Genomic DNA, 131,978 nt, shown 5'->3' on the forward strand with positions numbered 1-131,978 from the left:
ACACCGCATCCACATCTGATCCAATGACACCCATGGCGGAGAAGATGGATGGGGGTATCGTTGGCATCTATCAGACACCAAAAGAGAACTGTGAGGAGGAAACAACCAACACTCCAATGCCAGACACCACAGCCAGGACAATGGAGAGTTTGGAAACTAACCATTGTTCCATTGATGGTAAACAACTTTCAGTGAAGTATTCATAATCCTTGACTTATTCCACATTTTACAGCCTGAATTCAAAATGAATTAAACAGATTTTTTTTCTCACCCATCTACACACAACAACCCATAATGACAAAGTGAAAAATATTTGTTGAAATCTTTGCAAATTTGTTGAAAATGAAATACAGAAATAATTAATTTACATAAGTATTCAAACCCTTTTGCTATGACACTCCAAATTGAGCTCGGGTGCATCCAATAGCCTGATCATCCTCTAGATGTCACTTCAACTTGATTAGAGTCCACCTGTAGCCAATTCAATTATTTGGACATGATTTATAAAGAAACACACCTGTCTATATAAGGTCCCACAGTTGACAGTGCCTGTCAGAGCAGAAACTATACCATGAAGTCCAAGGAACTGTCCAAAGAGCACCAAGATAGACTTGCGGTCATATATCTGGAGAAGGGTATAAAACAATTTCTAGAGTGTTGAAAGTTTCCAAGAACACAGTGATCTGCATCATTAGGAAATTGAAAAAATATGGAACTACCCAGACTCTCCATAGTGCTGGCCTTCCGACCAAACTGAGCAAATGGGCAAGAAGGACCTTGGTAAGGGAGGTGACCAAGAACCCAATGACCATTCTGACAGAACTACAGAGTTCCTTGGCCGAGATAGGAGAACCTGCCAGAAGGAAATGTCTCTACAGCACTTCACCAATCTGGGCTTTATGGGAGAGTGGCTAGATGGAAGCCACTCCTGAGAAAAAGGCACATGACTGCACGCCTGGAATTTGCTAAAAGGCATGTGAAAGACTCTCAGATCTTAAGGCAAACGATTCTGTGGTCTGATGAGACAAAAATGTAACCTTTTGGCCTGAATGCAAAGCGCTATGTCTGGAGAAAACCAGGCACAGCTCATCACCCGACGAACACCATCCCTACAGTGAAGCATGGTGGTGGCAGTATCATGCTATGGGGATGCTTTTCAGCGGCAGGGACTGGTAAGGATAGAAGAAACAACGAATGGAGCCAAATACAGGCAAAGTCTTGATGAGAACCTGCTTCATAGTGCAAACAAATTTAGACTGGGGCAAAGATTTATGTTCCAACAGGACAATGAGCCCAAGCATACAGCCAAAGCAATGCTGTAATTGCTACAGAATAAGAATGTGAAAGTCCTTGAGTGGCCCAGCCAAAACCCAGACGTGAATCCCATTGTAAATCTGTGAAATGACTTGACGATTGTTGCGCCCTATCTAACGTCACAGAGCTTGAAAAAAATCTCAAAATCCAGATGTGCAAAGCTGATACATACCCAAGATTACTCAAAACTGTAATTGCCGCCAAAGGTGCTTCTACAAAGTATTGACTCAGGGGTATGTATATATGAGATATTTCTGTATTTCATTTTCAATAAATATGCAACAAATTCTAAACATGTTTTCACTGTGTCATTATGGGGTATTGAGTGTGTGTATATGGGTGAAAGAAAAATAAAATGGATTAAATATATGTTCAGACTGTAACACAACAAAATGTGTCAAAGTACTTTAACCACCACACAGAAGGCTTCCTGAGCAGAAGGCTTCCTATATTGCAGGTTCTCTTCAATAAATTAAGGTAGTGTGATCATGATTACTTTTGCCAAGTATCAGAGAACACTATGCAGAGTTGTTAAGGACGAAGGAACATTAATTAAAGGGATATTGTCCAGAAATGTTAACTGAATCTTGTTTTCTTACCTTCAGAGGAGTTGTATTTCCTACAATTTTAATACAAGCTTTACAGAAAGCCCTGTGATGTGAAGATAGACTTCCAGTCATTGTGATAATGCTAGTTAGCATGGCTTGCTCAACTACCTTTAAACTGCACGCACAGACACAAAACTACTATCCATGAGTTCATCTGACTCTGGGTAAGTAGAAAATTATTACCAAAATCTCACACTATCCCTAGATTCATATTTGAGGGACGCAGGGCTGTGCATAGGATGCCTTTTCATTTGATTCCACAAGGTGATTCTTGAAACCTCCATCGCCTGACCTGAGCTTTTACTGATCTCATCCTCTGTCATCTATAAAATCACTCTCTGTCTTTAGTTAGTAACAACTATTTATCTCTCTCTCTCTCTCACTGCCCCCATTTTGCAGTGATAATGAACAGCACACATACGCTGGCATGGGCAGAGTCCATGGACTATGACCACACAAGTGTGCATAGTGTTGGTGACCTGGGGTCCTTCAAGTCCTTTGTCCTTCGTGGGCTCTGGTTGACTGTGGAGGAGGAGAAGGTACAGATCAAAATAGACACTCCGCCCCATGCAAACAAAGACAGTTCACATACTCCCACACCCACATACTGAGTCCTCTAGATGCATAGATTTATGTTCAGGTTGATGCATGGATGTCTTGTGAGGATTGAGTAATTGTTATCTGACTATTATTTGGCTTTTTTTAGGTCCTCTCGTGGCCTGCTCCTTCAGGAGAACAGCCAATAACCAAATCTACAACAGAAAAGAAAGGGGGGAAAGAGGTGATGTTACACAATTTGTATTCTCTCATGGAAGTCACAACCTTTCGCCAGAATTTTACTTCTGGGTAAACGAGATTACACAATTTAACAGTCCTTATAGTCTGGTGATGGAACAGTTCTCAACCATGTCATTTTTTCAGAGAGGTTTATAATATCACTTAACAGCTGATAAACGTTTCCTTGTTAGTGACACCGTATCACATGCCATAACCTGTTTTTCAGCATAGTCATGTAGAAGGTCATTGCTTCCTCATATACTTTATGTGGCCGTTGCGCGTTTGTGGTTAACACAATGGGAGAGGGAAATTCAATTCCATGACACTCAAACTGGTCGAGTTACAGTACATCACATTTTTGAAATGGTTACAATCACTTACAAGCCATGGTAGTGTGAAAAAATCTTTCAGATGCACTATTTAAAAAGCATAACCATTAATCTGACGAGATCACGTCCAGTAAGTCCATTTTTTAAAATTGTTTTTATTTATATTTATTTCACCTTTATTTAACCAGGTAGGCTAGTTAAGAATAAGTTCTCATTTACAACTGCGACCTGGCCAAGATAAAGCAAAGCAGTGAAACACAAACAACAACACAGAGTTACACATGGAATAAACAAACATACAGAATAACACAATAGAGGAAAAAATGTCTATAAACAGTGTGTGCAAATGAGGTAAGATAAGGGAGGTAAAGGCAATAAATAGGCCATAGTGGTGAAATAATTACAATTTAGCAATTAAACACTGGAGTGATAGATGTGCAGAAGATGAATGTGCAAGTAGAGATACTGGGGTGCAAAGGAGCAAAAAAATAAATAACAGTATGGGGATGAGGTAGTTGGATGGGCTATTTACAGATGGGATATGTACAGGTGCAGTGATCTGTGAGATGCTCTGACAGTTGGTGCTTAAAGTTAGTGAGGGAGATATGGGTCTCCAGCTTCAGGGATTTTTGCAATTTGTTTCAGTCATTGGCAGCAGAGAACTGGAAGGAAAGGCTTTGGGGGTGACCAGTGAAATATACCTGCTGGAGCGCGTGCTACGGGTGGGTGTTGCTATGGTGACCAGTGAGCTGAGATAAGGAAGGGCTTTACCTAGCAAAGTCTTATAGATGACCTGGAGCCAGTGGGTTTGGCGACGAATATGTAGCGAGGTCCAGCCAACGAGAGCGTACAGGTCGCAGTGGTTGGTAGTATATGGGGCTTTGGTGACAAAACGGATGGCACTGTGATAGACTACATCCAGTTTGCTGACTAGAGTGTTGGAGGCTATTTTGTAAATTACATCGCCAAAGTCAAGGATCAGTAGAATAGTCAGTTTTACCAGGGTATGTTTGGCAGCATGAGTGAAGGATGCTTTGTTGTGAAATAGGAAGACAATTCTAGATTTAGTTTTGGATTGGAGATGCTTAATGTGAGTCTGGAAGGAGAGTTTACAGTCTAACCAGACACCTAGGTATTTGTAGTTGTCCACATATTCTAAGTCAGAACCGTCCAGAGTAGTGATGCTGGACGGGCGTGCAGGTGCGGGCAGCAATCGTTTGAAGAGCATGCATTTAGTTTTACTTGCATTTAAGAGTTGTATGGCATTGAAGCTCGTCTGGATGTTAGTTAACACAGTATCCAAAGAAGGGCCAGAAGTACAGTCGTATGAAAAAGTTTGGGCACCCCTGACAATTTCCATGATTTCCCTTTATAAATAATTGGGTGTTTGGATCAGCAATTTCATTTTGATCTATCGAATAACTGATGGACACAGTAATATCTCAGTAGGGAAATGAGGTTCATTGGATTAATAGAAAATGTGCAATATGCATCAAAACAAAATTAGACAGGTGGATACATTTGGGCACCCCAATAGAAAAATCACATCAATATTTAGTAGAGCCTCCTTTTGCTAAAATAACAGCCTCTAGACTCAGTACTCAGCTTTTATTAGAAAATGAATGGCATGCCACTGTGATCATTTTCTGTGACGACAGAGTAAATTATTATGCAGCCTCAGAGGGGTGCCCAAACCTTTTCATACGACTGTATACAGAATGGTGTTGTCTACATAGAGGTGGATCAGAGAATCACCAGCAGCAAGAGCAACATCATTGATGTATACAGAAAAAATAGTCGGCCCGAGAATTGAACCCTGTGGCACCCCCATAGAGACTGCCAGTGGTCTGGACAACAGGCCCTCCGATTTGACACACTGAACTCTGTCTGAGAAGTAGTTGGTGAACCAGGCGAGGCAGTCATTTGAGAAACCAAGGCTTTTGAGTCTGCCGATAAGAATGTGGTGATTGACAGAGTCTATGGCGGTTATGATATCGTTTAGGACCTTGAGGGTGGGTGAGGTGCACCCATGACCAGCTCGGAAACCAGATTGCATAGCGGAGAAGGTACGGTGGGATTCGAAATGGTCGGTGATCTGTTTGTTAACTGGCTTTCAAAGACCTTAGAAAGGCAGGGTAGGATAGATATAGGTCTGTAGCAGTTTGGGTCTAGAGTGTCTCCCCCTTTGAAGAGGGGGATGACTGCGGCAGCTTTACAATCTTTGGGGATCTCAGACGGTACGAAAGAGAGGTTGAACAGCCTAGTAATAAGGGTTGCAACAATTTCGGCTGATAATTTTAGGAAGAGAGGGTCCAGATTGTCTAGCCCAGCTGATTTGTAGGGTCCAGATTTTGCAGCTCTTTCAGAACATCAGCTATCTGGATTTGGGTTAAGAAGAAATGGGGAGGCTTGGGCAAGTTGCTGTGGGGGTGCAGGGCTTTTGACCAGGGTAGGTGTAGCCAGGTGGAAAACATGGCCAGCCATAGAAAAATGCTTATTGAAATTCTCAATTATTGTGGATTTATCGGTGGTGACAGTGTTTCCTAGCCTCAATGCAGTGGGCAGCTGGGAGGAGGTGATCTTATTCTACATGGACTTTACAGTGTCCCAGAACTTTTTGGAGTTTGTGCTGCAGGTTGCAAATTTCTGTTTGCAAAAGCTAGCCTTTGCTTTCCTAACTGCCTGTATATAATGGTTCCTAACTTCCCTGAAAAGTTTAATATCGCGGGGGCTATTTGATGCTAATGCCGTATACCACAGGATGTTTTTGTGCTGGTCAAGGGCAGTCAGGTCTAGAGTGAACCACGGGCTATATCTGTAATGGGCTATATCCGTAATGGGCTATATCCGTTGTTACAAATATCTATATTTGTGACAACGTAATCTACCATTTCAGTAATCAGACGATTTTTCTCTGCCTTTTTACAGTATGTAGTAATCCAACACATGATATGTCTAATGGAAACCTTTTATGAACGCATTTATGGTAACAGATACGACTAGCACAAAATAAGTATTATTTTGTCTGTTGGACAGTGTGCGCGACCACCAAGCAACACTTGTTCCAACCAAAAATCAAAAGACAAGAAGAAGAAGAAAGACTCAATAATGGACCTGGTCCAGGACACTCCCATCAGAAGAACCCTGGGCTCGATCCATGTGCCACTACAGGACCTGGTGTCTGGTGATCAGAGAGTTGATGCCCTGTGCAACCTTGGGGTACTGCTCACAGAGCAAAGCACCAGGGCCATGCCACCCCGAGACAAGGTACTCTGTAGCTTGTGACTCTCCTCTTTCTCTGCAAGCAAAGTACAACTATCAAAGTGAAAATATGTGCCAAAGTTGACACCTTTGCTCTACATTATCTATATTAAGGTATTGGGGAAATTCCACAGTACTGGAATTATGCTGAGACTTATTTTTCACTTTAAACAAAAAAAAACATAGAACAAAGACTACTTTGAACAATTTTCACAGTAAATAAATGAAACATGTAGGTCTACTGGAAAAACTGTGCAGATGCAACGTATGGTAACAGAATTACGGTAAAATCTCCTTCAGTTTTATTCTGTTACCAAACATTGTATCTGCAGAGTTCTTCCTGTAAATGTATTTTTGTTACATTTTCTGTGGAAATTATTAAAAGTAAACCTTGTACACAGAATTCTATGGTTTGTTAAACTTTGAAATCAATGGTTTTGATTTAGTATACATTTTAAAGAGAAAAATCTGAGTCTGTGTTAAAAAGAAACATAACAATGGAATGAACCATGAAATTGCCCATTGTCATTTGTAAATTATCTATAACAGATCTTGACAGAAATAAACAATTGTGGTCAAGGCAAATAAAGAGTCATGAATCTCTTCTAGTCAATAGAGATAGGCCTATTCAGTGCATTCGGAAAGTATTCAGACCCCTTCACCGTTTCCACATTTTGTTACGTTACAGCCATATTCTAAAATGGATTAAATGGGTTTTTCCCCTACACTCAATACCCCAGAAAGACAAAGCAAAAACAGTTTTTTAGAAAGTTGTGCAAATGTATAAAGAACAGAAATACCTTATTTACATAAGTATTCAGACCCTTTGCTATGAGACACGAACTTGAGCTCAGGTGCATCCTGTTTCCATTGATCATCCTTGAGATGTTTCTACAACTTGGAGTCCACCTGTGGTAAATTAAATTGATTGGACATGATTTGGAAAGGCACACACCTGTCTATATAAGGTCCCACAGTTGACAGTGCATGTTAGAGCAAAAACCAAGCCATGAGGTCAAAGGAACTGTCCAAAGAGCGCCGAGACAGGATTGTGGTCTTATATCTGGAGAAGGGTATAAAACAATTTCTAGAGTGTTGAAAGTTTCCAAGAACACAGTGGTCTCTATCATTAGGAAATTGAAAAAATATGGAACTACGCTCACTCTGCCTAGAGCTGGCCTTCCGACCAAACTGTGGCAACTGTGGGTTGACATGCACAGTCAACCCACAGTTGACAGTGCATGTCAGAGCCTGGCTAAAACCATCCCTACGGTGAAGCGTGGTGGTAGCATCATGCTGTGTGGATGTTTTTCAGCGGCAGGGACCGGGAGACTTGTCAGGATTGAGGGAAAGATGAATGGAGCAATGTACAGAGAGATCCTTGATGAAAACCTGCTCCAGAGCGCAGGTTCACCTTCCAACAGGGTTGTACCCTAAGCACACAGTCAAGACAACGCAGGAGTGGCTTTGGGACAAATCTCAATGTCCTTGAGTGGCCCAGCCAGAGCCCGGTCTTGAACCCAATTGAACATCTCTGGGGAAACCTGAAAATAGCTGTGCAGCAATGCTCCCCATCCAACCTGACAGAACTTGAGAGGATCTGCAAAGAAGAATGGGAAAAACTCCCCAAATATAGGTGCCAAGCTTGTAGCATCATACCCAAGAAGACTCAAAGTTGTAATCGCTGCCAAAGGTGCTTCAACAAAGTACTGAGTAAAGGTTCTGAATACTTATGTAAATGTCATATTTCAGTAAAAATGTTATACATTTGCAAACATTTCTAAACACCTGTTTTTACTTTGTCATTACGGGGTATTTTGTGTAGATTGATGAAGGAAAAAAAACTCTTAAATCCATTTTAGAATAAGGATGTAGCGTAACAAAATGTGGAAAAGTCAAGAAGGTCTGAATACTTTCCGAATGCACTGTACATGTCTGACATGCTTTGTAATTTTCTGCAGGACCCAAGTAAGAAAGCCAAACATGACAAGAAGAAGGAGGACAAGAAAACTAAGTCAAGTGCTGACAGTGCAGGGGAGCAGAAGAATGTTGCACCACCCTCTAAAAGTGAGCAAAAATACATAGCAACTGTGTAGGCGTTGATCTGTTCTTAGGCCAGTTTTACCTGGATGAAAAATAGAATCCCTTAGCCTTGCTAGTTTCTAGAGAATAATATATTTGTGCAAGGGACACAGTGTACGGGAAAAAATGTACAATTCCATGTAAAATGGTAGCAAATAAGTTGTTCATAAGATTAAATATTTCCCTTCATACATATAGGTAAGGGAAAAGGATGGAAGGAAAGCCAGGCAGATTTCCACATGGACGACAACTCTGCTCCCAGTCCAAACCAGTTCGAGTCAATGACTGTGGAGTTCACTGTGCATCTGGATAAATGGCATTCAGCCTCAGAAGCTCATCACCTGGCTCACCCATGATGAGCCATCAGCCTAGCTATTTGTATGAAGAAAAACAAAAAGTTGTCATGACAAATTTGGGGATTAAAACCAATTACGAACTCAAATTGGTCAAGTTTATGATAATACAATGCACCCTTTTTGTCCCTCATGTTCCTAATAGCTATATCAAAATATTGGGAAATTAAATTTTCAAAAGTTCATGGATGTAATAGCAGGAACTGGACATAGTCTACAAAAGTCACAAGGAATGAAGAATATCCAAATGACAAAACGCAAGGCACGCCCTTCAAGGTTATAGGATCAATCGGTGACAATACATGTAATGCAACTTCTCTTCAGGACAGCGAGGTAAACTTGAATTTAGTAACCATAGTCGAGTCAATTCGCAACGATTCTCTAGACGAATAGCATAACTTCTTAAAAACGCGGATATGGTAGTATTTGTAAAGAATTATAACTGGATCAAGCAAATTATAAACGGAGTATTTCAGCAACAGGTGCTCAAACATTGATTGTGCATCCTTCCCGCTAAGGATTGTATGGTGGTAAATGTCGAACAGCACTTCAGTTCTCCCCGAAACTCACTTCCTAAGTAGGCTACAACTATTTTGATGGTCTCTTCGTCTTTGTTTTTAATATCAAGTAAGTTAATTAGTGTTGTATTGAAACTCTTTTTTTAATGGCTAAGAATAAAAATGTTTGAATAAGCGCATAAAAAATGAAAACAAACCAAATATCTTGGGCTTGATAGGATAAATGATCAATTAATTAGTTAATCAATCACGCATTATATTGTATTTCCTTGTTTTATAATAAGTAAATACAGTCTAGTATAAAATAACTAGTGTAACTAGTATATAATTGACAAATAGTTTTGTGGTGTAGCCTAAACTATTATCAACTATTATCATAAGGTTCTTTAGGCTACACCTGAGTGCTGGAACATTATTGAGGTGTTTCAGTTTCTGTTTATTAAACACACAAACCATCTTGCTCTTAAAGAAAATCAGAATTAAACTAAACTTAAATTGTAACTAAATCAAGTGAGTTTTGGACCCTGTTTCTTTTTTATAGAACTATGGGAATCACAGGAGGTTGGTGGCACCTTAATTGGGAGGACGGGCTTGTGCTAATGGCTGGAATAGAATAGCTGGAATGGTTTCAAATACCATTCCATTTACTCCATTCCAGCTATTATTATGAGCAGTCCTCCCCTCTGCAGCCTCCACTGGTGGGAATTGCATTCAAGCACCCTGTTATTGCCTTACGAAATAAGCAACACAATCTCACATTCAATTCGTGCAAATATGTACAAAAAGTAATTCAGCAGATTTCGTGCATTTTTGTGTGAAAATACACACATTTTTGTGCGACTTAATTCGTAGGAAAATACACACTTTTGTGTGACTTCATTTATAGTTTGCCCCCCCCCCAAAAATACCTTTTTGGGGGCAAACTTCCAAGCAATCTTTTTAAAGTTATTAGAGCAATGCATTTTGGTAAATGTTCTTTTACGCAGCCTTTGTATGTGTCCCACATAAAACAAACGTGTTAACAACCCAATATTGTTCATCAACCAGGTTTTATTCATGCCAATGCTGTTTTCTATGCTTGTTTTTGCTTAATACTTGTATAATGGTGCTAAGCCGCACAAAATCTGCTGAAATACTTTTTGTAGATATTTGCATGAATTGAGTGTGAGATTGTGTTGCAACAGGATAGAATAGGGCCGACATATGCAGCTCTTAACAAATGCAGTCTCACATCACCCATTAAGGAAATTACCTTGATAACAGCATTTTTGGCAGTTAAATTAAAAAACAAAACATTATTTATAAAAAAATATTTAAGAATATGGCTTTTGAACACTATGATTTGTTTACAAGCATAATAGCTGTAATTGTAGTTTATGGTTGACACAGCTTGTGGACAATTAGCATCCAACTGGTATTTCCAACATCACAACTGGTAATTACCACCTTTCCACTTGATTATGGATGCAGCATTACATATTCCACAAACATGGTTTATTATTCTGTGGTTGAGAAAGCCCCATAAGTAGACTGGGCACCAGTCTGTTTGTGTCATCATGCCACTCCTTGTCATGGCAAACAGCTGACATGATAGCACAAACATACTGTATCTGGGACCAGGCTACCGCAGAGACACAATTATGTGTGACCTGCATACTTTTGGTATGAGACAATATAAGTTTGCCGCTTGTAGTCTATTGTAGGCCTACTACATATACCAGTAGATACAGTACATACTGAATGACCGCAGTAATTCCGGAGTAATACCAAACTTTGCATCTGCACTGTTCTTCAAGAAAAGGTGTTTTTGTAAAGTTCTCAGTGGAAATTGTTATAAGTAGTCCTTGTGCATAGAGTTGTATGGTTTGCTTAACTTTGCAATCATTTGTTTGACTTACATTTTAAAGTTACATTTTTTTGTCTTAGTGTCACTCTGTTACATTCTGTCTGCTTGTTGCTAAAACGTATTGTGCTTGCAATTCTTTTCAGAACCATGAGGATCCTCTTCAGAAACCTACGCCTCAGTAGATGGTCCATTGTCATTGGGACTGCGTTGGTGTCATTGATTGGTGTCATCTTTATGACGATGGACGTCAATGTCTCACTAACATATAGGGGAGAGCTCAGAGTGTGGCGTAAGAACCACACAGGTTGGCATTGGAACACCTCTGCCTCCACCACACCACTGCTGTCACAGCCTACTGTGGATGTTTTCAAGTGCTCCCTCAATGACAGCATGCAGAATATTCCGTCCTCTGTCCCACCTCCCCACCGTAACTTCCTCATGTATAAACACTGCAGGACATTCCCCCGCCTGCTGTCTCCAACACCCTGTGAGAATGACCTTTTTCTCCTGCTGGCCATTAAGTCCACAGCCATCCAGGTGGATCGCAGGATTGCGCTCCGGAGCACTTGGGGGAAGAGGGGATATGTTCAGGGTAAAAGGGTGAAACTGTTGTTCTTAGTAGGCAAGTCGTTAGACAGAATACAGGGATTCCTGCTGCAGCAGCTACTGGAGTGGGAGAGCAGGCAGTTTGGGGACATCCTGCAATGGGATTTTGAGGACAGTTTTTTCAACCTGACCCTGAAGGAGGTCCACTTCCTGAACTGGTTCACCTTGGAGTGCCAGTGGGCCCACTTTGTGTTCAAAGGGGACGATGACGTTTTTGTTCACACAAGCAATCTGGTTGAATATGTTAAAGGCCACAAGCCCTCTGAGCAACTCTTCGCTGGTGACATAATTTCAAGAGCCTATCCAATCCGGCACAACCAATGGAAGTACTTCATACCAGAGGAGATGTACCCCAACAAGCCATATCCTCCATACGCTGGCGGTGGGGGCTACCTGATGTCACGTCAGACTGTGCTGAGCCTGGGAGTGGCAGTGTCCAGCACTGACCTCTTCCCCATTGATGATGTCTTTGTGGGCATGTGCCTGCAGAAGATTAATGTGACGCTGACACACCACTCTGGCTTCAGAACCTTTGGGTTCCATCAGGTGGTGTCACATTTCAACCCCTGCATTTACAGGGAGATCATGCTGGTGCACAAACTGAATCCCACCGAGATGTGGACCATGTGGTCTCTACTGCAGGACACAAAGCTGAAGTGCTTTAGATTAAGGATATGAGGCATCGGGTGTTGTGTGTATCTTGCTGTACTTGTCTGTCTCACTACTGTAAAAGAAGCATTCCTTTCATAGAGAAATTATTCTTATAAATGGTCAAAAATAGCTTCCTTTCCTTCATCGATATTTATATTTGAAGTATTCTGACATATTGGCTTTACTGTGTGTTCAGTTCAGCAAAGATGGTGTACGAGCCCTACGGAGATTTGATACTTTTGACAAGGAAGTTTGTAGAATGTGTCTTGGGTTCTAGGAAGGTCGAACAGAAACTTTAAAAACAGGTCTAGTGGGTTACAGAGGTACTGATGGGTAACAAACTTCAGAGGTACTGATGGGTAACAAACAGGTCTAGTGTGCTGTGGGGGGAGGGGAGCTGTGGTGTACAATTATTATAAACAATCAATTGTTTGAGGGAGCAGTGATGAACTTGTCTACTATAGCTGAAATCTGTGGATTGTAAATGTAGATTTAAATGTGATGTCATAATGCTTTCTGAAACATGTGGTCCAGGGTTTTGTCAGTTTCTATTCAGGTGAACTCTATTGCATAGCGGGGCCAGTACTTACTTATGAGGAAGTAGATTGTGTAAAGAAAATATAAGAGAACACAATTAAAAGAAATACTGAAAATATGAAATGTGTTTGAAGGGTAATTTCATGTGAGCTCCTGCAAATGTTTTGAGACACAATCCTTTAAAAATGTATCCATAAATTTCATTCATTTTTTGTACAGATATTCAACATTTAAAAAGTTAGGTACAAAAATGCATGAGCATTATACCATCTCTTTAAAATACTGTATCCTCTTAAATTATAATTGAATTACGCAATGTTCTTGGAAAGGCCATTTTAAAAAAGAACCAAGGATTTTAAGATAGGAGATAAATAAAGTGTGTGCAGTTCTTTAGGTTTGTTTAGCAGTTTCAACCTTGACCAAGATCCCACTGTCCTATGAGCCCGAGGTCAGGTGTTTTTTTACTGAAAGTCAACCAGTGTTGGGTTTCACTGTTCCAACACTTCCAGTCAGCAGGAGCCAGCTATATCCCTCTGCATACCTTTCCACCACACAACTATCACACCGACAGATTGACAAGGCAACATTTTTTTAAAATTGTGTCCAATCGTAAGAAAGAACTATAGCCTCTCAACTTTGCACTCTGAAGAGGCATGTAAATTTGTGCACCTCACCACTTCCTTGTGGGTGGCACCTGTTTTTCAGCAGTCATGCAAAATGTGATAGAATGTACGGTACGTGGTTGAAAAGGTGACTGTTGTCTGTTTGTATACTGAACAAAAATCTAAACGCAACATGTAACAATTTAATTGATTTTACTGAGTTACAGCTCATATAAGGAAATAAGTCAATTTAAATAAATTCACTAGGCCCTAATCTATGGATTTCACATGACTGGGAATACAGATATGAATCTGTTGGTCACATATACCTTTAAAAAAAAGGTAGGGGTGTGGATCAGAAAACCAGTCAGTATCTGGTGTGACCATTTGCCTCATGCAGCGTGTCATATCTCCTTTGCATAGACTTTATCAGGCTTTAGATTGTGGCCTGTGGAATATTGTTCCACTCCTCTTCAATGGCTGTGTGAAGTTGGTGGATATTAGCGGGAACTGGAACACTCTGTTGTACACATCGAGCCAGAGCATCCCAAACATGCTCAATGGATGACATGTCTGGTGAGTATGCAGGCCATGGAAGAACTGGGACATTTTTCAGCTACCAGGAATTGTGTACAGATCCTTGCGACATGGGGCCGTGCATTATCGTGCTCGCCCACACAACGCCATACATGTGGTCTGCGGTTGTGAGGCCGGTTGGACATACTGCCAAATTCTCTAAAACAATGTTGGAGGTGGAATTTTTATTCTTGAACTTATTTAGGCTTGCCATAAGAAAAGGTTTGAATCCTTATTGACTAAAGACATTTCAGATTTTCATTTTTTATTCATTTGTAAACATTTCTGAAAACATAATTCCACTTTGACATTACGAGGTATTGAGTGTAGATCAGTGACACAAAATCGAAATGTTATCAATTTTAAATTCAGGCTTGTTACACAAGTGGAAAACAAGTATTTCCAATGTCACAACTGGTAATTACCACCATTCCACTTGGTTATGAATGGAGAATTACATTCTCCACAAACATGGTGTATTATTCTGTGGTGGAGAAAGCCCCAGAGGTAGACTGGGCACCAGTCTGTTTGTGCCATCATGCCACCCCTTGTCATGCCAAACAGCTGACATGATAGCACAAACATATCTGGCACTAGGCTACCCCAGCGGCACAATTATGTGTGACCTGCTTACTTTTGGTATGAGACAAAATAAGTTTGCCGCTTGAAGCCTATTGTAGGCCTATTTCATATACGAGCAATTTCACAGTAAAAGAGTGACATTGACTCAAGTCAAATGTTATTTACCACATGCTATAATCTGATGATGTGTGTAGTTTTAGTCAGAATTAGAACAAGGACATTTTGTTCCTTTTTAGTATGTAAGCAGGGTGCAAGTGCGAAACAAATGATAAGAGGAGCTATCAACAGACAAGCTGGAATGCTGTGTTCCTTACAGGACATTCTGTCTCCATCCGTGGAGGGGAGAAACCGTTGGGCTCACAGAAAATTATGAAATGAGTTGCAGATTAAAGAAACTATGTATCTGTATAGTGGAAAAACACAGACTGCCTGAGCAAGGCGTAGTTTAAGATTTTAACTTGTATGCATGTGCGAAGGATACCTACTGTTTGTGTGTATGTATGTGCGTAGGATATCTACTGTTTGTGTGGAAGTATGTGCGCAGCTATAACATGGATGTCTTTGTATAATGGACTTCAGAACATTCTCGTGAATAAACTGTACTATCTTTTTGCATAAGCTGAGTCTTTGACTAATTATTATTAAACCCATGGTCTTACAGATCTCGGGGATTGGTCAGAGCTATTGATTGTCAGTTATTATCATTGGGATTGAAAATTCTCATGACAGCGTCCTTCCTATATCAGTTGCTCGAGAGGAAGTAAACCGCTCAGGGATTTCACCATGCGGTCATTGGTGACTTTAAAACAGTTACAGAGTGATAGGAGAAAACTGAGGATGGATCAACAACATTGTAGTTACTCCACAATACTAACATAAATGAAAGAGTGAAAAGAAGGAAGCCTGTACTGCAACAATGCACAAGGAAGTAACACTGCAAATAATGTGGCAAAGGAATTAACTTTCTGTCCTGAATACAAAGTGTTGTGTTTGGGGCTAATCCAATCCAACACATTACTGAGTACCACTCTCCATATTTTCATGCATAGTGGTACAGTAGCTGCATCATGTTAAGAGTATGCTTGTAATTGTTTAGGACTGGAGAGTTTTTCAGGATAATAAAGAAATGGAATGGAGCTAAGCACAGGCAAAATCCTAGAGAAAAACCTGGTTCAGTCTGCTTTCCACCAAACACTGGGAGATGAATTCACCTTTAACCTAAAACACAAGACCAAATCTACACTGGAGTTGCTTACCAAAAAACAGTGAATGTTCCTAAGTAGACAGTTTTGAAGTTATTCCTTAAATCTACTTAAAAATCTATGGTAAGACCTGAAAATGATTTTCTAGAAATGATCAACAACCAATTTGACAGTGCTTGAAGAATTTTGAAAAGAATAACAGGCAAATGTTGAACAACCCAGGTGTGGAAACCTCTTAGAGACTGACAGCTGTAATCAATGCTTCTAAAAAGTATTGACTCAGGGATGTGAATACTTACAGTACCAGTCAAAGGTTTGGACACACCTACTCATTCAAGGGGTTTTCTTTATTTTTTATGAGCAATGTACATTAGACTGGTGGAAATCTGTCCTTTGGTCTGATGATTCGAAATTTGAGATTTTTGGTTCCAACCACTGTGTCTTTGTGGGATGCAGTGTAGGTGAACGGATGATCTCCGCATGTGTGGATCCCACGGCATGGAGGAGGTGGTGTGGGGGTGCTTTGCTGGTGACAATGTCTGTGATTTATTTAGAATTCAAGGCACAGTTAACCAGCATGGCTACCACAGCATTCTGCAGTGATACTTGGGCTTATTGGGACTATCGTTTGTTTTTCAACAGGACAATGACCCAACATACCTCCAGGCTGTGTAAGGGGTATTTGACCAAGGAGAGTGATGGAGTGCTGCATCAGATGACCTAGCCTCCACAATTACCCGACCTCAACCCAATTGAGATGGTTTGGGATGAGTTGGACCTCAGAGTGAAGGAAAAGCAGCCAACAAGTGCCCAGCATATGTGGGAACTCCTTCAAGACTGTTGGAAATGCATTCCAGGTGAAGGCGGTTGAGGGAATGCCAAGTGTGTGCAAAGCTGTCATCAAGGCAAAGGTGGTTACTTTGAAGAATCTCAAATATAACATATATTTTGATTTAACACTTTTTTGGTTACTACAAGATTCCATGTGTTATTTCATAGTTTTGATGCCTTCATTATTATTCTACAATGTAGAAAATTGTGAAAATAAAGAAAAACCTTTGACTGGTACTGTATATAGTGTGTATATATAGTATTGTGAGTGTGCAGTCAGTGCAAGATAGGGTCAATGCGGATAGTCACGGTAAAATTGTATTAACTAATTAGAAGACTCCGAATTTTTGGTTTAAGATACATAAATTAACAAATATCAATGATTGCAAAGTTAAACAAACCATACAATTTCAACAAACTTCACAAAAACACATCTACTTGAAGAATGACAGCACATTCTGTTACCAAATGTTTTTGTAAAATTCTCAGTGGAAATTGTTAAAAGTACAGTAGTCCTTGTGCATAGAGTTGTATGGTTTGTGCTGAGCCTGGTAGTGGCAGTGTCCAGCACTGACCTCTTCCCCATTGATGATGTCTTTGTGGGCATGTGCCTGCAGAAGATTAATGTCACGCTGACACACCACTCTGGCTTCAGGACCTTTGGGTTCCGTCAGGTGGTCACACTTCAACCCCTGCATTTACAGGGAGATCATGTTTATGTGCTGCTGTGCGTTTTGTTGCTAACTTTACTTTGCTACCTGACAACTTTACAGTTTTTACTTTTTAATAACCGTTTATATATATATTTTTTCCCTCACGCAATTACATATTTTTTCAATCAACTTTTTCGCTCCGGACGCTTTATCTGGACTTGGTTCGTCAGGACCTCCCCCAGCCGAAGCTAAGTAGTAACATTAACATGATGCCGTCTTTTTTCAGTCGCTGTACCCATAATATACAGGAGAACGATCGCCCTACGGCGAGGATAGCTGTGCTGCAAGCCCAGCTTCAGACGCAATCGTTAGGCATAGGTAATTTCAAAGGAAAGGATGAAACAGCGTCTGTGCCACCAGTAAGTACACATAGTAGTATAAATCCCTAGCACGGTCCCCGCAGCCGGACAACTTTCTCATGGCTTCTGGGGGGAAATGCTGTAGGAATGTTCAACCGGTGTCGCTCATTCAGCCGACAGAAACTTTCAACCAGTTCTCCCCATTAAGCAGCGAGTCGGAGTCTGAGGCCCAGCCTTCTCTAGTCTCCACTCCTCCCGTTACGGGGTCTGAGACGCCAAAGCCTCCCACCATTAGCTCTGACAAATTGAAAACCCTAGTCATTGGCGACTCCATTACCCGCAGTATTAGACTTCAAATTAATCATCCAGCGATCATACACTGTTTACCAGGGGGCAGGGCTACCGACGTTAAGGCTAATCTGAAGACGGTGCTGGCTAAAGCTAAAACTGCCGAGTGTAGAGAGTTATCAACGTCGGCACCAACGATGTTAGGATGAAACAGTCAGAGGTCACCAAGCGCAACATAGCTTCAGCGTGTAAATCAGCTAGAAAGATGTGTCGGCATTGAGTAATTGTCTCTGGCCCCCTCCCAGTTAGGGGGAGTGATGAGCTCTACAGCAGAGTCTCACAACTCAATCACTGGTTGAAAACTGTTTTCTGCCCCTCCCAAAAGATAGAATTTGTAGATAATTGGCCCTCTTTCTGGGACTCACTCACAAACAGGACCGAGCCTGGCCCGTTGAGGAGTGACGGACTCCATTCTAGCTGGAGGGGTGCTCTCATCTTATCTAAGAACATAGATAGGGCTCTAACTCCCCTAGCTCCACAATGAAATAGGGTGCAGGCCAGCCAGCCTGCCAGCTTAGTGAAGTCTTCCACTAGCACAGTCAGTGTAGTCAGCTCAGCTATCCCCATTGAGACTGTGTCTGTGCCTCGACCTAGGTTGGGCAAAATTAAACATGGCGGTGTTCGCTTTAGCAATTTCACTGGAATAAAGACCTCCTCCATTCCTTCCATTATTGAAAGAGATCATGATACCTCACATCTTAAAATAGGGCTACTTAATGTTAGATCCCTTACTTCAAAGGCAATTATAGTCAATTAACTAATCACTGATCATAATCTTGATGTGATTGGCCTGACTGAAACATGGCTTAAGCCTGATTAATTTACTGTGTTAAATGAGGCCTCACCTCCTGGTTACACTAGTGACCATATCCCCCGCGCATCCCGCAAAGGCGGAGGTGTTGCTAACATTTACGATAGCAACTTTCAATTTACAAAAAAAAACAAGTTTTCGTCTTTTGAGCTTCTAGTCATGAAATCTATGCAGCCTACTCACTTTTTATAGCTACTGTTTACAGGCCTCCTGGGCCATATACAGTGTTCCTCACTGAGTTCACTGAATTCCTATCTGACCTTGTAGTCATAGCAGATAATATTCACATTTTTGGTGACTTTAATATTCACATGGAAAAGTCCACAGACCCACTCCAAAAGGCTTTCATCGATAGTGGGTTTTGTCCAACATGTCTCCGGACCTACTCACTGCCACAGTCATACTCTGGACCTAGTTTGGTCTCATGGAATAAATGTTATGGATCTTAATGTTTTTCCTCATAATCCTGGACTATCGGACCACTATTTTATTATGTTTGCAATCGTAACAAATAATCTGCTCAGACCCCAACGAAGGATCATCAAAAGTCGTGCTATAAATTCTCAGACAGCCCAAAGATTCCTTGATGCCCTTCCAGACTCCCTCTGCCTACCCAAAGACGTCAGTTAACCACCTAACTGAGGAACTCAATTTAACCTTGCGCAATACCCTAGATGCAGGCGCACCACTAAAAACATTTGTCACAAGAAACTAGCTCCCTGGTATACAGAAAATACCCGAGCTCTGAAGCAAGCTTCCAGAAAATTGGAACGGGAATGGCGCCATACCAAACTGGAAGTCTTCCGACTAGCTTGGAAAGACAGTACCGTGCAGTATCGAAGAGCCCTCCCTCACTGCCGCTCGATCATCCAATTTTTCCAACTTAATTGAGGAAAATAAGAACAATCCAAAATGTATTTTGGATACTGTTGCAAAGCTAACTAAAAAGCAGCATTCCCCAAGAGAGGATGGCTTTCACTTCAGCAGCAATAAATTCCTGAACTTCTTTGAGGAAAAGATCATGATCATTAGAAAGCAAATTACGGACTCCTGTTTAAATCTGAGTATTCCTCCAAAGCTCAGTTGTCCTGAGTCTGCACAACTCTGCCAGGACCTAGGATCAAGGGAGACACTCAAGTGTTTTAGTACTATATCTCTTGACACAATGATGAAAATAATCATGGCCTCTAAACCTTCAAGCTGCATAAGGGACCCTATTCCAACTAAACTATTGAAAGAGCTGCTTCCTGTGCTTGGCCCTCCTATGTTGAACATAATAAATGGCTCTCAATCCACCAGATGTGTACCAAACTCACTAAAAGTGGCAGTTTTCACCTTTAATTAACTAGGCAAGTCAGTTAAGAACAAATTCTTATTTTCAATGACGGCCTAGGAACAGTGGGTTAACTGCCTTGTTCAGGGGCAGAACGAAAGATTTGTACCTTGTCAGCTCTGGGATTTGATCTTGCAACCTTTTGGTTACTAGTCCAACGCTCTAAACACTAGGCTACGCTGCCACCCCACTAAATAATAAATAATAATAAAATAAATAGTAATAAAGCCTCTCTTGAAAAAGCCAAATCTTGACCCAGAAAATATTTATAAAACTATCGGCCTATATCGAATCTCGCATTCCTCTCAAATATATAAAAAAAGCTAATCTCACTGCCTTCCTGAAGACAAACAACGTATACGAAATGCTTCAGTCTGGTTTTAGACCCCATCATAGCACTGAGACTGCACTTGTGAAGGTGGTAAATTACCTTTTAATGGCATCGGACCGAGGCTCTGCATCTGTCTTCGTACTCCTAGACCTTAGTGCTGCTTTTGATACCATCGATCACCACATTCTTTTGGAGAGATTGGAAACCCAAATTGGTCTACACGGACAAGTTCTGGCCTAGTTTAGATCTTATCTGTCGGAAAGATATGTTTGTCTCTGTGGATGGTTTGTCCTCTGACAAATCAACTGTACATTTCGGTGTTCCTCAAGGTTCTGTTTTAGGACCACTATTGTTTTCACTATATATTTTACCTCTTGGGGATGTCATTCGGAAACATAATGTTAACTTTCACTGCTATGTGGATGACACACAGTTGTTCATTTCAATGATACATGGTGCAGCCCCAAATTTGCCATCACCTGATGAAGAAAGCTTGGCTGTCAAAACGTTGGTATAAATTTTTTGCATCTGAGCTCCTAGAGTGTGCGGCTCTCTTTTATTTTCAAGTTTCTATTCCGCTAGCCAGCACCTCGTCTTAATAGGTGTGCGTTTCTTTTTCTTCTAGAAGCCTGTGTTTCAGACATAAGGAAGTGGATGGCTGCAAACTTTCTACTTTTAAACTCGGACAAAACAGAGATGCTTGTTCTAGAAACAAAGAGATCTTCTGTTGAATCTGACAATTAATCTCGATGGTTGTAGTCGTCTCAAATAAAACTGTGAAGGACCTCGGCGTTACTCTGGACCCTGATCTCTCTTTTGACGAACATATCAAGACTGTTTCAAGGACAGCTTTTTTCCATTTACGTAACATTGCAAAAATCTGAAACTTTCTGTCCAAAAATGATGCAGAAAAATGAATCCATGCTTTTGTCACTTCTAGGTTAGACTACTGCAATGCTCTACTTTCCGGCTACTGGATAAAGCACTAAATAAACTTCAGTTAGTGCTAAATACGGCTGCTCGAATCCTGACTAGAACCAAACAATTTGATCATATTACTCCAGTGCTAGCCTCCCTATACTGGCTTCCTGTTAAGGCAAGGGCTGATGTCAAGGTTTTACTGCTAACCTACAAAGCATTACATGGGCTTGCTCGTACCTATCTTTCCGATTTGGTCCTGCTGTACATACCTACACGTACGCTACGGTCACAAGACGCAGGCCTCCTAATTGTCCCTAGAATTTCTAAGCAAACAGCTGGAGGCAGGGCTTTCTCCTATAGAGCTCCATTTCAATGGAATGGTCTGCTTACCCATGTGAGCGATGCAGACTCGGTCTCAACCTTTAAGTTTTTATTGAAGACTCATCTCTTCAGTAGGTCCTATGATTGAGTGTAGTCTGGCCCAGGAGTGTGAAGGTGAACGGAAAGGCACTGGAGCAACGAACCACCCTTGCTGTCTCTGCCTGGCCGGTTCCCCTCTCTCCACTGGGATTCTCTGCCTCTAACCCTATTTCAGGGGCTGGCCTACTGGTGCTCTTCCATGCCGTCCCTAGGAGGGGTGCGTCACTTGAGTGGGATGAGTCACTGACGTGGTCTTCCAGTCTGGGTTATATCTAGAGTATTTCTCCTGTCTTATCTGGTGTCCTGTGCAAATTTAAGTAAGCTCTCTCTAATTCTCTTTCTCTCTCTCGGAGGACCTGAGCCCTAGGACCATGCTTCAGGACTACCTGGCTTGCTGTCCCCAGTCCACCTGGCCAACTACTATTATTTGACCATGTTGGTAATTTATGAACATTTGTACATCTTGGCCATGTTCTGTTATAATCTCCACCCGGTACAGCCAGAAGAGGACTGGCCACACCTCATAGCCTGGTTCCTCTCTAGGTTTCAGCCTTTCTACCCACCGTGCTTCTACACCTGCATTGCTTGCTGTTTGGGGTTTAGGCTGGGTTTCTGTACAGCACTTTGAGATATCAGCTGATGTAAGAAGAGCTATATAAATCAATTTGATTTTGATTTGATCATGCTGGTGCACAAACTGAATCCCACCGAGATGTGGATTATGTGGTCTCTACTGCAGGACACAAAGCTGAAGTGCTTTAGATTAAGGATATGAGGCATCCGGTGGTCTGTCTCACTACGGTAAAATAAGCATTCTTTTCATAGAGAAATTACCCTTATAGTCAAAAGTAAGGTCCTTTCACACGAGCTCCTGCAAAAAACTTTAATTCATCCATAAATTTCATTGGATTTTTGTACAGATATTCAACATTCAAAAAGTTAGGTACAGAAATTCATAAGCATTATACCATCTGTTTACAATATTTTATTCTCTTAAATGATAAATTAAGAAATGTTCTAGTAAAGGCCACTTAAAAAAGAACCAAGGATTTTAAACAGAGGAGAAATAGAGTGTGTGCAGTCCTTTAGGTTTGTTTAGCAGTTTCAACCTTGACCACGATCCCACTGTACCATTCGTCCGAGGTCAGGTCTTTTTTACTGAAAGTCAACCAGTGTTGGGTTTCACTGTTCCAACACGTCCAGGCAGCAGGAGCCAGCCATGCTCCTCTGCATACCTTTCACCACACAATTATCACACAGACAAGGCAACATTTTTCAAAGTATAAAGTATGCTCAAGCTTAAAAAAATAAACTATAGCCTCTCATCTTATGCACACTGAAGAGGATAGCAACAAACAAACCGTGGATTTTATTTCAAGACAAGTCCTTTACAATTACCAATTAAAACCTTTTATCACAATACATATGCATTCCTGCCCCTCTTCCCAGTCAATGATGTGAACATAGTGTGGGTGGGGATAATTACATTTGTTGTTTTGAGAAAACCTTCTCCCATAAGAGCGCTTAGGGGCTTGAGCAAGACACTTTATCCACAGACAAACATGTGGACAAACCCATACAGTAGAGAACTCCATGTGAATTTGATTTATGTGCAAAATTTGAGATTGTGCCAAAGATGGCTCTCGAAGGCTTTAGATTAGAAGGTCTGGTCATCGTTACAGGAGTCAGTCCAGTGGCCAAAGGCCTCACAGATGTCACAATAAGCCCTCTCCTCATCCTTACTGCCGTGGTAGGTGGTGTGGGGTGGGGAGTCCGGCATCTGCATCTGAGTGGGACAGTCTTCTGTATCATGGAGGTCGAAGCAGTCACAAATGTCACAGAAGAGCCTTGGTGGGACCTTCTTTTTGGAAGGGTCTTTGTTAAAACTGCTGAGAAGATGGTGGGAGACATACAGGGTCAGGGTGTGAGCATGTACAGTAAACTAGACAAATGGAAAAGTACTTAACGGGGGAGGGGACAAACTAAGACTGATGAAATGTTAAGATAGAAATAATGCTTCATGCTCTGAACTAGCTTCATGAAATTAACAAAACAAAAAAAGCATGAGGTTAGTGTGGGCTTCAACTTGTCTGACTCAGGGTTACAGTTTAAGAGCATTGGAGAAGGCTGACCCGTCATAGTTGTCAAGCTCGCTTGCATTATTCCCATTGAGGGCAGCCTCTGCCATCTTCTCCAGCTTGCCCTTAAGTTCCTCATTCTTCTTCTGCAGGTCCACGATAACCGAGTTCAGGAACTCAATCTGTCCCAGACAAGACGGGATATCACGGACATTGCCACAGTTCAGTAAAAAATAAATGTGAAATGTAACTTGGACACATGAACAACAGGTCATCCAACTGTATACACATCTCATTGAGTGCCAATATCACACAAGTAGTTAGTAAATTCACCCCTTTCCCCAACCCACCATGCTACAAGAACAGTGAACCACAACCTTCAATGTGCTTGGCCAGTTCCTATGTTGTGAAAACAAACCCAGATCCTGGCTTGAGCATGGGAAAGGGTAATGAGGGCGACACTGAACAGTACAACTCTGGATCATCCATCATGAGAAATTGTGGCATCAAGGCATGTCAATTTGCTGGAAAGCATACTCTGATAAATGTCCTGTATGAATAGGATATGAGGTCCTTTTTTTGAATCCCTGAAAGCTATTGTAAATAAATCCTTTGAAGTTTTTGCAGAGGTTTTAATCCCGCAATTTTACATACAACTAAGATGTTCGGTGCAGTATTTCTCAAGTGAAAACATTTGCATAGAAACAAGTAGTCTCTCATTGAATGACAACAAACAATTGAAGAATGCCTAATGTTGACCAATCACCAACAAAGGGGCATATACTTCGGCTTCAGAACTTCGGCTTGCCTCAAGAAAATAACAAACGGCAAAAAAAAAAACTCCTTGCCGAAGACCAAAACACCACAAAATGTTGTCATAATATACACGGGAGTGTACAAAACACCTGCTCTTTCCATGACACACAATGAACAGGTGAATCCACGTGAATGCTATAATCCCTTATTGATGTCATCTGTTAAATCCACTTCAAAACGGTGTAGATGAACGATAGGAGACGGGTTAAAGAAGGATTTTTAAGCTTTGAGACAATTAAAACATGGATTGCGCATGTGTCATTCAAAGAGTGAATGGGAAAGAAAATATTTAAGTGCCTTTGAACAGGGTATGGTAGTAGGTGCCAGGTGCACCGGTTTGAGTGTGTCAAGAACTGCACAGCTGCTGAGTTTCTCACGCTCAACAGTTTCCTTTGTGTATCAAGAATGGTCCACTACCCAAAGGACATCCGGCCAACTTGACAACTGTGGGAAGCATTCGAGTCAACATGGGCCAGCATCACTGTGGAACACTTGACACCTCGTGTCCATGCCCCGACGAATTGAGGCTTGAAACGGTTTAGAATGGGAAATATGAGGACGCCTTTAGGAGACGACCAGAAATGTAAATCAACAGGAACATTCAGGAATTATTTTTCAGAACATAGAACAGCACAGACAGAACAGGAACCGAGTGGAAATCTACAGACAAATAGACATGCATGAGTGGAGCTGATGAAAAACAGTAACAAACCGCTGCCTGATTTCCGGGTAGCATGGCCAACATCAGTGACAGAGGAGGAAGGAGGTAAATGAGGAAGTGGAGATGGAGGAGACAAAACAGATCAAAATTAGGACCCACCTAATAGAAGACAATATATTCAAGTCATCACTGACATATGGAAAAATACTAAAATAACCTAAGAGAAAATAGTGGGTAGGCAACATTACAGCTTCATCACTGTTCAACCTCTGACAAACCTATTCAAAGCCTGTGACAGTAAGTTAAGGGGTAAGTTAAGGGATAAAGGCAGATCTACATGGTAAGCAACTTCAGTGCTCATTATTGTTTTTGGTTAAAGCTGTTTGAGGCATCTCAGCACACCTGTGATAAAACAGCTTCCTAAATCAATTGTCAGAGGTTCTCCAGTGAGTTGAAATAAATTCTGTACACTGCCAGTCATGGACTTTGCAGACATTGACATGAGCAAAATTGCATTCATTTAGAGGGAATTTCCATACCACTGATCGTATGAAAGTTGCCATTGTCATAGTACGCTAAGCAACCACAGCATGTCATATGGCAATAGAATGGAACCGTAACTTAAATTAATGCACAAGTACGACTTAGGTTAGGTACTTCTTACACACAATCTTGCCAAACACACAATGCAACACTGTACATATCAATAAATAACCCACTGAATGACATACCCAAGCGGTCTCTTATTCACCAATTTTTGCTAAATTGGTCCATTATAAATGTATACCTGGCTTTCTGCAGTCTCCTTGTTCTCCCTTAGTTGAGCCAGAGCTGCGTCACCTGAAGGGAAAACATGCATATAAAGCATTCAGTGACAGTGAAGTTCAATCTGTAGACATGAGTTAAGCTTCAACTACCCAGTCATACCTGAGGAGCTGGTAACAGTATCCTGTCCTCCTGAAAGGCTCTTCTCCAGGCTCTGAACATGCTCCTGCAGCCGTGCCTTGTCCTTCTCCAGTAACTGTATAGTAAACTTCAGTGTCTTCGCTATGGCGCTCTCCCCACGCAGCACTGATAACTGCTCAGAGGTAAAAAAAATACAAATATGTCATATACAATAGACAATGGCTATACAGTTGAAGTTGGAAAATTACATACACTTAGCTTGGAGTCATTAAAACTCGTTTTTCAACCACTCCACAAATGTCTTGTTAACAAACTATAGTTTTGGCAAGTCAGTTAGGACATCTACTTTGTGCATGACACAAGTAATTTTTCCAACAATTGTTTACAAACATATTATTTCACTTAATTCACTGTATGACAATTCCAGTGGGCCAGAAGTTTACATACACTAAGTTAAACAGCTTGGAAAATTGCAGATAATGATGTTATGGCTTTAGAAGCTTCTGATAGGCTAATTGACATGAGTCAATTGGAGGTGTACCTGTAGATGTATTTCAAGGCCTACCCTCAAACTCTGTGCCTCTTTGCTTGACATCATGGGAAAATCTAAAGAAATCAGCCAAGCTATAAGAAAAAAAATTATAGACCTCCACAAGTCTAACTGTTTGGCCATAATGACCATCCTTATGTTTGGAGGGAAAAAGGGGAGGCTTGCAAGTCGAAGAACACCATCTCAACCGTGAAGCACGGGGGTGGCATCATCATGTTGTGGGGGTGCTATGCTGCAGGAGGGTCTGGTGCACTTCACAAAATAGATGGGATCGTGAGGTAGGAAAATTATGTGGATATATTGAAGCAACATCTCCAGACATCAGTCAGGAAGTTAAAGCTTGGTCGCAAATGGGTTTTCCAAATAGAAAATGACCCCAAGCATACTTCCAAAGTTGTGGCAAAATGGCTTAAGGACAACCAAGTCAAGATATTGGAGTGGCCATCACTAAGCACTGACCTTAATCCTTTAGAACATTTTTGGGCAGAACTGAAAAAGTGTGTGTGAGCAAGGAGACCTACAAACCTGACTCAGTTACACCAGCTCTGTCAGTAGGAATGGGCCAAAATTCACTCAACTTATTGTGGAAGGCTAACTGAAACGTTTGACCTAAGTTAAACAATTTAAAGGCAATGCTACCAAATACTAATTGAGTGTATGTAAACTTCTGACTCACTGGGAATGTGATGAAATAAAAGCTGAAATAAATCATTCTCTCTACTATTATTCTGACATTTCACATTCTTAAAATAAAGTGGTGATCCTAACTGACCTAAAGACAGGGAATTTTTACTAGGATTAAATGTCAGGAATTGGGAAAAACTGAGTTTAAATGTATTTGGCTAAGGTGTATGTAAACTTCTGACTTCAACTGTATATACACTGAAGAAAAATATAAAACGCAAAATGTAACAACTTAAAAAAAATACTGTTTTGGCCCTAATCTATTCTCTAAAATGATATTGGAGGCAGATTATGGTAGAGAAATTAACATTCAATTATCTGGCTCCGCTGGACATTCCTGTAGTCAGCATGCCAATTGAACGCTCCCTCAACACTTGAGACATCTGTGGCATTGTGTGACCAAACTGCACATTTTAGAGTGCCTTTTCTTGGCCCCAGCACAAGGTGCACCTGTGTAATGAACATGCTGTTTTAATCAGCTTCTTGATATGCCACACCTATCAGGTGGATGGATTATCTTGGCAAAAGAGAAATGCTCACTAACAGGGACGTAATCAAATTAGTGCACAGAATTTGAGAGAAATAAGCTTTGTGTGTGTATGGAACATTTTGGGGATCTTTAATTTCAAACATGGGACCAACACAATATTTTTGTGTTTACATTTTTGTTCAGTGTATTATACAAATGCTGAAAAACAACGTACTGAAGTCTTAATGAACTCAAGTTCTAATAAGACTAGTCCAAAGCTTTTTGGCTTAGAATTAGTGCCAGGGAGCCTGCCATGAGGCTAGGGAATTAAAATGTCTAGAAATAGGGAAGAGCACCAATTCTTACCTCACTCATCAGGGTCTCCAGCTCCTGATCCTTCTCAGAGATCAAGGCGCTGCTTTTATGGATGGATTTCTGGAGGAATGCTTTCTCCTCATCTAACTTTTTCTTCATTGTGGTCTCTCTGTCAAAGGCAAAACAGAATTATGATATAGTCATAAGAGTTTAACCACTCCAAAAGGGAATAGTGAAGCATTGACCATGCATAATCTGAGTGAACTCTAATGTCTACTGGAGTACCACCAGCAGCCGACTGGTTTCTTAAGTTCGGTTAAAAAGGTGCACTATGAAGAAATCCATCCGCCATTTCCTGGTTGTAAAAATTCTAATAGTTTGCCTAATTTCAGTTTGTGACAAAACAATCTAGTGTAGAGAATCATTGAACCATCTAAACAGCTGTGAAATATATTTTCCATAACAAAAAATATTGTATTTTCAGCTGTTTGAAGCTTATGTACAAAACAAAATAAAAGACGAAAAAACTAAACTTAATGGGAAGCATCTTAATAGTGCACATAGAACAGTTTTACCGCTTCTTAGACTTGCTTTCAAAGAGAATAATAGATCTATAACTCACATTTCTATGTGAATTTGGTCAGGTCGCCCAAAACGTTGCTGCTTGAAACTCCATCTTTATATACAGTGCCTTGCGAAAGTATTCGGCCCCCTTGAACTTTGCGACCTTTTGCCACATTTCAGGCTTCAAACATAAATATAGAAAACTGTATTTTTTTGTGAAGAATCAACAACAAGTGGGACACAATCATGAAGTGGAACGACATTTATTGGATATTTCAAACTTTTTTAACAAATCAAAAACTGAAAAATTGGGCGTGCAAAATTATTCAGCCCCTTTACTTTCAGTGCAGCAAACTCTCTCCAGAAGTTCAGTGAGGATCTCTGAATGATCCAATGTTGACCTAAATGACTAATGATGATAAATACAATCCACCTGTGTGTAATCAAGTCTCCGTATAAATGCACCTGCACTGTGATAGTCTCAGAGGTCCGTTAAAAGCGCAGAGAGCATCATGAAGAACAAGGAACACACCAGGCAGGTCCGAGATACTGTTGTGAAGAAGTTTAAAGCCGGATTTGGATACAAAAAGATTTCCCAAGCTTTAAACATCCCAAGGAGCACTGTGCAAGCGATAATATTGAAATGGAAGGAGTATCAGACCACTGCAAATCTACCAAGACCTGGCCGTCCCTCTAAACTTTCAGCTCATACAAGAAGAAGACTGATCAGAGATGCAGCCAAGAGGCCCATGATCACTCTGGATGAACTGCAGAGATCTACAGCTGTGGGAGACTCTGTCCATAGGACAACAATCAGTCGTATATTGCACAAATCTGGCCTTTATGGAAGAGTGGCAAGAAGAAAGCCATTTCTTAAAGATATCCATAAAAAGTGTCGTTTAAAGTTTGCCACAAGCCACCTGGGAGACACACCAAACATGTGGAAGAAGGTGCTCTGGTCAGATGAAACCAAAATTGAACTTTTTGGCAACAATGCAAAACGTTATGTTTGGCGTAAAAGCAACACAGCTCATCACCCTGAACACACCATCCCCACTGTCAAACATGGTGGTGGCAGCATCATGGTTTGGGCCTGCTTTTCTTCAGCAGGGACAGGGAAGATGGTTAAAATTGATGGAAAGATGGATGGAGCCAAATACAGGACCATTCTGGAAGAAAACCTGATGGAGTCTGCAAAAGACCTGAGACTGGGACGGAGATTTGTCTTCCAACAAGACAATGATCCAAAACATAAAGCAACATCTACAATGGAATGGTTCAAAAATAAACATATCCAGGTGTTAGAATGGCCAAGTCAAAGTCCAGACCTGAATCCAATCGAGAATCTGTGGAAAGAACTGAAAACTGCTGTTCACAAATGCTCTCCATCCAACCTCACTGAGCTCGAGCTGTTTTGCAAGGGGGAATGGGAAAAAATGTCAGTCTCTCGATGTGCAAAACTGCAAGCGACTTACAGCTGTAATCGCAGCAAAAGGTGGCGCTACAAAGTATTAACTTAAGGGGGCTGAATAATTTTGCACGCCCAATTTTTCAGTTTTTGATTTGTTAAAAAAGTTCGAAATATCCAATAAATGTCGTTCCACTTCATGATTGTGTCCCACTTGTTGTTGATTCTTCAAAAAAAAATACAGTTTTATATCTTTATGTTTGAAGCCTGAAATGTGGCAAAAGGTCGCAAAGTTCAAGGGGGCCGAATACTTTCGCAAGGCACTGTATACACATAGAATGGTGCTTGTGAAACTTTAAATTCAGAAGCATGGAATAAAAAAGGTTTAAAGTCCCCCCCACATTGACCGTACGTACATCCCAACCAGAAGCCATGGATTACTGGCAACATCTGCACCGAGCTAAAGGCTAGAGCTGCCGCTTTCAAGGAGCAGGACACTAATACGGACGCTTATAAGAAATCCCGCCATGCCCTCAGAATAAGCATCAAACAGGCAAAGCATTAATACAATCCCACTACACCGGCTCTAACGCTTGTCGGATGTGGCAGGGCTTGCAAACTGTTACGGACTACAAAGCGAAACCCAGCAGCGAGCTGCCCAGTGACGCGAGCCTATCAGACAGGATAAATGCCTTTTATGCTTGCTTCGAGGCAAACAACACTGAAGCATGCATGAGAGCGTCAGCTGTTCCGGACAACTGTGTGAACACGCTCTCCATAGCCGATGTGAGCAAGACCTTTAAACAGGTCAACATTCAACAGACCTATTACCAGAACGTGTACTCCGAGCATGCGCGGACCAACTGGCAAGTGTCTTCACTGACAATTTCAACATCTCCCAGACCGAGACTGTAATACCTACAAGCAGACCACCATAGTCCCCGTCGGTAGCTGTTACGGATACAAGTATCCTGTGTGTATCCTGTGTGTGTGTGTGTTTCTCTCCTTCTCCCCTCACAGGTGAAAATCATCACTCCCCAATCAATCATCAATCAGAAGACACACCTCCTCCTGTTTCCTACCCAATCACCGTTCCTTTCCCTTTGTTTAAAAACCCTGTCAGTTGTTTGCTGTGGAGCTCAATCTCTCTATTTCACTCTTTATGTATTAAGCTATCTTTTGTTTGAGCACCTCCATAGCACTTTGTCATCACCTGTGAGTATTGTTTTTGGTTATGGTGTTTGTTTGTTTGCTGGTGGGAAAAGGGGGAACCAAGACAAGTCGCCCATGGGCATACACTACCCGTAGGTAAACTTTTAAATACACTAGTTAGAACTGGGTGGACCACCCACTGTATTTTTGGTTAGTTAGTTAGCTGTTGTTAAAGTAGGCTAGTCTAGCTTAGGGGTGTTTTTCAATACTTATTGTTTCATTCCTTGGGTCCAGCTCAGCCCCTTTTCCTGCTCCCCCCCATTACCGTGTGTGTTCCAATAAACCCTGAGTTTGACGGTAGATATCAGTAGTCGTGGTTATTTCGTTCTCACTTTTACTTTTTCACTATTATAATTTGCATGAGTTGTGTTACGGGTCTCGTTACTATCTCCCCTAGACTGTCGGGCCAAAAGGGATTTGTAACAGTAGCCATGAAGTGCTTTGAAAGGCTTGTCATGGCTCACATCAAAACACCATGATCCCGGAAACCCTAGACCCACTCCAATTCGCATACCACCTGAACAGATCCACAGATTAAGCAATCACACTCCACACTGCCCTTTCCCACCTGGACAAAGGGAGCACCTATGTGAAAATGCTGTTCATTGACTACAGTTCAGCGTTCAATACCATAGTGCCCTCAAAGCTCATCACGAAGCTAAGGACTAAACACCTCCCTCTGCAACTGGATCCTGGACTTCCTGAAGGAAGTGCTAATCCTCAACACTGGGGCCCCTCAGGGGTACATGCCTAGTCCCCTCCTGTACTCCCTGTTCACCCAACGACTGCGTTTCCAAGCACGACTCCAATACCCTCATTAAGTTTACTGACATCGACAACGATGAGATGGTCAATAGGAGGTCAGAGACCTGGAAGTGTGGTGCCAGGACAACAACAACCTCTCCCTCAACGTGATCAAGACAAAGAAGATGATCGTGGATTACAGGAAAAGGAAGGCCGAACACACCTCCATTAACATCAACAGGGTTGTAGTGGAGCGGGTCGAGAGCTTCAAGTTCCTTAGTTTGTTGATGTGGATACCATCATGGTCCAAACACTCCAAGGAAGTTGTGAAGAGGGCACGACAATGCATTTTCCCCCTCAGGAGACTGGAAAGATTTGTCATGGGTCCCCAGATCTTCAAAAGATTCTACAGCTGCACCATCGAGAGCATGCTGACCGGTTGCATCCACGCCTGGAATGGCAACTGCTCGGCAAACTGACTAAGGCGCTGCAGCCAGTACATCACTGAGGCCAAGCCTCCTGCCATGCAGGACCTATATACTAGGGGTGTCACAGGAAGGCCCATAACATTGTCTAAGACTCAAGTCATAGAGTGTTCCCTCTGCTAACGCACAACAAGTGGTATCGGAGTGCTTGCCGTGCGGGAAGTGCGGTCAAAAAGGCTCCTTAACTTCTCTAGGGTATGTGGGACGCTAGCGTCCCATCTGGCCAACATCCAGTGAGATTGCAGAGCGCCAAATTCAAATACAGAAATACTCATATATATATATATTCAGAAAACAAAACATTTTACATAGGTTTAAAGATTAACTTCTTGTGAATCCAACCACCTTATGATTATTTGAGAACATAGCCCAGTTGACAAATTATTACCAACAGTAACCAGCCAAGCAGAAGCGTTACAAAAAACTCAGAAAGAGATCAAATTAATCCCTTACCTTTGATGATCTTCATAATGGTTGCACTCAAAAGACATTAATTTACTCAATAAATGTTCCTTTTGTTTGATAAACTCTTTATATCCAAAAACCTCAGTTTTGTTTGCGCGTTTTCTTCAGTAATCCGCAGACCAAACAGGCAGACAAAAAAATCTAAATTCCGTAAAGTTCATAGAAACATGTCAAACAATGTTTATATTCAATCCTCAGGTTGTTTTTAGCCTAAATGATCTATAATATTTCAACATCGTCAATATAAAAGGTAAACAAGAAATGCACTCGGGATTGTGCATGAAAAAGCTCTGTGACACGTCGGGGTCCACTCATTGACTGCGCTTACTCCCTCATTTATAAGAATACAAGCCTGAAACAATTTCTAAAGACTGTTGACATCTAGTGGAAGGCATAGGAACTGCATATTGAGTCCTAAGTCAATGGATACTGTAATGGCATTGAATAGAAAACTACAAAACCAAAATAAAAAATAATTCCTCAATGGATTTCTCAGGTTTTCGCCTGCCAAATCAGTTATGTTATACTCACAGATATTATTTTAACAGTTTTAGAAATTTGAGTGTTTTCTATCAAATACTACCATGCATATGCATATCCTAGCGTCTGGGCCTGAGTAACAGGCAGTTTACTTTGGGCACGCTTTTCATCCGAACGTGAAAATACTGCCCCTTAGCTCATAGAGGTTTTAAGGGCTTGTAAGAAACATTTCACTGTAAGGTTGTATTGTTGCTGTTGTATTCGGCGCATATGACAAATCAAATTTGAAGTGGAGTCTACTGTTTAGCTTGAAATTTTTTTTTAATACAGTGCCCTCAGAAAGTCTTCATACCCCTTGACTTACTCCACATTTTGTTGTTACAGCCTGAACTCAAAATTGATTATTTTCTCACCCATCTACTCACAATTTCTCATAATGACAGTGATTCTTTAAAGAAATATTATCAAATGTATTGAAAAAGAAATAGAAAATCTCATTGACATAAGTATTCACACCCATTGCCCAGGATACTAAAAAATTAGCTCAGGTGCATATCATTTCCTTTGATCATCATCGAGATGTCACTACAACTTGATTAGTCTACTTGCGGCCAATTCAATTGTTTCGACATGATTTAGAAAGAAACACACCTGTCTATATAAGTTGACAGTGCATGTCAGAGCAGAAACTATACCCTGAAGTCCAAGGAACTGTCAGTAGATCTGAGAGATTTGTGATGAGGCATACAGTGCATTCGGGAATGCATTCAGACCCCTCCACTTTTCCCACATCGATATGTTAATCTTATTCAAAATGGATTAAAATTGTAAAAAGCTACGCCACCCCCTTGAATTCTGCCAAAAGGCACCTAAACGACTCTCAGACCATGAGAAACAAGATTTTCTGGTCTGATGAAACCAAGATCGAACTCTTTGGCCTGAAAGCCAAGCTTCACGTCTGGAGGAAACCTGGTACCATCCCTACGGTGAAGCACGGTGGTGGCAGCCACATGCTTTGGGGATGTTTTTCAGCGGCAGGGACTGAGATACTAGTCAGGATCGAGGGGAAAATGAACGCTCCCCATCAAACCTGACAGAGCTTGAGAGTATCTGCAGAGAAGAAATGGGAGAAACTCCCCAAATACAGGTGTGCCAAGCTTGTAGCGTCCTACCCAAGAAGACTGACTAAGCTGTAATCGCTGACAAAGATGCTTGAACAAAGTACTGAGTAAAATGTCTGAATACTTATGTGAATGTGACATTTATTTGAATAAATCAGCTAACATTTCTAAAATCCTGTTTTTGTTGTATGTAGATTGATGAGGGGAAAAACGAATTCATCCATTTTAGAATAAGGCTTTAACGTACGAAAATGTGGTAAAAGTCAAGGGGTCTAAATACTTTCCGAATGCACTGTATATCTGGGAAAGGGTATAAAACAACTGAGTGTTGAATGTTTCCAAGAGAACAGTCGTTTCCATCATTGGGAAATTGGAACAATATGGAACTACCCAGACTCTGCCTAGAGCTGGTTGTCTGACCAAACTGAACAAATGGGCAAGAATGACCTTGGTCAGGGAGGTGACCAAGAACCCAATGACCACCAGAACTACAGAGATCCTTGGCTGAGATGGGAGGACCTGCCAGAAGGACAACAGACTGCAGCACTTCACCAATCTGGGCATTATGGGAGAGTGGCCAGACAGAAGACACTCCTGAGAGAAAGGCACACGACAGAGCGCCTGGAGTTTGCAAAAAGGCACGTGAAAGATTCAGAGCATAAGGCACAAGATTCTGTGGTCTGATGAGACAAAACTAACTCTTTGGCCTGAATGGAAATCGGTATGTCTGGAGAAAACCAGGCACAGTTCATCACCCGTAGCAGTATCATGCTATATGGATACTTTTCAGTGGCATGAACTGGGAGACCAGTAAGGATAGAGGGAACAATGAATGGAGACAAATACAGGAAAATCGTTGATGAGAACCTGCTTCAGAGTGAAAACAAAGATTTACATTTAAATTCCTTTCTTTTCAGGACAATGACCCCACGCATACAGCCAAAGCAATGCTGGAATGGCTTCAGAACAAGAATGTGAAAGTCGTTGAGTGGCCCAGCCAAAGCCCAGACATGAATCCCATTGAAAATATGTGGGGGTGTGAATACTTGTCAATTAATATTCTTCATTTTCAATACACTTGTGAAAAAACAAACATTTAATCCATTCTGAATTCAGTCTCAATCAACAAAATGTGGAATAAGTCAAGGGGTATAAATAATTTGAAGGCACTGTAAACATACTGTGATGACAAAAAGCAAGTGAATTAGAGGGATTACTCATTGAACAGCAACCTCTCTATGGTAACAGAGTCAAAACATGTTAGAATCACCTTTGGGAGAGATTACAGCTGTGAGTCTTTCTGGGAAAGTCTCTAATAGTTTTCCACACCTGGATTGTGCAACATTTGCCCATTCTTCTTCTCATAATTCTTCAAGATTTGTCAAATTGGTTGTTGATCATTGCTAGACAACCATTTTCAGATCTTGCCATAGTTAACTTAAATCTGCTTGAAAATCTAACTTGGCCACGCAGGAACATTCACTGTCTTCTTGGTAAGCAACTCCAGTCTATATTTGGTCTTGTGTTTTAAGTTATTGTTCTGCTGAAAGGTGAATTAATCTCCCAGTGGTGGAAAGCAGACAACCAGGTTTTCCTCTAAGATCTCTGTGCTTCGCTCCATTCCGTTTATTTTTTATCCTGAACATTTAGTCCTTAGCAATTACATGCAGCCATCACTATGATTGAACATATGGAGAGTGGTACTAAGTAATGTGTTGTATTAGATTTGCCTCGAACATAAAACGTATTCAGCACAAGTTAATGGCTTTGACACATTTTTTGTAGTATTACTTCAGCGCCTTTTTATTGTGTACAGGCTTCCTTTTTACTCTGTCATTTATGTTCACAATGTTGTTGAGCCATCCTCAGTTACCTCCCATCACAGCCATTAGAAACGAATGGTTTTAAAGTCCGATGACATGGTGAAATCCCTGAGCGGTTTCCTTCCACTCCGGCAACGGAGTTAGGAAGGACGCCTGTATCTTTGTAGTGATTGGATGGTGATTCAATACACCCAAAGTGTAATTAGTAACTTCAGCATGCTCAAAGTGATATTCAATATATGCTTTAAATGTGTTTTACCCATATGTACCCTTCTTTGCGAGGCATTCGAATACCTCCCTGGTCTATGTGGTTGAATCTTTTGTTTGAAATTCACTGCTCGACCTTACAGATAAACTATATGTGTGGGGTACAGCGACAAAGTAGACGTTCCAAAATCATGTAAACACTATTATTGCACACAAGAGTGAGTCCATGCAACGTAAGCATTTTTTTCATCCTTAATATATTTAGGCACACCATAACAAAGGGGTTGAATACTTATCGACCCAAGACATTTCAGCTTTTCATTTTTAATTAATGTGTTAAAAAAAGGCAAAAGAGGATGTTAGCAGACAGTGTAGACAGAGCACAAACATGACATGCCACGTTGATGAACGGAAAAGTGATACAAACATCCATGATGAACCTCTCTGGGATATGTGGGACGGTAGCGCCCCACCTTGCCAACAGCCATTGAAAGTGCAGGGCACCAAATTCAAAACAACAAAAAGCTCAATCAAAATTCCTCAAACATACAAGTATTTTACACCATTTTAAAAGATAAAATTCTCGTTAACCGAGCCAGTGTCTGATTTCAAAAACGCTTTACAGCGAAAGCAAACGATTATGTTAGGTCACCACCAAGTCACAGCCATTTTTCCAGCCAAAGAGCACAAATAGAGATAAAATGAATCACTAACCTTTGATGATCTTCATCAGATGACACTCATAGGACTTCATGTTACACAATACATGCATGTTTTGTTCGCTAAAGTTCATATTGATATAAAAACATCTCAGTATACATTGGGCACGTTACATCCAGTAGTTCAAAAAACATGCAGTGATTTTGCAGAGAGCAACATCAATTTACAGAAATAATCATCATAAATGTTGATGAAAATACAAGTGTTATACATGGAATTAGAGAAACTTCTCTTTAACGCAACCGCTGTGTCAGATTTCAAAAGAACTTTACAGAAAAAGCAAATCATGCAATAATCTGAGTACAGCGTTCAGACAACAAAGCAGCCAAAAAGATATCCACCATATTGTGTAGTCAACATTAGTCAGAAATAGCATTATAAATATTCACTTACCTTTGATGATCTTCATCAGAATGCACTCCCAGGAATCCCAGTTCCACAATAAATGTTTGATTTGTTCGATAAAGTTCATAATTTATGTCCAAATAGCTTCTTTTGTTAGGGCGTTTGGTGAACAAATCCAAACGCGCGTTCAATGAACAAATCCAAACGCGCGTTCAGGTCCAGCCGAACGTCGGACAAAAAGTTCAGAATGTTCCGTTGTAGCCCGTAGAAACTTGTCAAACTAAGTATAGAATCAATCTTTACGATGTTTTTAATCATAAATCTTCAATAATGTTCCAACCGGAGAATTCCTGTCTGTAGAAAAGCAATGGAACGAGAGCTAACTCTCGTGACTGCAAGTCACGAGCCTGTGGCACTCTGCCAGACACCTGGCTCAATCCCCTCATTCTCTCCCCTTAATAGCAGAAGCCTCAAACAAAGTTCTAAAGACTGTTGACATCTAGTGGAAGCCTTGGGAAGTGCAATATGACCCCATTTACACTGTATATTGGAATGGCAAAGAGTTGAAAAACTACAATCCTCAGATTTCCCACTTCCTGGTTGGATTTTGTTTTCTATCCAATACTACTAATAATATGCATATATTAGCATCTGGGACAGATTAGCAGGCAGTTTACTCTGGGCACCTTATTCATCCAAGCTACTCAATACTGCCCCCGTCACCAAGAAGTTAATTGCAGAACTGTTGGGAGTGTCTATTTTCGACTAGAAACGGCAAACAATTTTCGGACACTTGATTTGGATGGAAATTAAAACAGCATTATAGACAAGGCTAGCTACATACACCATGTTTCTACACAGTTTCTCACCTCTGCTTCATTTCTTGCAACTGTTTATTGAGCTTGGACTGCTGAGCTTCCAGCTAAGAAAAAAGAACATACATTATAGGATGAATTGCTTGGTTGGAAAGTTGTAGTAATTCAATGTAAATGTTACATTCTTAAAATCTAGAGGCAGTTTGAGGGAGGAGGTAACACATCAGCAGTCCAGTGGTGGTACCTTCTGCTGGCCACTGGTCTCCTTCTTGCTGCTGCCAAGCTCCTTGGTCAGCTTGTTGTTCTCCTCCTGTAAGGCCACCAGGGACTGGGACTTCACAGAGGTAGCTTGCTTCAGCTTATCACTAAACACACACATTATAATAATTCAATAATAATTCTTATCTCAGATATTTGGGAATTGAGGTAGGGTATGAAGACAATGTCTGACACTTCAATGTCTGAATATTTAAAGTCTGAAAACTGTTGAGAGCAATGAGCTATAACTCATACCCAGTGTGTGCGTGTGTGTAATGTATTTTCACTCAGAATAAGAATGTCAGAGCGAGGACAATTAAAAGCATGGAGTAAAGAAAGCAAGTTTGCATTTCTTTTAAGTAAATCTATTGAGAAAAATAAACAAATCAAGACGGGTTCAATAATTATCCTAGCGATCAACTGCATTTAACTGCTCCCTGCATCAAGGGTTAATTACCGCAATAGTACCCCCTCTGCCCCAACCCCGCTGTCAGATGTTGGCACTGAGCCAGGACCTGCCAGATAGATACACAGCTGACTGTCAAGGCCCATCTGACTAACAACATTGAGAAAATATTCAACAGGGATATTCCATTGATGACAAATGGAAGGTAGGGCTAGTAAGAAAATTATCTGGGCTGCTGTGGTCTTCATACATAGTGTATTCCGAAAGTATTCAGACCCCTTCACTTTTTCCACATTTTGTTAAGTTAGCCTTATCCTAAATGTATGTATGTATGTTTTTTTTGCCCTCATCAAATCTACGCACATAATGACTAAGCGAAAACAGGTTTTGTGAAATACCTTATTTACATAAGTATTCAGACCCCTTTGCGATAAGACTCGAAATTGAGTTCAGTTGCATTCTGTTTTCATTGATCATCCTTGAGATGTTTCTACAGCTTGGAGTCCATTTGTGGTAAATTCATTTGAACAGGGCCGCACGGCTGGCCCTTAAACATACAAGGAGAGCTAACATTAACAATATGGATGTAAATCTCTCATGGCTCAAAGTGGAGGAGAGATTGACTTCATCATTACTTGTTTTTGTTAGAAGTGTTAACATGCTAAATGCACCGAGGTGTCTGTTTATACTACTAGCACACCCATGCATACCCCACAAGACATGCCACCAAGGGTCTCGTCACAATCCAAGTCAAGAACAGACTATTGGGAGGCGCATTGTACTACATAGAGCCATGGCTACATGGGGGACTGACGCATGCAGTAGAATCAGATAAGACACACACAAGTAGACATGATTCTCTGGATTATTTTTTCTAATTTTGTCTGTCATAGTTGAAGTGTACCTATGATGAAAATTAGAGGCCTCTCATCTTTTTAAGTGGGAGAACTTGCACAATTGGTGGCTGACTAAATACTTTTTTGCCACACTGTATGTATGTATGTATGTATGTATGTATTTATTTATCTGTCATATGTTGCTGGATCCCAGGAAGTGTAGCTGCTGCATGGGGATCCATAATAAACACAAAAACGTAACCCGTTGGCCTGAATGCAAAGCTTTATGTCTGGAGAAAACCAGGCACAGCTCATCACCCATCTAACACCATCCTTACCATGACGCATGGTGGTGGCAGCATCATGCAATGGGGATGCTTTTCAGTGATGGGGACTGGGAGACTAGTAAGGATAGAGGAAACAATGAATGGTCCAAACACACACGCACAGTCGTGAAGAAGGCACGACAGCAGGTTTAAAAAGTTGGTCATGGGACAAAGTTTGTAATTCGGAACAAGAATGTGAAAGCCTTTGAGTGGCCCAGCCAAAGCCCAGACTTGAATCACACTGAAAATCTGTGGAAAGACTCCCCATCTAATTTAAGCGCTTGAGAAAATCAGCAAGGAAGAAAATCCACAAATCCAGATGGGTATGTCTGTATCAGCTATGCACAAGCCAACCTAAAGCTGTAATTGCCACCAACGGTGCTTCTACAAATGATTGACTCAGGGATGTGAATACCTATGTAAATGCGATATTTCTTTATTTCATTTTCAATAAAATTGCTACAATTTTAAAAAAAAAATGTCACTGTGAGGTATTCAATGAGGTATTGTGTGTAAATCAGTTTAATATTTTTAATTCATTAACACAACAAAATGTGTAATGTGGAAAAATCAAGGGGTAAGAATACTTTCTGAAGGCAAACACACACACACCACACAGTATACTCACATCTCCTGGCACAGGCCGCTGATTTTCTGGTTCTCTGAGCTGAGTTGCTCTTTAGAAAGGTTGAGCTCCTTTTTGTATTTGGAATTCTGTTGCTTCAAGGAATCCAGCTGTGCATTAACAAAAAAACATAGATCACTTCTAATGTATGGTATATAATACAGATTGTTTGAATGTTGTGAAAGTTCAAGTTGAGAGCATTTTTCTCACTATAGCTTTCAGTCCCTAGTGAACTTTACTTGTGCCAGTATGAGTACATAAAAGGATTGATGCAATTGCTTATTTTATGTTGGGCAATGAAATTAACACACACAAAAAAAGTACAAGTTGAAATGATAAAATAAAAAATAATTATGGGGCTGAAAAATCCTGTTTAACGTGGATCTTGGAGTGTGAGCATGCCAGCACCTGTGGCAAAAATTCTGTTTACATGTATTATACTGTGAATAATAACTTATAACAGTGGTTTGCAACCATTACACCCCGAAACCAAACTTCTGTTAAGTTTACAAGGAGCCCCTTCCAAAGTCCTTAGTGATAGCCCTATATGACAGTGACAAAGCCATCATTCCTCACCCATACAATTTCAACAATCTCCATACCTTATTGAAAATCCATGATGCTCAACCACTATAGTATACCCCAACAGAGGTATTACATTCTCCATATACCTGATTGGTCATCTCCTGCTTGGCACTCCTGAACTCCTCCAGCAGAGACTGGGCCTCAATCTTCTCCTGCTGCAGAAGGCCCTTCTCTTGTGTCAGCAACTCCACGACCTCAGCAGTCTTCCCTGAGGACTCCGCTGCCTAGGTAGTGAGGGAGAGGGGGGCATGTCAACCAGACATATATAATGAAATACCTGTAACTTACTTGGATAGGGGTTGGTTGAGGTGAACCCCTATGTCCTGAGATATCATTTGATGGAGCCTTATTTTACACAGCCCAAATCAACTCTAACCAGAGGATCCCTAAAGGATCACTCCATTTTCTCATATTATGCAGAGTTAATTTGCATGCTTTGCATGTCAGTCATCCAAATCATTCCAAACCGGATTTTGAAGCTCTAGGGGGTTACAATGATTGTTTCTCCTATGCAATTAGTGTAATCCTCAGGAATCATTGTAATGCCCACATCTACTACTACTTACTAATTACTATTTTCAAACCAAATTCTAAGGGAGCGGAGATGTAACCATCTACCCCAACCAAGGAACTTCTCAAATCACGTTCTAAGCCCAAAGGAATTTACATTTCATAAATAAACTGTTCGCAATGGACTAGAAGCAAGAGAGCAGTTAGTAAAGGAGATTAAACAAAAATTAAGTTAAATAGAAGACCGGAGTAGCATGCAGTGAGGTTGAAACATGACCACAGCCAGCTCAACGTGAGGGTTAGTTACGGGGTTTGTTAGTAATGGAGTACCTCAAGCTGCTTGGAAATAGCATTTTTTAGTTGAGCCTCAAGCTGGGTGACCTGCTGGGTGGCTTTGTCCCTCTCCTTGAGCAAGGCATCCTTCTGGACCTTCAGGTCTTCCAGGTTGGTGGCCATTTCTTCTCTGACCTTGGTAGACACAGATGCCTCCTCCACAGAGGCTTTGTGCTGTCCCTCCATCACTGACTTCTCAGCACGTAGGGCCTGGGCATCTGCTTCAAGCTGTGTCTGGGTAACTTGCAGCTTCTCTACCTCCCCCATGAGCCTTGAGTGTTCCCCATCCCTACTCTCTTGGCTGCTGTGGAGGGAGGAAAGGTCTTGCTCCAGGCGGGACTGTATAGCTAGGAGGTCTACCTTCTCCTTAGCCAGGGAGGAGACCTCGTTGACAAGCTTCTCCAGCTTGGCAGACAGGCATATTTGGTCTCCAGCCAAGTCACCCTTTTCCTGGTCCCTCTCCTTCAGCTGTGCCTTTAAGTTCTCAACCTCCCCAGCAAATGCTTTTCTCTCCACTCCAATATCCTTAAGGTTGGCAGACAACTCATCCATGGCCTTCTCTCTGGTGACAGATTGTTGAGTGAGGTCCTGCACTTTGACTTGCATCTGGACATTCTCCTCAAGCAGACCCTGTCTCTCACCTAACAATCCAGTGTGGGTCGTCTTAAGTTGCCCTAAATCACTACGCAAACTATTTCTCTCAGAGGCCATTGTGTCTCTTTCAACACAAACAGAGGCAACCTCTGCCTTCAGGCTGGATTCAGACTGCAGGAGAGTAATCTTCTCCTGTGTCAGAGTGAACAACTGTGTCTGTAAGTCCTCTCTCTCTCTGGAGAGGTCATCCTTTGCAGAGGACAGTTTACTTCGGTCACTTGCTTCAGTCTGCTGCTGCAATTCAAGAAGCATTTTTGCCTTTGAAAGTGATTCTGTTTGACCTTTGAACTCCTGGACCTGCAGAAGCAAATCCTCTTTGTCCTTCTGCAGGCTCTTGTTAAGCTCTGTCTGCTGCGAAAGTAGGAGATCCTGCTTTTTTGTTAGGGTATCGTTCTGCTGAATGAGTTCCAAACGCATCTGCTCAGAGTTGCCTTTTAGTTCATGATGCTCCTCTGCAAGTTCAGTTTTGCTTTTTTCAAGGGCCTCCCGCTCTGAGCAAAGCTTCTGAAGCTGTGCCTGTAGATCAACCTTTTCTTTTTTCAAGGAAGCTCCCTCAGTCTCCACCTTTTCTATCTTCTGTTTTAATTCCTCCAGCAAGGACGTGAGGTTGGAATTGGCTTGCTTCAGGTCATCATTGGCCTTAGTGGAGCTGTCCAACTGGTCCTTCATACTGCAGATTTCACCTGCTAGCTTGTCACGCTCTTTTGTTAGAGTACACTTTTCAGAGATCTCCTGTGTGTGCTTTTCTTCCAGCTCTTCCTTTTCATGTACCCAACAGTCACTCTCCATGTTCTGCTTTTCCAGTGTTAATTCTATAGCCATCTTCTCTTTGCGTATGGAGTGTAGCGCCTTCTCAGTCTCTGCATTCTGGAGACAAAGTGCTTCCTTCTCCTCGCCAAAAGATGACAACAGCTCTTTAACTTTCTCCTTAGAGGTTGCCACTTCCTCTGTAGAAAGTCTGAGCTTCTCCTTTAACTCTTCTCTCTCCTTGATAAGTTCATCTTTCTCAGAACACACCTTTCGCTGGGTAGCAAGCAGGTCCTCTTTCTCCTGCAGGAGGTGAAGCCTCTCAGAGTCGGTAACCTCACTGCTGGTCTTGGACTGGTCCAGCATTTTGGCCAGGCTCATTTTTGAAGCATGTAGCTCAACCTTGTCACGGACAGACTTCTCAAGATCCTTCTTAGTGACATTCAGCTGATTTTGAAGCTCTGCATTCAAGGATTGGAGGGCCTCTTTGTCAAAAATGGCAGCATTCATTTGAGTAAACATCTCCACTTTATCTTTGCCCAAGGTCTCTGTCTGTGCCTGTAGCTGAGTGTTTTTCAGACAGAAGTCTTCTTTTTCCAAGCTTAAAGACTGACACCTTGCCTGCAACTCCACATTCTTTGCATCAAGGGATTTCTTAGCATTTCTGGCTGCATCCCTCTCCAACAAAAGGCTATCCTTCTCAGAGGTCAGCTTCTCCCTGCTTTGCTGGAGCCTGTTCCTCTCCTCACAGGTCTTCTCATAGACCTCTGCTAGCTGCTTCCTCTTAGTTTCCTGCTGCAGGATCTCCTGTTGGTACTTCAAAAGGACCTCATGCTTCTCTGCATTTGTCTTTTGAAGCTCCTCAATTTGGGACTGACGCTCCGCTTCAGATTGACTGAGGGATTTGTTATTGGCCTTTACCTCCTCAACAGCAACTCTAAGCTTCTCCAACTCTCTGGATAGTGAGGCATTATCTCCATCTAGCTTCCGGTTGGTGGTCCAAAGTTCCTCCTGCTCTTTTGTGAGCTTGTCCCTCAGTGTCAGAAGTTCTTCAGTCTTACCTGAGAGCTCCTGGTGACTAGCCTCCGAGGCTGAGAGCTTGGCCTCGAGTTCAGAGAGTTGATTTTTGAGACTTCCTTCCTGAGCTTTGAGATCTGAGCTTTCCTTAGACATGTGCGCCAGCACTGAGATTTGCTTCTCCAGGTCTGTGGACAATCTCTCAATATGCTGCCCGGAGTAGTCGAGCTCACCAGAAAGAAACTGAGGGAAAAAGGTTGAAAGAAAAAAATGGGCATATAAAGGGAAAACAAAACAAGTCAAGCATTTTATTACAAAAGTTATAAAATGCAATTGGAAAAGTTAAGCTGGTGCAAGCATAAAAGACAGTTGGGAGAAAAAGAAACAAAGCTGACACCATGAAAAGTTGAGAAAACTTTGAAAACAGAGGTACACCAATGGAGTGCTTATGATGTGTATGTAGGTGTGTGTGTGTGTGTGTGTGCCTTCTAAGTGGGTTCTAATGATTCAGGTTTTCAATCAGTGTGCACCAGGTGAGGTGGAGTGTGTGCGTAATTGAATAACTTTCCATTGAGATAACCCTGTTTTAATGGTCTTATAATGGTTGTGCCACGAAATTCTGCCCTTTTGTATCCCTTTGACATTAAGTAGAAATTGTGCACCAATATTGCATTTTAAAAAGCCATGACGTGAACAGAACTCGTTTAATATGGTCAAACTAGTGCAAAAGCAGACGAGCTCGTTCTACACTTTTTGGCAATTTTCTGTTGTTTTGTGGTGTAAAACTGAGTGTGTCGAGCATAACACGTCAACCGTGTTATCCACAGGCAAAAAAATATATATACAGTTGAAATCAGAAGTTTACATACACTTAGGTTGGAGTCATTAAAACTTGTTTTTCAACCACTCCACAAATGTCTTGTTAACAAACTATAATTTTGGCAAGTCGGTTAGGACATCTACTTTGTGCATGACACAAGTAATTTTTTCAACAATTGTTTACAGACAGATTATTTCACTGTATCACAATTCCAGTGGGTCAGAAGTTTACATACACTAAGTTGACTGTGCCTTTAAACAGCTTGGAAATTTTCTGAAAATTATGTCATGGCTTTAAAAGCTTCTCATAAGCTAATTGACATCATTTGAGTCAATTGGAGGTGTACCTGTGGATGTATTTCAAGGCCTACCTTCAAACTCAGTGCCTCTTTGCTTGACATCATGGGAAAATCAAAAGAAATCAGCCAAGGCCTCAAAAAACAAATTGTAGATCTCCACAAGTCTGGTTCATCCTTGGGAGCAATTACCAAATGCCTGAAGGTACCACGTTCATCTGTACAAACAATAGTATGTACGTATAAACACCATGGGACCTCGCAGCTGTCATACCGCTCAGGAAGGAGACGCGTTTGTCTCCTAGAGATTAACGTACTTTGGTGCGAAAAGTGCAAATCAATCCCAGAACAACAGCAAAGGACCTTGTGAAGATGCTGGAGGAAACAGGTACAAAAGTATCTATATCCACAGTAAAACGAGTCCTATATGACATAACCTGAAAGGCCGCTCAGCAAGGAAGAAGCCACTGCTCCAAAACCGCCATAAAAAAGCTGGACTATGGTTTGCAACTGCACATGGGGACAAAGATCGTACTTTTTGGAGAAATGTCCTCTGGTCTGATGAAACAAAAATAAAACTGTTTAGCCATAATGACCATCGTTATGTTTGGAGGAAAAAGGGGGAGGCTTGCAAGCCGAAGAACACCATCCCAACCGTGAAGCAAGGGGGTGGCAGCATCATGTTGTGGGGGTACTTTGCTGCAGGAGGGACTGGAGCACATCACAAAATAGATGGTATCATGAGGAAAAAGCTTTTTTACAACAAGTTACGCTACCAAAAAGGGATTGAAATTGTGGAACAACCCATAAATGGTGAGCACAGACTGAAGCCCTACACTTTACATACTGGCTACTCATCGTGAAACGACACTAATTAAACCACTAACAATTATGTGGTTACTACATCCACTTAATCAAGATTATTGAAGCATGAATTAAAATGTCATCAGTTTTTATATATATATATATATATATATATATATATATATATATATATATATATATATATATATATCTAAAGGTGTGCCTCTGCTTTCAAAGTAGGCCCTAAAACCACACCACAACATACCCACACAGTCAATGCTGAAATGAAGATGGTGCATATGTGACAACACATATGATATATGACATGGTGCAATGGGCTTGCATAAATAGTTATTATCAAAAAGCAATAATATGAGCAGATAAAACGCTAACATGAATCTTGGGCTTAGTGTGTTTTTATGATTACATTTGTTTTAATGAAATCAAAGAACGAGGTCACTGTGATATGCCATAATTGTTCTAACAGTCAACCTTTCATTAAAGTAATACGGACTTCAGCTACTTCTTACCTTCCTTCCTCCTTCCTACAGTATGATTACTACCCAGACATTAGAAGTGAGGTGGTCTAATTAGCATCAAGTGAATATCAAACCTGACCATAGACCATTTCAGGCAACACTTCATTTGACTTGGAAACAACAGTCAAATGGTAATGACATAATAATAACCAGGTCATTTCTGGTACTGTAAAATAAGGTGCTACTGACATCTCTTACAGAAAGTGGATAGGACTATACTGGAAAAATGTTCTCACTTAATACTTCAGTCAACCTAAAGAAAGCTAACGCAAAGCAGCAAGATTTTTTGTACAAAAAGGCAGCTCCTCCTGAGAACATAAAACATGGTGGTCCTGATAATGATATGGTGGGTGCTCACCTGAGCCTTCTCTTTGTAAGGCTGCAGCTCAGTCACCAGCCTCTCCAGCTCCTGGGCCTTCTTCCTGGAGACACTCAGCTCCTGCTTGGTCTTCTCAGCCTGACCCTGCAGCTCCTGGAGCTGCTTGGCATGGTACTCTGAGGCCTCAGATAGGGCCTTCTGCTGGGAGGTCTGAAGATCCTTGGCCTGGGCCTCACACTGCTGCAAACTCTTCTCCTACACACACATAAAATGAAGGAGACAGTAACTAACATCAATCATTTGCTGTTTGGTAGGGGGACAGCAGTAGATTATTTCAGTGTTTGGGTTAGAGACAGTAAAACGTCTATTACTGAAGAATGTAGGCAGTTTTACAACAAACCTCTTCACATCTAATCATCTACTTTATCCCAATCATCAACATCTCAAAGCCATCTCTGGGTTTTCACTCACCAGTTGTGTGATTTTCCCCTGCAGGTTGCTTAGCTGGCCCTGATGCTCGTCTCTGGCAGCCTTCAGCTCCTGCTCCTTCTGGGCAACTTCCTGCTGTTGTTGCTCCTCAGAACATGCAGCCCGCTCCTTCTCCTCTGCGAGTTGGGTCTGTAACTCTTCCAGACTCCTGGTAAAAGGTGAAGGAGGGGGAGATCAATCTCTGACCAAATGGACCAGTGGCATTCACACAAACTGTGGCTTCATTGTAGAGGACAGAATCAAACAGTTTTAGACTGAAACTGAAGAACTGATAAACCAGGGTGATGGACAGGTTTTGTGCATTGTTGTCATACTCTCATTAAATATTGGCACTGGAGGAAACCGGATTGTGGACTTCTCAGATGACAGTAAGCCATTAAACTACTTTAATATGTTTGAGAACACCTTTGTTTGTGACATTTCATTGTGTACCTTTTTTTCTGAGTGATGTCTTCATTCATTTTGGTAAGCTGTGCTGAACTGTCGCCTGATGACTTCATCATGTCTGAGATGTCACTTTGGAGCTTGGCCTTTTCATTTGCGAGCTGATCAAGCCTCTCCTCTCCAGCCTTTAGCTTCCTCTCCAGCCCTGAGTGAGAGGAAAACATAAGTCATGGGTAACAAGCCTTAATCCACATGTACACAGCCAATTTGTTACACAATATAAACATAATGACTACCTCAGACTCTCTATAGTGATTATTTTAGTAAAACATTGGTGATATTTTGTGGTGTTGGTCAGGGATAACTTTCTCAAAACAGGTTGCGGTTGCCCTTTTGATTCACACATTGATTCAGTAATCACAACCTGGTTTATCGGGCAGAAACTCAAGACAACAAAAACAAGCAGGTTTGGAAACCCCTGGTGTAGGTTGCAAAGTTACATTACTGAATGTACGTAGGGAGAATGGTCATATTGAGCTGTGTGTACTGAAGGGTAGTGCTGGCCAGTGTTCTGACCTGCAAGTTGGCTTCTAAGAGCCTCTGAGTGGGATGTGCACTGCTCTTTTTTTTGTTGCTAAGCTTCTAAAGCAACTCTGACAGAGAATGAGGGAATTTAGACCGACACTATCAGCTTGCATCATTCAAGTTCTTAGCACTAAGCAAGACAATTACATGCACTAATATATACTGTCTACTGCTTGGCCATGTGGACCAATATAATGAATTATTTGCACAAAACCACATAATTGCTAATCATTAGATTAGCTTGAAGTCAGCATTTTCTTTCTGGTAAAATATGTCTTGCAGATAAAAACCCACGTAACCCAAGTAATAAGAAAACAAAGACTAACGTTGTTACAGGTCAAACATCCTGTAACCTTGATACATGAAAAAAGTACATCTATTTACCTTGCATAGTTTGTGTTGACTTAGCCTGATTGTCTGTGCTTTCTGACAGTTTTTGTTTCTGAGGAAATAAAACTTTGATGAATACATTTGTGCATGCTTAAGTCAAGAGTTTTCCATGACAAACCTCAAAATGATTGACAACTAATAATGTTCTACACAAGTTATTTAACCAACATTTGTATTTAAGGATTATATCTTTGATGGTATCGTAAGTGTGTAATAGAGGGTAGATACGTTTTACCATTCCCATGAAAACAAAAAGCTAGAATTTCAATGCTATGCTCTTCCTTACCTGAGCTTACCTTGAGCCCTACAGTCATGCAAGTCCACCCATTCCCAACCCCTGGCGCCACAACACCAGTCATAAGCCCTAGTACTCACCAGGTTGCCCAGCTCTTGCTCCAAGGAGACCTTGGCTTGCAGCACAGAGGTCAGGCTCTGCTGCAAGGAGAGGAGCTCCTGCTGCTTACCCTCCAGCTCAGAGTTCAACTCACTGACCTACAGCCACAGGCCAGGGCATGACACCATGGACATGGAGAACATTTTGAAGGGGGAAAAAATGAGGAGTGACAAAATGAAGGAAAAGCTAATAATGAATAAAATTAAACAAAAGCAAATTGCTTTGAAGGTAGGGATAAATCAATACAACATCAAATACCACAGGTGTGTTTCACGCTTATTTTTCTGGAAAACTCACAAAATAGAAACTGAATATGGTCATGGACAATGGTAGTATGGCGTGGGTATGGACCTACCCTGTTGCCCTGTGAGCGAGCTTGGCTCTGGGCCTCCTCCAGCTGGGTCCTCAGGTTCTGGAGAGCTTGGTTACCTTGGCCTGCCTGGGACTGCAGGACCTCCATAGCTGCCACCTGTTCCTGGACCTCCTTGGCACGGTCCTGGGTCTGCTGGACAAGCTTAGCTTCATGCTCCTCCAGCTTGTTTACCTTCAGCTCAGCAGTGTGCAGTTTGCCCAGCACGTCCTCCATCTCCACCAGGTGCTGCTCCTCAGCACTCTCCACACTGGACCGCAGGCTCTCCTCCAGCCACTCTTTCTCCTCCGACATGACCAGCAGCTGTTTGTTGAGCTCCCCTGTGTCCCGTGCCCGGGCTGCAGCCTCTGCCTCACACCTGGCTCCCACCTCCTCCAGTGCCTGCTTGTGCTCCACCTTCAGCCTCTCCAGGGCACTCTTGGTCTCCACCAGCTCTGTCGTCTGGGAACCGGCCTCTTTACTGAAGGACACCTTCAGCTCCTCCATGGCCTGCTGGTGCTCCACCTTCAGCCTCTCCAGGGCACTCTTGGTCTCCACCAGCTCTGTCGTCTGGGAACCGGCCCCTTTACTGAAGGACACCTTCAGCTCCTCCATGGCCTGCTGGTGTGAGGCGATGGCAGATTCCAGCTTGCAGCGCCACAGCTCTATGACGTCTGCATTCTCCTTCTCGTTCTTACTGAGGCGCAGCTTCAACTGCTCGTTGTCTGTGGAGACCTTGGTGGATGAGACTTGGAACTGAGACACTGCCTCACTGTGGGCCTTCTCCTCCGCTGCCAGCATCTCCTTCAGCCCTACCAGCTCAACCTGTTGCTGGTCTTCTTGAGAGGCCAGCTGAGCCCTCAGAGAGCTCACCTCTTCCAGGAGAGGGGAGGTGGTGGAGTCTGAGCCCTCTGAGCTTTGCTGGACCTCCAGACGCAGCCGCAGGTCAGCCACCTCCCTGGTCCTCAGCACCAAGTCCCTCTCCAGTTCCATGATGCGGGACTTCTCTGACACCGTGGCCACCTATGGGACGGCACAACTCTGGCTCAAACAAAAGCATGTTCTTCAACCTATGGAAACATTGTGATTGTGTGTGTACTGGCAGGACAAGAGGGTAGCTGTTGAAGCCCCTTGTCATCAGACAGGTTTACATGGGTCAATATTTTTCTAAGAAAGTCATTACAGATGTCCTTCATAGTTGCAGTAGCGCAATGAAAGTAACAGCGCAGACCCACATTAGCATAAAATGCCTACAGTTGAAGTCCTACACCGCCCTCTAGTGGATATAAGCTGGAACCATATCAGTCATCACACAATTATTGTGTATTGAACTACTGTCCCCAAATGCTGCAGCTTCTACTGGTTTTCATCTTTACGTTTATATCAGGGGTCAATTTAGGCCAGAGAAACTTGATAGTTAAGACTCTCTCCCCCAACTAATGACGTCAAATGATTAATTAAGAACCAGGGGAAAAACTAAACCAGCAGAGACTATGGCCCTTGAGGATGGCAGTTTAATACTCCATCACTGGCTGTGAAACCCCTGACAGACGCATATAAGAATTGTTAAGGGGTGGGAGCAGGAAATAGACTTGCAAGAGGCGGGGGTTCCCAGATGGGCAGGACAATTGGGGCTGGTAGAATTGGGGGGGACAAAGGACAACTGGGAGCAACGGTTGGGTATAGGGGTGCTGTCTGGCTACCATGTTGCACCACAAAAGCTGTGGAGACAGTGGGCAGAGGAAAACATGGAGAAAGAGGCAAGTGAATAACCCCACGATGGAGAACCCTAATGATCCTATATGTAGTGTGGCCCAGACATGGCCGAAGTCTACGTCTAGGTTTTACCCAGAAAAGGGCAAATCTAAAAAGAACAGGATTGATGTTTAGGAAAACTATAAGTACAACTATAAGTTCTTTTTTTTGGGGGGGGGGGGGGATTTAAAGCCTGAATATTTCAAAATGTTTTGAGTGACAGCAGCCATGTGCTTAAGATTCCTGTTCTGGTAAGACACAGGAATGTTTCATGTTTGACAAAATGGGAAGAGAAATGAAAGCATGTGAGAGATGCTGCAAATGGATCTCTGACTTACAGCTGAGGCCAAGAGATAATATTCTTAATTTCAAGTAAAAAGATTAGTCAACTACACCAATCAATGTTTGCTTAGAGATATTCAAATGCAGTTAAATACCGACTTTCCATCCACAAGCCTCTATGGCAGAAGTGGTCAGAAAAACAGCATATGGAAGCAAGTGCAACAGGTATTTGGAGATCCTCTGTAACCCATTGTACACCCTCCCAAGAGTTGCAACATTACCCCTGGTACCATCCACACTCCACCCCTCTTTCCAAACGCACCACTGTGCAGAGCAAGATCCATTACCCTAGTGTCTTCTAACTCTCTCTGGAGTTTCTCAGCTTTGGTCTTTTCAAAGAGCAGGCTCTGTTCAAGCTCCTTAATGTGGGCATGCTCCAGTTTGGTCTGCGTCTGTTAGTGAAGAAGGGGAGAGGAAGAGAACAAAACCAGTGCCACCATCACATGCCAGCCCAACGCAGACAGAGGAAGAGGGAGGGAGAGGAAGGAAGGGTACCCCATGCAGATCCCATGCCAAGCACAGGTGAGCATTGGGGATGTAGCTGGAGGTGGTGATAAGAGGATATGATAGAAGCAGCAGGGGAGATGTGCAATGTTTATGGATGTGTAGTTGTTGGTTGTGATTTGAGGAATCCATGCAGAATGACCTGGTGAACAACCAAAGGGAAAGACTAGGAAGGAATGCATAGAAGTATGTGTGAACAACTGAGTGAGTGAGCCAGCAAATGAGCGTAAATCGAAATGGACGTGACTGCACATAAAAAGAGAAAGCACTGTTGGCATGTTTTTGCCCCCCCCCACCATCTCCTGCTTTACTCTATGATTTTGAGGTCCTTTATACAGTGCCTTGCGAAAGTATTCGGCCCGCTTGAACTTTGCAACCTTTTGCCACATTTCAGGCTTCAAACATAAAGATATAAAACTGTATTTTTTTGTGAAGAATCAACAACAAGTGGGACACAATCATGAAGTGGAACGACATTTATTGGATATTTCAAACTTTTTTAACAAATCAAAAACTGAAAAATTGGGCGTGCAAAATTATTCAGCCCCCTTAAGTTAATACTTTGCAGCGCCACCTTTTGCTGCGATTACAGCTGTAAGTCGCTTGGGGTATGTCTCTATCAGTTTTGCACATCGAGAGACTGAATTTTTTTCCCATTCCTCCTTGCAAAACAGCTCGAGCTCAGTGAGGTTGGATGGAGAGCATTTGTGAACAGCAGTTTTCAGTTCTTTCCACAGATTCTCGATTGGATTCAAGTCTGGACTTTGACTTGGCCATTCTAACACCTGGATATGTTTATTTTTGAACCATTCCATTGTAGATTTTGCTTTATGTTTTGGATCATTGTCTTGTTGGAAGACAAATCTCCGTCCCAGTCTCAGGTCTTTTGCAGACTCCATCAGGTTTTCTTCCAGAATGGTCCTGTATTTGGCTCCATCCATCTTCCCATCAATTTTAACCATCTTCCCTGTCCCTGCTGAAGAAAAGCAGGCCCAAACCATGATGCTGCCACCACCATGTTTGACAGTGGGGATGGTGTGTTCAGCTGTGTTGCTTTTACGCCAAACATAACGTTTTGCATTGTTGCCAAAAAGTTCAATTTTGGTTTCATCTGACCAGAGCACCTTCTTCCACATGTTTGGTGTGTCTCCCAGGTGGCTTGTGGCAAACTTTAAACAACACTTTTTATGGATATCTTTAAGAAATTGCTTTCTTCTTGCCACTCTTCCATAAAGGCCAGATTTGTGCAATATACGACTGATTGTTGTCCTATGTACAGAGTCTCCCACCTCAGCTGTAGATCTCTGCAGTTCATCCAGAGTGATCATGGGCCTCTTGGCTGCATCTCTGATCAGTCTTCTCCTTGTATGAGCTGAAAGTTTAGAGGGACGGCCAGGTCTTTCTAGATTTGCAGTGGTCTGATACTCCTTCCATTTCAATATTATCGCTTGCACAGTGCTCCTTGGGATGTTTAAAGCTTGGGAAATCTTTTTGTATCCAAATCCGGCTTTAAACTTCTTCACAACAGTATCTCGGACCTGCCTGGTGTGTTCCTTGTTCTTCATGATGCTCTCTGCGCTTTTAACGGACCTCTGAGACTATCACAGTGCAGGTGCATTTATACGGAGACTTGATTACACACAGGTGGATTGTATTTATCATCATTAGTCATTTAGGTCAACATTGGATCATTCAGAGATCCTCACTGAACTTCTGGAGAGAGTTTGCTGCACTGAAAGTAAAGGGGCTGAATAATTTTGCACGCCCAATTTTTCAGTTTTTGATTTGTTAAAAAAGTTTGAAATATCCAATAAATGTCGTTCCACTTCATGATTGTGTCCCACTTGTTGTTGATTCTTCACAAAAAAAATACAGTTTTATATCTTCATGTTTAAAGCCTGAAATGTGGCAAAAGGTCGCAAAGTTCAAGGGGGCCGAATACTTTCGCAAGGCACTGTATGCACATTCATGTGAACAGGAAAGGGAAATGAAACTTAACTATTTACATGAAACGGCAATGCCGTGGCAGGTTGTAACAGCAACACTGTGCTCTCTCTCTTCTGTGATCACGCCCATTTGTTTAGTGAGTATAAGATCACTGATCAGCAGATAAAACAATATCAGAAACTATGTACATTCATAAAGAAACTACTTCGAACAGACAAATCAGTAAAAAAAATAATAATAATTTAAACTGTAGAATGGGGCAGAACGTATAAAAAAATAAATCCTAGTTCACCCCTCAGACCGATTCATTAATTTTTACATTAAAATGCAATTAATTGAATTGCTACCAAGTGCAGAACATTTACTTCCGATTTCAACAGATGGCAATGGGAAGGTTGGAGCTCAAGACCGTGTCTAGGCTGTGAGATGCATCTCCAGTGGTTGGTCAAGACCGTGACTAGGCTGTGAGATGCATCTCCAGTGGTTGGTCAAGACCGTGACTAGGCTGTGAGATGCATCTCCAGTGGTTGGTCAAGACCGTGACTAGGCTGTGAGATGCATCTCCAGTGGTTGGTCAAGACCGTGACTAGGCTGTGAGATGCATCTCCAGTGGTTGGTCAAGACCGTGACTAGGCTGTGAGATGCATTTCCAGTGGTTGGTCAAGACCGTGACTATGCTGTGAGATGCATCTCCAGTGGTTGGTCAAGACCGTGACTATGCTGTGAGATGCATCTCCAGTGGTTGGTCAAGACCGTGACTAGGCTGTGAGATGCATCTCCAGTGGTTGGTCAAGACCGTGACTAGGCTGTGAGATGGTGGAGGGGAGCATCTCCAGTGGTTCCATGCTTAGCACTGGGCCAACATGAACAAGAGGAGAAGAAAAAGAAGCAGTAACGTCACTGACTGAAGCAGTTACAAGACAACATTAGTACACCGTCAATTGCTTGAAATCAACAGAAAACATTTGCTGTGTTGATTTGGTTTGTTGTTGTTTTTTAAAAGCTGCATGCATGTGAATAATATATATTTCTGCAGTAAGTAGTACACAGACAGTTAGTATGCAATCAAAGGAAGATAAAAAAGGGGTATTACTTCTAACCCTGTAGCACTCATTTTTAAAGATAACATTTGATGTGGGACGCCATCAGGGTAATTGGGATGGTCCCCTGATTGGAGTTGCACTGTGGGATAAATAATGACACAAATCCTTTGATCAGACGTGTACATATTAAACAGCCCCGGGTCCACCTGCTTCCAAGTCTCTGCTCCATAAACAAAGATATGGTTAACCAAGGGAGAGGCAGAAAAAGTAAGTTGTTCTCCAAGAAATAGCCCACATTTCCACATTCCCATCAAATAGCACTAGAGCGATGGTGAAGAACAGTGTGCAAACCTTACAGTCTGATGTGCCAACAACATTTCTTAGCAAGAGGGAAGCAGGAAAGAAATAAAAACCAACTAATTCCTAAAAGGATCCTAGGCTCGTGTGTTTATTTCAAGCAAACAGTGTTCCAAAAACAAGTTGGGAACATTCAAGCTGTGTTAATATCCACATGCTACATAGTCATGAAATGAGGAAGACCTCCAGGTTTGTGAAGATCGGTCTAATCAAGGCACTGCGCATATTTGGAAGAATGACAATACATGGATAATAGTTTAGTTATTTGTAGATCAGCGAGTCTGCAGTGCCGTGCTCAGGCTGATCCTCTACAAAAGCATGACTTCATGGACACTAAAAGAACATCAGAGCCAGGTTCAGTCAGGTCTGATTCTGACAGCTCTGTTCCATGGAGGAGCTTACTGTCACACGATAGAGAATGAGATTTCAGTCTTGAGTGAGATGGCATCGATCATGCCATGCAACAAACCTAATAGGACTGTGGGCACTGGGCAGGACAGATCTCTGGTGTAGACAGACTGAAGAGAATATTCATGCTCAGTCCTTGGCATACTAGATTAAGGACATGTCACTGACAAGGACACCAATCACTCACTTGCCAACTTAAAATCACAAGCCGGTGGCCAAACTGTTGATGAAATGTATACAGAGTAGCCAAATAGGGACCTTCAATAAGATTTATTAATTGAATATGTTAGAATCTAATGAACACCCTACCACTTTAATCTCAGGGATCGGGACCAGGGATGTTGCAGAGTGACTTAATTCCAGAGGTGGACTCTAGTCTGCACTCATCAGAACAGGATGCTTTTAACTCAAAATGTCTGTTTCACAAGACAAGGAGTTTCAACGGCAGTCATGATGAGATGCAGTGTTGGTGGATTTCTGATACACCTCAGCATCAAATGGATTAATTCCAGTCAGTTAGGGGTGATTTTAACTTGAGATCAAAGATGCTCCATAGCATTAGAAAGGAAAACTGTATTCATATTTTTGAGTTTGTGTAGAAGTGTGTGTGTGTTTACCTCCAGGTCTCCTTTGGTAATGCAAGCTTCCTCCACGCGGAACTGGAGGTCCTCCACTTTCCTATCACACAGAGCACACTTCAGATTATAGTTCAGGAACATTGAACATAAGAGGTCTGAAAAAGGAATCATGGATCAAGGGTTTGAAACACGGTTTCAATCTGACCTACATAATGTCCCCCCCCTCCCCCATTTTCCTCCTGTGATACTGTACTGATAACATACCATCAGAACATAGTTATACCCATATAGTTAGACCCCATACCCCCTGGACTCCCTTCACCCCACACCCCTCACCGCTTCTCCTCCTCCAGCTGATTGAGCAGCTCAACCTTCTCCTTGTCAGCAGCCTCCACCAGGGTGCGTAATTGGTCCATCTTGGCCTCCATCTTCACAACACATGAATATGCACTCATTAAAACAGATCATGAATATAAGTTGAGACACTCATGACAAAACAATGTTATGGAAGGCTGCTATGCATCTGGGAGTTGGCTGTAAAAACAAGTGCTTTCTCATTGCCAGCAGATGGCAGTGCAGAGGTTTTTGTGACATGAGTGTGAGGTACAGCAAGGTATTTTACCAAACCATTACCCAAGGTTTGTCATGGTCATGTATGACATAACACACTTCTGCAGATGAGAGTACAAGTTCCAAAACTGTAACGTCCTGGGACTTATCTGTGGGGAAATGTATGTGTAAATAATCCTGAGGGCGAATGCTTGTGTGTGTGTAAACCATGAGGAGGAACTCAGTGTGTATTGACCTGCTCCTGGTCCTCTCTCAGCAGGGTCAGTTCCTGCTCCACCTCGCCCACATGGGTGGTTGCCTTGGCCACCTCTGCCCTCTCCATGTCACGCTCCGCCATCAGCTGCTCAATGTGCTGCTGCTTCTCCTTCAGCACCTCCTGAACTGCTGTGGTGCCAGAGATCTTTCTCGAGTACCGTGATGACGTTTCTGTCAGCTGTGGTGGTGGTGGGGGGGGGGGGTGTGTTTAGACTGGTTAATGGGGGGGGTGGGAGTTCTACTCAGGACAACAAAAGACAAGACCAATTAAAGAATAGACATCTTGTTGCTCTGCAGTTGTGAATGTGGATGCACTTATGTGCATCCACATTCACCAGGCCTGCATCACCCTCACCAGGCCTGTGCGGCTGGGCTTGGCACTGACGGAGGAGGCCACAGAGCTCATGGAGCTGATGGAGGAGGCGCTGGGGCTGCGCTTCAGGCCCGAGGGCGTGGCCACCAACTTCCGCACCATGGTCTTTGCCTTGGCCGGCGTGGTGGAGGGGAAGCCAATACGCGTGACCTTGTGGACTGGGGCAAACAGGCCATACTTGGGTTGGCATTGAAAGTATCTGAGGAAATACAAATGAAGTGGATAAGAAAAAAACAGATGTCACTGCGATGTCACTGACCCCCCCCCCCCACAAATAACACCCATAAGACTTGCCGGTACTTAACTCTCTTTTAAACAAACTGGTTGCCAGAGTAGCATGTTTCTCAAGCCTGTGTGATAATCCTCTCTGGTCTGATTACCTGGTTCCTGCCACTGCCCCATCGTTCTTTCCCAGGGGCTCATCCAGTTCCACACCACACCACTCTCCCTTGGCAAAGTCTGTTTCACCAAGAAAGCGAACCACACCAGCTTTTGTGCCACCAACCTGCAGAGAATGTGCAAAGAAAGAGTTCAGAAAAGCCTAAAAAATATATTTTTTAATTATTCGATTTTCTATTATAGAGCGCTTTCATTACTGAAAGAATCTCAAAGCACCTATAGGGTAACTAGCTTGGCATGAGATAAAACTACCAAGGCAACAGTTCATAATAATAATCATCATAATAATCAATACATGCAACCTGTCAACATCACAGGGCTGATAAATGTATCGTCAGCGATTCCTTTTACAATGCTCTAAAGCAGTGATCACTTTCTAAGTCAAAATGCAAGCCGAGATCTACCGCTCAGATGTTTTAAACATGGCTAAACGTAAGCCTATGCAACATTAACCTATTAAAAACAGTTCTGTAACAATTAGGTTTGTGCAGTAGGCTAAAGGCCCAATACATTATCGCTGCATATTGGATATGCTTGAATTACCCTGCCAATGTTGTCCTTCTCAGACCATTTAGAAATGATTTGGTAATAGATCATTTGTTGTATTACTTGTGAGGCACAGCTAAGTGAGCATAATAATTTGCGTTATTATTTTTGGGGGACGGATGGTCAGTCTGAGGGGAGGGAAGGAGCAGTGGTGAGGCTGCCTCTCAACCAACTCACCGTCCCACCGTTTTCTCTCCATTTGCTGAGAAAAGGGGACAGTCTTCCAGCTGATGGTGAAACAAGTCGCACTGCATTATTTCTGCCTCATGCACAAATTCATATGGTTACTCCTATGACCAGAGACTGTTAAATATTCATCGATATTAAAAAAGCCACAAGACACTAATAATAACCCAAGCTCATCGGAAGACTTTGCTATACTCATTCATTGCAGCTGCAATGCTGGTTGTAGCGTGAGTGGAAGTAGGAAGAACGCACATTTGATGGATTATAAAATCTTTGAACGTGTTGACAGTGTTGAATAAGAATTTAAACATGAACTTACTCATAAAAACAGCACCTCTTTGCTGTACTCGTTGAGTCTCTCTCTTGTCATGGGTTTAGAAGTTTAAAAATGTCAGTGTCAACTTTGCTGTGCATTCAAGGCTTCTTTTTACAGTCCATGGCTTGAGGGAATTGTGCAAACACAGTGATCTGAGCTACCTGATTGGCCAGTGGTAGGCCAAAAGGTGCACTTGATTTGCTCTCTGGCCCTGCCGGGTAGGTGGAGTTCTCCACCTTTACACAAATGAAACGGTTAAAAACGGGAAAACTTTGCCATCCTGGCACTAGGGCTGCTGAATCAAGTGCACCTAGCAACAACAGAGCCAAACAAATTAAGAAAATAGCAATGGAATGCTTTATCCTTCGTTTTTTTACAGCAACGTTTGGTGATCAACCAGTAATGCCTTGGAGATCGACCAGTATCGCGATCGACCGGTTTTTGACCACTGCTCTAAAGGGAGAAGTGAGGAATACTGTGGTGAGAAAAGCACCCTCCCTTCCTCTGAGCGTGGGTGACACTTCCTCTTAACACAATGTGTTACACAGCCCGAGGCTGACGAAGAGAGAGAGAGGGGCCTTGGACAACACACTCAGGACGGAAGGTGCTCATACGAGGACAGAGCTTGGCTGTGAACAGAGGGACTATACACAGAAACTGAGCTCACTGAGGAGTGTTAGAACGGATGTTCTCATTGGTCAGTGAGACGTTGGGAAGGAGGTGGGAGGAGGTTGTGTTCCGCAGACACATTCCTGAGAGATTACCATGGTGAGAGGGAGGAGTGGTCAGTCGTGTAACTGAGACCAGCCTGTATTTACAGCATTTGTGGCCACACAAGGGGCAAGAGGAGGGTGTGGGGATGGGGATGAGCCCTCTCTAACCTGGAACAGGGTTAGGAGGCCAGGAGGAACATTTGAGACAAACTTGCATAAATGGACGAGCAGGCAGGTGCTTCAGGATAAAAGCTACCTGATCCAAAATAACAGCTGCATTCAAAGTGTAAATGAACTAAGCCTTACCAAAACGCGGTCTCCATTTTTCAGCTCCCTCTCCCCTTTCTTGACCGAGCTGGTGTCTGAGAGGTTGGAGATGGACTCGCTGTTTGTGCGTGCCAGGTTGGAGGCTGGAGTGGCAGGCGTTGCAGTTGAGGCTTTTTTGACAGAGGGGGTGTAAGAGGCCAGGCTGGCGGTGGAGGGGGTGGGCGACCCAGCCCGGGACGAAGGTGCTGTCTGAGTCCCGTTGGCCTCGCCCTCTGTGTAGGACAGCTTGGAGGGGCGGGTGAATATCCCTTTCAGGGCCTCGCACTGGAAATAGCGCACCCCTGCCACCGAGCCATCGTTCTTCCCAATGGGCTCATCCAACACTATGCCAGCCCACTGTCCTGGTGCAAACTGAGCCTCCCCCAGGAACTGCACCACGCCAGGTTTGTTCCCATTCACCCACACTCGCTCCCCAACCTGGAAGTTCTCCCCGCCATCTTGTGTCCCAGCTGCACTGCCTCCTGGAGTGGACTTGTCGGCTGCAGCTACTTTGGATCCGGCTGCATGGAAACAGGTGGAAATCATCCAATTACTACCAGTGTGCCAACGTCACTAAAGTTGGTCCATGGTGAGCTGAGCTAACAGGGCTAACATGAAGGGGTTAGCTCACAGAACATGACACCTTTACCCTGCTATTCAACAGTTCCAAACTCTTATCCCAGAGTGAAATATGTTACGTACAGTGCCTACAGAAAGTTCACACCCTTTGACGTTTTCCACTTTGTTATTACAGCCTGAATTTAAGATGTATTAATTTGAGATTGTGTCACTGGCCTTCACACAATACCCCATAATGTCAAAGTGGAATCATGTTAGACATTTTTACAATGAAATGTCAAGTCAATAAGTATTCAACCCCTTTGTTATGGTTAGCCTAAATAAGTTCAGGAGTAAAACATTGCTTACAAGTCACATAAGTTGCATGGACTCACTGTGTGCAATAACAGTGTTTAACCTTTTTTTGACTAACTCATCTCTGTACCCCACACATACAATTATCTGTAAGGTCCCTCAGTCGATCAGTGAATTTCAAGCACAGATTCAACCACAAAGACCAGGGGAGGTTTTCCAATAACTCGCAAAGGGCACCTATTGGAAGATAGTGAAAAATAAATAAAGCAGATATTGAATATTCCTTTGAGCATGATGAAGTTATTAATTACACTTTGAATGGTGTATTAATACACCCAGTCACTACAAAGATACAGGTGTCCTTCCTAACTCAGTTGCTGGAGAGGAAGGAAACCGCTCAGGGATTTAACCATGAGGCCAATGGTGACTAAAACAGTTAGAGTTTAATGGCTGTGATAGGAGAAAATGGAGGATGGTTCAACAACATTGTAGTTACTCCACAACACTAACCTAAATGACAGAGTGAAAAGGAAGCCTGTACAGATGAAAAATATTCCAAAGCATGCATCTTGTTTACAATAAGGCATTAAAGTAAAACTGCAAAATATTAGGCAAAGAAATGAACTTCATGTACTGAATACAAAGCGTTATGTTTGGCGCAAATGCACCAACATCACAGAGTACCACTCTTCATATTTTCAAGCAGGGTGGTGGCTGCATCATGTTATGGGTTATGCTGTTCATCTGCAAGGACTAAGGAGTGTTATTGGATAAAATAAACGGAATAGAGCTAAGCATAGGTAAAAATCCTTTTGGAAAACCTGGTTCAGTCTGTTTTCCAACAGACACTAGGAGACAAATTCACCTTTAAGCAGGACAATAACCAAAAACACAAGGCCAAATATACACTGGAGTTGCTTACCAAAACGACATTGAATGTTCCTGAGTGGCCTAGTTACAGTTTTGACTCAAAGATGCTACACACAGGATTTCTTAGAATAATTGCATTGTTATTTCAGAAAATGTCCATAATATATCTGGCGCAAACAGTGGAATGATGGTGTTTCACAGTATTACTTACCTGTCAGTGTTGTGATTGGCTGTGAAATTCACCTATTGATTTCTCCCGCCGGAGTGGCATCTGTTGTCAAACTGGGAAAGCTGTTCTGACTTTGTGGAGCTGTTCTGATCTAGTGGAAATCGTAATTTCCTGATTGTTAAAGATTCTACACTGTTTATGTGAGAAAACATGCACTAATAGTGTAAGGAATCATTGTACCATCAAATTCGTTGTGAAATATCTTTTAAATTACAAAGAATATATTTTTTACCGTTTTTTGAAGCTGGTGGACCAAAACAAAAGTTACTTTCGGTTTTGGTCCACCAGCTTCAAACCGCTGTAAAAATGAAAAACTATATATTTTTTGGAAGGCTTGAAAATCTATGGCCAGACATGAAAATGGCTGTTTAGCAATGGTCAACAACCAACTTGACAAAGCTTGAAAACTTTAAAAAAATATATATATATATATGCTAAATCTTGTACAAGCCAGGTGTGCAACGCTCTTAGAGACTTACCATTAAGACTCACAGCTGTAATTGCTCCCAAGGTGATTCTAACATGTATTGACTCGTGTGAATACTTACGTAAATTATGTACAAAAAACATGGGTGAGAAAAATTCAGGCTGTAACACAACAAAATGTGGAATAAGTCAAGGGGTATGAATACTTTCTGAAGGCACTCTACCGTCAACATTTGATCAGGCCCAATAATTAAGGTTGCCTGATTTTCTACATATAAATAAACTGGCTCATATGATAACAGCCGAGCAATGCACAAAGTAATAGTTGATTGGATGACATTTACATGAGGCCAAACTTCACAGTGGCATTTTCACATGACCCGACTGTCAATGCTTTGAAACAAAATACCAGCACAGGGATCACATTTTACACAGCAAGCCTGCTGTGTCTAAAGCCTCTAGTGAACTCAATTCACCAAATTTCTCCTACTTAAAAATATAGTTAATCCACCATTTTGGAGAGATTTTTGGGGTAAATACTATAGCCTATGGAATCAAAATGGCCAGTGACCGATCAGCATGTCTACATCAAATCTAGTCAAGCTGCAGTCAGCAGATCCAGACTGATGAAGCAGTAAAGCCCATTTCATTGCAACCTTAAGCTGATTGATGACATCAAAGTCAGAGGTTAGGTGCTGTAGCTACCAGCCTTAATGAGAAGCAGCAAGGACATGAGAACTGCTGGTGCTAAGGGGGACGAGGACCTCTTACCAGCAGAGGGGGTGGTCTTGGTGGCTGGCGCCCCCGTTGACCTACCCATCTTGCTGGGCGCTTTGAGCCCGCTGGGCTTGGTTGTGCTCATGTTTCCTCTCTGTGTGCTGTGAAATCTACAGGGCCTTTCTGTCCGTCAGTGGGCACCGGCAAACCCCAAATCATTGACGTAGTTGTGCTCAGACTCTGAGATGACAATGCTCTCTGAGTCACAGCACCAAAATAAATCAAACAAAAATTAAAAAAAAGGTGGGAAAAGGGGTGAGGGAGAAAAAGATGCCCCTCAAAAAAGGACCCTGTTAAGAGAGAGGAAGACAAATTAGTGCAACAAACAGCTTCGTATAATATGCATTTGAGTTAACCTAGTTTATTCATATTATTTACTTTGCATAGAAGACTACTAATGATAATATCCTGAAGGGAACAGGATTTTCACAGAAAAATCATATATTTCAGTCTTCACTTAAAATGGTAAGCCAGGAGGGAGGGTTGTTTCACTGGTCCAATTTTTACTTTGTGGACATGACTATTCAAACACTGGTGTCTTATATTGATTTGTTCACTTGGTATAATTGGTTCCACCTGAACATCATGGGTGGCACTGACAAGGCTTATTGTTTACAACGGATTAATGGTGAGCATAGATGGGCTGAATAGCCTGCCCTTGACATTCAAATGATCTTGTGTTCTTATGACAACAAGCAGTGCTCCCCCGATTGACTCGTCACAGTGAGTCCAATACTAAAAATACTCTGTCACAAGCCAGGCCACATTCAAGTGTCTCTGTGTGCGCATGTATTTGTCACCACCATACAGAAACAAACTCTCGCTTTCCATTTCTCTCCCTCACACACGCAAAGTCGATCAGTCTTCGATATCAACGAACCTAGTACCATTCAGAAACACAGGCAGGGAATTCTTAACGAAAGACCTGCACATAAACACATTTCAACCCCAGACATGAAGACTGGAAGTACACTCTTTTTGCATGTCAGAGTACACTCATTTTGTTTTGCTCAATAACATGTGATTCTACCCTCCCTGCTTTAATAAGGACTTCTAAAATGGGCCCATTACATGGATTTAATAACACTCCAATGACATGTTTCTAAATTCGGGGCGGCAGGTAGCCTAGTGGTTAGAGTGTTGGGCCAGTAACCGAAAGGTTGCTAGATCGAATCCCCGAGCTGACATCTGTCGTTTTGCCCCTGAACAAGGCAGTGAACCCACTGTTCTTAAGCAGTCATTGTAAATAAGAATTAGTTCTTACCTGACTTGCCTAGTTAAATAAAGGTTAAAAATAAATATTACCTCACATTCTCATCGCAAGTTGTGTGTTTGCCAGGGTTTACCAATCAATCAGGCCTAGCCAATAGCTCCGTACCCATCAAACACAAGTCAAGAGAGTCTTGGGCACTCCCTCTTCACCATAAACCGTAGAGCCAGCTCGTGTGAAGCTACAAACTCTAGGTAGAGGGAGGGATTAGTAAACAAACAGAAAATGATTAAAGTGTTTAGCAGCACTCCAAAAGGCCAGACGACTAGATTAGCTAATAGCTAAATATGCCACAAGGGTCTAGCCTACCTGTTATTACCAGACTGACAAAATGGTGGCCTTGGCATAATCCGGCAACATTTGTGTTGTCCTTCAAAGACTTCTCAATAAGGCTACCTGTTAATATTAATGTTTGAGAAATAGCATTAATAAATGTAACTAAGGAAGCCTTAGGCCAAGGAGTGGCAACATATGTGTTCTACTGTTAGCTAGCAATGTAGGTAGACACTTTTATTGACAGTCTTTGCTCTGACTTGCAGCATGTTAGGGACTCCCAAGTGTTGAAATAATGCATGTGGTTGAGAGAGCCCAGAGCAGCAGGTGCACAGCAAGGCCTTCACATCAAGTTACCACCTTACCCCCTGGAGGTCAACCACTGTTGCTATGGCAACACCACCAATTTTTTTTCCATATTTGATTTATTTCACCTTTATTTAACCAGGTAGGCTAGTTGAGAACAAGTTATCATTTACAACTGTGACCTGGCCAAGATAAAGCAAAGCAGTGCGACACAAACAACACAGAGTTACATATGGAATAAGCAAGCGTACAGTCAATAACACTATAGGGGGAAAAAAAGAGTATATACAGTGTGTGCAAATGGCATGAGAAGGTAGGCAATAAATAGGTCATGTATTTCATATACCTTTGACTATTGGATGTTCCTATAGGCACTAAAGTATTGCCAGTGTAACAGTATAGCTTCTGTCCCTCTCCTTGCCCCTACCTGGGCTCGAACCAGGAACACATCGACAACAGCCCCACTCGAAGCAGCGTTACCCATCACTCCAAATAAGCCGCGGCTCTTGCAGAGCAAGGGGAATAGCTACTTCAAGTCTCAGAGTGAGTGACGTTTGAAACGCTTTTAGCGCACACCCCGCTAACTAGCTAGCTATTTCACATCGGTTACACCAGCCATTAGGCTGATAGGCTTGAAGTCATAAACAGCGCTGTGCTTGCGAAGAGCTGCTGGCAAAACACACGAAAGTGCTGATTGAATGAATGCTTACGAGCCTGCTGCTGCCTACCATCGCTCAGTCAGACTGCTCTATCAAATCATATAGACTTAATTATAACATAACACACAGAAATAAGAGCCTTTGGTCATTAATATGGTCGAATCCGGAAACTATCATTTCGAAAACAAAACGTTTATCATTTCAGTGAAATACGGAACCGTTCGCTATTTTATCTAAATATTCTTGTTACATTGCACAACCGCATGACTTTCAACCTTCGTCTCTCCCGAGCCCATACGGGAGTTGTAGCGATGAGACAAGATAGTAGCTACTACAACAATTGGATACCACGAAATTGGGGGGAAAAAGGGGTAAAAATTCAACAACAAAAAAACAAAAAATATAATTGTTTGCAATGAGCCAGGCTTTTTTTTGTTTTTTTGTTGTTGAATTTTTACCCCTTTTTCTCCCCAATTTCGTGGTATCCAATTGTTGTAGTAGATACTATCTTGTCTCATCGCTACAACTCCCGTATGGGCTCGGGAGAGACGAAGGTTGAAAGTCATGCGTCCTCCGATACACAACCCAACCAAGCCGCACTGCTTCTTAACACAGCGCGCATCCAACCCGGAAGCCAGCCGCACCAATGTGTCGGAGGAAACACCGTGCACCTGGCAACCTTGGTTAGCGCGCACTGCACCCGGCCCCCCACAGGAGTCGCTGGTGAGCGATGAGACAAGGACAACTGTTGCGTGCAATGAACGCAAGAGAAGAGACACAATTCTACCTGGTTAATATTGCCTGCTAACCTGGATTTCTTTTAGCTAAATATGCAGGTTTAAAAATATATACTTCTGTGTATTGATTTTAAAAAAGGCATTGGTGTTCATGGTTAGGTACAGTCGTCCAACGATTGTGCTTTTTTCGCAAATGCGCTTTTGTTAAATCATCCCCCACCGTTGCATCGATTATATGCAACGCAGGACACACTAGATAAACTAGTAATATCATCAAGCATGTGTAGTTATAACTAGTGATTATGATTGATTGATTGTTTTTTATAAGATAAGTTTAATGCTAGCTAGCAATTTACCTTGGCTTCTACTGCATTCGCGTAACAGGCAGTCAGTCTCCTTGTGGAGTGCAGCAAGAGGCAGGTGGTTATAGCGTTGGATTAGTTAACTGTAAGTTAGCAAGATTGGATCCCCCGAGCTGACTAGGTGAAAATCTGTTATTCTGCCCCTGAACAAGGCAGTTAACCCACCGTTCCTAAGCATTCATTGAAAATAAGAATGTGTTCTTAACTGAATTGCTTAGTTAAATAAAAAATAAAAAACGTCAAAATCGGCGCCAAAAAAATACCGTTTTCCGGTTGTTATGAAAACTTGAAATCGGCCCTAATTAAATCGGCCATTCCGATTAATCGGTCGACCTCCAGTAGTGATGCTAGTCGGGCGGGCGCTGGCAGCGAACGGTTGAAAAGCATGCATTTGGTTTTACTAGCATTTAAGAGCAGTTGGAGGCCACGGAAGGAGCGTTGCATGGCATTGAAGCTCATTTGGAGGTTAGTTAACACAGTGTCCAAAGAAGGGCCAGATGTATACAGAAAGGTGTCTGCGTAGAGGTGGATCAGGGAATCACCTGCAGCAAGAGCGACATCATTGATATATACAGAGAAAAGAGTCGGCCCGAGAATTGAACCCTGTGCTACCCCCATAGAGACTGACAGAGGTCTGAACAACAGGCCCTCCGATTTGACACACTGAGCTCTTAAAGTAGTTGGTGAACCAGGCGAGGCAGTCATTTGAGAAACCAAGGCTATTGAGTCTGCCGATAAGAATACGGTGATTGACAGAGTCGAAAGCCTTGGCCAGTTCGATGAAGACGGGTGCACGGTACTGTCTTTTATCGATGGCGGTTATGATATCGTTTAGGACCTTGAGCGTGGCTGATGTGCAGCCAGCTTGGAAACAGGATTGCACAGCGGAGAAGGTACGGTGGGATTCGAAATGGTCAGTGATCTGTTTATTAACTTGGCGTTCGAAGACTTTAGAAAGGCAGGGCAGGATGGATATAGGTCTTTGGGTCTAGAGTGTCATCCCCTATGAAGAGGGGGATGACCGCGGCAGCTTTCCAATCTTTAGGGATCTCAGACAATACGAAAGAGGCTGAACAGACTGGTAATAGGGGTTGCAACAATGGCAGCAGATAGTATTAGAAAGTGGGGGTCCAGATTGTCTAGCCCAGCTGATTTGTACAGGTCCAGGTTTTGCAGCCCTTTCAGAACATCTGCTATCTGGATTTGGATGAAGGAGAAGCTGGGGAGGCTCGGTCAGGTAGCTGCGGGGGGGGGGGGGGCAGAGCTGTTGGCCGGGGTTGCGGTAGCCAGGAGGAAAGCATGGCCAGCCGTAGATCTCAATTATCATGGATTTATTGGTGGTGACCGTGTTACCTAGCCTCAGTGCAGTGGGCAGCTGGGAGGAGGTGCTCTTGTTCGCCATGTACTTTACAGTGTCCCAAATCTTTTTGGAGTTAGAGCTACAGGATGCAAATTTCTGTTTGAAAAAGCTAGCCTTTGCTTTCCTGACTGACTGCGTGTATTGGTTCCTGACATATCACTTGGACTATTCAATGCTATTGCAGTCCGCAACAGGATGCTTTTGTGCTGGTCAAGGGCAGTCAGGTCTGGAGTGTTCTTAGTTCTACATTTTTTGAAAGGGGCATGCTTATTTAAGATGGTGAGGAAATTACGACAAGGCATCCTCTACTGACGGAATGAGGTCAATATCCTTCCAGGATACCCGGGCAAGGTCGATTCGAAAGGCCTGCTCGCAGAAGTGTTTCAGGGAGCGTTTGACACTGATGAGGGGTGGTCGTTTGACCGCGGACCCATAGCGGATGCAGGCAATGATCACTGAGATCCTGATTGAAAACCGCAGAGTATTTGGAGGGCAAGTAGGTCAGGATAATATCTATGAGGGTGCCCATGTTTACAGATTTAGGGTTGTACCTGCTGGGTTTCTTTATGATTTGTGTGAGATTGAGGGCATCTAGCTTAGATTGTAGGACTGCCGGGGTGTTAAGCATATCCCAGTTTAGGTCACTTAACAGAACGAACCCTGAAGATAGATGATGGCCAATTAATTAACATATGGTGTCCAGGGCACAGCTGGGAGCTGAGGGGGGTCTATAACAGGGGGGTCAATAACAGGCGGCAACAGTGAGAGACTTATTTCTGGAGAGATTCATTTTTAAAATGAGAAGTTCTAACTGTTTGGGCATAGACCTGGAAAGTCTGACAGAACTTTGCAGGACATCTCAGCAGTAGATTGCAACTCCTCCCCCTTTGGCAGTTTCATCTTGAGGGAAAATGTTGTAGTTGTGTATGGAAATGTCAGAATTGTTGGTGGCCTGCCTAAGCCAGGATTCAGACACGGCAAGGACATCAGGGTTGGCGGAGTGTGCTAAAGCAGTGAGTAAAACAAACTTAGGGAGGAGGCTTCTGATGTTAACATGCATGAAACCAAGGCTTTTTCGATTACAGAAGTCAACAAATGAGAGTGCCTGGCGACATGCAGGGCCTGGGTTATGCAATACTGTATAGAGGAATGTTCTGAAAGTTGAACAGCTTCAGGTTTTACATCTGGCCTACTGTTTAGGCAGGGGTGAAGTAACATCTGCAATGGAATAGGCCAGTTCAACTTCATTACGTCCAGTCCCCTCACTACACTGCCACTACACTGCCAGCAAAAGAAAATGTATTATTACATTCCAGCTATTGACAGAGAGGTCTCCCTGCTCTAAGTGAGAGTACCTAACAGTATCAAGATGCCCTGGATTACGGAAAACTGATAACTAAAGAAATTCTAAATGGATCTTGCAGCTAAGTCACAGACACATACCTTCCATTCCTCTGAAGCCCTAAGCACTATGTTAAATAAAACAAACTAGATCTCTCTAACGCACATCTACCTTAAGGCAAAAAGAGGTTTCTCAACAGCACAGAATAAAGGGTGGATCTGCAGCATTGACCCAATTTACATGGCGCAGTTTTCCCCCTCTGTGGCTGAATGACACCCATTAGTGCCCTGAGGTCAGGACCACAACCAAAAGCCCTCGTGGAAAAAGCACAGAAATTATTGATATCTTCATGGCAGTGAATCATCAGAGGATACAGAGTAGAGGGTATCCATTGACATGCCTATTCTATTTGCTATAAAAATTAACTCCTCACTAATGGTGTACTCTATAAAAAAATAGAAGATGGCCGATTACAACAAATGTCCAGAACTATATTTCCAAAGCTGACTTAAACAAAAACAACCCCACAAACAAATAGGACTATGACTCCTCCATTGCATCACAAACGTCATCTGTTGATTCCATGGCATTGTTTAGAGAAAGGCTAAAGTCAACTTGGGGAAGAGAGCGGGCTTTCCCAAATAGACCAGCAATTTCTAGACTTGAAACCAGAGCCTTACATCTATAATTATAAACTATGGACAGCTTTCAGTTTAGCACTGGTGTAGTCAGCTGAAAATGATCCAATTATGCAGATGGAGATGTTTCCCACTAGTAAAGCTAATCCTTTGCTCCAGACTCTCACTTTAATCTCTATTCAGGAAGACAGCCAAACACCAATGTTCTGTTAATGCAGGTTTTGGGCAATTCACTTATCCTTACAAACCCAAATGCCCATCACTGTCATGCACTGCACTACAGCTGTAGGCTAGCCTACTACAGTGATGAATGTTCAAAATGACATGGTATTTTGGGGAAGTTACCATACCAACATCTTAAACTATGTTACTAGTCAGGGCATTTTCCTAAAAATAATTCCCATCCACTTTAGAGATGGAAATTTTAGAGATGGAAACGACTAACTGACCCTCATTAACAGGTCAACAAACGATTAAATTGTTTCCAAACAGTAGAATGAGGAGACCAACAGAAAATACTATTAGAGATCTGTATATAAGAATGAGATGCTTTTGTTTCTGCCCTAACAAATGGGAGTCGGCCCAAGGCGGGAAGGCAGGTGACGAGACTAGGCCCAAAATAAACCCATAGAAACATATTGGGCTTATTTTGGACAGATTTTGGCGAGAGTGAAACCATTCGCTTTTGTCTCTTCCTCTCTTATACTATGCATGCATACAAGGACCGGACATTTCTCATTAAGAGCTTAAGGGAAACGTGTAGCAATAGCAAACCTATCACATTACAGTTCAAAATTATTAAACACTCCTGTAATGAAGCAGATAAAACATCATTTTCAAACATTTGCCAAAATGCAATTTGTGGAAAACACAGTTCTAAACCTAACGCGAGCGGTTGTGATAGAGATGAACATTTCCATTAGACATTTAGAAAGAGGGGGAATCTAATAGCAACAACTATGATGGATTGCTAATATGACTAGGATTGTGCCTTTGGCTTCTGGACAACAAAAGAGAGTTGATATGAAAAACACTAGAACAGGGGAGAAATGCTGGTTAATGGCATGAGGAAGTCTTTAGAGAATAAATTGCCTCCACATTTCTACGGATGGATTTTTGCAAGGCTACTTTGAAGAAAGGTAAGACATGCCTCATTATTTGGAAGGAAAGTAAACTTTCCGGTTTCAATTCTACTGCCTCAAGTTCACATTGCAAAGTGGTGTGTGACTCGCTGAGTCAAAAGGTAGGCAGGCTATGGCCTGTACACCCGAAAGGCGAATGGGAGGTGCGCTTTAATTACGAATTGATATTGAGAAATAAAAATAGCTTGTTTTTAATTCCACAAAATAATGCAAATTACCAATAGACCGATAAGCATGACCAGACATATGTATTTTCAGCAGCTAACCGAGTAACATCCCTATTATTTGAATGTAATTTGATTTGTTTCAATTTAACAAACTTACTTTCAGACCAGGATCATTTTCTTTAGCAATTGTTGGACCCACTTCCTGTAGTGTGCAGACATTAATTATTTGTGTCTAATTACATGTTTCCTATGGCTCTGGGTTCATGCCACCTACAAAATGTAAAGCACTAATGACTCATTTGCACTGTGAACTCAACATTACAGTTCCACCAGTGCATGCTGTAAATTTAGAAGACATAAAATCCGATAGCTTGCTGCCATCCTTCAATATTATTGCTATATAGTTTAACGAAGCGCGCACTGTAAAAGGAAATAACCTTGCTGCTCTGTTGGGATACATGAAATGGGTGGGGACTGCCTAGCTATAATTAATTGTGTTACAATTTCCTTTTTTTATTTAGCAAATTTCTCTTACTTTAAAGCTCTGCATTGTTGGGAAAGAGCTCGTAAATAAGCATTACAGTAAAGTCTACACCTGTTGTATTCAACGCATGTGACAAATACAACTTTAATTTGACTGGTTGAGGATGTGTTCTGTAAAACAGATTTAGTTCTGAAACCGATTTGAGGGCCCAAAACATGGAGATAATCGACTTCCATGTATGATTACTTGTGGCAGCAGCTTATCCACAGCATGTCTGGCTTAGCTAAGCCATGCAGAGTAGGAAAGCATCGCTCAGACAGACTGTATAGCTCTCTGAACGCAGGGAGAAGGCCTTTCATTCTTCACTGTGCAATATACTTTTGCTGACATCAGTTGTGCAAAAAGCCTCACTAAATGACATCTCCAATTTGCAATGTATTGTATCCTACACTTCCCTCTCAGACTTCCCCTTCCTTTTCCCCATTCCTTTCATTAAGGGCAAATAAAGTAATTCACTCTCAGCTAGTTGGAAGCAGTTAGAAAATAGGAGAGTTGATTTGTCTAAGGGCATAAACGTTGAAAAAAGTGTTTAACCACTTGGTACTCCAGACTTTGGTTGTGGAAGATTAAAGAATTAGGCTATTTGAAGGTGAAAATAACATTCGAGAGGACATTTTAAATCCAAGGACAAGATCAAACTAGAAATAAAACAATTCCCGAAATTGGTTTGGTTTCCAGCTTGAATGGTTCAATATTTACTATTACTGTTGGTGGGTTAGTTTTTGATGCTAATTTATGCAAATGTCAATAGTTTGACTTTTATAGACCTTTGAAAATTATAGTTTTAATGTTTGCAGCTGAGGTGGTAAAAGATCAGTAGCATTTAAAATGGTCTACCACTGTTTTTGTGGTTGGCATTATGCCAATTTACACAAATTCAAATTGAGTATATTTTAAAGGTTTCAGATCATTTGAAGTTAGGATAGCTTCAATGTTTTAAAGATGGTCTTGTAGCTTAATTGGCTGAGGAGCAGGACCATTTCCAATAGCTACCACTGTATTCCTATGGTTCTCATTCAAACCCATGTTATTTATGCACATTTAAAATTGTTATAGTTCAAAAAGTATAGATAGTATCAACAAGCTGTATGCAAGACATCGAAGTTGAGTCAGTCTGCACATTTCAACATTGGAGTTGATAGCTTACACGGTTCAAGAAGTAGCATCTAGAACTTTTAAAATGTTACCATTCAAGTCTATGGCCACTGAAATTTATGCAAATATGGTTGTAGAACAAAAGTTAATAGTATAAAAAATATTTTCTCAAGCAACCTGCGAAAAACCAGTCTACAAGAAAGCCAGTCTACAAGTTTAAAATTTGTTTTCATGTTGATAGCTTAAGTGCTAGAGTGAGGGGAATAATGAATATGTAAGAGCGCTAGAATGGGCTTGCTTTCAGCAAGCACACTAAATATATAGTACCAGTCAAAAGTTTGGACACACCTACTCATTCATGTTTTCTTTTTTTACATTGTAGAAAAATAGTGGAGACATCAAAACTATGAAATAACACATATGGAATTAGTAACCAAAAAAGTATAACGCCTAAATATATTTTAGATTCTTCAAAAGGAGCCATCCTTTGCCGTGAGGACAGCTTTGCACACTCAACCAGCTTCATGAGGTAGTCACTAAGGAATGCATTTCAATTAACAGGTGTGCCATGTTAAAAGTTGATTTGTTGAATTTCTTTCCTTCTTAATGCGTTTGAGCCAATCAGTTGTGTTGTGACAAGGTAGGGGGGTATACAGGAGATAGCCCTATTTGGTAAAAGACCAAGTCAATATTATGGCAAAAACAGCTCAAATATGTAAAGAGAAACGACAGTCCATCATTACTTTAAGACATGAAGGTCAGTCAATCCGGAAAATTTCAAGAACTTGGAAAGTTCCTTCAAGTGCAGTCGCAAAAACCCTCAAGCATTGTGAGGAGACTGGCTCTCATGAGGACCGCCACAGGAAAGGAAGACCCAGAGTTGCCTCTGTTGCAGAGGATAAATTCAATTGAGTTACCAGCCTCAGAAATTGCTGCACAAATAAATGCTTCAGAGTTCAACAGACACATCTCAACATCAACTGTTCAGAGAAGACTGCCTGAAATCAGGCCTTCATGGTCAATTTGCTGCAAAGAAACCAATACTAAAGGACACCAATAAAAAGAAGAGACTTGCTTGGGCCAAGAAATATGAGCAATTGACATTAGACTGGTGGAAATCTGTCCAGCTCTCTGGTCTTGGCCATTGTGGAGAGGTTGGAGTCTGTTTGATTGAGTGTGTGGACAGGTGTCTTTTATACAGGTAACGAGTGGAGAACAGTTGAAGTGTACCTATGATAAAAAAAAAAAATACAGACCTCTACATGCTTTGTAAGTAGGAAAACCTGCCAAATCGGCAGTGTATCAAATACTTGTTCACCCCACCCCAAGCCGTTATGCCCATCAGTATCTCAATGGAAATGATAGTGTACGATGGATGCATATTCCTGACCAATTTCTCTCCCAAGAAAAGAACAAGCATATCATTAGGCCTATACTGGAATGAAGGGATATCAGGGCAAATAGCCTAATATGTTCAATGCAACTATAAATCGTTACAATACTATTACCATGTTATTGCTACTTTTATCCGTGGCGTGCTGTAATGTAAATTAATTAGTGATGCACCGATATGACATTTTTGGCCGATACAGATATCCAATATTATCCTTGCCTTTTAAGCATTCTAGTACAGTTAAATAATTAACACTCACACACAGCAGTCTAAGCCACTGCATCTCAGTGCAAGAGGAGTTACTACAGTCCCTGGTTCGAATCCAGGCTGTTTGGGTCTCTGAAGTCAAATAACACTATTTGACCTGTCAAGTGAGCTTGTTGACCAATCAGGACCTGAAGATGACTGCACGTCACACATGTAGGTGTCATCATCTAAAATAACCCTAATTTATAAGACATTTCTTATTTGAATAATGGTGGTTGGACCCATCTATGTGAAGCTAGCCACAATAAGGATAAAATAAACGTATGTCATTGACAGTGATGCAAATGAATACAAATAGTAGAATTATGCCATAATTGAATAGATCATGCTAAACGAGGTTGGAATGTTATAAAATCAACAAAAGACAATTTGTTAATTTGACAAATCTGTTGAAATCACACTGGATGTATTATACTTTAAATGTGTGTTTGGAGCATACTTATTTCACTGTACAGCATTGCCTATTGATTGTGGATCAATGACATGGGGTATCAGTCCACTCAGTGACACACACAGAACATTAGCGTCGTAGCTCTTATTGCGGGACTCTGAAACAATTGAATTGAGCCACATTCATTGTAAATCTATGTGTATTGAACACTATCCCCGAGGAAAAACAATACTGCATGGATGTTTGAGTCTGATCACACTGAGGACGTTGTGAAAAAATATATTGGGTATTGAGTAGACTGATACTCCATTTCATTGATCCCCAATCCTTTGGTAAAGCTGTACAGTGCAATATGAATGTCAATACACACAATAGGCTGACTGGGGAGGTGATTTCACACAGTCACAGTCCCGCGATAAGAGCAACAACGCTAATATTTGTGTAAACTCTTCACATTTGTGTTCTGTGGGTGTCACCAAGTAGACTAATACCCCATTTCATTGTTTCACATTCCAACCTTAACGTTATCTAGTCTAAATATGGCATGGCTCCACCAATTGTAACCTTACGCATCTTTTTCAAAGAGGTACTTATATTTTGAAGGCAAACCGCAAATTCCACTATTGTGCCTAATCCTTATTGTGGCTAGCTTCACAACACATAACCCGGTGTGCGGTCTGGTCCAGTGTCACTTGCCAGACGAAGCTAGCTGGCTGTTTATAACGTTAGCTTGGGCAACAGGGTTAAGTAGCTAGCTAGCTATTTATTTTCATGAACAGAAGTTCAATTTCAATAGGCGAACAACAAGTGGCTACCTTGCTAATACTTACTCACAAGGATTCCTAAATCATTGCTAAGAAAAATGAAAATGACTGCAGTTTCTACTGATCATTGCTTTCAGGCTGGTTGTATTGGTGCTAGCTAGGTACCAAGCTAAATCTAGCTACCCCAGAAGTTGCGGTCAAACAAATAATGCTTTATTACCAACGCAGAATTGTAAACATTGTTTGTGGCCAGTGTTTGCAAACTTTTTTGTACAGCTTTGACAGTGCTGATAGTAGTGCTGCGCCTGGCTTGCAAGTGCAAATTCAGAACACACAACATTCTATAATAACTGTTATTTGACATGTCAAATTAAGAGCTTATTTAACACGCCAAAGTGTTATTTGACGTGTGTCTTTTTTGACACGCAAAGACCCAAACGGCATTCCATAGTATGTCGTGAAGCTAATAGCAGTGACGCTATTACTGTGCAACTCCGATAGGGCAACATGTGTACCGGTGCTCGACCAGTCAGCAAAAGCCAACATCACCCACAACAGAGAAAGGTTGATTGTCAAGGGCAATGAATTCCATTATGTTGACATGAATGGATTTCGCCTTTGAGTTGTCTCGCTGAAATTCTTACTCTTTCAAATGACTACTCAACTTGTTGACTGCTTGAGCCACACAGCAGACATTGTGGGCTTGGTTAGAAATGCTGTGTTGCACGTGTAGCGCAAAGTTTTACATGGCGTCATTATGTCAACGACCTACATTATATAGGTATGCACGTCAGCTTTGACATCGGTTTTGCACATCGGCGTTAAACTAGACATCGAGCCTGAAGACTGATCATGCTCTCCACAGCCGATGCGAGTAAGACCTTTAAACAGGTCAACGTTCACAAGGCCGCAGGTCCAGACAGATTACCAGGACATGTACTGCGAGCATGCGCTGACCAACTGGCAAGTGTACTCACTGACATTTTCAACCTCTCCCTGTCCGAGTCTGTAATACCAACATGTTTCAGGCAGACCACCATGGTGCCTGTGCCCAAAAACACTAAGGTAACCTGTGTGAGGTTCTGTGTTATGCACTATAGCCTGTTACCATATCATATGTGATTGAATATTATCTGCCAAAATGACTACCGACCCGTTGCACTCACGTCTGTAGCCATGAAGTGCTTTGAAAGGCTGGTCATGGCTCACATCACCGATACCCCAGAATTCCCTAGACTCACTCCAATTTGCATACATCCCCAACAGATCCACAGATGATGCAATCTCTATTGGTTGAGAGCTTCAAGTTCCTTGGTGTACACATCACCAACAAACTATCATTGTCCAAGCACACCAAGACAGTTGTGAAGAGGGCACAACCAAATCTATTCCCTCTCAAGATTTGGTATGGGTCCTCAGATTCTCAAAAGGTTCTACAGCTGCACCATCGAGAGCATCCTGACTAGTTGCATCACTGCCTGGTATGGCAAATGATCGGCCTCCGACCGCAAGGCACTAGAGGGTAGTGCGAACTAGAGGTCGACCGATTATGATTTTTCAACGCCGATACCGATTGTTGGAGGACCAAAAAAAGCCGGAACCGATTAATCAGCCGATTTGTATTTATTTACTTGTAATAATGACAATTACAACAATACTGAATGAACACTTATTTTTACTTAATATAATACATCAATAAAAATCCATTTAGCCTCAAATAATTAATGAAACAAGTTCAATTTGGTTAAAATAATGCAAAAACAAAGTGTTGGAGAAGTAAAAGTGCAATATGTGCCATGTAAAAAAAGCTAACGTTTGAGTTCCTTGCTCAGAACATCATGAGAACATATGAAAGTTGGTGGTTCCTTTTAACATGAGACTTCAATATTCCAAGGTAAGAGGTTTTAGGTTGTAGTTAATATAGTATTTATAGGACTATTTCTCTGTATTTCATATACCTTTGACTATTGGATGTTCTTATAGGCACTATAGTATTGCCAGTGTAAGAGTATAGCTTCCGTCCCTCTCCTCGCCCCTACCTGGGCTCGAACCAGGAACACATCGACAACAGCCACACTCGAAGCAGCGTTACCCATGCAGAGCAAAGGGGACAACTACTCCAAGTCTCAGAGCGAGTGACATTTGAAACGCTATCAGCGCGCACCCCGCTATCTAGCTAGCCATTTCACATCGGTTACACCAGCCATTAGACTGATAGGCTTGAAGTCATGAACAGCGCTGTGCTTGCGAAGAGCTGCTGGCAAAACACACGGGCTGATTGAATGAATGCTTACGAGCCTGCTGCTGCCTACCATCGCTCAGTCAGACTGCTGTATCAAATCATAGACTTAATTATAACATAACACACAGAAATACGAGCTTTTGGTCATTAATATGGTCGAATCCGGAAACTATCATTTCGAAAACAAAATGTTTATCATTTCAGTGAAATACGGAACCGTTCGGTATTTTATCTAAATATTCTTGTTACATTGCACAACCTTCAATGTTATGTCATAATTACGTAAGATTGGATCCCCCGAGCTGACAAGGTGAAAATCTGTCGTTCTGCCTCTGAACAAGGCAGTTAACACACCGTTCCTAGGCCGTCATTGAAAATAAGAATGTGTTCTTAACTGACTTGCTTAGTTAAATAAAAGTATATAAAATAAATCGGCAAAATCGGCGCCCAAAAATACTGATTTCCGATTGTTATGAAAACTTGAAATCGGCCCTAATTAAAATCGGCCATTCCGATTTATCGGTCGACCTCTAGTGCGAACGGCCCAGTACATCACTGGGGCCAAGCATCCTGCCATCCAGGACCGCTATACCAGGCGGTGTCAGAGGAAGGCCCTAAAAATTGTCAAAGACTCCAGCCACTCTAGTCATAGACTGTTCTCTGCTACCGCATGGGAAGCGGTACCAGAGCGCCAAGTTTAGGTCCAAGAGGCTTCTAAACAGCTTCTACTCCCAAGCCATAAGACTCCTGAACACCTAATCAAATGGCTACCCAGCCTATTGCATTGCCCCCCTCTTTTACACCGCTGCTACTTTGTTGTTATAATCTATGCATAGTCACTTTAATAACTCTACCTTCATGCACATATTACCTCAACTGTACAGGTATTTAGTCTCGCTATTGTTATTTTACTGCTGCTCTTTAATTACTTGTTTACTTTTATTTCTTATTCAGATTTTTTTTTAAACTGTATTGTTGGTTATGGGCTCCTAAGTAAGCATTTCACTGTAAGGTGTTGTAGTCGGTGCATGTGACTAATAAAATTTGATACCGATCTTGGCATTTTTAGCTAATATCGACCAATTCTGATATGTTCCCCGATATATTGTGCATCCCTAACCCTAATATTTAACAAACATGAAGCTGTGGGAAATCAAGGTGCAGAAAAAATGCTGAGTGGTTAACAATGGCATGCTGCAAACGAGATTCAGGGACATGCTGGGACACTCAGCCCTCCCAGCATGGGACTGAAGGCTCTTGGTCTAAAAGACATCTCCTCAATATCACTTTACTCGTCTCAACTTGTGTACCAACCAGTGGGCAGGTTTAGCCTATAGAAAAGTATTGGCACCACATCTCTTTTAGAGCCTGCCCTGGCAAGTGGCTTTAATCACAAAAAATGACAGGAGCTGAGCTGTGTGCCCTCTGCACTCTCACTGGTTGTCTTGGCAATTTTCCTAAAGGTATTCTATACCCCTGTTTGGCAGCACTCAAGTCTCCCTCATCACTTACCAGTATTTGTACACTACATCTGCAGAAAGTGTGATCACATCACACATTCAAAACAAACACTCCCGCTGCCCCCTCACATATTAAGTGCACTAAAGACATGCTCCAGTTCTTCTCTTTGGAGAAAACATCTGCTGGGGTCATTATAAAGTCCCCCTAGCACTAGTAGCAGGCAGTGCAACAAAAAGCCAGGGTCTTTCCGCCTCCAATACCTCCCCACTCATAGCATCGGATTGTCCAACACGAACACAAGCAGCCTTGTTCAGCACTTGTCTCCTAGAGCTTGAGTTGAGTTATGCCTAATGCCCCCCCAAAACGTCAAAGTTTAATTGCTTGGTTGACAAAGATTTGTGAAATAATCATTACAGTTTCATTTCATCTCCAACACTGAATTTACTTGAAAAACGTAGCAAGGAGAAAATAGCCTAAAAACTTAGCAAGGAGAAAATAGCCTAAACTTTAAGACATTAAAACACAAGCTTTGTTGTCTAGCCTACTTGTCCTAACAAATATTTGTATTTTTTGAGAGAGAGAGCAGGTATAGAAGTGACAACTGACCTTCAGAGAATGGACAATTTGCTAACGGAAACTTCATACACATCAACACATTAACAGCCACACAACTCAGTTTAGGATAGCCTCAATTCGGATTCATCATCAAAAGATTAACTATAGGCTAACTGTTTGTAGTGTCTGGAAGCTTGTGTAGTGGTTTGTTGTGTTTGATGGTATGGGTTTGCTGTAAATCAGTGGAGATGGTTGTCGAACACCAGACGCAATGTCCTTGATATCATTCAATAATAATTTCTTATTTGCCCACTTTTTCTGTTACACATCTTACTCTAGCAATTCAAATGAGCCATCAGAGCAGGGCCTGGCACAGGACAATGGTAGGTTAAATCATCCTTGGTGCCCCTGCTTCCTTTAGAGGGCGAAGCAAAACGTCTTGTTAGTGGAGTTTGATCTGTGCATAAAAAGGGTGCAGACACCCAAGCCCGAAGTTCTGTTTTGCTGAAATGTATCAATTATAGGAGGCCAAAAATGATGCTGATTGTTCATGATCAAATGTTATCCCAACAGGTTTATTGTTTAATCACTACTGAATAATTTCTATTGAGCATGAGCAGTGTCAAAAGCATTGAAACCAACTCCAGGTCACAGTTTACACATAGCTAAATCACAGAATAGATTACCTTGACCTGAGGTTAGGTACAAACTATAAAGTGAATTCAGTCACTACAATGTTAGGATATTTGGCAAGAGACAACCACTTATGAAAGGTAGCTAGCAGAACCAATTACTAAATATACTTTTCTTGAAGTTAGCGAGCAAACTGACAGACATAGGGTTTGTTGAGTTTGCCGTGTTCTTCATGGGACAGGCAAAGGTGCACATATTTATGATTGACCAGTCGAAAGGTTCCCTGGGAGATTCCTACTGACGCATTGCATTCCGTTGATGTTTACAGTGTGGTCGATGAGGTGGCACATCTGGATATCGTGACAGTAGCTGCGAATGGAGCTACTGTATAAAACTAACTTAAAGAAAACTCGATTGGGTTAACAAACTCATGTCTAGTTCAAACCATCCAAATGTGTTAAAACACTAACTGGTCGATGTGGCGGACTTACCTAGCCAGTAGCCATATGGTTCATAATATTTGAGCTTTCCTAAACCACAGAAACATAGCACACTGACAAAGTCTTGTTGCTCGTATAGGAAAGCTAGCTAACGTCGAGGGAATTCCACAGGTCCGTAACGTCGACTCGTACCACAATGTCGCCCCTGAATGACATGTCTTGAAAACTAGCGGTTAGGATCGCTTGTGATATTTTATTTAAAATATAATCTCCAAGTCAAACCATGTTAAAAATGTGAGATCAGTATCTAGACTTAAGGCCCAGCCAGGTTGTGGCTGGCTAAACGCGGTATATACTAGCAGCTAGCTAGCGTTACATGAGCTAAATTGGCGCTTAGTAACTGTTTCTCCGTGGGTTATGGGCTCCCTGCCTTGACTGACAGGGTCAGTATAAAGCAAACGTGAGATAGCCGGGTTCAAGCCTCTTCAACCAATCCCTTACCTGTAGCACTCCCGTATGAATTGTTCTTTGACGAACAGCTAGAAACAATCCCAAACAAGCACAACCCTCTTTCGAGTTGTCTCCCCAACCGAAGCCTTGTGTTCCGACGGACTCGCGTTCACGAGGTGCTGATAGAGCGAAGCAATGACGTAAAATGGTCTCGCCCCTATAGAATACAGGGAGGAAAAATAACTAAACTCGTCTAAAACCAAAATTAAAAAATAAACTACCACAATTATAATATTAGCACAAGGTCATAAAATGCATTTGCTAAAAGAAAATCTACTAAACTTGAATTATGTCTGTCAAAGTTTTTATTCAGGATAAAGATAATTGTATTACTTTCAATTAGAAACGATTTGCTCAGATTTGTATCTTTCAGCATGCAATTTCTGTAAAAGATTAAGAATAAAGATTGCTTCAATACAGACAAAATGTTGCCACCCGGGTACGGTTGTTCCTTTCCCTGTACCTGTTAACTAAACAGATTTTGAAACCGTGTCGGCTTTGTGGAACTTGCTTATTTTTACCATTCAAATGTTGGTAAATTCAAATACGGCACTGACATGATTTGAATGGTGAGATTAGGAGTTGGGCGGCAAATTGGAAACCATCCAAACACAATGTACAGATCAATCATTATATTAAAGGGAGTTTAAAGGAGTCTGTATTCGAAAAGCATACGTATTAGATCAGGGCAGTTAATTAAAGTCACGAAATAGGACAGACAACGCTTCAGACCAACAGTCCATTTCCATCCAGCAGCAGCATGACACCACCCGAAACATCAGCCCTCCAAATGGTTTATAATCTTGAACAAATATTTAGATTTGATAACAAAAACACGATAAATTAATTTACCGAAGCCTTACTGTGTACTTTTAAATCGGACTTCCAATGGCAAAACAACTACGGCGAAAAACAACGAAAACAAACCATTGCATTGTAAAACGTTGGTTCATCTCCTGTGACACTTCTCCAGAGACATGATGGTCAGTCACTTCTTAGTCTTGTAGGAAGCTGCTATAGACCACCAAGTGCTAACAGTCAGTATCTGCATAACGTGTGAAATGCTTGATAAAGTATGTGATAAACAGTAAGGTATATTTTCTGGGTGATTTAAATATTGACTGGCTTTCATCAAGCTGCCCACTCAAGAAAAAGCTTCAAACTGTAACCAATGTCTGCAATCTGGTTCAGGTTATCAGTCAACCTACCAGGGTAGTTACAAACAGCACAGGAATGAAATCATCATGTATTGATCACATCTTTACTAATGCTGCAGAAAATTGCTTTGAAACAGTATCCAAATCAATCGGATGTAGTGACCACAATATAGTAGCCATATCTAGGAAATCTAAAGTTACAAAGGCTGGGCCTAGTATAGTGTACAAGAGGTCATACGATAAGTTTTGTAGTGATTCCTATGTTGTTGATGTAAAGAATATGTTGGCCTGTGGTCTGTAATGAGCAACCAGACCCTGCATTTGACACATTTTTTAATTTGCTTATTCCATTTACAAATAAGCATGCACCCATTATGAAAATGACAGTGAAAACTTAAATCCCCGTGGCTTGATGAGAAATTGAAAAATTGTATGCTTGAGAGAGATGAGGCAAAAATAATTGCAAATACAGGCCATTGGGAAAGTATTCAGACCTCTTGAATTTCTCCACATTGTTACGTTACAGCCTTATTCTAAAATGGATTCAATAGTTTTTTCCTCCTCTTCAATAAACACACAAAAACCAGAATGATAAAGCAAAAACAGGTTTAGAAATATTTACACATTTAAAAAAAATATTTATCACATTTACATAAGTATTCAGACCCTTTATTCAGTACTTTGTTGAAGCAACTTTGGCAGTGATTACAGCCTTGTGCCTCTTGGGTATGATGCTCCAAGCTTGGCACATCTGCATTTGGGGAGTTTCTCCCATTCTTCTCTGCAGATCCTCTCAAGCTCTGTCAGGTTGGATGGGGAGTGTCACTGCACAGCTATTTTCAGGTCTCTCCAGAGATGTTAGATAGGGTTGAAGTCCGGACTCTGGCTGGGCCACTCTAGGACATTCCAACACCTGTCCCAAAGCCACTCCTGCGTTGTCTTGGCTGTGTGCTTAGGGTCGTTATCCTTAGGGTCGTCGTTTCATCAAGGATCTCTCTGTACTTTGCTCTGTTCATCTTTATCTCGATCCTGACTAGTCTCCCAGTCCCTGCCGCTGAAAAACATCCCCACAGCATGATGCTGCCACCACCACACTTCTCCGTAGGGATGGTGTAGGTTTCCTCCAGACGTGACGCTTGGCATTCAGACCAAAGAGTTCTATCTTGGTTTTATCAGACCAGATCATCTTGTTTCTCATGGTCTGGAAGTCCTTTAGGTGCCTTTTGGCAAACTCCAGCGGGCTGTCATGTGCCTTTTACTGAGGAGAGGCTTTCTGTCTGGCCACTCCACCATAAAGGCCTGATGGGTGGAGTGCTGAAGAGATGGTTGTCCTTCTGGAATGTTTGCCCATCTCCACAGAGGAACTCTGGAGCTTTGTCAGTCATCATCGGGTTCTTGGTCACCTCCCTGAACAAGGCCCTACTCCCCCGATTGCTCAGTTTAGGCCGGGCGGCCAGCTCTAGGAAGAGTCTTGGTGGTTCCAAACCTCTTCCATTTAAGAATGATGGAGGCAACTGTGTTCTTGGGGACCTTTAATGTTACAGAAATGTTTTGGTACCCTTCCCTAGATCTGTGCCTCGACACAATCCTGACTCGGATTGTGTCAATTCCTTCGACATCATGGCTTGGTTTTTGCTCTTACATGCACAGTCAACTGTGGGACCTTATATAGACAGGTGTGTGCCTTTCCAATCAATTTAATTTACCACAGGTAAATCAAGTTGTAGAAACATCTCAAGGATGATCAATGGAAACATGATGCACCTGAGCTCAATTTCAAGTCTCATAGCAAAGGGTCTGAATACTTATGCAAATAAAGGTATCGTTTTTTTTATTTTATTACATTTGCAAAAATGTCTAAAAACTTGTTTTCAGTTTGTCATTATGGGGTATTGTGTGTAGATTGAGGAAAATGTTTTATCTAATCAATTTTAGAATAAAGCTGTAATGTAACAAAATGTGGAAAAGTTCAAGGAGTCTGAATACTTTCAGAATGCAATGTATGCCTGGCTTCACAACCGATTGGCAAACGTACTGCAACTTGAGAAATCGTGTGACAAAACAATAAAAATAAACCATACTATCAAACAAAGATAAATTATAAAAATAACGATAGTAAAAAGCATTGGAGCACCTTAAATTACATTTTGGGCAAAAAGGCAAACTCAGCTCCATCATTCATTGAATTAGATGGCTCATTCATCACAAAACCCTCTGATATTGCCAATTACTTTAATGTTTTTTTTCTTTGGCAAGATCAACAAACTTAGGCATGACATGTCAGCATCAAAACACTGACACTACATATCCAAGTATAACTGATCAACTTATGAAAGATAAGCACTGTCATTTAAAAATCTGTAAAGTGGAGTGTGAAAGAGGTGAAATGTGTTTTTTCTATCAAAAATGACATGCCACCGGGGTCTGATAACTTGGATGGAAAATTACTGAAGATAATAGCGGATGATATTGCCACACCTTCATTCTAAACCTACTAGAAAGTGTGTAACCTCAGGCCTGGAGAGAAGCAAAAGTAATTCCCCTACCCAAGAATACTAAAGCCCAATTTACTGGCTCAAATAGCCAACCAACACCATTGTGTTTGACCAGATAGAATACTATTTTACAGTAAACAACTTGACAGACTCCTCACGTTTATAGGGAAGGACATTCAATTAACACAAATGACTGACGATTGGCTGAGAGAAATTGATAAGATTGTGGGAGCTGTTTTGTTAGACTTCAGTGCGGCTTTTGACATGATCATAGTCTGCTGATGGAAAAACGTTTGGATAAAGAGTTACAGTGGCTTGCTAAAGTATTCACCTCCTTGGCCTTTTTCCTATTTTGTTGCCTTACAACCTGGAATTAAAATATATTTTGGGGCGGTTTGTATCATTTGATGTACACAACATGCCTACCACTTTGAAGATGCAAAATATTTTTAAGTGTGTACAATTTATTGGGGTATATCTCTATTAGCTTGGCACATCTAGGCACTAGGATTTTTGCCCATTCTTCAAGGCAAAACTGCTCCAGCTTCTTCAAGTTGGATGGGTTCTGCTGATGTACAGCAATCTTTCAGTCATACCAAAGATTCTCAATTGGATTGAGGTCTGGGCTTTGACTAGGCCGTTCTAAGACATTTAAATGTTTCCCCTTAAACCACCTGTGTTGCTTTAGCAGTATGCTTAGGGTCATTGTCCTGCTGGAAGGTGAACCTCTGTCCCAGTCTCAAATCTCTGGAAGACAAACAGATTTCCAGCAGATTTCCCTGTATTTAGCGCCATCCATCATTCCTTAAATTCTGACCAGTTTCCCAGTCCCTGCCGATGAAAAACATCCCCACAGCATGGTGATGCCCCCACCGCGCTTCAGTGTGGTGATGGTGTTCTTGGGGTGCTGGGGGGTGTTGGGTTTGCGCCAGACATAGCATTTTCCTTGATGGCCAAAAAGCTCAATTTTAGTCTCATCTGATCAGAGTATCTTCTTCCATATATTTGTGGAGTCTCCCACATGCCTTTTGGTAGAACACCAAACGTGTTTGCTTATTTTTTTCTTTAAGCAATGGCTTTTTTTTCGAGCCACTCTTCCATAAAGCCCATCTCGGTGGAGTGTACGGCTTAAAGTGGTCCTATGGACAGACACTCCAATCTCCGCTGTGGAGCTTTGTAGCTCCTTCAGGGTTATCTTTGGTCTCTTTGTTGCCTCTCTGATTAATGCTCTCTTTGCCTGGTCCGCAAGCTTTGGTGGGCAGGCCCTCTTGGCAGGTTTGTTGTGGTGCCATATTCTTTCAATTTTTTTTTACAATGGATTTAAATGGTGCTCCATGGGATGTTCAAAGTTTCTGATATTTTTTTATAACCCAACCCTGACCTGTACCACTGCTTAGTGGTGTTGCAGACTCTGGGGCCTTTCAGAACAGGTGTATATGTACTGAGATCATGTGACAGATCATGTGACACTTAAATAAAGTCCACTTATATGCAATCTAACTATTTATGTGACTTCTGAAGGTAATTGTTTGCACCAGATCTTATTTAGGCGCTTCATAGCAACGGGGGTGAATACATACAGGGGGGAGAACAGGTATTTGTTACACTGCCGATTTTGCAGGTTTTCCTACTTACAAAGCATGTAGAAGAAGTCTGTACATTTTATCATAGGTACACTTCAACTGTGAGAGATGGAATCTAAAACAAAAATCCAGAAAATCACATTGTATGATTTTTAAGTAATTAATTTGCATTTTATTGCATGACATAAGTATTTGATACATCAGAAAAGCAGAACGTAATATTTGGTCCAGAAACCTTTGTTTGCAATTACAGAGATCATACGTTTCCTGTAGTTCTTGACCAGATTTGCACACACTGCAGCAGGGATTTTGGCCCACTCCTCCATACAGACCTTCTCCAGATCCTTCAGATTTTGGGGCTGTCGCTGGGCAATACGGACTTTCAGCTCCCTCCAAAGATTTTCTATTGGGTTCAGGTCTGGAGACTGGCTAGGCCACTCCAGGACCTTGAGATGCTTCTTACGGAGCCACTCCTTAGTTGCCCTGGCTGTGTGTTTCGGGTCGTTGTCATGCTGGAAGACCCAGCCACGACCCATCTTCAATGTAGGAAGGAGGTTGTTGGCCAAGATCTCGCGATACATGGCCCCATCCATCCTCCCCCAATACGGTGCAGTCGTCCTGTCCCCTTTGCAGAAAAGCATCCCCAAAGAATGATGTTTCCACCTCCATGCTTCACGGTTGGGATGGTGTTCTTGGGGTCGTACTCATCTTTCTTCTTCCTCCAAACACGGCGAGTGGAGTTTAGACCAAAAAGCTCTATTTTTGTCTCATCAGACCACATGACCTTCTCCCATTCCTCCTCTGGATCATCCAGATGGTCATTGGCAAACTTCAGACGGGCCTGGACATGTGCTGGCTTGAGCAGGGGGACCTTGCGTGCGCTGCAGGATTTTAATCCATGACGGCGTAGTGTGTTACTAATGGTTTTCTTTGAGACTGTGGTCCCAGCTCTCTTCAGGTCATTGACCAGGTCCTGCCGTGTAGTTCTGGGCTGATCCCTCACGATCATTGATGCCCCACGAGGTGAGATCTTGCATGGAGCCCCAGACCGAGGGTGATTGACCGTCATCTTGAACTTCTTCCATTTTCTAATAATTGCACCAACAGTTGTTGCCTTCTCACCAAGCTGCTTGCCTATTGTCCTGTAGCCCAACCCAGCCTTGTGCAGGTCAACAATTTTATCTCTAATGTCCTTACACGGCTCTCTGGTCTTGGCCATTGTGGAGAGGTTGGAATCTGTTTGATTGAGTGTGTGGACAGGTGTCTTTTATACAGGTAACGAGTTCAAACAGGTGCAGTTAATACAGGTAATGAGTGGAGAACAGGAGGGCTTCTTAAAGAAAAACTAACAGGTCTGTGAGAGCCGGAATTCTTACTGGTTGGTAGGTGATCAAATACTTATGTCATGCAATAAAATGCTAATTCATTACTTAAAAATCATACAATGTGATTTTCTGGATTTTTGTTTTAGATTCCGTCTCTCACAGTTGAAGTGTACCTATGATAAAAATTACAGACCTCTACATGCTTTGTAAGTATGAAAACCTGCAAAATCGGCAGTGTATCAAATACTTGTTCTCCCCACTGTATGCACGCACCACTTTTCTTTTTGAGAATTTCTCAAAACAAGTTATTTTTTAAATTTCACTTCACCAATTTGGACTATTTTGTGTATGTCCATTATATGAAATCCAAATAAACATCTATTTAAATCACACGTTGTAATGCAACAAAATAGGAAAAACACCAAGGGAGATTAATACTTTTGCAAGGCACTGTACCTGTCTAACATAACACAGAGGGGGGGTTCTTTAATTGAAGCCTCTCCAACATAATCCAGGTATAATCAGGAATTCCCCAGGGCAGCTGTCTAGGCCCCTTACTTTTTTTTCAATCTTTACTCATGACATTCCACAGGCTTTGCTTCTACATCTGCATTGCTTGCTGTTTGGAGTTTTAGGCTGGGTTTCTGTATCTACTGATGTAAAAATGGGCTTTATAAATACATTTGATTTATTGATGTATGCGGATGACTCAACACTATACATGTCAGCTACTTTAGCGAGTGAAATCACTGCAACACTGCAGTTAGTTTCAGAATGGGTGGCAAGGAATAAATAAGTCCTAAATATAAAAAACTAAAAGCATTGTATTTGCAACAAATCATTCACTAAACCATAAACCTCAACTAAAGCTTGTAATAAATAATGTGGAAATTGGGCAAGTTGAGGTGACTAAACTGCTTGGAGTAACCCTGGATTGTAAAGTGTCATGGTCAAAACATGTTGATACAACAGTAGCTAAGATGGGGAGACGTCTGTCCATAATAAAGCACTGCTCTGCCTTTTAACAACACTATCAACAAGGCAGGGACTACAGGCCCTGGTTTTGTCGCACCTGGACTACTGTTCAATCGTGTGGCCAGGTGCCAGAAAGAGGGACCTCGGAAAATTACAATTGGCTCAGAACAGGGTAGCACGATTGGCCCTTGAGTACAGAGGGCACGAACATTCATATTATGCATGAATCTGTGATGGCTCAAAGTGGAGGAGACTTCATCACTACCTGTTTTTGTAAGAAGTGTTGACATGCTGAATGCACCAAGGTGTCTGTTTAAACTACTAGCACACAGCACAGACACCCATGCATACCCCACAAGACATGCCACCAAGGGTCTCCTCACAATCCCAAAGTCAAGAACAGACTATGGGAGGCACACAGTACTACATAGAGCCATGGCTACATGGAACTCCATTCCACATCAGGTAGCTGATGCAAGCAGTAGAATCAGATAAAAAAAATATATATAAAAATACACATTATGGAACAGTGGGGACTGTGAAAAACAAACACAAGTACACATGGATTTGGTATTGTAGATATGTGATAGACTAGTGGACTGAGGGCACACACTTAATGGATTGTGAAAAGTGTTATGTCATGCAATATTTTAAATTGTATATAACTGCCTTAATGTTGCTGGACCCCAGGAAGAATGGGGATCCTTAGTAAATACAAATAGTCAAATGTATTGTAGTGGTCAGATTAAGTGTTGCTGCCATCTAGTGCCATTCTGTAGTAGCAATTAGAGCAGAGATGTCTTTGATGCTGACAGCAATGGTTGTTACTTAAAAATAAATCAACATCTAGAGATTCTGGGTTCGAGTCCAGGCTCTGTCGCAGCTGGCCGCGACCGGGAGACCCATGGGGCAGCGCACAATTGGCCCAGCTTCGTCTGCGTTAAGCGAGGGTTTGGCCGGCAGGGATGTCCTTGTCCCATCCCGCACTAGCGATTCCTGTGGTGGGGCGGGCGCAGTGTATTCTGACACGGTCGCCAGGTGTACGGCATTTCCTCCGACACATTGGTGCGGCTGGTTTCCGGGTTAAGTGAGCATTGTGTCAAGAAGCAGTGCGGCTTGGCTGGGTTGTGCTTCGGGGGACGCACAGCTCTTGGCCTTCGCCGCTCCCGAGTCCATACGGGAGTTGCAGCGATGAAACAAGACTAACTACCAATTGAACACCACGAAATTGTGGAGAAAAAAAATAGATAAAAAAAATATATATATAAAAATAATAAACATGAGATTATGCACAGCCATATTGCTGTAGTGAGATTCTGAATGCAGAGACCCATTTCCTGTGTCAAGATAGAATTGTAAAAATCAACGAGTTTCAAATTAACTTTAAAAGAACAAAATGAATGTCCTCATTTGATAAGAGTAGCCAATGGGAGGCTTCTTGAACCATGAGAAAAGGAGGCGCACCTAGACTGCAATGAGACTATCTAATTGTAAAAATATCAATTGATGGTAAAAACAGAAAGAGGAAAAACATTTTATAAAATCTTTACACCTAAAAAGAGCAATATGGATGTTGTCATTGCTACAAAAATGATTATGTGAATGTCAAAACAGACACTACCTAAACTAGCCATGGGGTTTCCTGAAAGAAAAACCTTGCATCTTTAAACCCCAGATAACTCATACACAGAAAAGACATTCAGTTTAGTACAAAAAATAAAACATTAAAAAGGATGTTTGAATGAGGTCACCAAACTGTTTCGCTCCAATTTCTGTGGCACCCTTACAGAAAGGAAAGTGTATGAAATCTACAGACTTGTTAAAAAAATATTAAAAAATGTAAAAAGTGTTTATGCAAAATAATCCCTGGATTTGAATTCAAACCAGTCTTTTCTCACTTTTTGATTTTCGCCATATTTCGGGGGGAACCTTTCAACAAGTCTCGGATTCGAAGGTATGTCCCGGTGGCCTCAGCAACTTCTGTGAATTCTGGCGTGTCCTCAAAGGGAATAATGCCCTGTGCAAACCTACTCCGGTGAGGCACGGCCATTACATTCCCCAAAGAGTCAGACAGATCTCCCTCCATAGCATCTTGACCTGAGGGATCCGACTGACGACTCACTTGGTGCACTGGCGTTTGCAGCAATCTGACCTTCTGTGCAAGCACATTGCCTCCATCTGTGGCAGCTTCAGGGCTCTGAGGGCCCTCTTCTTCATCTGGTGATTGCAGTAAGCTGCCCTTGTTTTCAACCACCTTGCCTTTATCTTCAGCATCTTCCTCATAATCCTGACATTTGCTAGAAGATGTCTCAACACTGATCTGCTCATCACTGTTATGGCTGGCAGCCTCCATAGATCCCTCCTTTTCCTCATTATCTTCAGTCTCACCATCCTCTATTTCAGTTTCAGTGTCAACATGGGCAGGTGTGGAGATGCTGGGTGAGCTGGGGAGGGGTGTTCCAACAGCTGGTGTCTCAGAGTCACTGTTGGTGGCTGTGTCAGCATTTTCCAATGCTGCCCAGATCAGCCTCTGCTGCTCCTCCAGCTCTTCCAGTGTCAGCTCTTCCTCCTCCCCGCCTGCAGACTCCTCACTCCCTCTCGCAGTGCATCCCCGCAGGGCCCTTGAGCCATTTGTGGGTGTGGGGGGAGGTGTTCCCTTAGGAAGAGGAGGTGGTGTGGGAGTAGCTGGCGGAGTACCATGAGGTAAGGGAGGGGGTGAACCAAAGGATGGTGAGCCAGGGGGCAGCGGGGGCTGGAATTCGAAGCTGTCTGAGCTCCGGTGGCGGCGGGGTGTAGTATCCTGGTCTGGAAACAGACACTGACAAGTGTTATGCACTGCCAGAGCACAGCCATTGCACACATACAACATAAGCAACGCAAAAGTATTTTCCTGTTTTTGCAGACAGGACGACCAGTCATAATGACATTGAAAAGTTATGTAAAGCAGAATATATTCATCTGCTGGTCGCTATAGCGTAATTGTTTTCACTTTGTGTTCAGACACCTGGAATTATAACACCTTTACCTGAATCAAAGTCCATATCTGAACTCCTGGCATCAGATCTCCTTTTCTTTGTCTGCCGGGGAGTTGAGTAGGATTCATGTGGTCTTTTATTGCAGTTGGCACCAGGCTATTGGCAAAATATATTAGTTTATAGTGTGCACACATAGTGGCAAACAATTGATTAAATTAATAATTAATTTTTAACTTACCATTGGAAAATTGTTAGAGAGATAAGCAGCAAAATTCTGCTTCATGTGATTATGCTGCATTGGAATAGAGCCATATAGTCTGTAGTCCTAAAAATCATGGGGGGAAAAATGTCAGTGCAAAGGTTTACAAGTGGTGGCCAAGACCTCTGTGCTTGTACCATAATGATGGCCAGATATCAAACTGCTTTATAGGAGACTTACATCCTTCACACTAGGGGGTGAAGATATATTGAAGCCTGGGAAATCTACAAGCTTGGAAACATCATAGGAGATGTTTGGTCCATTGTCCTCTTTTGGTTCTTCATCACTTGAAACTATATAGTGAACACAGCAGCGCAATATGAATGAGAATCATGAAAGAGCAGTGTATCAACCAAAACTGAAAGGCCAGTCAAGGATGTATTATCTTATTATGTAAAGTGGCTATGGTCTTTCTGGGTGAAATCTTACCCTTCCCATCATAAAGCATGAGACCGGAGTTCTCCATCTCTGCCTCCTTAAGCCAGCCAGGTGGGTAGCCTAGCTGCCTCATGCGGTAGATGTGAGGTGGTAGTGTGTTCATATCAACTCCCAGGGCAGACAGCAGGTTCTCACTGTAAGAAAACACAAACCCCAATGGGTAAGAGATATAAGATATCAAAAACCCAAGCTCTACAACAACTTCACTTTAACCATGCAACAACAACTGATAACAAATTGGTATCTTATTATGTCAAGGCCATCAGACATTTTTAATCTGCCTTGCCTTATGAACCCAGGTTTGTATTTGGCAAATCGCTCCTCCACTTCATCAGCATGGTAACGCTGATTGCTCAGGTTTCCCTGGTTACCGTGACAAAACTCCTTCCGCTTCTTGTTGATTCTGGCCATGTCCTTTGGCTAAAGGAGCAAACATGAACAGAGCTGATCACGTCAAACCTGATTTTAAGCTCTTCTGTCTGGCCATAGAAAGTGAGCAACTTTCCTGTTACATGATGCACATTAAAGTAAAAAGTTATTCAAGACTTACCTGAGGACAGTCTCGAAGTTGATGACCATCCAACCCACAGTTGAAACAACAAGGCTTAGCTCTGCAGTGGGCACAAAGAGCACAGTAAGATATTATCATTTACAGATATTTCTTGCATAATTTTTATTTTTTTAAATCATAAGAATGTCTGTTATACCTTTTCTCTTTCATCTGTACTTCTTGTCCATCTAAGGCAATGACCTGGCTGAAGATCTGCTGATATCTTTGCAACAATTCAGAAACTCAATAAATGATGCAACTGTAGTTTAAAAGTGGGTAACAAAACACACTTCTATTTTTTTCTTCTTCATATAACGACTCCAACATACATTGATATACACACAACGAAAGACAAGGAAGATAATGGTTCAAGGTTCAAAGAGTGGCAACTGAGAATCCTCTCCAGTTGATTTTCTCCAACAATCAAAGCTTGACTCCACACTGAAATGTGTCATTGTTGAAGATGGGAGTGAAGGACAAGGGGAAGGAGAAAGCAGTGTTGAGGATACTTTGGAACCTCCCATCCTTCTGTCTGCTGGGGGTTATCATTTAGCAGGGGCTGTCCAAGTTTGTCCAGACAGAAACTGGTGAAATACAGGACACTTCCCACCATCTGTGAAAAGAGAGAGACAAATATTATATCCAGACAAACAAAGCATGGTCTGGACACTTAGATTGTCCCCATTCCCAAAAAAAACTCACACTGAAGGCCTCCTTAATCTTTTGGATTCCACAGGAGGTCTTGGTCTTCTGATCTTCTTCCATAATGAAACTTGAAGACTGCATGGGGAAGAAAACAGAGATGTAAAATATTTTAATTGTAATTAACTGTTCCTTCTTGAAGCTTGAGGAGGAAATCTGGAAATGCACCTGAGGGTTGACATTTACGTAGGGATTTCCTTTTTCAACTTCTCCCTGCTGCTGCTGTTTCTGAACAATACAACAAAGGCAGTCTTCAATTTCTTGACGGCATTGCCTGGGAAAAGAAGATCAACAGTTCACATGTTAATACCCAAAGATCATATAATCAAGTAAGTACATTTCTCCAATTATGTTTCTAAAGCCCAAATAAGACCTACTTTGAGATGTTATTGTTTGCAAAAAGGATGTGTAGAAGAGGACCATCAATCTTGATGTTTTCAACATTAATGCCACTGGAAGAAAAACATTTGAATGAGGACATTACTGTGGAAATGTATCTAGTCTAGTGAGTTGTGCATCAATAACTTACCTTGGCCTTGTCAACACTTTCAATTTTCTCTTCAACTCTTGGTGTGGACAATAGGTTAAGGAAAGAAGAGGTACTTCATATCAAAACAACATAGCTAGACATCAAACAAGTCAGTCTGCTAACGTTAGTTTGTTTGGAAAAGGTTCAGTCCTACCAAGCTATTTATCATTGGATGAATGTAAAGTGACTACTTCTAGCTATGTACATAGAATCTGCAGTGCTTCTTTGAAGAGTGTGACCAAATCTAACATTTTTCTGCAACCATTCACTCCACCAGACTTGGGAGTTACTACAGCTTCGCAGATGACAGGACAGAAAACATTACTTTTTGCATGGGTTCTAGCTAGTATAGTATTTAACTGCAATGACCAAAAGTATGCAAGGTAGTGATCTAAAATGCTCTCAAGGGGCACGTCCAACCAAAGCCATACAATACATTTTCTATTTTGCTAGCTAGGTCGCTAGCTAACGTTAGGCCAGACCTGATGGTGGTTGTGACTTGGAGTACAGCTACTACCAGAAATGACTTTTCGTAGCAATAGAGTACCAAAGTATGAGTCATAATACCCATAAAACCTAGCGGTCAAACAAGGAAATGGTTCCAATCGTTTTTCTACCATTGTGTTTCGTGTAGGCTTTACCCTGGCATGACGTTTTGATAACTGTGTAAATCTCTCTTGGACAAGGTGACTTTTATCAATATATTCACCCCACAAAAATGAAATGATAATCAGCTGCTAATGTAGCTATCATGAAGAACTACAAAAGACATGATGATCTGGACGAGACTGCCGAATCAAGGCAAAGGTAGGAATCTCTGGATTAACTATGAATAAATTGGCAATTCTGTGAACTGGCTTGTGCAAGCTTTAAATTGATACGATATTTTAGCAAAGGTGTCAGCTAGAGGTTACATGCAGGGATTTGTAGTCTTGCATAATATCTACTTTGATGTTAATTAGCATTTTTGAATCTGAGAGTAAATAGAGACAAATATTGATGTCACCTTAACCATATAAATACGTTTTGGACATCAAAATGTTATGCCAGGGTAAGCCTACACGAAAAACACAGACCTTCAGTGTTTCTAAATCCCTGATGGGAAAAAAGATTGGAACAATTTCCCTGTTTAACCGCTAGGTTTTATGGGTATTATGACACCGCCACTGTGGGGCTCTATTTAGGAGAGAACTTTAGCCAGTCCTCCTAATGGTGCTTTCAAGACAAATTGGAACTCAGGAAAAACGCTGTCAAATCATGACGTCAGTTGAAGCTCTAGAACAGGATTTGTTTTTTGCCCTAACACTAAACAGCAATATGAAACTTTTTGGGCAACCTGACCAAATTCAAATAGAAATGTGTTAAAGCTCTGTCATTCATATTGAACGCAAGTCTAAGACGCGGTAGATCTGCTTATGTTAACTACTTCTATGCTTCCCGGTCTTAAGTTTAGTTTTTGCGTCTTGCTTTTGTACAATAGCTTCAAACAGCTGAAAATACAATATTTTGGATGATGGTTAATATATTTCATAGCGCTTTAGATGGTACAATGATTCTCTATACTGTACTTGTAATTTGTTTGACTTAACAAGCAACTATTAGAATTTGTGCTACCAGGAAATGGTGGAGCGATTTCTGTATAGTACATCTTTAAAATAATCAATGCATGATGAGTTGGTTATTGGAATCAGCTGTGTAGTGCTAGAGCAAAAACCTAAATGTACACCCAGGGGGGGACCCCAAGACCGAGTTTGAGAAACGCTGCTATAGAAAGACGCCCAAGTTCCTGACTTGACATTCTGAGTTGATGACGGTTCAAAAAGATTTCAGTTGGCACTCTTCCCCCCCCACCCCCCACGAGTTCCCAGTTGTCTTGAACACGGCATTAGCTTTTTCCTAACCTGCCACGTTAATTATCCTAGCCTGTTGCGTACATTCTAACCTGCCACGAAAGTCACTACTGGTCTAGCTTTACTCAAATTTAGAACCTATGACCGTGCCTAGCTAGCGAACACCTGCTAGCTTCTCACACACAAGGATATTCTCTTCTATCAACCTCCGTATTGTTTCCTCACACTCCCCCAATCTTCCCTTGAGCTCAGAGCCTTCTTCTCCATCCTCCGTGAACCGAATGTGAGTTGCAGTAGGCATAATCTCTCCCAATTGCTCAAAGAGTTCACTGTCACCAAAATCTATCTCGGCCATCTTCGCTATGTTGCTTAACGTACTCCCGCAAGAGCGTTGATTGGTTGTTTTATGTCACATGTTCAGGATGTTTCCTTTCACCAGCATTTCTCTTGTCGTCATCAACATTAAAGCATGAGAGGACCTGCGGAATATTACAATAAAGTTGTTCAATTGCTGTAACTAACTTTCTGGTTTATAATGTCAACATTCACAACTATCCAGTTACCGCGTTGGGATGGTGGCAAGCTGAAAGTTCGCTTCATATACTTGTCAAATAGAAGCTCTTTCAAAGTGACGAGCTGTCCTATCGAGGTGAGTTGCATAGCTGCATAGCTAACGTTAGCGAATAGCCTGCATTAGCTGTCTCTCAGTACATTTTAAAATTTGGACTTCTTCTTTTTGCTCTTCTTTAGGGATCAATGGTTCCTCTCTTTTTAGGGGCTGATCTCTTCTCAAACACTGATATCCGCACAGAGAACCATCCCAGATATCATGCAAAGTTTGCAAAGAAAGGATTGGCAACTAAACTAAATTTCTCCTCAGGTAAGTTTTTATTCCCAGATACAGAACACCATAAAGCAAGTTGCATGGTTTATGGATATCATATCTTGTTTGTTTGCAATTCACAGCTTTTAGATTCCATGGACTGAGGGTACCCACTGCCAATAATTGCATGTGGTTCTACAGCATCCAAGGTGTTTTTCGAGTGGCCTTTGAAATGTATAGTAAACAAGAGCAGCTCTCTGTGTTGGAGAACTTTCAGGTAATATTTCAGACTCCTGGTTATATAACAAATCCACCCATAGAGGCTACAACCTACAATTTCACCTGATGAATGCTTGAAGTAGGCCAACAATGTAATGTAATGTACTGATACTTAATGGTCACTCATACTGTAGGAGGTATGGAAGTCCCGCCTAAATGACATCCCACTAAAGATGAACTACAACCTGAGTGTCCAGCTGGATCCTCCACCACCCCAGATCGTTGTGGAGATGTATGACCAAGACCTAAAGCTCAAACTGATGTCCCGGAATCCCCAAGGTTACCCATCTCAATCTGTGGAAATCCCAGATGCAGACACAGGCCCTTCAGGTGACACTTCAGCAGACCACGATTACTGCTTTCTGCCAAATGAGAGTATGCCAGCACAGCCAGTCCATATATGTCCCTCCATCTTAAGTCAAAAACTGCAGGGCTTGGAGGAAAAGCTGAGCTCTGAGAAACAGCTGGGGACCGACCAGCAGGAGACCATACTGCTTCTGTTGGAGAGCATTGAGCGCTGTGTGAGCAGGCCCCTGGAGGAGAGGGATGTGGCGGACATTGTACTAGCTCTGCTAGAGGCTCGGAAGTGGGGCTCTGTGTACTCCAGCCACCTGCTTCACTCTATAGGCTGCTGGCTTGGCCAGCAGTTCCATGGAGCCAACAGTAGTATCAGCCAGCAGGTAGAGGGCTTCAAGGTGCGACACATAGAGCGAATCACAGATCTGCCACCTGCAGAGGAACTGGCCTCAGAGCTTTTTCCAGAGGCCATGCGAACACTGCTGCTCCACTGGATGGGTCTGAGTGATGACTCAACCCTGTGGAAGAGACAGAGTGAGTACCCCATCCTGCTCCTAATCCTGGAGTTTGCCAACCACAACCTCATCACTGGTGTTGCACATGTGCTTTACTCAAGTCTTAAGGTGAATTTAGATTTAGCCAACTCAAAAGAGTTAAGTACAGAAGAAAGTAAAACTACTGTTGTAAAAAAAACTACTCAAGTAAAAATGACTTAAGAGTAAAAGTAAATGAGTTACTTTTAAAATTAAAACATTGATTTAATTGATAATTTGCTATTTTTTTCCACCTGAACATTGTTACCATAGAGATCATGTTGAATTTCTATTATTAGTATTCTAGTTCCTAATTTGTTACACATGATCTTTTCCATGCAATTACTTTAAAATAGGAATTTAATGTAAAATCTCATTAGAAATGATTTGTTGTTTTTGGTGTAACAGTAATGTTATAGGCCTACTATGCTATGGTATGTATTATAGTCGGTTCTGTTATGTAAAATGCAAATTATCAATGTAGCTTTGATCTAACATTTCTAAATGAGCACCATTGTGAGAAGTGATCTTCTATTTGTAATAATAATATGAGTATGACTATTAGGCATAGGTAATAGATCTTTATGAGATGTCATTTTAAGCAATTGGAGCACCCTTCATAGTGCTGAAAGTACAGCGCCAAGGTTGCACTGTTGGGGCAAAATGGTTTTGTTAGTCTAATGCTATGTAAATGCTTGAATTGAATAGTAGTTTACACTGGTAATTTTCCCTGCAATTGCTTCAATAAACTCTTATTGCTGATTCCCGGAACAAGTTTTATTCAAGCAATTTACCCAGGCAAAAAAATTGTCCATGATTTGTGGGATTTTCACAAAATGTAGTCCATAGAATAGTCCTTCGGAGGAAGAATTGTTGACATATACAGTGCATTTGGAAAGTATTCAGACCCCTTGACTTTTTCCACATTTTGTTACGATAGAGCCTTATTCTAAAATTGACAAAGTAAAAACAGGTTTTTACACATTTTTGTAAATAAAAATCTCATGTTTACATATGTAATCAGACCCTTTACTCAGTACTTTGTTGAAGCACCTTTGGAAGCGATTACAGCCTCATCTTCTTGGGTATGATGCTACAAGCTTGGCACACCCGTGTTTTGGGAGTTTCTCCCATTCTTCTCTGCAGATCCTCTCAAGCTCTGCTAGGTTGGATGGGGAGCGTTGCTGCACAGCTATTTTCAGGTCTCTCCAGAGATGTTAGATTGGGTTCAAGTCCGGGCTTTGGTTGGGCCACTCGGGGACATTGAGACTTGACCCAAACCACTCCTCTGTTGTCTTGGCTGTGTGCTTAGGGTCATTGTCCTGTTGGAAGGTGAACCCTCGTCCTAGTCTGAGGTCCTGAGCGCTCCAGAGCAGGTTTTCATCAAGGATCTCTCTGTACTTTGCTCCGTTCATTTTTCCCTCGATCCTGACTAGTACCTCAGTCCCTGCTGCTGAAAAACATTCCCACAGCATGATGCTGCCACCATCTTGCTTAACCTGGCACCATCCCTACGGTGTTCTCCAGACGTGACGTTTGGCATTCAGGCCAAAAAGTTCAATCATGGTTTCATCAGACCAGAGAATGTTGTTTCACATGGTCAGAGTCTTTCGATGCCTTTTGGCAAACTCCAAGCGGGCTGTCATGCTTTTTACTGAGGAAGGGCTTCTGTCTGGCCACTCAACCTTAAAGGCCTGATTGGTGGAGTGCTGCAGAGATGGTTGTCCTGGAAGGTTCTCCCATCTCCACAGTGGAACTCGAGCTCTGTCAGATTGACCATTGGGTTCTTGGTCACCTCCCTGACCAAGGCCCTTCTCCCCCGATTGCTCAGTTTGGCAGAGCGTCCAGCTCTAGGAAGAGTCTTGGTGGTTACAAACCTCTTCCATTTAAGAATGATGGAGGCCACTGTGTTCTTGGGGACCTTGAATTCTGCAGACATTTCTTGGTACCCTTCCCCAGATCTGTGCATCGACACAATCCTGTCTCGGAGCTCAACGGACAATTCCTTCGACCTCATGGCTTGGTTTTTGCTCTAACATGCACCGTTAACTGTGATACCTTATATCGACAGGTGTGTGCCTTTCCAAATCATGTTCAATCAATTGAATTTACCACAGGTGGACTCCAATCAATTTGTAGAAACATCAACAAGGATGATCAATGGAAACAGGATGCACGTGAGCTCAATTTCGAGTCTCATAGCAAAGGGTCTGAATACTTACACTACCATTCAAAAGTTGGTGGTCACTTAGAAATGTCCTTGTTTTAGAAAGAAAAGCACACTTTTTGTCCATTAAAATAACATCAAATTGATCAGAAATACAGTGTAGTCATTGTTAATATTGTAAATGACTGTTGTAGCTGGAAACAGCTGATTTTAATGGAATATCTACAAAGGCCCATTATCAGCAACCGTCACTCCTGTGTTCCAATGGCACGTTGTGTTAGCTAATCCAGGTTTATAATTTTAAAAGGCTAATTGATCATTAGAAAACTCTTTTGCAATTATGTTAGCACAGATGAAAACTGTTGTTCTGATTTTAAAGAAGCAATAAAACTGGCCTTCTTTAGACTAGTTGAGTATCTGGAGCATCAGCATTTGTGGGTTCGATTAGAGGCTCAAAATGGCCAGAAAGAATGAACTTTCTTCTGAAACTTGTCAGTCTATTCTTGTTGTGAGAAATGAAGGCTATTCCATGCGAGAAGTTGCCAAGAAACTGAAGATCTCGTACAACGCTGTGTATGATTCCCTTCACAGAACAGGGCAAACTGGCCCTAACCAGAATAAAGAGTGGGAGGCCCCGGTGCACAACTGAGCAAGAGGACAAGTACATAAGTGTCTAGTTTGAGAAACAGAAGCCTCACAAGTCACCTCTGATGCTCCAGTTACTCAACTAGTATAAAGAAGGCTTTTATTGCTTCTTTAATCAGCACAACCGTTTCAGCTGTGCTATCATAATTGCAAAATGATTTTTTTTTTACGAACAATTAGCTAATCCAAGTTCATCATTTTAAAAGGCTAACACAATTGTGCCATTGGAACACAGGAATGATGGTTGCTGATAATGGGCCTCTGTATGCCTATGTAGATATTACATTAAAATAATCTGCCGTTTCCAGCTACAATAGTCATTTACAACATTAACAATGTTTACTCAGTATTTCTGATCAATTTGATATTTTAATGGACAAAATAATTTGCCTTTTTTTCAAAAACAATCATTTCTGAGTGACCCAAAACTTTTGAATGGTATTGAATGTAAATACGTTTTTTATTTTTTGTAATTATGGGGTATTCTGTGTAGATTTGAGGATTTTTTTTTAAACTACTGCAACTAACAAAATATGGAAAAATTCAAGGAGTCTGAATACTTTCCGAATGCACTGTATGTGACATTTGAATCTTTAAGCATAGTAGAGAAATAGTTAATCATAAATTGGCATATTTATGACCGTTTGGCCTTCCCCAGATCTCCTTTAAGACTCCATAATGTTTCATCTGTAGATGCTACAAAACAAACATTGGTGTCATATGAAGCTTTACAGATTGCTCTGTAATATGAGTATTTTGATTTCAAAAATGTTTTACATTAATTTGAATATTTTCAATTGAAATAAAAAGACTACTCATATTATAGAGCAAGTGGTAAAGCTTCATGACACCAATGTTTGCTTTGTAGCACTTACAGATAAACATGGAGTCTTACAGGAGACCTGGGTAAGGCCAAAATATAATAAATATGCAAATGATTATGGTACAACAAAGCAAACATTGGTGTCATATGACGCTTTACCGCTTTATCTGTAATAAAGTAGTATTTTGATTTAAAAAAACTTGTTACAAGAATTTATGAATATTGAAAAATATAAACATGAATATTTTAAAACAACTTTTGATTTGGCATTTGTCAATATATTGTTGAACATAATGTAGCCTACTCTATGGGTTCGATTCTCACACGCATTTCCTACGCACTTCTTAGTAGTTGGTACTGTATTCAGACTTACCTTATTCAGTTGCATGACGGGCTTTGCAGGTGTGGTTCCCTTGCGCGCTGAATAAATGTAATTCAACCACTGAAAACCCTCCCACTTGCTGACAAACAGATTCTTGTGGCGTTTTCAACACATTTTATCTTAAGCCATCCCTTTAAATATGGTGTACATTTTTAGTTCGACTTTTTTTCGACAAACTCAATAGAAAATAGAGAGAATGGGTTCAGAATATTAGGGATCAATGAAAGAAATCCATTAAATATAATCATATTCGTCTCCTTTTTCAGCACCAATTGGCAGATTTAAAAATACTCTGATCTTGTAGATTATTTAGGGTTAGGAAAGTAGGCTATTTATGAATCATAAAAAAACAGGTTTGGAGAGTCTTTACGCATGAACGAAAATGATGGTTTGATTAATTCTGAAAATTGCCACATTTAGTTATTTATGTTGGAAGGTTAGTGTGCCCATACACCTACATAAAGCACAAACACAGACAAACATAAGTTTTGTTTATACCTGGTGCTAACATGCGTCCTTTGTCCTGATCTTGTCCACATCCTGATTGTGCCCACAATTTTAGATGTACACATAAGATACATTTGAATACTATCTGTCCACTGTGCCCGCTTTGTGACCAGATTTCTCGATCCCTCCATGTATGCAAATTATTTGAAAGATATTCTTTCAAAATAATATATACAGTCACCTCCAATTATTGGCACCCTGGATAACGAGCAAAAAAAATACTTGTTTTTTTAATAAATACATACTGAGCTAGCTATACTGCAAAAAAAGGGAAATGATATTATACTAACACAATTGCTCAGAGAAAGATTTTATATACCAGTTATAGATTTTTTTTCTCTCAAAAAAGATGTCCCAATTATTGGCACCCCTGTTTTCAATACTTTGTGCACCATACTTTTTTCTAGGATAACGGCACTGAGCCTATTTCTATAATGTTTAATGAGATTGGAGACCACATTGGGAGGGATCTTAGACCATTACTCAATACAGAATATTTCCAGATCCTTGATATTCTTTGGTTTGCACTTATGGACTGCAAACGACACAACAGTTGGAGGCGTGCGTGGCCACACAGTCATGGGTGAACAGGGAGAACAGGAGGGGGCTGAGCACGCGCCCTTGTGGGGCTTCTGTGCTGAGGATCTGTGTTGCGGATCAGCGAAGTGGAGGTGTTGTTTCCTACCTGCAACACCTGGGGGCGGCCTGTCAGGAAGTCCAGGTCCCAGTTGCACAGGGCGGGGTTGAGACCCAGGGCCTCAAGCTTAATGATGAACTTGGAGGGTACTATGGCGTTGAATGCTGAGCTGTAGTCAATGAACAGCAATGAACAGGAATACATAGGTATTCCTCTTGTCCAGATGGGATAGGGCAGTGTGATGGCAATTGCATCGTCTGTGGACCTATTGGGGTGGTATGCAAATTGCAGTGGGTCTAGGGTGACAGGTAAGGTGGAGGTGATATGATCCTTGACTAGTCTCTCAAAGCACTTTATGATGACAGAAGTGAGTGCTATGGGGCGATAGTCATTCAGTTCAGTTACCTTTGCCTTCTTGGGTACAGGAACAATGGTGGCCATCTTGAAGCATGTGGGGACAGCAGAGTGGGATGGGGAGAGATTGAATATGTCCGTAAACACACCAGCCAGCTGGTCTGTGCATGCTCTAAGGACTGGGCTGGCAGCCTTGCGAGGTTTAACACCTTTAAATGTCTTACTTATGTCGGCCACGGCAAAGGAGAGAGGGGGGGGTCCGCAGTCCTTGGTAGCGGGCCACGTCAGTGACACTGTATTATCCTCAAAGCAGGCAAAGAAGGTGTTTTAGTTTGTCTGGAAGCAAGACGTCGAGGATCTCTCTGTTCTTTACTCCATTCATCTTTCCCTCTATCCTGACTAGCCTCCCAGTTCCTGCCGCTGAAAAACATCAACACAGCATGATGCTGCCATCACCATGCTTCACCATAGGGATGGTGCCACGTTTCCTACAGACGTGACACTTGGCATTCAGGCCAAAGAAAAGAGTTCAATCTTTGTTTCATCGGACCAGAGAATCTTGTTTCTCACGCTCAGAGTCCTTTAGGTGCCTCTTGGCAAACTCCAAGCGTGCTGACGTGCCTTATTACTGAGGAGTGGCTTCCGTCTGGCCACTCTACCATAAAGACCTGATTGGTGGAATGCTGCAGAGATGGTTGTCCTTCTGGAAGGTTCTCCCATCTCCACAGAGGATCTCTGGAGCTCTGTCAGAATGACCATCAGGTTCTTGGTCACCTCCCTGACCAAGGCCCTTCTCCCCCGATTGCCCAGCTCTGATGGAGTCCACTGTGTTCTTGTGGACACTTCAAAGCTGCAGACATTTTTTGGTAATCTTCTCCAGATCTGTGCCTTGACACAATCCTGTCTCGGAGCTCTACGGACAATTACTTTGACCGCATGACCTGGTTTTTGTCTTACATGCACTGTCAACTGTGGGACCTTATATAGACAGGTGTGTGCCTTTCCAAATCATGTCCAATCAATTGGATTTACCACAGGTAGAAACATCTAAAGGATGATCCATGGAACAGGATGCACCTGAGCTCAATTTCAATTCTCATAGCAAAGTGTCTGAATACTAACGTAAATAAGGTATTTCCTTTGAACTTTTTTATTTTTTCGCAAAAAAATCGAAAAACCTGTGTTTGCTTTGTCATTAAGGGGTATTATGTGTAGATTGATGAGGAAAAACAATTATTTAATCAATTTTAGAATACGGGGTCTGAATACCTTCAAAATGCACTGTATGTCTACTTACAGTGGGGCAAAAAAGTATTTAGTCAGCCACCAATTGTGCAAGTTCTCCCACTTAAAAAGATGAGAGACCTGTAATTTTCATCATAGGTACACTTCAAATATGTTAGCAAATGTTGTATACAACAATACAGTTAAAAGGCACACACATATATTACAACTGTAGCAGGCCAATCTTTCTCCTGGAGGTATGCTGGGTGTGCAGGCTTCTATTCCAGCCCAGCACTAACACACCTAATTCAACTTATCAAACTAATGAGTTGATAATAATGTGTATTATTGCTGGTCCGGAATAGAAGTCTCCCCACCCAGTAGATCAGGGAGTGGAGCAAAGTTTGCCACGTCTGGTATCAACTTTTTTGTTCACTCAAAATGATGCTTTAGTAATAATAGCCTAATTTACTAAGATGTCTAACATTTACAAACAAGTTAGATTATTTGTACACTTTGAAATTATATTTTGATTCATTGAAGTGAAGTGTTTGAACTTGTTTTAATTGTTAACTTAAAAACATGGTTCAAGATAAACTAGTGCCAATGTTCATTCATCACAGATCACAATTCTGCAATAAAAAGGTGTGAAGGGGATCTGTCTTTAATTTGTCTGTGCTTCTGTGTTGCTTTCTCAAATGAACATGACCTTTTTGTCCAGTTGTAAGCTCTCCAATCAGCTTCCTTTGATTGTGAACCCATTTATCTTTTATAATTTTATTGGTCACATACACATGGTTAGCAGATGTTAATGCGAGTGTAGCGAAATGCTACACTCGCAGCTTAGCATTGGTGATGCATGTCATCCATTATGATATCATGACACAAGGCAAGACCCAGATTCAGACACAGGAGGCAGATGGTTGGAATCTTACAGTGTTTAATATCCCAAAAAAGAAGGCAAGAGAATAGTTGTGGACAGGTAAAAGGTCAAAACCAGATCAGAGTTTAGGAGGTACAGAGTAGCCGAAAGGCTCGTGGTCAAGGCAGGCAGAATGGTCAGGCAGGCGGGTACAGTCCAGAACAGGCAAGGGACAAAACCAGGACTAGAAAAAAGAGAATAGCAAAGGCAGGAGTATGTGGAAAACCGCTGGTTGACTTGGAACATACAAGACGAACTGGCACAGAGAGACAGGAAACACAGGGAGAAATACACTGGGGAAAACAGGAGACACCTGGAGGGGGTGGAGACAATAACGAGGACAAGTGAAAAGAATCAGGGTGTGGCAAATGCAGCCATAGGCCTACAGTATGATGGTATAACTGGCCTAATGGGCACGTGAAATCAATGTGCCCCTTGTCATTGTACACCTGAAGCAGAGAATAGCTAAACTCACACATAATTTGCATATTGATGAGCTAGCTATATGTTCTCAATTTAAAATGATAGATGTAGATAATGTATATGAGGCTAATCATAAACCAGATTTTCTACATGATTTTTCTGCCATGAAATAGTTTAGTGCAAATCCAACCCTTGTATTCCAGGTACAGTTCTGTACATGAAAATAAGGAGCTGGCAATATGTAGGCTAATTAAAAATGTCGAAAAGGAAAATAATGTGGCATGGGGAGAATTGTAATTCTACCTCCTTTATTTGCCAAGAATGACATGGAGGAGGTCAATGACATGGAGGAGGATTGCAGAGATGTTGGTGTTGATGGTGGGTGAAGATAGATTTGCAAAGCCACAATTTCCTTTACCCAAATTACCCATTCATGTGAATGTAGGCCTATGTATTTTACAGGAAGTGAGCTAAAATCATCAATGTCATGATACAAGTATAATGAAAGCGCTGCTCACCTTCCCACAATCCCCTGCTCATTGGTCCTCGTGCTCCCGTTGAAAATTAATGAGGACGGAACTTTGTCTTGCGAATTCGCAAGTGGTGGAAACCCTATGTAAATTATTCAAATCTGACTTATTGTGAGGTCAATCAGTCTGAAAAATAGATTCATCATGGGCATGAAACATAGTTTTTATTAAAATAAATTATGGATCATTTGATGAAGACCACAATAACAGCCAATGGGCACACTTGAAATTGCCGCCCAGCGGAGAATGAGAGATATGGAGCAGCATTAGGCACACATCGATATACAGCCTAACAAGCAACTAATTCTAAAACAGAGAAATATAGAATATTTCATAAATTACAAATTACATGACCCTCCCCTGGACTAGACTACAAAAATACTAAACTCTCCCCCTGACTGAAATGTTTAAATATGGCCCTCCCCCATTTTCCTCTAGGGCCCATTCTGTAAATTTCGAACCATCCCTTATTCCACATTTTGTTGTGTTACAGCCTGTATTCAAAATAGATTAAATTGATTTTTGGTGGGGGAAGCATCATGCTATGGGGATGCTTTTAACGACTTGGACTGGGAGACTGGTAAGGATAGAGAGAACAATGAATGGAGCCAAATACAGACAAATCCTTGATGAGACCCGATTCAGAGTGCAAACAACCTTAGCCTGGGGTGAAGATTTACATTCCAACAGGACAATGACCCCACGTATACAGCCAAAGCAACACCGGAATGGCTTCAGAACAAGAATGTGAAAATCCTTGGGTGGCCCAGCCAAAGCCCAGACATGAATCCCATTGAAAATCTGTGGAAAGACTTGAAGACGGCTGTTCACTACCGCTCCCCTTCTAAATGAACAGAGCTTGAGAAATCTGCAAGAAAGAATGGGAGAAAATCCCCAAATCCAGATGTGCAAAGCTGATAGACATAACCAAGATGGCTCAAAGTTGTAATTGCTGCCAAGGTGCTTCTACAAAGTATTGACTTGGGTGTGAATACTTATGTAAATTAGTTATTTCTGTATGTCATTTTTTATAGATATAAACATTTCTAAACATGTTTTCACTTTGTCATTATGGGGTATTCTGTGTAGATGGATGAGATTTAAAAACATATTTAAACCATTCTTAATTCAGGCTGTAACAACAAAATGTGTAATAAGACAAGGGTATGAATACTTTCTGAAGGCACTGTATATACAACAGTACAATACACTAGAATGCAGTTAAATCAACTAGCCATGGAAATTTGGCAAAACCATGCATAACTGTACATGCTGGACGTACAACAGACTTATTTTCATAATGAAAACTAAGTGGGGTCTGATTCTGACAGTTCTAAATAATTGATAATATTCCATTTGCCCAATATTCCATTCCAGATTCAATGATTCCACATGTCAACCTCTTCCATTGAGTAACACAGTATAACAAGATCATGTAGGCTATGAAAAGACCAGTCAGTTCCTATTTCATCTGTTCCAACTCCAAGTCAATAGTCTCTAATACACTGTTGTAGTGTACTCTGTAGTGTACTCTGTAGTGTACTCTGTAGTGGATTCTGTGTTGTTGTTGCTGGATCATTAATGCTCATTGATTTTACAGACCCCCCCACAAGAACCAAATGTGTGTGATTTGACTGGATGTCTGAAGTGGTTGTTTTTTTATTCAATATAAAGACAGGCAGTTGCATTCAGGCAGGGGTGGAAAGAACGCTGAAATACACTATTTAAGTAGAAGTACTGTTACTTTAATGACATTTTACTAAAATGGAAGTAGGATTTAGCCTGATACAAAAAGTGGGCTCCAGAGACCCACCTGCACCTGAAATTCTGATAATGAACATTTGGGACTGCTTGATGACAATATAATGAATTTCAGCACTGAGTTTGTCATGAAATGTAATTTATCCTCCAGATATTTCACAATGCTATTGTGAGAATTGATGTATATCCTTTATCAAATGTATGTAATTATAACATTTGCATTTTAAATTACACTACACGACCAAATGAATGTGGACACCTGCGCGTCAAACACCTCATTCCAAAATCATGGGCATTAATAATAAGGAGTTGGTCCCCCCTTTGCTGCTACAACAGCCTCCACTCTTATGGAAAGGCTTTCCACTAGATGTTGAAACATTGTTCTTCCACACCGATCTCGACAAACCATTTCTATATGGACCTCACTTTGTGCATAGGGGCTTTGTCATGCTGGAACAGGAAAGGGCCTTCTCCAAACTGTTGCCACAAAGTTGGAAGCACAGAATCGTCTAGAATGTCATTATGTATGCGGTAGCGCTAAGATTTCCCTTCACTGGAGCTAAGGGGCCTAGCCCGAACCATGAAAAACAGCCCCCAGACCTCCTTATTTCTTCTCCACCAAACTTTACAGTTGGCACTATGCATTGGGGCAGGTAGCGTTCTCCTTGCATCCGCCAAACCTAGATTTGGTCTGACTGCCAGATGGTGAAGCGTGATTGCTCACTCCAGAGAACGCATTTCCACTGATCCAGAGTCCAATGGCGGCGAGCTTTACACCACTCCAGCCGACACTTGGCATTGCGCATGGTGATCTTAGGCTTGAGTGCGGCTGCTCGGCCATGGAAACCAATTTCATGAAGCTCCCGAGGAACAAATTATTGTGCTGACGTTGCTTCCAGAAGCAGTTTGGAACGAGTTAGTGAGTGTTGCAACCGAGAACAGACTATTTTTACGTGCTTCAGCACTCGGCGGTCCTGTTCTGTGAGCTTATGTGGCCTAGCACTTCGCGGCTGAGCCGTTGTTGCTCCTAGATATTTCCACTTCACAATAACAGAACTTAAGAGTTGACCGGGACAGCCATACCAGGGCAAACATTTTATGAACTGACTTGTTGGAAATATGACGGTGCCACATTGAAAGTCACTGAGCTCTTCAGTAAGGCCTTTCTACTGCCTATGTTTCTCTATGGAGATTACATGGCTGTGTACTTGATTTTATACACCAGTCAGCGACGGGTGGGGCTTATCCACTAATTTGAAGGGGTGTCCACATACCTCTGTATATACAGTATCAGTCAAAAGTTTGGACACACCTACCAAGGGTTTTTATTTATTTTTTACTAATCAAATCAAATCAAATTGATTTATATAGCCCTTCGTACATCAGCTGATATCTCAAAGTGCTGTACAGAAACCCAGCCTAAAACCCCAAACAGCAAGCAAAGCAGGTGTAGAAGCACATTGTAGAATAATAGTGAAGACATCAACACTATAAAGTAACACATATGGAATCATGTAGTAACCAAAAAAGTGTTAAACAAATCTAAATAGATTTTAGATTCTTCAAAGTAGTCAACCAGCTTCATGAGGAATGCTTTTTCAACAGCCTTGAAGGAGTTCCCAAATATGCTGAGCACTTGTTGACTTATTTTCCTTCACTCTGCGGTCCAACTCATCCCAAACCATTTCAATTGGGTAGAGGTCGGGTGATTGTGGAGGCCAGGTCATCTGATGCAGCCCTCCACCACTCTCTTTTTTGGTCAAATTGCCCTTATACAGCCTGGGGGTGTGTTTTGGGTCATTGCCCTGTTAAAAAACAAATGATAGTCCCACAAAGCGCAAACCAGATGGGATGGCGTATCCCTGCAGAATGCTGTGGTAGGCATGATGGTTAAGTGTGCCTTGAATTCTAAATAAATAACTGACAGTGTCACCAGCAATGCACCCTCACACCATCCAACCTCCTCCTCCATGCTTCATGGTGGGAACACACACAGAGATTATCCGTTCACTTACTCTGCGTCTCACAAAGACACGACGGTTGGAACCAAAAATCTCAAATTTGGACTCATCAGACCAAAGGACAGATTTCCACTGGTCTAATGTCCATTGCCCGTGTTTCTGAATTGACTGACCTTCATGTCTTAAAGTAATGATGGACTGTCATTTCTCTTTGTTTACTTGAGCTGTTCTTGCCATAAAATGGACTTGGTCTTTTACCAAATTTTGAAGAATCTCAAATATAAAATATGTTTGGATTTGTTTAACACTTTTTTGGGTTACTACATGACTCCATATGTGTTATTTCATAGTTTTGATTTCTTCACTATTATTCTACAATGTAGAAAATAGTCAAAATAAAGAAAAACCCTTGAATGAGTAGGGGTGTCCAAACTTTTGACTGTAGCATGTCAGTGATTGAGACTGTGTTTTATATCCCCGGTAGCAGTCATGTAATTTGTTAATTGACTTTGGTCCAGTCAGCAATCGCCAGATTATGCCCCCCAAAAAGTTTTCATTTTACCATTCATGTTCGAGTTTTGCTTGTGCTTCTAGCTCCGACAGTGCAGCAAAATCTATCAAGTAATATCTAAGTTTCACAACATATACCCAATATACACATAAATCTAAGTAAGTAATGGATTAATTCAGAGCGGCATTGGACTAAGAGACAGTGGCGTAGTATAGAGTACAGTATATACATGAGATGGGTGATGCAATATTTACAAACAATTAAAGTGACTAATATACCGTAGAATAGAGTACAGTTTACACAAATTAGATGAGTAATGCAAGATACAGAGACAATATAGTGGCTAGTGTTTCATTTCCTTTAAAGTTGCCAGTGATTCCTAATCTGAATCTAGGCAGCAGCTACTGATGTGCTGGAGATGGCCGTTTAACTGTGGTGTAGTATAGAATACAATATATACATATTAAATGGGTGATACAATATGTAAACAATTTAAAAGTGACTAAGATACCATAGAATAGTGTGGAGTGCATTTTATACATATGAGATGAGGAATGCTAGATCCGGAACATTGGCTAGTGGCTAATGATCCATTTCTAAAAGTGGTGTGACCCAAGTGGTGATACAGGATGCTCTCAATTGTGCGTCAAAGTTTGACGGTTTTCTTTAGCCTCCTGAGGTTGAAGAGGCATTGTTGCGCCTTCTACACCATGCTGTCTGTGTGGGTGGACCATTTTAGTTTGTCAGTGATGTGTACGCTGCGGAACTTGAAGCTTCCACCTCCTCCACTGTGGCCCCATCGATGTGGATAGGGTGGTGCTCCCTCAAGTCCACAATTATCTCCTTTGTTTTGTTGACATTGAGTGAGAGGTTTTTTCCTGGTACCACTTCCAGAGCCCTCAGCCTACAGGGAGGCGTCTCATCATTGTTGGTAATCAAGCCTACTACTGTTGTGTTGTCTGCAAACTTGATGATTGAGTTGGTGGCGTGCTTGGCCATGCAGTCATCGGTACTTAGTCAATGCTGTATGCATCCTCTCAGCAACAATCCAGTCGGAAATACGTGTTTGCTACACCCACAAAAAAATGTTGTAGCTGTGTATAAAGCATTCATGGCCAAAACAAACACCAAGGACCACTTCTCAACACAAAGGGACTTTTATTTCAAGGACATATGTAACACTATTGTTCACTCCTTCCATTAGTAGTATGATCCACTCTTACATTTCCATTCAGTAGAAAGGAAACAGAAAGATGATATAATGGCTACATTTTGAGATTATGATCTGAAGCCATTTGTAAAGACTCTTGGTAAATATATGTAAACAGAATTATTTCACTTGATCTACCATTAAAAATGTATACAATTTGAGTAAAAAACAATATGCAATCACATTTCTAACAGAAGTCTAAATCTAGCCAGCATCACTCAAACTACTGCATCATTCTGAAAAGATGTACAGATTTCTTAACACTCAGTATCTATTTACATGGGAATGTTCCAAGACGTGAGATTGTTTCTAAATAAATTACAGATCCAATGCAACAACATCCATGCAAGCTTGAGTGCTAGCTATGAGGAGAGACCTATGAGGAAGAAAGCAAGGGCAAGCCGGTGCATGGTTTGGCATTAGATCGCGTCCATGCCCCGTGAGAATGAAGAGCCGAAGCCTAGTCCCATGCCTCTCTGAGTGTGGGTCTGGGACCTGGCCATCTCGTACTGAAGGTCAAGGTTATGGAACATCTCCTCCTGCTGCTGCAGGGTCTTCAGGCCTTCGTTGTTGAGTGGCTTTGAGGCCTCACCTTCCTCTTCCCCCTGACAGGACAGAAACCACAGTGTTAGAAATACAAGGCTCTGCAGCATGGTACACAATCAAATGAGAAAATAAAAGGACTTGGTTATACATACTTTGATGCCCATCAGTTTCCGAAATTTAACATTTTGGTCCTTATTTCCAAAGTTGAGCTTCTCCCACAACTCAGCTGTCTGGGACTTGTCCTTCAAAACCAAACAATTTCAATGCATTAGTGATTTGCAACAATCGAGCCACCATGAGCGGAGTTCCATGTTCTTTTCGTAGCGTTTTCATTAAGTCACTAGTTGTGCTTTGTTATGTGCGGAATGTACACTAAAGATAAATCGGCCCCATCAGATAAACAGCGTAGACTTATTGCACTGCATTCTGTATTGCGCACAAGGAATTCAAAAATAAAATCTTACCCCTTCCTTCTTTCCCTGCCAGAGCTTCTTCCTTTTCTTCTCCTGCTCTGCAAACTTCAGGGGGTTGACAGCCGAAGGATTGTAATAGCTGGGCACAGCAATGCCAGTCTCTGCTAAGGTTTTGGCTTGTAGGGCTGCCATCTGCGCTGCCATGGCGATCTGGGGCGTGACCTGTGTCCCAGAGGCCAGGAGAGCTGCCACGTTGAGGACAGGGTGGGTAGCAGCTGCAGCAGCAACTACTACTGTGTCAGACAGCAGGGGGGCTGGCACTAAAAACAATACACACACAAAATAAAAGTGGTTAGAGATTAGTGATCGGTTTAACTCACTTTGAATTAGGTGCAATTGATAGCCGAGAAGTGTCTCACCTGCAGGTACCTCCTGATGCTGCTGTTTCTCCAACATATCCTTTTCTTTCTGCTCTTGCAGTTTCTTTGCCCTTTCCAACCTGGAGATATAGAGAGAAGACAGTGAAGGGTGTTCATATTTGTCAGCTAGGCTTTTGGAGCAGAATGATAGATTGTCCACTATCAAATAGAGATACTCAAGAAACAAATCATGAACCCCACAGTTCCTCTAAGGGTATTTTCACATATAGTCCTCATTAAAAGAATCCATCTCAGTCCATACAAAAAATGGTGTGGAAGACCTTGACTGACCTGCACAGAGCCCTGACCATAAGTTATTTGATTTTACATTTTAAGACCCTTTAAAAAAAATTACAAATCTTGGATAAAACATTGCATTTGGCATTACTGCTATTAGCCAATAGAAACACATTGAATAACAGATTCACTACATAGAACAGTCAAAAAACAATATCAAAAGGAAGTTTGTTCTGAAGTGTCTGTCCTATATCTGAGATAAGATCAGGAAACCTTTAATTACATTTATTTTATTTAAAAAAAATGTATTTATTCCGTATTTTAGGGACTAAACAATCTCCACATACAGTGCCTTCAGAAAGTATTCAGACCCCTTGACATTGTCCACATTTTGTTACGTTACAGCCTTACTCTAAAATATATATTTTTTTGTAACTATTCCTTAGCAATCTACACACAATACCGATAATGACAAACGTAAACAGGTTTTGACATTTTTGCAAATGTATAAGAGATACCTTATTTACATAAGTATTAAGATCCTTTGCTATGACACTCAAAATTGAGCTCAGGTGCATCCTGTTTCCATTGATCATACTTGAGATGTTTCTACAATTTGATTGGAGTCCACCTGTGGTAAATTCAATTGATTGGACATGATTTGGAAAGGCACACACCTGTCTATACAAGGTGCATGACAGTGCATGTCAGAGCAAAAACCAAGCCATGAGGTCGAAGGAATTGTCTGTGAAGCTCGAGACAGGATTGTGTCAAAGCACAGATCTGGGGAAGATTACCAAAAAATGTCTGCAGCATTGAAGGTCCCCAAGAACACAGTGGCCTGCATCATTCTGGGTCAGGGAGGTGACCAAGAACCCAATGGTTACTCTGACAGAGTTCCTCTGTGAAGATGGTTGTCCTTCTGGAAGGTTCTCCCATCTCTGCAGCACTCAACCAATCAGGCCTTTATGGTAGAGTGGCCAGAAGGAAGCCACTCCTCAGTAAAAGGCACATGAGAGCCCGCTTGGAGTTTGCCAAAAGACACCTAAAGGACTTCCAGACCATGAGAACCCAGATTCTCTGGTCTGATGAAACCAAGATTGAAAAAAGTGTCATCTCTCACATCTGGAGGAAACCTGGCACCATGTCTATGGTGAAGCATGGTGGTGGCAGAATCATGCTGTGGGAATGTTTTTCAGCGGCAGGGACTGGGATACTAGTCAGGAACGAGGTAAAGATGAACGGAGCAGAGTACAGAGAGATCCTTGACGAAAACCTGCCCCAGAGCTCTCAGGACCTCAGACTGGGGCGAAGGTTCACCTTCCAAAAGGACAACACAGGAGTGGCTTCAGGGATAAGTCTCTGAATGTCCTGGAATTGCCCAGCCAGAGCCCGGACTTAAACCTGATCGAAAATAACTGGAGAGACCCATCCAACCGGACAGAGCTTGAGAGGATCTGCAGAGAAGAATAGGGGAGAAAAAAAAAAAAAAAAAAAAAAATCGCCAAATACAGGTGTGCCAAGTTTGTAGTGTCATAACAAAAACGACTCAAGGCTGTAATTTCCTGCCAAAGGTGCCTGAGTAAAGGGTCTGAATATCTATGTAAACTGGTACCGGGGACCATCAGACGAGTCTTGTGAGTGTCCTAGAGCTAAAAAGAGAACACCATTGTGTTCTTGGGTCTTGGCTGTCAGAGGGGTCATATTAGTGTGTAGCCCAAACAGTTTGGATGCTAGAGACAGAAATTGGCAGAGGAGGCTGTACCGACTTCAGACAAGTCTTGTGAGGGTTGTGGACATCCTAGAGCAAAATGAATGCCATCGTGTTCGTGAGTCTCATCTTTCAATAGAGTGGTCATAACCGTTCGGACGCTACAGACGTTTTTGTGAGAAGACCGATTTGAGATGTCTTATGGTCTGACAAATACTGCTCTAGCTCTGCCACCTTCCACCACAGATGCAGAAGGGCGATATCGGCGGTTGATTGAGACAGACCATGCAAAAAAAACATCTCTAGCTTAAAACAGACGGATTTTGATGGGGATTTCCTATTACGTTAATTGGATTTCCACGGGGCCGCGGAAGTTGTAGGCTAAGGGTTAACGTGCAAATATTATTGGTGAGAGAATAAATAGCAAGAGAATAACTGCAGACTAAATAATTTTTACCTAAAATGTTACTACTGCCCCTTTAAGAGCTAGAATAGATTTGTACCCTATGTTGCGATTCTCACCAAATATGTTGTCTTCTCAGACTATTAAAACCCCACAATCAATAAACAGCTCTCTTAGCCTATAGATCACATATTGCAAACAAATAAACTGAACAAAAAAATTCTAGACATTTTGGAATTTCTGTGCATCCTTGACAATCGCTAATCAATATCCAAAAACAGGACACTTTCCTGCGAAGCTGCACATCACCAGCTTTCTTTTCTGGCACCAATGTGAGGGTTTATGGCAGGGGAAATGGTGTTGCAGTAGTAGTGTGGTGCCGGAATACTGACAAACGAACCTATGGACCTTTGTGTTGACAATGGAACTGGAACACGGAATTCAAGCAAACCGAACTCAGACCAACTCTCGAGATGGTCTCTGTTCGGTTTGAATCGGGGAGGGAGGGCTCTTTTGAGAGGTATGAGTTCCTTTGGGGTGATCACACTGCACAAAATATTAAGCAAAACCACACTGAGTTGACAAAAATTGTCTGAAAGGGACCAAGTGTGAAAACACCCTAAGATGCTGCGGTACCTTCTGGCCAGGGCCTCTTGTGCGTCCATGGCAGTGTTTCTGCCCCGGAAAGCCTGGGGGCTCACAGACCTGCTACGACTCTTCTCTTTTCTGTGCACTTTCTCCTTCTTCCGCTCCCTAAAGAGACATTATAGCATTTCAAGATCCACAGAAAGATATGCATTCAGTCACACACAACACAATTTAAGAGACACATGATGACTGACGAAGAGTGGCAAATTTGAGGCACACAGGAGTGGTTACTAAAGACAAACACAGAAAATGTTAGGGAGAGAAGCAAGCGAAACGCACCTGCTTTTGCTCCTGCGGCGGTGTTTGGTCTTTGAGCCCGACCGGGACCTGGCCCTCTTCTTCTTCTCCCGAGGGGAACGCGATCTCAGTTTGTCCCGACTTCTGCTGCGATGACGCCTAAAACAGGACAAAAATGCTAGTTTTATTCTTATAAAAAGAAAACATGCAGCTCACTCTACCCAGTTTACTGTGACCAATCTCAATACATCATGTAGCATCTCACTGAACCCACCTGTCGCATGAGTGTGACCTGGAGTGGCTCCGTCCCTTCTTGTCTTTGCGCCGGTGTCGCTCCTCCCCGTTCTCTGCAGAAAGTCTCTCCCTGCCCCTCTCAGTCTGCTCCGGCTGATCATCCTGCTTGCTGTGAGATTTTGATGGCTTCTCAGAGTCCCTCCTTTGTGCCTGTTTTAAGAAGAAGGTGTCTCTTTCAGGAAAATAGTGCAACAAAGAGTTAGTACAACTGTTTGATACAGAAGATACCAAAGCATGTTAGGAACTCATGCTCACTTCAGACATACATCCCCCTCATATTTAGAAAGCCTGATTACCAGAAACCAAACATTTCTTTACAACATTGACCAGATATGTCAGAAGGGTAAATAGCTTGACGGAGCTACACTGTCAGTCCACTTTTTAACTGCTTGTTTAAATGTTTTTTTCCCCACTTTGAGTGCAACTTTTTTAGTCATCTTATTTAACAAGGCAAGTCAGTTAAGACTAGTTGGACTAGTAACCGAAAGGTTGCAAGTTCAAATCCCCGAGCTGACAAGGTACAAATCTGTCGTTTTGCCCCAGAACAAGGCAGTTAACCCATTGTTCCTAGGCAGTCATTGAAAATAAGAATCTGTTCTTAACTGCCTAGTTAAATAAAGGTTAAATGCCGGCCTACCCCAGCCTAACGACGCTGGGCCAATTGTGCGCCACCCTATGGGACTCCCAATCATGGCCGGTTGTAATACAGCCTGGAATCGAACCAAGGTCTGTAGTGACACCTAGCACTGAGATGCAATGCCTTAGACCGCTGGAGATAAATTTGATAATGAAATGTCCTCCAATGTACCAAGACACATACTCCAACTTGTAGCACATAGGTCAAATCTACCACCTACTCAAGTGCACCAAGTACAGCCACTTCTACTTAGTTTTGTTTCAATCATATTATGGAAGGCACATAAATTATATAGTACAAAACTCAATGCAGATTATCATGGATAATCACCTCTGAGACAGCTTTAATACATATGTTTTAGTTCAGCACTTTATTCCCTCCCCAATCTACAAGTGCATGCAGCCAGGAAGATTTCAATGGTGGGCTCAGAATGAATTTGGATTAATAAGGTTACAGCCAGCAGACTTGAGCTTGAATTGAACCCAGTAATAGGCAATTGAACCCAGGAAAAGGCTCATGTTAATTTCCTTTATTTGCAATTATTTTCTAGGAGGCAAGTATAAGTTTGAATGGCTGATAGTTACCTGTCCGAGTAGTAGGCATATAATTTTGCTATGTCAGCAGCGTCTTCAGTTCAGTGTCTCTTCGTGCTTTAGCACGCTGAGTATGATTTATTGTAGAAATGTTATCATGTGATCTACACACAGGATTTATATAAAAAAAAAAATCTCATATACAGTACCAGTCCAAAGTTTGGACACACCTACTCATTCAAGGGTTTTTCTTTATTTTTTTACTATTGTCTACATTGTAGAATAATAGTGAAGACATCAAAACTATGAAATAACACATATGGAGTCATGGAATAACCTAAAGTGTTAAACAATTCCAAATATATATTTGAGATTCTTCAAAGTAGCCACCCTTTTCCTTGATGACAGCTTTGCACACTCTTGGCAATGGAATGCATTTCAAGGTGTGCCTTGTTAAAAGTTAATTTGTGGAATTTCTTTCCTTCTTAATGCGTTTGAGCCAATCAGTTGTGTTGTGACAAGGTGGGGTGTATCCAGAAGATAACCCTATTTGACAAAAGACCAAGTCCATATTATGGCAAGAACAGCTCAAATAAGCAAAGAGAAAAGACAGTCCATCATTATCGAAGACATGAAGGTCAGAAACATTTCAAGAACTTTGAAAGTTTATTCAAAAAACATAGCGCTTTGATGAAACTGGCTCATGAGGACCACCACAGGATTTATTTTAAAATGTAACCTTTACTTAACTAGGCAAGCCCGTTAAACTTCTTAGGGGTAGCCCCTTTCCCCCCCCAATTTTTGGCTAAAATGACATACCCAAATCTAACTGCTTGTAGCTCAGGCCCTGAAGCAAGGATATGCATATTATTGGTACCATTTGAAAGGAAACACTTTGAAGTTTGTGGAAATGTGAATTGAATGTAGGAGAATAACACAATAGATCTGGTAGAAGAAAATGCAACCATCTTTGAAATGTTTGTAATTCCGATTGTGTCCACAAGATGGCAGCAGTGTATGTGCAAAGTTTCCGATGGATAACTTGAAGTATGAGCGAACTACATGACATTTAGTGTGAAGTCACCCAGGTACATTTGGGCAAATCGCGAAGGAGACATTTGTATTCATAAATTCGGTGACGTATAGAATGTTCTACACCCCTAATGATATAGTGAAGTCTGCTTACGTTCTAGGATCTCGGAGGAATACATACAAATGTGATCTGACTGGTTGAACCAACATTTAGGGTGAGATTTTCACAGATGAAAGAGTGGAAATACAAAATCGATCATGCATGCTAGAAGGACCTTTAAGGATATGAAAGAGGATTTTATCTAACAAAACGACACCTCATTATCTCTGGGACCCGTTGGATAATAAAATCAGAGCAAGATTTCAGAATGTAAGTACACATTCCACCTTCAGAGGCGAATTTATCAAACTTATCGCGGTGGAAAAAAAAGTGTTTAGTTGTTAGGAGCTCTCAGACAATAGCATGGCATTTTTTCGCAGTAATAGCTACTGAAATTGGACAGCGCAGTTATATTAACAAGAATTTAAGCTTTTAGCCGATATAAAATATGTACCAAAATTTGTTTCGCTGCATGATTTACAACTGTCACGTTGACAGGACGCCTATCCCTAAGAAGTTTTTAAGAACAAATTCTTATTTACAATGATGGCCTGCCGGGGAACAATCGGGGAACAGTCGTTCTGCCTTGTTCAGGGGCAGAACGACAGATTTTTACCTTGTCAGCTCAGGGATTCGATTTAGACCCAACGCTCTAACCACTAGGCTACCTGCCACCCCAAAGGAAAAGAAGACCCAGAGTTACCTCTGCTGCAGAGGATAAGTTAGAGTTAACTGCACCTCAGAATTCAGCCCAAATAAATGCTTCAGAGTTCAAGTAACAAACACACCTCAACATCAACTGTTCAGAGACTGCGTGAATCAGGCCTTCATGATCAAATTGCTGCAAAGAAACCACTACTAAAGGACACCAACAATAAGAAGAAACTTGCTTGGGCCAGGAAACACAAACAACGGACATTAGACCAGTGGAAATCTGTCCTTTGGTCTGATGAGTCCAAATTTGAAATTTTTGGTTCCAACCACCGTGTCTTTGTGAGAAGCAGAGTAGGTGAACGGATTATCTCTGCATGTGTGAAGGAGAGTGATGGAATGCTGCATCAGATGACCTGGCCTCCACAATCACCCGACCTCTACCCAATTGAGATGGCTTGGGATGAGCTGGACCGCAGAGTGAAGGAAAAGCAGCCAACAAGTGCTCAGCATATTTGGGAACTCCAAGACAATTGGAAAAGCATTCCAGGTGAAGCTGGTTGAGAAAATGCGAAGTGTGTGCAAAGCTTTGTGCAAATGCGAAGTGTGTGCGAAGTGTGTGCAAAGCACGCAAAGGGTGGCTACTTTCAAGAATCTCAAATGTATTTAGATTTGTTTAACACTTTTTTGGTTACTACATGATTCCATGTGAAATGTCATAGTTTTGTCTTCACTATTATTCTACAATGTAGAAAATACTAAAAATAAAAAACCTTGAATGAGTAGGTGTCCAAACTTTTGACTGGTACTGTATATATTCTTCACCATCTACTATGGCTACACTCAAGTGACCAAGGATACGTTAATGAGACATATCAAAATAAATTAAAAAAAAAACATGTCAGTTTTTCCATTAAGTCTCTTAGTAAGCTTTGAGTCAGGTTTCATTGCCTACAGTGTTTGGTACTTACCATGGTCAACAAAAAACAAAAAAGACACGACATTCAAGATGGTGACAGTACTGCAGCCTACTTTTAGTTCACTAAAATTAACTAAGATTAGTTACCTCTTTGCTCCTGCTCCGACTTCGTCTGTGCTTTTTGTCACCTGTAAAAGTAAAAACGATGAGAACAGTGACGAAATTCTACTGCACTATTCAATTAGGATTGACTCCGATGAGTCACCTGTAGTGCGTGACTATTTTGGACTGTTCTATCAACAAGGTACAGCTGCTTTAAGCTTATGTCAAATCCAAATAACATGACCAGACCTACCAAGTGAACATAACAAAAATGTATTACCAAAACTACAAACATCATTCCGAGTTTTAAAATTTAGTGCATTTAACTCACTTGATTTGCGTTTTCGGTCCCTGGAGTGTGACCTTGATCGGGAAGGATGGTGTTTGGAGCTTCTGGGTGATTTGGATGATTCCATAGTGTGTTTTCTTCTGTCCGTGTAAAGAGAGCCCATCAAGGGTAGCAGGTTGGTCGAGTCGGCATCACTTGCCTAAATTAAAGTAAACACACTGATCAACCTTAGGGTTTATTTGTTCTTTAAGCAGCACTTCGGGAAGACAATGTTCCAGCACAAAACAGCATCCCAACCAGGACCAGTGGTGTAAAGTACATGAGTAAAAATACTTTCAAGTAGTGATGCACCGATGTGACATTTTTGGCCGATACCAATATCCTAGTACAGTTAAATTGTTAACACACACAGCGGTCTAAGGCACTGCATCTCAGTGCAAGAGGTGTAACTACAGTCCCTGGTTCAAATCCAGGCTGTATCACATCTGGCCATGATAGGGAGTCCCATTGGGCGGCACACAATTGGCCCAGCGTCGTCCGGGTTTGGCCGGGGTAGTTCGTCATTGTAAATAAGAATTTGTTCTTAACTGACTTGCCTAGTTAAAGGTTACACATGGACACCACACTGACTAAAAAGTTATTTTGTTGGCATTTACGCATGTCCCCATTACCAGTAAAACATCATCAAAACCTATTTATTTCACTTGCTGTGCTGTTTCGTTGTTCATTTGATCAGTCGTTTCATTCTCAACCAGGATTTCTATGGAACGCCGATTGGGTCTTTGCGTGTCTAAACAGATACATGCCAAATAACACAACATAATCTGTTTCAGTAGCTATAGTTAGCTAGCTAACTATATAGCTAGGTGTCATCTTCTAAAATAACCCTACTTTATAAGACAGTTCTTATTTGATTAATGGTGGTTGGACCCATCTATGTGAAGCTCTCCACAATAAGGATTAGGCACAATAGCGGAATTTGCGGCTAGCCTTCAAAATAAATGGCATAATTCTACTATTTGTATTCATTTGCATCACTGTCAATGACAATACTTTTATTTTGAAGGCTACCTGCAAACTCCACTATTGTGCCTAGCTTCACAACACATAGCCAGATGAAGCTAGCTGGCTGCTTATAACGTTAGCTTGGGCAACAGGATTAGGTAGCTTGCTAGCTATTTATTTTCATGAACTGAAGATCAATTTCAATAGGCGAACAACAATACTTACAATCTTGCTAAGAATAATGAAAATGACTGCAGTTTCTATGGTCATTGTTTTCAGGCTGGTTGTATTGGTGCTAGCTAGGTACCAAGCTAAAGCTAGCTACCCCAGAAGTTGCGGTCGAACAACTGATGTTTTATTACCAACGCGGTATTGTAAACACATCGTTTGTGGCCGGTGCTTGCTTGTTTGCTGACTTTTTTGTAAAGCTTTGACAGTGCTACTGTATGTTTTTATACACGCAAAGCCCCAAACGGCGTACCCTAGTATGCATGTCTTGAAGCTAATAGCAGTGACGCTATTACTGTGTAACCCCGGTAGGCAACATCTGAAAAATAGCGCCCTTGGCAGTGTGTAATGGTGCTCGACCAGTTGGCGAAAGCCAACATCACCCACGACAGAGAACAGTTGACTGTCAAGGACAATGAATTCCATTATCTTGGCTTTAATGAACTTTGCCTTTGAGTTGTCTGGCTGAAATGTTCTTACTCTTCCAAATCACTGCTCGATCCACACAGCAAACATTGTGTGGGCTAGGTCAGGAATGCTGTGTTGCACCTGTAGCGCAAAAATGTACATGCCGTTATTACGTTATATAGGTATGTACGGTAGCTTGACATCGGTTTTTAACATTGGCGTTAAACTTAACATTGGCCAATACCGGTGTTGCCATTTCTAGCTAATATCGTCCGATTCAGATGTTTGCGGATATGTCATGCATCCCTACTTTAAAGTACTGCTGAAGTCATTTTTTGGGGTAGCTGTACTTTACTATTTATATTTGTCAAATTTAACTAAACTACATTCCTAAAGAAAATGATTTACTTCATACATTTTCCCTGACACAAAAGTACTTGTTACATTTTGAATGCTTAGCAGGACAGAAAATGGTCCGATTCACACACTTATGAAGAGAAAATCCCTGGTCATCCCTACTGCCTCTAATCTGCGGACTCACTTAACACAAATGCTTTGCTTGTAAATAATGTCTGAGTGTTGGAGTGTGACCCTGGCTGTACGTAAAAAATAATAATTGTGCCGTCTTGTTTGCTTAATAAGGAATGTTTTATTACTTGTACTTTTACTTTTGATACTTAAATATATTTGAGCAACTACATTTACTATTGATACTTAAGTATATTTAAAAATCAAATACTTTTAGTCAAGTGTTATTTTTACTGGGTGACCTTCACTTGAGTACTTTTCTATTAAGGCATCTTTACTTTTACTCAGGATTGAGAATTGAGTACTTTTTCCACCACTGACCGGCACCACTACGTTCTAGGGAAGATGAACGATGACTCAACCGGCTGTGTTATCCCACTGAGCTAAAGGGGGGGGGGGGGGGGGGGGGGGGGGGGGGGGGGAAAGAACTTTGTTCTCTTTGTATTCACACTGCCCTTGAATTTGAACGAGGACTCAACTCTTTTGCCAGTTCACTTCACCTATTTTGTGGTCCGAGTCCTCTTTGCATTCACATTGCTATTAGAAAGGAACCAAGATGTTTTTCCCAATATTCACTCAATGTAGTGGGTTTTTACAAAGTGCAGGACAAGCCATTCCATCAGAATGTATGGGAGGGGGAGGAATAATGGCCACGGGCTGTTTTCCATGTTTCGGGCTAGGCCCCTTAGTTCCAGGGAAGAGAAATTAATGCTACAGCATACAATGACATTATAGACGATTCTGTGCTTCTAACTTTGTGGCAACAGTGGTGAAGGTCCTTTCCTGTTTCAGCATGACAATATCCCGTGCACAAATCGAGGTCCATATAAAAATGGTGTGGAAGACCTTGACTGACCTGCACAGAGCCCTGACCATAACACCAGTGAACACTTTTGGGATGAATTGGACCGCCGACTGCGAGCCAGGCCTAATCGCCCAACATAAATGCCCGACCTCACTAATGCTCGTGGTTGAATGGAAGCAAATCCCGCAGCAATATTCCAACATATAGCGGAAAGCCTTCTCAGAAGAGTGGAGGCTGTTTTAGAAGCAAAGGTGGGACCAACTCCATATTGATGCCCATGATTTTGGAATTAGCTTTTCGACAAGCAGGTGTTCACATACTTTTGGTAATGTAGTGTACCTACTTACATTTTGGAAGCTAATAGATTGCATTTAGTTAAATGGTGAGACATAATTGTAATCAAAAGATACTAATAAAATGAAATATTATTAGTAACAATAAATTGCAGAAGAATAACTGCAGATTAAATTATGATGTAATTTTAAATTTAACACCCAATGTTGGCTACTGCCCTTTTGACTGTCAATCACCGTATTCTTATGGGCAGACTCAATAGCCTTAGTTTATCTAATGACTGCCTCGCCTGGTTCACCAACTACTTCTCAGAGTTCAGTGTGTCAAATCGGAGGGCATGTTGACCGGACCTCTGGCAGACTATGGGGGTACCACAGGGTTTAATCCTTGGGCCGACTCTTCTCTCTGTATACATCAATGATGTTACTCTTGCCGCGGGCGATTCCCTGATCCACCTCTACGCAGACGACACCATTCTGTATACTTCTGGCCCTTCTTTAAACACTGTGCTAACTAACCTCCAAACGAGCTTCAATGCCACACAACACAACAAAACGCTAGAAAAAACAAATGCATGCTTTTCAACCGTTCACTGCCCGCCCGCACCCACCCACCCGCCCGACTAGCATCACCACCCTGGACGGTTCCGACCTAGAATATGTGGACAACTATAAATACCTAGGTGTCTGGTTAGACTATAAACTCTCCTCCCAGACTCATATTAAACATCTCCAAACCAAAATCAAATCTAGTCAGCTTTCTATTTCACAACAAAGCCTCCTTCACTCACGCCGCCAAACATACCCTAGTAAAACTGACTATCCTACCGATCCTCGACTTTGGCGATGTCATCTACAAAATAGCTTCCAATACTCTACTCAGCAAACTGGATGCAGTCTATCACAGTGCCATCCGTTTTGTTACCAAAGCCCCATATACCACCCACTATGCTCTAGTCGGCTGGCCCTCGCTACATATTTGTTGCCAGACCCACTGGCTCCAGGTCATCTATAAGTCTATGCTAGGTAAAGCTCCGCCTTATCTCAGTTCACGATAACAACATCCACCCGTAGCACACGTTCCAGCAGGTCATCACTGATCATCCCCAAAGCCAACACCTCATTTGGCCACCTTTCCTTCCAGTTCTCTGCTGCCAGTGAATGGAGCGAATTGCAAAAATCGCTGAAGTTGGAGACTTTTATTTCCCTCACCAACTTTAAACATCAGTCATCTGAGCAGCTAACCAATCGCTGCAGCTGTACTTAGTCCATCTGTAAATAGCCCACCCAACCTACCTACTTCACCTCCATACTGTTTTAATGTACTTTTCTGCTCTTTTGCACACCAGTTTCTCTCCTTGCACATCATCATCTACTCATTTATCACTCCAGTGTTAATCTGCTCAATTGTAATTATTCGCTCCTATGGCCTATTTATTGCCTACCTCCTCATGCCTTTTGCACACACTGTATATAGACTTTTTCTACTGTCATTGACTTGTTTATTGTGTTATTGGCTTGTTTATTGTTTGCTCCATGTGTAACTGTGTTGTCTGTCTCACACTGCTTTGCTTTATCTTGGCCATGTCGCAGTTGTAAATGAGATCTTGTTCTCAATTAGCCTACCTGGTTAAATAAAGGTGACATTTAAAAAAAATAAAGAGCTAGAATAGATTTTGTACCCTGTTGTGATTCTTAAAATACGTTGTCTTCTATTCAAACCCCACAATCAAATAAACATTTTACGAAGCTCTCAGCCTTTAGATCACAAAATTGCAAACACATTCTAAAATTGTTGGGGAATTGCTGACAATCCCTAAGAAATATCCAAAACAGCAAACGCTTTTTCCGCGACCCTGCACATCATAATTGTCTCTCTTTTTTAGTATCAATGTGAGGGGCTATGGCAGGGGAACGATGTTGCAGTAATCTAGTGTGTGATGGGGAATAATGACAAGCGAACCTAGGGCGTTGAGTGTTTCCATTGCCCTAAAAAAAGGGAACCGAACTCAGGTTACCTCTCAAGATGGTTTCAGATTGGTTCGGGGAATCGAGGGGTCTGAGTTCATTTGGAGTGTTCTCACTGCACAAACAATTAAGAGAACCACACTGAGTTCACAAAAATTGGCTGAAAGGGACCGAGTGTAAAAACACCCACATTAACGTTTGCTACCTAATGACGTTGCTAGCTTGCAAAAGACTGCGCAACTCAAGGTACATAGTTAACTAGCGAACGTTATGTTATATAGCTAGTTAGGTAACTAGTTAACACTAACATAATCCGATAAAGTAGAATTTCCATGTATTTCCAAAATCAACACGACAAAGCTACCAACTACTACAGCAACTAACCGTCAGCTACTGACGTTAACTCGCTAGGTTGTCGACATGGCTGCCACGGCAAAGACGCCATCTTGATTAAACAAAACATCTTTAAAATAGAAACAGCTAGCATAAATTATTATATAAATTCGATGGTAATGTATTTGGTGAACACTTACCGCCATGAGTCACTTGAAGAATCCCCGTAAAAAAAATAAACGTGAGTTGTTCTTTCTGTGCTGTCGTTGAGCTTCGTTCGGTGTTCCAGCAAATTCCTCCCACTTCCAGGCCGTTCTGTTACAACAGAGAGCGGAAGTGGCGGAGTAAGAGGTTTTAATCCGAACACAATTTGTCCACGACAATAAACCAATGAAGTGAGGAATTTTTGTATGGTGGTCAATGAGTGTCGAATTTGGTTAACAAACAATAATTGCTAATTTTCTGGATTAATCTTATTTTATAGAATATAAGTTTCGTAATTTTTAGTTTGTTACGAATGCACTGATATAAGTGGACGCACTTGAAAAACGATTTTATATTGGTGTTAATCAGGTCAACACCACCAAGGCCTGGGGCCCTGACAGTATTCCAAGGCCAATCTCAGCACATGTGCAGATCAGCTGGCAGGCATATTCATGGTAATTTTCAACCTCTCTGTAATCTCCACATATTTTATGATGACCACAATCATTCCTGCTCTCCACATGACCCTCACCCACCCAGATAAAAGGAATACTTATGTGAGAATGCTGTTCATCACCATTATCCCCTCCAAGCTCATCACCAAGCTTAAGACTCTGGGTCTGAACACCTCCCTCTGCAACTGGATACTGGACTTCCTGACGATCTGACTCCAGGTGGTGAGGGTAGGCCACATCACCTCCACCACGCTGACCATTAACATAGGGTCCCCACCGGGGTGTGTTCTTAGTCCCCTCCTGTACTCTCTGTTCACCCACGACTGTGTGGCCACACATGACTCCACCACCATTATCAAGTTCGCTAACGACACGATGGTGTTAGGCTTGATCACCGGCGATGATGAGTCAGCCTACAGCGAGGAGGTCAGTGACCTAGCAGTGTGGTGCCAGGTTGGTCGTCAAAGACCCCAACTACCCAAGTCATAGACTATTTTCTTGGCTGCCACACAGCAAGAGGTACCGGTGCATCAAGTCTGAAACCAACAGGCTCTTGAACAGCTTCTATCCCCAAGCAATATGACTGATAAATAGCTAACAAAATAGATACACGGACTGTTTACCTTGTATCTTTATTGATCTTTTATTTCAATATTTGCACTGTCTCTATGCACTGTCACTCCAACACACACACAAACACCCACTCCATTGTTTGTTCACTCACACATAATATGCACATACAGTGAAAGTATTCGGAAAGTATTCAGACCCCTTGACCTTTTCCACATTTTGTTACATTACAGCCTTATTCTAAAATTGATTAAATAAAAACAATTCCTCATCAATCTACACACAACACCCAATATTGACAAAGCGAAAACAGGTTTTTAGAAATTGTACCAAATGTATAAAAACACAACAGAAATACCTTATTTACTTAAGTATTAAAACCCTTTGCTATTGTAACAGTTTAGCTTCCGTCCCTCTCCTCGCCTCTACTTGGGCTCGAACCAGGGACCCGCTGCATACATCGACAACAGCCACCCTCGAAGCATCGTTACCCATCGCCCCAAAAAAGTCGCGGCTCTTGCAGAGCAAGGGGAACAACTACTTCAAGGTCTCAGAGCGAGTGACGTCACTGATTGAAACGCTATTAGCGCGCACCCCGCAATCCATTTCACACCGGTTACACTCACCCCCCTTTTGACCTCCTCCTTTTCCGCAGCAACCAGTGATCCGGTTCCACAGCATCAATGTAACAGTATAGCTTCCGTCCCTCTCCTCACCCCTACCTGGGCTTGAACCAGGGACCCTCTAAACACATCAACAACTGCCTCCCACAAAGTATCGTTACCCATCGCTCCACAAATTCCACCCCGCAAACCATTTCACACCAGTTACACTCTGAGACTCGAAATTGAGCTCAGGTGCATCTATCATCCTTCAGATGTTTCTACAACGTGATTGGAGTCCACTTGTGGTAAATTCAATTGATTGGGCATGATTTGGAAAGGCACACACCTGTCTATATAAGGTCCCACAGTTGACAGTGGATGTCAGAGCAAAAACCAAGCCGTGAGGTAAAAGGAATTGTCCGTAGAGCTCCGAGACAGGATTATGTCAAGGTACAGATCTGGGGAAGGGTACCAAAAAATGTCTGCAGCATTGAAGGTCCCAAATAACACAGTGGCCTCCATCATTCCTTAATGCAAGAAGTTTGGAACCACAAAGAGCTTCCTAGAGCTGGTCACCCGGCAAAACTGAGCAATCGGTGGAGAAGGGCCTTGGTCAGGGAGGTGACTAAGAACCCAACAGTCACTCTGACAGAGCTCCAGAGTTCCTCTGTGGAGATGGGAGAATCTTCCAGAAGGACAACCATCTCTGCAGCACTCCACCAATCAGGCCTTTATGGTAGTGGCCAGACGGAAGCGACTCCTCAGTAAAAGGCACATGACAGCCCGCTTGGAGTTTGCCAAAAGGCACCTAAAGGACTCTCATACCATGAGAAAACAGATTCTCTGGTCTGATGAAACCAAGATTGAACTCTTTGGCCTGAATTCCAAGCGTCACATCTGGAGGAAACCTGGCACCATCTCTACGGTGAATCATGGTGGTGGCAGCATTATGCTGTGGAGATTTTTTTCAGCGGCAGGGACTGTGACTCTAATCAGGATCGAGGGAAAGATGTACGGAGCAAAGTACAGAAAGATCTGCTCCAGAGAACTCAGGACCTCATACTGTGGCGAAGGTTCACCTTCCAACAGGACAACAACCCTAAGCACACAAGCCAACACTGCCTTACTTACTTATCGTTCGCACAATTTAGAAAAACTACATTTTAGGGCTTCCCTCATGCCCTTTTTCATGACAATGCTAGCAGTCACTGAGTGAGTGAGTGCTAGGTATCCACCGACCAGAACATTAAGGGTGTGTTCATAAATTGCTTCCAGTGTCAGAGATCGCTTTGTGTCTTTCCTAAATTCAGAGCGTACACTGTCACTGGGCGCTCTGGCCAGTAGGGTTAATCCGAGTTCTGACCTCAAAGGAACTCAAGACAACTGGCTAAAATTGGCTAGCTTGCTAGAGCGCAGAATAACTAATGATTTTTAGAACTCGCAACACCTTTTGAATATGACCGGCGTAAGTAAAGTCGGGGAAAAAATGTTATAAAATTGTTGCCAGCTGCACAATTACAGTCACCAATGCTCAATATAACATGAAAACAGCCTAACCAGCTCTACTAGGGCAGGTAAATTGGTCGGAGTGAGGTGTTCTCTAATGTGTGTCTGGTAGTAGCTATCCAGTTAGCTTGGGTGCTTGATTGTGATGGTGAGGACGGAACGCTCGGATCAACCATACTTCTCTGCCAGAGTGCCCAGTGTGAGCTTGGAACACTACGAATTTACAAACGGACAATCTGACACTGCTCTGAATTTACGAACGCACAGAGCGCACTCTGTCACTCCAGTGTGAATTTAGGAACGCACACCTAATAGACAATATTTGGTTACAAGTGAGAACCCGGATGACCAATCACTGATTGCG

At 41.8% G+C, this 131,978-nt stretch overlaps 6 protein-coding genes across 7 annotated transcripts in view; 3 read left to right on the plus strand and 3 right to left on the minus strand.

Annotated features, from left to right (window-relative positions):
• Positions 1 to 8,727, plus strand: part of LOC139389500 (leucine-rich repeat-containing protein 43-like) — a 19,762-nt gene extending 11,035 nt beyond the window's left edge. The window contains exons 7-12 of the mRNA XM_071136325.1: positions 1 to 177; positions 2,322 to 2,461; positions 2,629 to 2,703; positions 6,065 to 6,295; positions 8,251 to 8,356; positions 8,570 to 8,727. The exon at positions 1 to 177 is cut by the window's left edge and continues 10 nt beyond it. Coding sequence (XP_070992426.1) covers positions 1 to 177; positions 2,322 to 2,461; positions 2,629 to 2,703; positions 6,065 to 6,295; positions 8,251 to 8,356; positions 8,570 to 8,727 — 887 coding nt within the window. The remainder of the gene's footprint in view (positions 178 to 2,321; positions 2,462 to 2,628; positions 2,704 to 6,064; positions 6,296 to 8,250; positions 8,357 to 8,569) is intronic.
• A 2,493-nt stretch (positions 8,728 to 11,220) lies between these two features.
• LOC139389791 (N-acetyllactosaminide beta-1,3-N-acetylglucosaminyltransferase 4-like) lies at positions 11,221 to 12,666 on the plus strand. Its single transcript, XM_071136738.1, has one exon. The coding sequence runs from the start codon at positions 11,236 to 11,238 to the stop codon at positions 12,370 to 12,372; it is 1,137 nt and encodes a 378-aa protein (XP_070992839.1). The 5' UTR covers positions 11,221 to 11,235; the 3' UTR covers positions 12,373 to 12,666.
• Positions 12,667 to 22,823: 10,157 nt separating this feature from the next.
• On the minus strand, positions 22,824 to 82,829 carry LOC139390095 (CAP-GLY domain containing linker protein 1a). Of its 2 annotated transcripts, XM_071137239.1 has the most exons (26): positions 82,700 to 82,829; positions 64,152 to 64,447; positions 60,983 to 61,503; positions 58,897 to 59,021; positions 58,499 to 58,715; positions 58,124 to 58,321; positions 57,655 to 57,746; positions 57,358 to 57,418; positions 52,769 to 52,873; positions 50,391 to 51,407; positions 50,017 to 50,133; positions 49,636 to 49,693; positions 48,715 to 48,871; positions 48,265 to 48,430; positions 47,833 to 48,048; positions 42,596 to 45,259; positions 41,842 to 41,979; positions 41,174 to 41,280; positions 38,964 to 39,084; positions 38,774 to 38,826; positions 28,382 to 28,499; positions 26,334 to 26,484; positions 26,194 to 26,246; positions 25,458 to 25,463; positions 23,984 to 24,111; positions 22,824 to 23,737 (listed from the first exon to the last, which is right to left on the minus strand). In XM_071137239.1, the coding sequence occupies exons 2-26, from the start codon at positions 64,240 to 64,242 to the stop codon at positions 23,509 to 23,511; spliced, it is 6,909 nt and encodes a 2,302-aa protein (XP_070993340.1). In that variant the 5' UTR covers positions 64,243 to 64,447; positions 82,700 to 82,829; the 3' UTR covers positions 22,824 to 23,508. The 2 variants fall into 2 exon arrangements, with proteins under 2 accessions (XP_070993340.1, XP_070993342.1); XM_071137241.1 differs by lacking the exons at positions 25,458 to 25,463; positions 42,596 to 45,259; positions 52,769 to 52,873 and having other exon boundaries at positions 22,824 to 23,740.
• Positions 82,830 to 89,938: 7,109 nt separating this feature from the next.
• On the minus strand, positions 89,939 to 97,930 carry LOC139389290 (zinc finger CCHC domain-containing protein 8-like). Its single transcript, XM_071135887.1, has 14 exons — positions 97,739 to 97,930; positions 95,697 to 95,739; positions 95,545 to 95,619; positions 95,336 to 95,441; positions 95,168 to 95,245; positions 94,975 to 95,078; positions 94,623 to 94,688; positions 94,466 to 94,526; positions 94,202 to 94,335; positions 93,907 to 94,049; positions 93,658 to 93,770; positions 93,457 to 93,543; positions 93,269 to 93,374; positions 89,939 to 93,048 (listed from the first exon to the last, which is right to left on the minus strand). The coding sequence occupies exons 1-14, from the start codon at positions 97,899 to 97,901 to the stop codon at positions 92,138 to 92,140; spliced, it is 2,190 nt and encodes a 729-aa protein (XP_070991988.1). The 5' UTR covers positions 97,902 to 97,930; the 3' UTR covers positions 89,939 to 92,137.
• A 50-nt stretch (positions 97,931 to 97,980) lies between these two features.
• LOC139389291 (uncharacterized) lies at positions 97,981 to 100,240 on the plus strand. The gene is made up of 4 exons (XM_071135888.1): positions 97,981 to 98,195; positions 98,297 to 98,426; positions 98,513 to 98,646; positions 98,783 to 100,240. The coding sequence occupies exons 1-4, from the start codon at positions 98,082 to 98,084 to the stop codon at positions 99,659 to 99,661; spliced, it is 1,257 nt and encodes a 418-aa protein (XP_070991989.1). The 5' UTR covers positions 97,981 to 98,081; the 3' UTR covers positions 99,662 to 100,240.
• Positions 100,241 to 113,466: 13,226 nt separating this feature from the next.
• Positions 113,467 to 128,620, minus strand: LOC139389377 (arginine/serine-rich coiled-coil protein 2-like). Its single transcript, XM_071136096.1, has 10 exons — positions 128,475 to 128,620; positions 122,749 to 122,905; positions 122,463 to 122,503; positions 118,424 to 118,593; positions 118,192 to 118,308; positions 117,901 to 118,017; positions 114,914 to 114,993; positions 114,546 to 114,814; positions 114,234 to 114,323; positions 113,467 to 114,140 (listed from the first exon to the last, which is right to left on the minus strand). The coding sequence occupies exons 1-10, from the start codon at positions 128,478 to 128,480 to the stop codon at positions 113,955 to 113,957; spliced, it is 1,233 nt and encodes a 410-aa protein (XP_070992197.1). The 5' UTR covers positions 128,481 to 128,620; the 3' UTR covers positions 113,467 to 113,954.
• Positions 128,621 to 131,978: the final 3,358 nt, after the last annotated feature.

Source organism: Oncorhynchus clarkii, chromosome 30 (assembly GCF_045791955.1).
Source record: "Oncorhynchus clarkii lewisi isolate Uvic-CL-2024 chromosome 30, UVic_Ocla_1.0, whole genome shotgun sequence".
Taxonomy (NCBI): Eukaryota; Metazoa; Chordata; class Actinopteri; order Salmoniformes; family Salmonidae; genus Oncorhynchus; species Oncorhynchus clarkii.

What these genes read in the sequence shown, in the direction of transcription:
- LOC139389377 (XM_071136096.1), bottom strand. An exon ending in GCATCAGGAGGTACCTGCAG is followed by an intron (nt 114,815 to 114,913) that starts GTGAGACACTTC and finishes TATTGTTTTTAG; the next exon opens with TGCCAGCCCCCCTGCTGTCT. An exon ending in GGCAGGGAAAGAAGGAAGGG is followed by an intron (nt 114,324 to 114,545) that starts GTAAGATTTTAT and finishes TTGGTTTTGAAG; the next exon opens with GACAAGTCCCAGACAGCTGA.
- LOC139389290 (XM_071135887.1), bottom strand. Translation starts at nt 97,901, where the DNA reads ATGGCCGAGATAGATTTTGGTGACAGTGAACTCTTTGAGCAATTGGGA. An exon ending in CATGCTTTATGATGGGAAGG is followed by an intron (nt 93,771 to 93,906) that starts GTAAGATTTCAC and finishes TTCACTATATAG; the next exon opens with TTTCAAGTGATGAAGAACCA. An exon ending in CACCCCCTAGTGTGAAGGAT is followed by an intron (nt 93,544 to 93,657) that starts GTAAGTCTCCTA and finishes CATGATTTTTAG; the next exon opens with GACTACAGACTATATGGCTC.
- LOC139389791 (XM_071136738.1), top strand. Translation starts at nt 11,236, where the DNA reads ATGAGGATCCTCTTCAGAAACCTACGCCTCAGTAGATGGTCCATTGTC.
- LOC139389291 (XM_071135888.1), top strand. Translation starts at nt 98,082, where the DNA reads ATGTCAACATTCACAACTATCCAGTTACCGCGTTGGGATGGTGGCAAG. An exon ending in TGACGAGCTGTCCTATCGAG is followed by an intron (nt 98,196 to 98,296) that starts GTGAGTTGCATA and finishes GCTCTTCTTTAG; the next exon opens with GGATCAATGGTTCCTCTCTT. An exon ending in TAAACTAAATTTCTCCTCAG is followed by an intron (nt 98,427 to 98,512) that starts GTAAGTTTTTAT and finishes TGCAATTCACAG; the next exon opens with CTTTTAGATTCCATGGACTG.
- LOC139390095 (XM_071137239.1), bottom strand. Translation starts at nt 64,242, where the DNA reads ATGAGCACAACCAAGCCCAGCGGGCTCAAAGCGCCCAGCAAGATGGGT. An exon ending in CAGCTGGAGGAGGAGAAGCG is followed by an intron (nt 57,419 to 57,654) that starts GTGAGGGGTGTG and finishes TCTGTGTGATAG; the next exon opens with GAAAGTGGAGGACCTCCAGT. An exon ending in AGCAGGAGATGACCAATCAG is followed by an intron (nt 41,281 to 41,841) that starts GTATATGGAGAA and finishes GTTAATGCACAG; the next exon opens with CTGGATTCCTTGAAGCAACA.